Genomic DNA, 125,405 nt, shown 5'->3' on the forward strand with positions numbered 1-125,405 from the left:
CCTCCACGCAAAGCCTAGGCTATGTCAGAACACCTCGGGAACCACATCAGCCCCTATAACAGTTTTTCGCTGTAATAACTCCGGCTATACGCAAACAGAGCAGCAGCCTCTGACAAGACTTCAGGAACCCTTGCACAGTCAAACATTAGAGCAGTCGACGAGCCTGGTCCATAAAGAACAAGGAGAGGTCACCAAATTAGCAATTCCTCCTAAACTTGCTTGACGATCACATCTATGTTTTCACTAAGCCCTTGCCAATGCAAAACGAAAATAAAATAGTGCAGTAAAACGACCACGCAGAGGTGCATCGACCACAAGGGAGAGGTGTATGAGGAGCTTTTTTAGCATGGAACGTGATTATACCAGACTCATAACGCAGATGTCAGAGTGGCAGAGAATATAAATGCAATTTCTCTTTCGTTTTCTCAGCCTCAAATTACATTTCTTGCGCCTATAGAAGAAGCGATTAGATACCAGACCGCATACTAGTTTACTTCCTTGGCACATCTTGAACTAACATTAATAGAAACATGGTACATTCCCGAAAGTGACGGTGATGTTTGACAAGCTCATTCGCCACAACGATACAGACAATTACGCTCTCTTATTCTTTTTTTTCTGCATATCTTTCCCCGCGTAACAGCAGCATCATTCCAAAAAAAAAATAGACCACGTAGGAACGGCCCAACGCCTTGCAAAAATAAAGAATAAACGGTTTGCGAATATATCACAAAAAGAAAATGCTTTCCACAACCAGGACAGAAAATAAAAACAAAACGTAACTCCACCGCTCGCTATCGCACGGACTTGAATGTTTGCTTACTGCCACTTTTACTCGGAAGGTATGAGTTGGCAGAAGCGGTTAAAACCGTTGCTCGGAGATCTATTCAGGACAAATCGAGGTTAGGGGTGCATAAAGATCAAAAACGAACTCAAGCCACAGGTTCTTGTCTATGCTGGTTCTGTGCCGAGCATAGACCAGAAAATATGCCTGCAAAAGTAAAGAAGTAAAGGGGCCTATAGGTTTTTACACGAACCAAAAACAAAAATCCCGAACAGCGCATTTTTATTTTTTTCAACATTGTATGCTGCGGCGACCGTTCTTCGGCGCCTGTGCGCACCAGTGCCTGCCAATAAGAATCAAATAATCGAATTTAGGAATGAGTGGCTGGCAGTTTTTCGTGCTTATCTAATTATAACCCTTCCTAGGACTCGCTCACGCAACCGAGAATCACAGAAGTGACTTCGCTACGTGTCTTCGGATGCGCCGATTATTTGTCCCCTTTGCATTTTTGTTTGCTCGGCGACGACTCCCACTCGTAATGCTGTTAGAGCCAAACGGCGAAACTCGGGGCGCGAGGTTCTCCTATCTTTCTAGCTGCTTAAGCCATTTCACAAAGCACCTGACTGAAAAGTTCCCACAAGTCGACTTATGAGGCATATCAGAAATTCAAACAAAAGTTATTTTATTCTCGCCATTTTTGTAATACTGTATTCGTACTCCTGTTGCCTGGTGCCACCAAACACCAGCGCAACATCAGCCGAACGAATGTTACCCTGCTTTTTCGTGGTCGTAGTGGTTAGTGGAACGACGTGGTGAGGCTTGAGGAGCTCTTCCAGTGCTTTGAAGCTGATAATAAGGAGATGGGCCCTACTTGCTACTGTGCAGCGCTATAGACTGCCAGTGGCATCAATACGGGCTCCACTGATGATGATGATGATGATGATGATGATGATGGTGGTGGTGGTGGTGGTGGTGGTGGTGGTGGTGGTGGTGGTGGTGGTGGTGGTGGTGGTCATGAAAAAGTTTACTGAAAACCAAAAAGAACATGGCTTATGAAAACACTGTTCGGGTCCCTGAAAACTTTTGTCATGCAGGAACTGCCTTATGCCGTCGCTTTTTGGAACTCCTGATGCCATCTGAACTTACTCGTTGTTGCAGTTGCTTATGTCTGCACTTTAGGTCCGATCTGACTTGCCTGCCAGTCCGTAACCGACGGCGCCACGGGGCTTACAAGTTTCATACGTAACCATACATAATGAGTGGAAATAAAGTGAGAAGCTTGGAGCAAGCCAGGCACAAGTGACGCCGTTAGAACTCGCCCGATGCCCCGATAGTCACAATCATGAAGCTTCCAAACGTCCGCAGACGCGATCGTTCAGGTGGCTGATTACCTATACGCAAGAAGTTCCCATCCAAATTTGCTGGAGATTTCAACGGCCCTCGCACATTCCGCTTGCGAGACTCCATTCACCCGTTGCACATCAAGCTTTATAGCGCTCGCTAGATCGAAGCGACTAAGACCGAATAGCTTGTCACTACCGGCTCTTTGCAGTCGACATAAATCCCTCTCACGGAATTCCTTTCCTCCAAGAGACACAAAGGAAACAGCACAGGCACGAAGGCAACTACCCACTCTGACAAGACATTTTTCCATCATCTCGCGTTACTTACTTGCCATTTCGGAAAGAGGATTTATCTTTTTCCACATTAGAACAGTTCTAGTTTTCCTTGTCATACCTTCACGATCACCTTTCACTGCGCGCATTTCTGTTTCTTGGTGCTTATTTTCCTCATCCTGTTCTTAGAAGGTTGCCCATACGGCGACAGCTTGTACCTGCGTTACGTTCCGCCTCCGTTCTTCGACTAGAAGCCAGGATGGCGCCTTCGCCGCATTTCGTTTCGTCGCTCCTAACCTCCTCCCTCTTCTTTGCAGCGGCTAAGTGCACCTCTCGACGCCGTCGCTTCCGCTCTTCCCTAATCCGCTTACAAGCGGCTTCCCCATCTTATAGGGCTTTTCGCCATCTAGTACATTCCGTTTCGCTCCTTTATTCTCGACCCTCTTTCCCTCTTTCTCTCTCCGGTTACATTTTTTTTCTTATTTTCTCGCAGATGTCGCTCTTTAGCAGTCATCGACCTATACTATCTCTTATATGCGCCGCGCCGCTGCCTCTTGATGTGCCAAATTTTTCGCTTTTTAATTTGTCGGACAGTTCGAGTTGCAATTCAAAACGAGCACTTACATTTACTTCACTCCTTTCCTTTCAAATTATACTCGTGCATTTCACCATCTTGCACGCTCCGTCAGTCATTGAATGCCAGCATAGTACACGCTTCTTCCATTAGCTGCTTTATATATGCCTCAAACTGCTGAATTCAGTACAACACAGGTATACGGACAGCCTAGTGGTCAGGACTCGTGCTGACCAACCATTCAGTTGTTAAGAACGCGTGGTTTTCACAACGGCTTTACAAGGACATTCTCTTGCGGCTTTGACAAACACGTCGGCGAGGCCAAGCCTGCCATGTTGTTTTATTTTTATTATTTACATTTTGCCACCTCTACGTTCTGCTTGAAATGCTAAGTGCACCTTGTTTTCCTCTCTTTTGTCCGTGCGTGCGTGTGTGTGCGTGTGCGCGTGCGTGCGTGCGCGCCCGCGCGCGCACTGTGCGTCTATTATTTTCCTACCTTTTTACCACTTCCTTCCTATTTCCCTTTGTATTTCTCATCTCGCTTTTCTGGAGCGCCATACGTTGCGGCCTTTCAGTTGGGCAGTTGCTAGCCAGCGTATTTCCATTTTACACCTTCTTATACGTGTCTGTCTCTACGTTTTCAGGCTAGAAAATAACACTAAAGATTGCGTTCAGCAGCTGAATAAGAAGTGTCCATACCGATTAATTTTGACACTTCCCACCTTTTTGTTGAGCTGCTTTTCTAGCTACAGAACATAATATTCTGCCGGTTATTTCTTTATCTGGCTGTCTTAGAAATGTACTGCACCTAAATTATTTTTCAGGAAGTCTACCACTTCACTCCCGTAGCGCTTCACGCGGTTGGACTTTCCATGACGTCGCATGTGCTGTGCTAACCACAAAATGCTAATCTATATACAGCGTGCCTGGAATTGCATTGTTCTTAAAGTCTGACAATATTTCCCTGAGGACATTTGCAATTTATTGCTCTAGTGCTTGAATGCACGGAACAACTCAAGCTGACTGTTATTGTCTTTTAAGCAGGTGCCAACTGAGACACTGAAATCACAACCCACTCTCGCGTGCCGCGGAAGCTGGAGAATGTTTATCCAGCAGATTATGTCGGAGATTAAGGCACCCGTTTAAAAGGACCCGGGTCAACTGCAGCCGCTTGGGCTTTCCGCACACGACGAGTGGCTCATAAGTGACCCAGCTTGGCAAACATCGGGGCTGCTGTAGCGAGGCTCACGACGGTGACGGCACCCTTATTCGTTCATATTCTTGATCCATATTGATCCTGTGCCACTAAGGAGGGAAGTCTTTCCGAAAGCGGGATTAACGGAAAGTTATAGCGGTTTCGGAGTAATGTACCGGTATGGCGCAGTCACGTCGAACACGCCAGCATACATGCGTTGTGCCGCCGCACACGTATCGGTGTCGAGTCGAAATGTGCTTTTGCATCTTGCTTGCGTCGCCGAAGACTTCGATTGCCAGGGCGCGAGCATACATAGCGCGCATACATAAAGGCGAACGTGGACATAACTTTGTGGTAGTTCTCCTTTGCTGGGGGCGCTGTGCAGCGCAGGTAAGAGCAGTGAAACACGAACTCTGTCCTTTCTGTAGACGACACTTTTTTTCCCGTACGCCCTTGATAATGTGTTTATAACCATAATGATAGCAGGTTTATAAAGTCCTCGTGCAAATTAAGAGAAGAAAATTGGCTTCGGTGGGACAGTTGATATGTATGATATAGGTTAGCCATCATCTCTTAGGGTAACATAATGGATCAAAAAAGAAAGGTTGCGCACCCGGATCAGTGGGCAGGGCAGGCAGAATTTAAGGGGGAGAAATGAGATTGAAAATTTTGTTGAGAAATGAGATTGAAAATTTTGTTAAGACAGAATACCCGCGGCTGACGCATAACAGGGCTGACTGGAGATTAATTGCAGAATTGCGGATGCTTTTGTTCGAAAATGGACGAAATCCGGATGCTGTTACTGACGATGATTAAAACCACCTCGCTAGATGGCGCTGCGGGCCAGGACATTCACTCTTCATGTCATGAGCGGCGCTGCAGTGCAGGTCGACCGGCAGTGCTTTACAGATGATGACTGCGGCTCCTAAAAAGCCGCACACCATTCATTACCTCCTACTCTTCAACATAAGAACTCTTGCGACAATCTGAGGAAGCCATAGGTGCTGGCCAGTTCGTGGTACGTGTCAAGGACCGTGACGACGGACGAATACCTGCACCAGAAAAGGCGCAGTCGGTCATGCAGATAATTGAAATATGAATTTAAATGGTGTTTACCGAAAAAGTGGGCATACGGCACCGGATAACAGTGCCGTCATGGTCTTTACTGACCCTGATAACGAATAGCGGACTACTTTGGTCAACGATATATGAACAGCAGCTTTAGTGCGGTTGTGGAAGGTGGTAGCTAGGTTTCGTGCCGCATGAGTGTAGACTTAGGTGAAGGTTGAGCTCTGGCATTATAAACGAAGTAGGTAGACTCGGTAGGTTAGGGCTGTACAATCCAAGCGAGTAAATCTTACACGTACTCAATGGACGGGACTGACAGTTATTAATCAGTTAGTGTTAGAAGTGCTTGTGCAAGTCAAAATGCTATCGCCGTCGGTCAGTAGCAAGTGGCAAGTAGTAACCTGTCCACCTGGCTACGAGCGAACTTAGCATACTACCTCGAATAAAACAAACCTTAGTATGCCACTCCGGATATCTTTAGTGTGTTCACCTCAGATATAACAAACTTTCGTGTCTTAAAATCGGATCTAACTTTCTCTGTCTGGGCCTCGGATATAACGAGCTTAACGTGTTAACCTTAGATATCACGAATCTTAGTATATCACCTAGGATATAACAAACATTAGTGCGTCAACTGAAGTTTGGCTCCTAACGCATTTAAACAATTCATCGAAGATCGCCTAAGAGGTTTGTTTTTGTTGCTGCATGAAAAAACTGCCAGACAACCCAAACTTCACGCTTTAATCAGTAATCTGAACACGCCCCAAATCCCAAAGGATCTGTGACAGGCACCGAACCTCGCGTGAAAGTGAAGCATGAGCTGGGACAGCTTCTTTTAGATATCTGTAAACACTCCAACGAGCGTTCATACTAAACTGTCAGCGGCTAAGCGACACCGCGTTGTTCCATGCAAATACTGCAGTTCATGAAACTCTGAAAGCTGAAATCGCGACCACTATCGGCAATTTTGGCGTATAGTTAACAAAAACATGAATGACACTCAAGTGTGAGGATTTCTCTGCTGATTGCTCCTGCCATGATGTACGGAGTGGCGCCGCCTCTAACGATTGTTTATTTCCTTTGACGAGCATCTACAGATAGGAAACGCGTTAGCGAGTTCCCACAGAGTCGACTCTATCCACACTGATTAAGGACGGAAGATCGCCGGTAGGATGAAGTGCTGAGAAGGAGAGTTCGGGTAGAGCGAGTCTTGGGTTCACCGGCAAGCCGTGCTACCCCGAAGGCAATCGCAAATGGTGGCTTCCATCCGAGGCCTGACGATACGCTACGAAAGGCGGCATGTTGTTTGGTGCAGGTAGTAACGACGAGAAATATCCCGTGATGACAGTGAATGAACGTTCGGAAGGGCTCATAATGAATGCTCTCACGACCCAGTAAGCACGTCGTTTATGTTTGGGCAGCTCTTTTGTACGTCGTATGTCAGCCTGCATTCAGGATTACCTTTCTGTGTGAAGCCTCGGAGAGCGACTCCTCCAACCCTGCAGAAGCACCACCCACAAGCGAGCTCCACACTGCGCCCCCCTCTCCCCCCTAGCTAGGGAAACACCCACTCCCCCAGCGGCACTCACCAACCCAACTCTGCCCTCCAGAAGCACCATCCACCAGCAACCACCACCTACCTCCTTCCGCCACAACGTCTCTACCTACTAAAAGCCTACGCAGCACTGGACAGAAAAAGCAAAAATGGTTGGGTTTTGAAGTAGTTTAACCGAGTAGGACGTGCGAACGCACTTGAGGAAACACCGCCTCAAAGGCAACAGCATGCAAGATCAAGGTCAAAGTTCAAGGTCAAAGCTTGAGGCTTCACACCTACACCGCGTTTTTCAGCTTTCCTAGTGAAGTGCTTTAGCACTCAAAGCGGCGGCGAAATTGAATTCCAAGACGCAGAGGAAAATTCAGCTGCCCACCAGAAGCACCACCCCGCAGCCGCACCACCTCCAACCACACAGTAAAATTATTCATTGAAGTGATCATCGAGGATAATCCAACTGCAATCACAGCTTTTTCGCATCTGGTTTCACGCTCACTCGGGCCTATTCAAAATAAAACCTCTCATTTCATTCTTCCCAACTACTATCAGACTACTAGTATATCTGCCATAAAACAAACCCTAAGTCCACCGTCACTTCCCTCTCACCTTCATTTTGCTCGCCTCTTCTTTTTTCACAATATATGTTTTCTTAACGCCCACCAGCGAAATTAACTAATCTCTAATCCATCCTATCGTTCTTCCCGCAATTGTCAATCCCACAATGCAAGAATTATTTCTTGTCGCACTGATTGCTGCTCTCTTTGCTGGCTTAGTTACTTTAGCGGGATCGGCTTACAGTCGAAGCCGGCTTATATTCGAGCGGATACGGTATGCCATACGTTCATGCTTTAAGGCCACATCAACTACCACTTCTGCCACACTGACTTCCGTATCCGGCTTCTACAATCGGCATATCGCCCTCCCCACAAAAACGCAGGTCGTTTGAGGGCACCCTCGCCCCGCAGTGTGAAAGCCATCTCGGTAGCCCACATCGCCCTAAAGGCTAATCCCTTGCCCCCGTAGGCCTCAAGGGGCGCTCTGCGGCTGACCTACACCCCGTTAAACACCCTCGTAGCACCGCTCGGGATTACGCAACGGCGGAACCAGCTTAGCAGGACTGAAAGCGATGTCCGCAGTGTGCGAATCTACGAAAAACGCATGTTTTCTCGGCAGCGGGTCAAGAGGCGACGGTGACAAATCCTACCTGCGGCCACACATCAACCGCAGCCGTCGCTGCGCCGACGACATTGTGCGCGGCGCGAGGTATCACCGGGCATCTCTCTCTCCTCCTTAAAAAAGAGGGGGAGAGAGAAAGGGGTGGAGAAAGAGAGGAGGGAGACACAAGCACTAATCTCGCGAACTGCCGGCGCCTCATTTGCATAACCAGGCGTCGGCGTCCCCCCCAGGCGGGTGTTAAGTACTGCGCGCGTTGAAGCCGTCAGCGACGACGCTCGTTACCGGCACGCGCCACACTTGGACCCGAGCGGAGGCAGCTACACCTTCAAAAGAGTGCAGCGTCGGGGACGAAACGGCGGCGTCCGCTGTTCAAGACATGTTTGAAGCGGGCATTCTTTTCTACAAATTCCATCCCGCTGTTACGAAACTCGCCTTCCAGAGTCGTCGATCCTTGTTGCTGCGGTAGAGAGAGAAAGGGGGGGGGGGGGTATTCAGTCCCGAATAGTGAAAAGGAATGACATTGGTTTGGAATTGTTAGAAAAAATACTCGGCCTGTTTGTAAGCAACAGCACTTCGTAGACTCCACCATCAACGTACGCCACTATTCCTAGTGCGCGAACTCCGGCCAATCCTAAGCCGCTTCAAGCACCAGGAGCTTTGCGAGTTCGTCTCCTTATTGGATGATGCCAGTTGTAGCTCTCACTGCACTGCACACTTTTATTGAGCGTCAGGTGGAGAGGCACACATGGAATACATCGCCCCTCACTCGTCGTCGTTGTCAACGATCCCCTCTCGAGGCCGTGTAGCAGGTCGGGCCACCGACTGCCTTCGTTCGGCGCGTTCGGCCTCTCGCCAGGTTGATTCGCGGTGCGGAGAACCGAGTTTGTAACCTTCGGGGCATCGATGTAGTCGAGGTTCGCGCACATGCCTTGTTTTCTTTGCGCGGTTGTGCAACAACCGTAGGAACTCCGAGTCGCCGCTGCTGTCTTCAGAGTTTGTGCGTGAAACACCTTCCCCACCATTCGGTGCCGGCACCGCGAGTGCTACACGCCGTCTTGCAACTGGTGCGCTTCGTAGCGCGAGGGAGTGGACTCCGCAAGTGCGCTATATTCACGCGCTCACGAGCGAATTACATGCACCGGCGTTGAAGCCGTCGAAATGCGCTCATACCATTCAGCTTTTATTCCACTGATAGCAAATAGTGAGACCGAGAGTTCCGCGCATGCGCTCACTCGAATTTTTGTTTATCAGCTCGCACATCTTCCCTGGATAAATAGCACCACTCAAGAGCTATCGTTCAAAGACTAGAAGACGAGTCGGTATAAAGTGCAGGATCAATCCTGATTATGTCGAACGAAACTGTGTCGAACATGAAGGGTGGATAGAAATTGTAGGATACGATTGCTTTAAACTTTAACGATATACACTTGTTGATACCGGGAATCTCCGTATATCATTTTGGCATTAGACAGCCCAAATGCATATGTTTTAATCTGTGTGACTAGAAAAATTGCGACATAAACCTCACTAGATCACGGAAATTTCCTTCGCTTAGATATCTTCTTGCGGCCCGGCAATGGAAAATGTTTCTGCTATATTGGGCAATAGTATTGAAGTGCGGCGGCCGTTGGAGGAGGTTCGGCAGTGTGGAAAGCTGTTTATGGATTACGCTTTGAACCTGTGTTGTTCATCAAATGAGAGCAGTAAAGGTCGCGTCGTTTGCTGCCTTTCGAGGCGTTTTCAAAAGGAAGGGAGTCATAAAGAGCATATTGTACGGTTGCAGCCAAAGAAAAAAAAAATGGTGTGAGGACTTAAGTTCCACCTTAAGGGTTTGACGCCGTAGCTTTAAGAGGTAAATGCCTATATATGCAGAATTTTTCATCGTCTACACGATATTCAGAGATTCCTGGGAATCGTCTTGTCATTCCTGGCGCTGTGGTGCAGCGGTTATACTACGCGCCACTGCACTGGGACGGCATGTGCTGCCACCGATGGGGCTTGTGCGTCTCAGGTTGCTATTCTATAGCAACCTCTCGCGACCAATGAATAATTTAAGAGCCACCTTTCATAGTGCGTAGTTTTCTCACAATCTGGTGGGCAGGTTGTGATGATGCCACAAGGTTACATGACCTAGGTGGGCCGCCTACCTCCTAGGTTGCTTCTCTGGGGATTATTTGTGGATTTTTCGCTCATGGTTAATGACGCCGAAGACGACGCCGTATTTTCTGCGACACATAAACAGATTAAAGTGCATTTCAACTCGTGTTGTATTACTTTTAGGCGCCTCTTAGCACTCGTGACAGCGCTACAAAGTCACGGATGAACACACTGCAAGGCCGAGGGCTCTAATTTTCTCACGCACCTCGGAAATCTTCCATTTTCCTATGTACAGTACATCGCCATTGCATGCAGTCCTAAGTTCGAAATGCAGCAAAATGTATGCCTCCCATATTTACCCTTGCTGTTCCTGACAAATTTCTCAACCTTCCCCCCCCCCCCCCCCCCCACCAGCTACCAGTCATCCAGCGCATCCACGTAAATGCACTCTCCACCAGCCCTATGGTGTCTGGCACCCCTCCCTCGAATTTATTTATATGTGTTCTAGCTGGGCTTGCAACCGACCTTCTTCGCGAATACAAAAATTACTTTGGTGTCCTGCCGAAAAAAATAACCACTGATTTACTTCGTTAAATTAAATGCAACGTAGGTGCTCAAGCACAATATGCATGGACCCTTCGCATAGCTTTCTTATGACGGTTATACAGACAATGTTATCGGTAGCTGCCGCAACGCAGTTTCCGCCTTTCCGCTAGGCTTGCAGCAGGCCCGCTGCCCTGCGTTCCCCTTGGCTGCAGCTGGCGTGCACGAGTTTCGTCTCGTCCACGTATCTGCAGCTGCCACAAAACCTGTTTTCCTTCTTCACCAGGACACCACCAGGCATCACTAGGACACATAACGGCTTCTTCGCTAGTGACCCGCCTAGTGAAAGAAGCTTGATCCGCAGACATGATGGCTTTTTCGCTAGCGAGACATCTAATGCTAGCACACAAAAATCCTGGCTACGAGCCTGCTGCTCAACCCTGCCCGTTCTTTCCTATGCCGTCTCCGACACACCCCTGCGTGCCTAAACGGTCCGTATACGTTATTCTGGAACATTCTCTGTTCTCCTACCCCGCTGCCATTCAATCCCCCATTGCCCATACCCCTCGCCCCTGACGTGGTGGCCCTGGTTTGCCTTGGACCAGCTGACGGACCATTTGGCGTTGGTGAGCCGGGCGCAGGACATTCTCGACACTTAATACTGCGTCGTAATAAAATTGTCTCTCTCTCTCTCTCTCTCTTTCATAACTGAAATTTTCTAAGTTTAAACGTTAGAGAAAATAGGTGACAAAATTTATAGTCCAGTTCTGAGAAGTATGTATTTCTCAAAGCGTACTCGCACCCTGCGCGGTATCAGATGCAAAGTGTATGAGACGCAAGATGGTTTACTCTAGAAAGCAAATCTCTGGATGAAACTGCCGTAACTTTTGGTGGACGTACTCATAAATCAGAATGTGAAAAGTACTCCTGGAAGCGCTTCTTCTGTGCTATAAGGAGCGCCTACTCTCCGCCGCAACGGGCAGGGCCCTGCTGGCCAGGCGGGGCTAGGCTGACAGAATTAGAAAAAATTCTGGAAACGGCCATCATCTCAGGTGAGCTGCGAGGGGCATTCTCGTTCCAGACGCTCGCCCGGAACATGCACCCTAAACTACACCAGGGGCGAAAGGGCACATACGGTCTAAGTAGGCACGTCCACCTACCCAGGAATCAGAGCGTCAGTAGCCTCGGTGGTCTATTGCACTCATAAGCAGATCACCAGCGTAACCGTCAACTGCGACAACACGCTGGAAGCGGGGAAGATACCATTGCCCTCTCGAAGGCGCCAGGAGGGCCATTCGCCACACAGTAGTCACGGACTCCGAAGTGGCCTTTCGGAAATTACTTCAGGAGTAGGTAAACTAACAAGCCAGCCCTCCAAATCTTACAGCAAGGCCCCAAGGACACGCCGGCCTGGCTAGTAACTGCAACCCCCCCCCCCCTCACAGCCAGTTCACAAAGGAACAGCCAACCGCATGGAGACAAACACCTTAATTTACACATTCTCAGCAAAATCCATCCAACAGCCGATAGGGCCACCTGCACGCTCTGCGGTAAAGTGGCCGCACAATATAACACCTCGTAGAGCTGCCATCGCAACATGGCAGTCCCCAATATATAAAACCCATCACAGAAGCAGTGGAAGGAGGCTTTGTTCTGCTCAAACTGGTCCCCCGACCACTTCGACGGAGTGCTTCTTGGAGCCGCAACCGCATTTCAGTACACTCGCCATGACAGATTACGTGGAAAGTATGAAATCTTAAGGCGGTACCTGCCACCGAAAAGTGGAGTCCGAAAGTATCTTTTCCTCTTCTATTTTTGACCAATGACGAACAAACTTGTCACCAGGGAAACCCAGCGTCCTTTCTCCCTTACAAATCTAGTTTGTTTCCTCTTCTTTATTCATTCTCTATTCTGCAGGTCGCAAAGCCGTAAACATATACCTGTCGCTAGGAGATGTCGGCAGCCAAAGAAAGGTTTTCAAGCGTCATAAGGGCTGCCAATAAGCGCGTCGAAAACGCTTTCATTCTGCTTTGCATCCACTTGTAAGGCGCCGGGCGACAAGTGAGGCCAGTCATCTACTTTTCTCGCTCGTTAAAAGCGAGCGCCGGAGCGAGGCGTAATCGCCGAAAAAGAAAAAGCGAAGCTCTACCTATTTTCTATCATTCGTTACAGGGGGCCTGGTAGCGGAGTATAGGCCTAACAAAGAGGCTGAGGGACCGGCGGACCGACCGACAACTAAATGCGACCGCCGACGAACAGGGAAGCAAAGGGGCACTGCATTCGGCTTGCACACGCCCTCCCGGCGCGCAGTGTCGCTCCGTCAGCAGCCGCCCGCGGAACTGCAGCAGGGAGCAAAGGTTCCTCGGCGACGTCTCCCGGCCGCCGGGTTGCCGAAAAGGAGACAGCCTTTATCAGCTGTCGGCGAGATGGAGCCCGGGGCCGGGGCCTCCGGAAGTCTGCGAGCCCCGGTTCGACCATTACTCATCGCCTGGAGACGCGCGCACCGATAAGGGCCGCGCGCGGGCTTGCATCATCCCCCTCCTTCTCCGTTGCCTCCGAGACTCGCTGCGGCCTCCTGGCTCCGTACGCGAAGCCCGTCTGCCGGGGACGGCAACACTGCGGTGATACGTCGACAAGCAGAAGCAGCGGCGACTTGCTCCAGTCTAGCTTCGGCGTGTACGCACACTCGCCGCTGCCTGAGCTGCGCTGCCAACGACGATGGTGCCGCTTCTCGTCGTCCAGAGATGTTGACACGAAGTGCTGCCTCACTGTATAAATAACACGGAAATATAGATAAGGGTTTTTTACTCGAAAACCACTCGTTTTCTGTTTGCTTTCTCACTCTCTTCCTCACCTTCTTTTCTTTCCAACACAGAGGCGAGGGAGTCGGATTCGCTGTCCACAAGCCTTATGCGTTGGGCTCGTGAGATCAATATCTTGCCTTGTTTGATAAAGAGGAGTCTTGTAATCACTACTGCAAAGCGGCGCAAAGTCTAGGATTACCCACGAACTGCACTGCGAACATGATAACAACAGTGAGCCTGCACCGTCACTATTGGCATTATCCACGTTTTGTTTGTTACGCAACAATCATGCTGGACAACAATGTTATGAGTTAGTAAAACTGAAAGACTCGTTTCGTAGCGTTCCGCGAACAAAGCGTTGAGACTCAAGCTTTGCTAGATAATAATGGAGCTCTTAGGTGAGGACTCGTTGCACATAGCGCTTTATTACGAACGTACGCGAGGCAGCGTTGTCACACAGAAGCGACGTGTTTGGTACCGCATATTGCGATTGCATCATACTTGCGTAGTTTAATAAAAGACTCAGAACGACGTGCAGGATTCAACCACCTTGAATCCCGGATTAATTGCTACGAAAGGTTTCCGACGGCTGGCTCAAGTTCCCACTGTTAATGAACTCCTTACGACTCCACAAGTCTGTACATGCGTTTCACGTGAAGCCCCGGTTTCCACGATAGTGGTCGGTTAATCGCTTCCAGAGTTGCCATTGGAGCCGGTTGCGATAAGTGGATTATATAAAAGCGTGCCTTTTTTCTTATTCGCGTTTTCCAACATGGCGGCCTATCTGACGTCAGCGCAGCCATATCACGCAAAGGTCGGTCATTTCTATCAGTGAGCTGACATCTAAGCGACACGTGCAGATAGGTTACCTCAAATATCCAAAGGGAGCATTTACAGTTTAGACCTAAAAAAATTTAGTCTTCCGTGTACTAACATTGCGGCTTATACCGATGACGAAATATTCATTTACAAACCGCACGCAAACAGCAGGTGACCAGTATCCACGTTGAGAAATTATGTAAGAAGCTTTCCTCTGCAACTGGGGCAATAACACGTACACGCGCTATTCTTCCGCTAAATATAAAACCAAATATATTACGCTTTGTTTGCCTCACAAATTAATTACTGCAGCTTTATGTAGCTATTAACAACTTAACAGAACCTAAACAAAATTCTCGTGCTACAAAAAATGGCTATTCGTCATATATTTTGTCTTGATTATCTATCTTCCACCCTACATTTTTTCCATCAGTACAAAATTCTTCATGTAAACTGTATGTATGAATAGAGACTCTTACGCTCACATTATTTTTCACCTGTCAGCTTTCGGTCACTTGTAGCAATTGTTGGTCCATTGCAGCATCACACTAACATCCCAAACACACGCAGTAAAGACACACGGCTCGTAGCCTTTTTCCGCACCAACTACAAGCTCCAGTCCTTACGTCATAATCTTCCGTCCGTATTAAACAAATATCAACACATCAAATGTTTGACACCTGTTGAACTGCTACCGCTTCTTTTCCAATTTGTAATGCAGTTTTTTTTCGCTACAGTGTTCTTATTCTTTCACAGGTTCCCTCCAATTGCTCACGAAGATTCCTTCTCATTATTCATGCGATTTGTGTCAATCTGTAACAAAAAATGCAGTCTTTGTGTACACATTTTCTACCGACCTACCTCTAAGTGTTTCTTTTTTTTTTTTTGTAAAGCTCAATATTTCATGTTAACCTTTTTTCAACATTATTATTAGTATTATCATTATTTAGTGATCTTGTCTATGCTGCCTTGTAAGGGTTGCCGGGGCCTCGTCAAGCTGTTTGATCACAGCTTTTAGCCCGGGTGACCCACCAGCCTTTCTGGTAAATAAAGATCAAGTTCAAGTTCAAGTTCATTTAGCAACTGTTCGTTTATGCTAATGAATGTTAAGTGTTCATGGAAAATACTTGCCCAGCTGTAAGCTCAGGTTATCTTCGCCTCTTGCGGCGTATACTTCCAATAGGTGAGGATCTTGGCTTTATCACTAACTATAAGGTGGAAGTAGCATTAAAAACAATGAAAACTGTCCACATTATCAAGAACACGTAGTCTCAGACTCAAACACCACAATACTGTATGTGGAAGGTAACGGGTTACTTCCTGAAAATTACTTTTGATTAGATGCGCCAAGTATTTATGAACGTGGTGCGTTTACTCCTGTTTTATGTTTTCTTTAAGACACGCTTGTAAGCGCGCCCTCTTCTCCACTCGATCAAGAAAATTTTACAACCACGGCATTTCATTATCAGTGGGGAAGCAAAATCCGTCTCATTCAACGTAAGTGACGAAGAATGGCTGGCGTGTGATTTTTATAAACGCGGAATCGGTCGAAGAAAAGTGTTGGGGGGGGGGGGGGGGGGGGGGGGGCTTCAGTACAACCTTATCTAGAATAAGTGGGCGTAAACATGCGCCACCTCCCAGCAACTAGCAGCACCCCTCTCGGCTACTCATCACTGATCTTGTCTCCCAATGACCGACGAAGCTTCATACGACAGCAACGGAATTGCTGAGAAACCTTCTTCCATAGGAAACTAACTTCCTTAGCCACAGCCGCAGTGCGCCGGGCCGTATTGTCGCGTATTTCCGAGTTGCATCATCCGACGGGACTTCGACGCGGCACCAAGCTGCAGGCAGCGAGCCGCTAAGCAGGCTTGCTTGTCGGAGTCGCGCAACGACCGATCGAAGCTTCACGCCTGCCGCAAAGTGCGCCCGCACGTTCCACCACGGCACTCGCGATGGCGGCACATATCGCAGGTCGCCCGCGCAAACCTGCGCAGCTCCCCCTCCCCCTAGCGACCCGCCTTTCCCGTTCCGCTCGTATGTCTTCCTTTCCCGAGGGGATTGCATCACAAGGTGTCCGAGCAGGGCGTGACTGTGGGTCTGGACCTCTGGCCTGTCAAGGAGCGCAGCCGGCGGTGGGGCGCGCAAGCTTCAACTCGACAGCTGGGGGAGGACCCTGCATCGTTAATGTAAACCTAGGGCGCCCTCCTCTAGCCCGTTATTGTAACAAATGGAGGCTTGAGTGGGCCTGGGCTGTCACTAGAGTAGAGCGAGGCAAGAGAGACGTCGTATGTCGGGCGATGTCACCGACAGAAACAGTGTACCCGCTAGCTCAGTTAGTTGTCGGGACAGAAGCGTTCAGGGCACGGTTTTGAGCTTCTCGAGCTTTCTGATGCAGGAGTTAGCTTTTACGCTTCTGCAGTGATTTTGATTTGTTCCTCTGCCCTATCAACGGGCATATCTGACTACCGGACGCCGCTCATCGACGCGGGCATTTCCCCTGAAACAGCCTGAAATATACATGGAGGTGGGGTTTTCCTCCCCATGTCACGCACAGCGCCATTGTTCCGGAATAATAGCGTGATTCTACACCAATGTCATTGATATTCTTTAAGCCCTTCGTTTCTGGACGATCATTATCCGCACGGTGTGGTGTCTTTGTTAACGAGGTGATCGGTCGCTCGTGAAGACGGGGGATATTCGAACAAAAAGAACAGCGTTGACGTAACACCGTCCCTGAAATGATGATCATCGCATGACGCCGAAATGTAAAGGTAGTACTGGGAAAGCTGGCACCGTCGGCAAGGGCATGTGTGATCCTTATTTTTAACGACTGGGCGAAGTTGCCAAGGGATGATGTGGCATGTAGCCAGTTACTTCGTAAGCAGTGTCATTGTTTACATGGCGTCTCAGTGACTGCTAGAAAGCAAAAGGCTTTGCACTACTCCTGTTACACCACCGCACCTTTCCCGCTTGACCATACCATGACATGAATTTAGGCCACAAGGCTCAAGAGGCTATGGCGACCTTCTCTTATATTGGCAGTCATCGCTCTTTGAGCTTTGTGGTCTAAATCCATGGCATGGTATGGTCAATCGGGCAAGGTGCCGTGACGTCAGAAGGAGTGCAGAGGCCTTTTGTTGTCAGAAGGCACTGGTCGTTCTCCCGAACCTGACACGTCACAGAAGCACTGGATGACAGGACGATTGGCGCACGATTTCGTAACAAATAAACCAGGTGGGAAGGCGGCAGTGAGCGGCAAGACGTAGGGCAGCAGCGGTTGTTCTGTACCGTCCTTTCTTGCTTTGCATCGTTTTTGCCTTACGAGATGTTTAAGTGTTGACAAAGTTTCAAGTGGGGTAATGAAGAAAAGTTCACAATTATTTGCAACCACTTGCTTGGAAACTGACATACTGAGAGTTACTCTGCGTTGGCAGCCATACACAAACAGTAGCTATTTGAATAAATTGCAGATACACCCATAGAACGTTGGGTGCAACAGCCAGAGTTTCACACTAAAAACCCATAAAAGGTAGTATATTTCAACGAGGCTATCTAAATCGTGTAAGAATGCGTGGACGCATACACCACGAGAGACACAAACGTTAGAGCGCAAAGCACTACAGCTCAAATTTTTGTGTTTTTGGCTACTGTGTCCACCTATTCTGTCCTGAAGGCTCCACAAAGTATTCAAGCGTCAGTGTCACATCGACTAGTCCGTTGTTGTTGTTGTTCTTGTTCGCCACTGATGACATGGCACACACCCACGAGGGGGGATTGGCCAGGGTTTCCTGAGGAATGCCATGAAGTGCGGTCGAAATGATGGCAATGTTAAGGAGGAAGTATTTGTTCTTGTTTTTGGCTCGGAAGCAAGGGCACATCCCGACGGTGGAGATTTGGCCAGAGTTTGGTGCAGATCCAAAGAGGAGAAAAATTCATCAGGACTTATCTCAAATGGTTCTTAAATATTTGTCGTTGTTGTTTATTTTTTTTATTCGAGAAGCGTGCCATGAGGCATAAGTTGAAAAAAAAAGGAAGGGCACATACCGACACTTGGGGATTGGCCACGGTGCCTTGTACAGACAAACAATCGTGAAACAAGGATTCATTTAAGGTAATCGAGGTTGAATTTTGTGCATGAAAAAAATTATGAATCATAATTAACAAAGGTGTGTCCAAGAAGCAATGATGAAATTACATAGGTAATCGCAGACTGGTTTTAAGACATATCCCCTGGCGCTTGCCCCAAAAAAGAGAAGACACGGAATAGAAAGAGGAAGCCCTATCCAAGCAAGGATAACCTGCAGATAAGCTTTTCGCTGAGCAGCAAACCATCGACAGGAGAGGAGAAAGTGACTAGTGTTTAGATTTCGCCACATGCTGCACAAAGGTTCGACAGAGAGAACCCCGATCGGAACCAATATAGACTTAGCCGTGGAATCCTGCACCGCAAGAGAGTCATAAATACCCCGCATTGCCGTGAACACATAAGCGCACACTTCAAGGGAAAGCCAAATGTTGAAAATCCGCTGCAGCAAGGAGGGGCTCATTACTCAAGGAATGCAGTTGCAGGAACCGTTGGAAGCGGGCTGTTGTCAACAGCACAGTGTTGAGAGTAAATGGTACCACAGGTCCGCAAAGGGCAGAATTGGCTAAAAAATCAGCCATCACATTAACATCAATGCCGCAATGTCCTGGTATCCAGTGAAAGCGCACTTCTTCACATGAGGTAGAATAAAAAATCTTAGGGAACGGCACAGCAGTTCCTCGAGCCTTCGATTGCAGTCAGGACAGAAAAGCTGTCAGCAAGTATAATGACCTCACTAACGTTGCAAAGGACTTTATGTACGGCCAAGTGGACCGCTAGAAATTCAGCAGCGAATATAGGCGTATAATCAGGGGCCCGAAGGGAGAAATTCCAATCAAGAGACCTGGAATAAATGTCAATAGCTGCATTTTCCTTTTGCTGAGAAGCATCTGTAAAATCCGATCATTGTTCCTTTCTACTTATTCGTCTCTGCTGCTTTCAATCTCATCTGCGCAATGTAGATAACCTTATCCTCTTTACCTACGCGGCTATGTATGCAGTGCACGTTTGTGAGTATATAGGCGCTGGGTAATGTTATGCAGGTGATTTTCGATATAAATTAATATTCAATTTAGCGCAGCAGTACGACACAAAAGTGGCGCCCCGAAAATGCGGCGAGAAAGGCCTAGAATGAATTTAAGAAAGAAAAAAAAGAAGTCACCACGTGCGCGAAGCTGCCCTACCGCGAGGCGAGGAAGCAGAAGAAGGAAGGCTCGTGACGCTTGAGGCCGCAGCCCGCCGTCCTTATTCCGAGAAGAGCAGGGCGGCGAAGGACGCCATTATCTAGGCAGCCGAGAGTATGGCTTCAACGCGCAGCCACGTCCGGAGGGCTTCCTGCGCGGACGGTGTTGAGCTCAGTACGCTGCAGCCGTCTACAGCGATCGCGCAGCGCCCACCTCGACCGGGCAACGAGGCGAAGGACCCACCGAGCTCGGTGCCGCCATCACCGCCGCTTCCGGAGGGTTCGCGTCCCACTTCAGTCCGATCCTCGCCCCAGGCTGCGACTTCGGTAGCGACTTTGACTTCGACCTGGTGCAGAATCCTGCCGTCTCCAGGTCAGCAGAGAGAGCCTGTCACATATTCGTCACGAGAACTTAAGCGTGAGCGCATAAACAATGCACGCCTTAAGTATGAGCTGTACAGTTGCAGAACCTAATTAGGCCGAACAGGTGTCGCTATTATGTCATCGCTATGAAGGATGGGGAAAAATCCGGGAGTTTTTCTTCTTGAGCTCCGGATGCACTGCAGCCATCCAGGTTGAAGACTAAGAAACCGACGCGCGTTTACTACAACTGCACACTTTAGAATACTGGTTTATTTAAGAGTCGTAGTTCAACGCATGCAAGAGCGTCCCAAAGGCTTGCTTTTAAGCCAAGAATTTACAAAGTCATGGAATGAGCGCAGCATCGGTGTCTGTCTTTGATGTTTAACATCGAACTTCCAGGAGGCTGTCTAGAACTATTTTGCTGCCTCCCTTCTTCCTTCTTGTTTGGCGCGAAGTTGTTAGGGATCAGTTAGAAAACATTACCCACATCTATTTTTGCTTACTTTATATCTATGAGGTTTGCATTTGTGCCTCGTATACATCACGGCTTAGTACGAACGTTTCTCTGGTAGCTGGGGGTCGTAAGCCGAATAAAGTCGCCAGTCCCTGCTTCATCACGATCAATTAACACTACTGCGTTACACAAAAGGATGAGGCATCTCTCAGAGCACGGGCGGCCTTCGGGACGCAGAGGGTGGCGACCCTCCCGGCGGTGCGGAAGCAGGCGGCGGCCCTCTGGAGGATCCCCGTGCCGACGTGCTACTCTCGGTGGCGTGCCTGCTGTCGGTGCTGGTGTTTCTGCTGGCTCTCGCCGTGGCCCTGGAGGCGCTGCTGTTGCGCATGCTCAACCTGGACGGACCCCCCTCGACGCAGACCAGGGCTGCCGAGCGACAGCCCAGGCTACAGAGGCACCAGCAGCAGGTGCGCGCTCTCGCCGCACCTCAAGCATGTTTCTCTGTACAGGAGGCAGCATGCAGCTGTCTGAGTAGCTTGTAGCCAGTAGCTCTGCACAGTGTTCAGTAGCCTTGACTTTCTTAGTGCGGTAGAGTTACCAGGCGCATTTTCCGACTTCGGGCATACGTCCCTGAAGCCTGCTTTGTGGCAAGCGGCCCACATGGCCACCGAGCTGTGGGCAACCTGCCACACCTGGAAGGCCTTCACCTGGGTAGCCCTGGATGAAGGGCACTCCTTGGCGAAAGCGTTCAAGGTAAATTCCTTCAGGGGAAAGACCTCTAGAACGAAGGCTTTTGCGTTAAAGGCATTTAGGTAAATTCATTTAGGTAATAAAAATAATAATTGGTTTTTGGACAAGGAAAATGGTGCAGTATCTGTCTCATATATCGTTGGACACCTGAACCGCACCGTAAGGGAAGGGCTAAAGGAGGGACTGAAAGAAGAAAGGGAGAGAGAGGTGCCGTAGTGGAGGGCTCCCAAATAATTTCGACCACCTGGGGATCTCTAACGTGCACTGACATCGCACGTCAGAAGCCATTTTCGTAAAGGCCGTATTAGTAAAGACCTTGCCTCTCGGTTAAAGGTCTTTAGCACGTAAGGACCCTACTTGCCTTCCGTAACCAGTGCTACTACACGATATTGCGCGCTTAGATATGCTAAACCGTCTGCAAATTTTTTTTATTTTTTATTTTTGCTGTGGTCCACGTTGATGGAATGGTAGGCATTAACAAAATAAATCGCTCTGTTCTGCCGAACTGCAAGGAAGCCTGTAATCTATTTTAATTCACAACCTGAACAGCAACAACGGCGCTTAAGCTTGTAATTTCATTCATGACGTTTTTAAACTCTCAGCCTATACAATGTCTACTTGCATGAACTAGCGCAACAGTGCATATACGGATGTTGAATATAAATCGATTCATGCAGTCCTACATAACAGCGATATTTCTCACTCCTAGTGAACCTTGTGCACTGAATGAAGATTGCAGGACGGCAGTGTTGCCCAATATGGACAAGGTACATTGTGTAAAGATTCAGCTGTGCAGTATAACAGCCTGACTGATCAGCCTTCTGCACATCACTGGTGTTGTCCTAAATCCTTTAGGCCCACTTCTGTGCCTTCAGTAGGCACGTACCCTGAAAAAGTTATTACTACGCCATGCAAAGAAATTCGAACTAATCATATCTTTACAGCCTTTGTCAAAAACTACTGGCAACTACGTTTGCATTTTTGCCTTGCTGTAGAGCCCTATAGCACTCCTAGCACTCCTGAACCCTGGTGTGGTCAAGAGGTGCGGAGCACAGGCGTTATGAAACCAGCCACACTGTCGAGCCCACAAGGAAATCCAGAGGCCTGCTCATCTTGCACAGAATGCACGTCGATGATATGCAGTGTTTACGCTGGCTACCTCTCTGAATAATCTTGATTACTGGGTTCTAAGTGTCGCACATAATGGACCATATTAGAGAATTGTTATGATGGCAACAATGTGCCGAAGCTCTTAAAGCGAGCCAGTTAAGTAACTGCATAGCTTGCTTGCGCATATTTGAAAAGAAAAAACAGACAGGAAGCAATTAAGGTTTTTTTTCTGTTGCATGATCATATGAGCGCTTAAATAAACGCGAGACGCTAGATGCACCGAGATCTTTTTGTGTATTCATCTGCCGCAACTTCTTATTTGTGCTACGTTACAGATGCACCACGAACAGAAGCCCGGCGTCGGACCGGGGCGCACGCCGATGCCGTCTCTGCCCAGCAACGCGTACCAGTCCAGCCGCAAGATGTTCTGCGTGTATAACGCAGCGCCGCGAGATGCGAGCAGCGCACGCCAGGGCTACGGACTCGCCTCTTTTCCGCACCAGCTGTGCACCGACATCGTCCTGTGCTGCGCGGGCCTGGAGCCAACTACCATGGAGCTCGACTTGGACGCGGCGCAGGCACTCCACTTCGCGGCACTGCGCCTCACCAACGCCAGGGTGCGCGCAAGTCACTTGGCCCAAAACTGTCCTCTCTCTCCGCGCCTCATCACTGCAACACCTTTGTAGCAGGATTTGTGATAATGCAGCCATATCAGGCTTGAAAGACACTCCTCATGGATATCCTACATGAAGCCACATTCAAAAGGCAGCCTATATTTTCTGTCGGGTTAGGTAGCAGTTGGCTGCACAACAGGGCACTCGTGCTTGAATGGCTTGAAGAACTTAGAATTCAGAAGCCTTAAACAGTGCACATAGGTTGCGGACAGGGCTGTCTAACTCAGGCGGCCACGTTTTGACGCAGCCGAAATGCGAAAGACAGACAAGTGCTGTGCGATGTCAGCGCATGTTAAAGATCCCCAGGTGTTGGAAATTATTTCGGAGCCCTCCCCTGCAGCACCTCTCTCTCTCTTCTTTCACTCCGATTAAAGGGGAAAAACTGGAATAAAGTCACTTGAACTTCGCACGAAGAATGTCTAAAAGCGATCATACGCCGTCGTACGCACCGGGTCTAGTCCCTGTATACATACAAAAGTGCGTGCCCTTCTTGATCTGGTAGCGCATCATCTTGCTTTTCCGTGTGAGTACACTTCATACTCCAAACCTCCTGATTTGGTACCGCACACAATGCCAGTGCTGAACCTATGCCTTCCCATAGTCTTAAGTCACTTGGTAGTGTAACACCATTGTTCAAGTTGTGCGTACATTTCTAACTTGGTGGCGCACTCACTCAGCTTCGTCTGTGGCTGTGTGTGGGCGGCGACGAGCCACGCAGCCGGGGCTTCTTTCGTGCCGCTGAGGACGCCGAAGCTCGCCGACGTCTGGTGAACGCCGCTATCGGCTGGCTCCAGGAGTCCGGCTTCCAGGGCCTGTTCCTCCACTGGGCACCCCAGGGACCCCGGCGCCCGCGACAGTTGGTCCGCATCCTCGCGCCCCTCAAGGTGAGATTTTGGCCGCTTACATCTGCAGTGGCTCCTCTTGTGTAGTGAGACTTATTGTAGTGACCATTTAAGCCAAAAACTGTCATTGTTTTCTAGTGACACAATCGTGCTAAATGCGTGGTTTAATATTGTCACCGAGAGCCGGCCGAGCGTTATGAGAAAGGGCAGAAGGGCACACCAGGACTAACACAGCAGGCATACTCAGCCAATCCGAAGGGATGAAGACATCCGGAAGCCGCTCACACCTCTGCTTAAGAGAGCAATAAAAGTTTTTTCCTCCTCCTCCTCAGCCAACCCACGCTCGAGCAGGGGAAGACGAGGAAAACCAGCGGGTACTGCAGCATTGCATGGCGGCACCAGTAAATTGCCAACAGTGTGGCAATATGCGCAGCCTTCTCAATCATAAATGTGTACTTGAAACTCTCCCTTCAGTACCTCAACAGTTTGCAGCTCAGTAGGCGCACACCTCTTGCGCGATCAAGTCCTTTCTGGAGGCAGCTGTCTACTGAAAGCGACGCGAAGTTGTCGGCGGTGAAAGCTGTAATCTTGTCCTTGGGTGAGGGTATAGCGCTCCAGGATAATAAAGGTGACCCATTGAACCTCAGCCTAAAGCCATAGTCCAAGCCTGTCGAGACGAACGTACCTGCCACGCTAGAGTCCTAACCAGTCTTTTTTTAATGAATGAAAACAAACATGTACGATTGTGTATATAGCTTGGGGCCGCCCTGTGTTGCTATCGTTTCGGACGCCACCATGCGCGGAGGCATCTCAGGACAAGCCCTCTTCCGTGGCAGGTGGCCCTTGACCTGACTGGCCAGTCGCTGGGCGCCGTGATGCCGCTGGACGAGGAGCAGCGGGCACGATTTGACGCTCCCGCCGTGGCCGACCTTCTTGGGCGCCACTCTGTGCTCGTTCTGCCGGATGGGTCCTCCGGGTGGCAGTACAACCGCACCTTCCTGCCCTACTCGCAGGAGGTATACATACCGCTTTATTGCCTTTTCAGTGCCGGCCAGTGGGCTAGTTGGTTATTCGATTAGAGCTGATTATTGGCACTGCGCGTAGCAGTACTCTATAGACCAAAACGAGGCAGGAGCAGCGCCTCCCCATATCTGTCTTCGCGCTGCAAGTACTCTCCGGGAAAAAAGTCTTCAGGAGACGTCAGCGGTAACCGAAGCCGATAGCTCAATAACTGATGGATCTAGTCCACACTTCTGCTGGTGAAACTCTGACTCGCGCACTGCTGTGTAATAGCGAAATGTGATCCCCCTTGAAAAACGTGGCACATATGAGACGTTTATGCCAATAGTCATTATCACCATCGGTGGCCGCGTTTAAAGCCAACAGTTTGTGATTCCATTTCAAGTTACTTTTATATCAAACACTAATACGGCCAAATTTAGAACACGCATCATCAAAATGGGACCCCGCACAACCCATTTTCATCGATGCTTAAAATCTCGTCGGAATCGGTCAGCTCGCTTCATCCTTTCCAATTATTCTCGCACGACTAGTGTTTATTTAATGAAATCTAAACTTGGTCTGACTAGTTTCGCAGTTCGTAGACATATTTCACGCCTCAGTTTTTTCCACAAAATTTTCTTTCATAACGAGACACTAAAACAATTTTTTTTCTATACCATCATATGTATGAAGTACTGATTATCCGTATAAAACCGCCATCCCAACTTGTAAAACGAATGTGGCTTTTAATTCTTTCTTACCGAAGACTAGCACTGAGTAAAACCCCGAATATCGCCTGCATTGAAGACGCGTCATCCTTCAAGCCACTTATCACCAAGTGTGTCATCGAACAAGCGTCTGCATCATGATTTTTTCGTGTTTTTTTGCCTTCTGCCTGTACTTTTTACTATGTATTTTTTTTTCACCAACCCCCTCTATAACGCCCTGCGGTCCTGAGAATATTGTAATAAATAAGTAAATAAATAAATAAATACATTTACGCGGTAACAGCAAAGCCGAACTATACTAGCGAAAATAGTTCATAGGATCGGTCACATGCTCTGATAACCTCCAAGTCAGTAATTCTTAATTACTGTAGCGATCACAACATAAGGCGCTCTCTCCACATTGGTTCATTATTGGTAAATACAGCCTTTGTCCGTTAAGTTTCGAGACTTTATTTTCTTGTCTAGAAATGATTCCCCAAAACAAATGTTTGTGCTTATGCGTAGCGCCATCTTTTCAGGCTAACCTGAGCTATTTATGTTAATTGCTGTGGTAGCGGCTAGATGGCACTATATGTAGAAAAATACGTTATCACTAGTCCTTTGCGCATTCTACTGTGAGTGAATGTAGAGAGATCGACGTACACCTCGAACAGCGTGTAAACATAATATTCTGTGTGAAGCTTGGCAACACCGCCACACAGAAGTATGAGCTCCTTCATTACGCTTACGGCTACGAGACATTATCGCGGGCGCGGGTTTTCGAGTGCCACAAGAGGTTCGTTTTGGGGAGAACGTCTGTGGAAGACGACACAAGGCAGGGGCGCCCTGCAACCTCACGGAATGAAGGCAACGTGGTTCGGATCGGGGAAGTCGTACAACAAGATCGCACCATTACAGTGCGCATGCTATCAGATGCTCTCGACATTAGTAGGCCAACATGCCACCAGATTTTGCGTGAGAGCTCGGGGAAACGAAAGCTGAATGCCAGACTTGTGCCGCACTCCATCACACAGGACCAGAAGGACACGCGGGCATCAGTAAGCGCTGATTTGCTCTCCGAGGCAAAGAAGGATGCTGCGTTCGTCGGCGGCATCATTGCTGAAGACGAAACATGGTGTTTTCAATACGATCCTCAAACAAAGAGGCAGAGCGCCTAATGGCGGTACACAAGCTCTCCGGCGTCAAGAAAGGGGCGGAGACAGAAGAACAAAACAAAGGCGATGTTGATAGTCACAAGGACTGACGGTGAATCAGGAGTCTTATATCCGCGTGCTTCAACACATGTGTGATGCACTGCGACGCCGTCCCCCTGACTTATGGGCATCCGGACAATGGAGCCTTCTCCACGATAACGCAAGGCCGCACATTGCTCTCAGCATTACAAAATTTCTCTCTAAGTACAGCATTACTGTACTTCCGCATCCGCCATACTCGTCTGACCTCTTTCCCATGCGAATTTTTTCTGTTTCCTTGTGTGAAGAGAGCCCTAAAAGGTCGCTGGATGGGGAGCGTGGAGGCCATTCAAGACGCCACGACAAAGGAGCAGACAGCCCTGACAAAAGAAGCGTTTTTCAACTGTTTCCAAGACCTCAAGAAGCGTTGGAAGCTGTGTATAGACTGCAAGGGACACTATTTCTAAGGGGTGCTGCACAAATGATTTCAATGTTAAACGCATTTTTTTAATGGACTCAGTCTCGGAACTTTACGGACAAATGTTTTAGGTGCAAGAATTACAGTAGCCACCTCTTGCATCAAATGCTTGGATATTCAGAATATCGTGATGCTCTTTTAAGGGCGTCTGTGCCCGTGACCTACATTTAGACATTCCATCATCGCAACAGATGCAGTGCATAATGTGCGCAATGGCTGTGAAAACGGTGCTCGCTTCTCCCAGGTTGTGGAGCGGTACGCGCGCGCGGCCGACGAGCTGTCGCACGAGGCCTGCTACCTGGTGACTCTGTGCGGCACCTCGCTGGCACTCGAAGACCGCGATCAGTGGGACCTGGGAGACCCGGCCCGAGGGCCTGGCACATTGGGCAACGGCACCCAGTCGGGCCTTGCGGCACTCGACGAGGTCTGCAAGCTCCAGTGGGTCGGCTCCAAGGTTAGCGAGATTCGATCACTGTATCAGCTTCGACCTACCAAAGGCTACTCAGATAACTGCCAGTTTCTCTATTTAAGCTAACTCACTCACCCTCATAAGGGACGCCTGTAATTGAGCGTAGTTACCAAAGCCACATGTCTGTGTTTCATCACCACGCAAGACCTTGCGCCGATCAGTTGAAACTATACTATCGGGTATTGGCGCGTAGGGACTGTCTAGTCCTCCACACCAGTAAGCAAAAACTTGAGCGAGGCAACTAAGGCAACTATCTATCGGACAAACGGCTAAAACCGGTTCACCGCTCCTCTTCCCAAAGGGCATACATATTCGGGTTGAAAGAAATCTTACGTCGTCGCTCGAGGGACTCTAGAGATGCATCCGTACGAAACTTGCTAGTCGGACGAGTCTGTGCATTTGAGGATTGCATAAAACGTTCATGTAAAGTAAAGAGGCCAGTGAATTCTACCGGCACTGTGCCTTAACCCTGAGACTAGACCTAGAGAACCTCTTCTCTTCGAGAAGGCGCTTTTCCTCGCAACGACTCCCGCACTACCAAGACATCTGGAACGTTCCAAGGACGAATACTTAAGTCTCTATACATTTTGGTCATGCGCCAGGAGGCCTCTGCCTCCTCTCCACCCCTCGTTCCTCCGCTCGCAGGTGAAGCGCTACGGGACGTACTCACGGCGAGGGACCCAGTGGGCGGGCTACCTGACCGCGAGCACGCTGCGAGACCTACTGGTGGACCTGTCCAACGCCACCAGCTCGCTCGGTGCCTCCACCTGCCTCGGAGTGGCTGACCCCGAGTGGGACGACTTCGCGGGGAGGTGCCGACCGGGACACCCCTTCCCGCTCACCAGAGTGGTCGCCGCTGCGGCGCTGGGAATCAAGGTGCGTGTGGCTGATAAGGACTGTCGAGGCGATGGCTGCAGACTCCGCCTTTTAATCTACAGCCGCACGAAGGCAGAGCCGAGCGGATATGTTTTTATAATGCAGCGCTGGAATACTTTCTGCACCCAACTAGATGGGCTGGTAGTTTTATGCTTATTTACTAAAATGACGCGTATTTTCTCAGTCGTCGTAGTGTTCTGCAATCGTAGTTTTACTGTCATCTTTCTAATTGCGAATTCGCCATATGGCGTCTCATGCTTAAAGGGAATCTGAAATGATTTTCACCGAGGTTAAGAAAAACGCAAGAGCGATTGGTAATCCATTACTCCTCACCACACCGCATGAATGTTTTTGAGCTAGCTTCATCAGCACCAAATATACATGCGAATGAAAGTGACGCTCCCTATCTGCCCACTTTCACACGCAGACCACAAGACAAAAAACTAAATAAAGAAAACAGGTTAACACTATAGACCTGTTCTTGATTACGTCACGTAGTGACGCCGCGGTTTGTTTACTTTGGGAAAGACGGCGAGTAGTGTCTCCGAAGGTACTCGCAAACATTCGGCAAGGGAAATTCGAAACCATGTACGCGCATGGCCTAGGGGCTCGCGCAGCTGCACGAACAGATGACTAGTGTACGTGATGTCACGGTTGCAGCTAATTATAGTTCATTGATCTTACCGTTGCGAAACTTTCCTTAGGGTTCTTGTATTGAAATTTGGCCTTTTGCCATGGTCAAAAATTCTGAGCTTACCTGGGTGTCGATGCACCCGTAGTCAACAAAGCGAACTGTGGACAAGTTACAAACACCGAGATTATTCATAAACGCACTAGCTCGACGCAACAAACTAAGTGTACCACAGTAACAAAATTTTGATGTAACAGCTCCAAAAATAAACTTCAAGCTAAAACACGCAAAAAAATCAGCTCTTCGGACGATAATGTCAAACTGCGACCGTTTTTATTGGCCACTTCCATATGATGCCATCATCATTAAACTTCGTCAAAGTGGCCACTGGGACTAGTTATATTTTTAGCGGAGCTGCCCCACTGGTATGATGTGAGAGCTGTGTAGCCGGTGGCAGCGTCTGATTGTTTGCCGCTCACCTCGGCGGTCAGCGGTCCCGTGACGTCACGGCAGCGAGAAATAATTCCAAAAGCTGTCACTACGCGATGAACGATCGGCAGAAAACCGGAGTTTTAAAAATAATAAACAAATCACAGGCTCCGTTTCAAGGACGCATGCTCTATGTGAATGCTACACAAGTCCTTTTATGCAGTGAACACATCTACCGTGAATCCTGAGAGACGTTGCATGGCCCCTTTAAGATCGCATCTCAATCATCTTGAACACCCCGTAAATCCCGCGAGTTATTTTACTGCTTTGGTCACGTGCACGAGGCGACCGCACAGCAGATGTGCACAAACGCGTACCGCCGCGCAAGGTGACCTGTCCCTCCTGCCTGGATAATACGGGCAATACGGGATGCGCAAGCCCCTTTCAATTAAGTGGTGGCCTTGTTGGATTTCTTCGTCCAGGCCCTGGCTGAAGACGGTGCGGATCCGACGCCTTCGACACCAGCCAACGCATCGGCGGCCACAAAGGTCGCTCGGGAAGGTCCTTCCACGGGGGCTTGACCGAAGGCGGCCCCATTCGCGACTGCCTTCAAGTGCAGTTTATTACGGGCGATGACTGCGCATACAGCGCAGTGCTGTTTCTGATTATTTCTTTCTCCGTTTCTTGCTGACATTGACAGTTTTGTTTTCGTTCATAATTAAACGCACTGACTTCTATATCAAATCCCTGACCACAGAAGTGCGCATAAAGATAGAACTTCGGATAAATATAGAACTTCGGCTCCCGCGTTGCGGAAAATCTGGCTTCGTTGGCGTTGTGAGCGAAAACCCCCCGGAAAAACATCGTAGATGGGCCACCTAGGTCACGTAACCTTGTGGCGTCATCACAAACTTCCCACGAGATTGTGAGAAAACCACGCACTGTGGAAGGTGGCTCTTAAATTAATGATTGGTCGCGAGAGGTTGCTCGGGAAGAGCAACCTGGGTCGTACAAGCAGCACTGGTAGCAGCACCTGCCATCGCAGCTATGGCAGTGGCGCATCGCTTAATCTCTGCACTACTGTGCAAGGAGTGGTATGAGGACTCCCAGCGACCTATGAATGTAAAGTGGAAATTGACCAACTCCTTTATATATGGACATCAACCTCTTAACGCTATTGTAGCATATCCTTAAAGCAGAGCTTAAGTGTCCCAATTTTATTGGCTGTTTTGTACAATCGACACTCATGGAATATTTTGCGCTCACCCAAAACAGATATGTACTACACGTAATCACCCGCGAGTCGAAGTGTTCGTGCAAGTTAGTATGAACACCACCTACTGGGAGGGGTTTGCGATTGAAGTGTGTGGGGCCGTACTTGCGTACTAAACGATTCACTACAGCTAGACAATGCTGTGGACACTTAACATGGTATCACTGAGTAGGACCCAATTTCACAAAGGCTTTATTTAGCCTATTATTGGTGTGCGTGATTGGCTGGTGTACGTGCACTGGCCAATCACCGTCTGTGGCCATAATTCGCGCCTCGAACCATTCATTGAGCCGGTTCTGCAGCGAGCAGCAAGCACCTCTGATCAGCGAATGTCAGACTTAGAGAGTTTGAGACTATAGACTGCAAAGGGCTGCGCTAAGTCAGGCGCGGGCTTCATGGCCGATGGCGTTGTTAGCTGCCAAGAGTTCGTCCACTCTGTTGCCCGCCGTTCACCTACGTGGCACAAATTCTTTCAGTAGGCACCACGATAGATCCGTCGAAATATCACAGGTGCCTCCATGACCTGGTTCGTAGTGTGAAACGCCGCCTCCTCTTTGGGCGAAGGGGGCCCAGTGCCATAAGCAAAACTGCTTAGCTGTAAGGTCATTTAGAACTGCAACCAGATATTTAGGTATGAATAACGCCGGTTAGATTCAACGGCATAAAATCGTGGAAACGTAAAGGTGAGTAGGTGCTAAAATTTTCTGTTGTGAGGCTAGCAGTGCATCCTCTCAAAGCAAATTACAAGTGAATTCACATGGTGCTGTCCCTACAACTTGCACATCGCATTGATGGTGCTCGCTCAATAAAGCATGGAATATGGAATACGCCGTTCACTTCATTTGACTGTGATCACCTAAGCAGCATGGAAATGGGTGCATTCTGGCCGCTCAATGTCTCGAAACATTCACTGTGAGGGAGCAAAATGAGTTTCCCGTCGCATAAGCAGTGCTATATAAGCTGTGCCTATAGCCTCTGGCCGCAAAGGGCTAGACGCAGCTTAATGGGGAGAACGCCCGCTTTTAAACGACGTAAAACAATTCTGCGGCTCCTGCAGAATATTCTCTCTGTTGCAGAGTCTGAAGACATACGAGCTACCTCAGCAAAGTTCATATTCGCGATGAGATTCGTTACAACGCAGTGCACAAAAGCAGTGCCGAGACCGCACACAGGAAGTCTCTGCTATGCATATACTGAAGTAAACCTGTTAAAATTCGTTGATATAAAGACGTGACTTATTCAACACTATAAGAGAGTTCAGAGAACTTGCGTGTCTGTTACAAACTAGAAAAAGAGGAAACAGTGCCCAACGCGGCCCGTAGAATCAAAACGACACCAAAAGAAAGCACGTGCTTAAATACTTGCAGCGCCGGATAAAAATCGGGTCGCGTGCATATGTCGTCCGCATGTCTTGACTGGACGCGGCAGAGAAGGTATTGGCTCACGCGCCTCCTTTATGGTGCCTAATTCGAGCACTGAGTCTCGACGACTCGGGAGCCAGTAAAATCATTCTGGTTTCGGTCCAAACGGCCACAGCATGGACGATTTGCTGCGCGTGCTCGTCCTCACGTGAAGCTTCAGGTCGCCACTGGGGGACTGCGATAGGCTGTCTGGTTCGAAGTCATCCTCGCTGAGCGCGCTAGCTGGCGTTGCGGCAAAAGATTTCCAAGCTTTCGAGGCATCAGTGCCTGTGCTTGAAGCATGCACTGCAGCTGTGTTGTGAGGCCGTTGCTTGCCGCGCTCCTTCTCTGGCTTCTTGACTGATGGGGAACCTGACTGGCCGCGCTCAAGCGCAGAAGCTTCCACGTCGAACTTGCCATCGGAGGTCGCGTAATCTGGGCTGGCAGCTTCGTGGGACCGCTTCTTTTTCCGCTTCCATTCCCTGCTCCTGCGGCCGTGCATCTTCGTCTTACCTTTGCTCTTCTTGTGAGAAGCCTTGAAAACTGTCTCGTTAGACCGCGCATCAACCTGAGACGACGGCTCATCGGTTCTGCTTTGCACCAAGGTCTCAGTGGTAGTTGTTTCCTGGGCCGTGACCTGGATGCCGGAGGGCGCAGCACAAGCGGGAATGGTGGGGGGCTGCCCAGCTTGGAACGGGTCAACCTCCACCAGAGCCAGACATGGCGCTTTCTTCATATTTCGCTCCTGCTCCTCGAATTCCAGCAGAAGTCCCGACGTTGAGAGAGTGAAGGAGCCCAGCGAGGACTCGGTCACGAAGCTGACGGAGTCAGAGTGCAGTACCTCGGGCACCCGCTTAAGCCTATCATTGCGCTTCATGTGGCGTGGTCTAATAATAGCCGCTTTATCGCAAGCGTCTGCATCGTATTCGGCCGCCGCTTCCGCCGGGACTGTCACATCAGATTTTGTCGCCGGCAGGCTTCCACTGTTGATATTTGTGGCAGGTGGCATTGTAGCCGGACCATGTTCTTTATCCCTGGTAGGTCTGAGTGTCATGAATGTTTTTTTATGTAGATCCGAGGTCTCGTCAAGTCGCTGGAGACTCCAGTCCTCTTGCATGGCGAAAGCTCCCTCGAATAGATAGTCAGGGGTCGTTCTGAAGGGCGTGCGTGATGCGGACGTTTGTGACTCTTGGCTGTCGGCAGCAGTTTTTTCTGCAGGTGACGCAACAGTAGTGCGTGGTTCGCTGACACTCCTGCTCATAGATATGTCTTGACAAGCCGGCAACAGTCGTGCACCTAGAAACTGCCTGCTTGAGCCTGCCACATCAGGGCCAGAACTTGCCAACGCATCTATTGCAGTGTACGTGGCACTTTTACAAATGTCGCTGCTCTCTGTTTTAAGCTGCGCTGTGAACGTTGATGTTTCCTCCGGTAGCTGCAGCCAGTCTTCACCAGTGGGCAAGGAAAACTGAGGCGGGTACTGCAGTGAAGTGGACCACGGAGCTGCAGCGCCGCTTTCCATGCGCTTTTCTTCGGAACCTTTCGAGTTCCCAACTTCAGTCTTGGTTTCTTGGTTTTCAGTTGCTTTCAGAATTTCGTCAGTGGCTTTAGTAGACGATGGGAACCACTCTAGGGCTGGCGTCATGGTTTCTGGCTTGTAGCCGTCGCTTTGTTGACCGGCTACGCTCACCGGGCTCGCGGGCGCGGACGCAGCGTTTTTGGTCGGCGGCCCAGAAGTGTCTACGGCGGCGGCGGACAGCGTGTCGCTTAAGTCGGGCGTGAGTGGCGGCAAAGAAGGTCCACCGCGTCGGAGTGGGGGTGAATACCGCGCCAGAGGCGTTGCTCCCACCGATCGGACCTTGCCCCCAGCTGCAGCATGCTCAGTTCTGAAGCGAGACAGGGAGTCCTTGTCCCACGGAAAGAAGGACGCCTCGGCATCGTCGTCTTCTGCCTCGCCAGCGCCGCTCGAAGAGGACGTGGTCGACTGGTCGATCCTGACTTCCCTGGCAGGGATCGCGCCGGCAGCGTCGGTCGCCGGCGTGCTGAGGCTATGGCGCCTCCGGGAACGGCCTCGCTGGAGGCTCCCTTTGCCCGCAGCCAGGATAGAACTCTTTCTGCGGTGGCGTTTCCTGTGTGAGCATTGCGCATCTTCGAGCATCCTGCGAGCCTGACGCACCTTGCGGACCCGTCCGCTCTGTTTGCGGGCTCGCCTCTGCTGCGTGTAAATGTCTCCCTGGAAGGCCAGCTCGTTCTGCTGCGACGTGCTGGGCTCCGGCGAGCTGTCGTCACCCGGTTCCCGATTGGCTCGCCCCAGAGCACAGTCGGTCGTCGGCGTTGAGTCGAGAGACAGTCGCAGCGCGGAATGCTCGTCTCGGTCGACCTGCTCACGCGTCGCCCCGCTGGCATGTTCGGAATGGATCGCCGCCTCGACGGTCGGCGACAGCCGCCGCGCTGGTCGGAACAGGGCACCAAAGGCTCCCGATTCCCACAAGTTGACCAGGACGGGACCGAACTTCTCGTAGAGAAGCGCTGGGTGCAGTGTCCAAGCCATGCCCGCCATTGTGCTGCCAGGTGTCGCGCCGCGGACTGCGTCCGCAAGAAGGCTGCGGGCCGAAGGAGCTTCGAGGTCGTCACGAATAGGAAACAGCTTCTTCTTCGAAACGCGAGAGCTGCTCTGCGTGCAAGCAAAACTCGTTTTCGTGTTCCGGGAAAGGGTGAGCCGTGTGCGCCCGCGTGAATCTCGAGCTCTTATTCTTTGTCTTCCGAGCTGCTTCGATGATGATTTACACTTTTTTACGAAAAGCCCAGGTCCCGAATTGATCTTTCAATCTGAAGATACAAACGTAGTTCATGCACTAAACATAGATATATAGCAGAACTTGAACGCAGTATCGTATACCTGATGAATTCAGAAACGTCTGTTATTTTTAAGCATAAAATACTCTGAGGCCCAAAGATATTTTCGGACTAAGTGTTCGATATTCTGCCTTGTACCGATATTCTGCCTTGTACCTTTGCTAAAGCAGCTCAGGACATTCATAATAGTGAAAGGGCGAACGACAAAAGACAAGTAACAGCACATGACAAACATATGTGATATGCGTTGCTCTTCGTCTTTCTAGGTCGTTTAGTGCCAGACATTCATGACGTGCGCCGTTAACTAACCTAACAAACCCATTCTCTTCGCATTAAAAAGCAGGTGGCTCGAAAAGCGGTACAAAGGGATAATTAACCTGTATAAGTACAACATGATAATCTAATCACAGAATAATGGCAGAGCTGTCAAGCATATGCAATTGCACATGCCAACAACCCAGTCTACTGGCGAGACTGTGGAATCGATGCACTAGAGTCTTGATCCGAGAATATTAAGAAGCTGAAAAATTTGGCTGTATTAGTTTGGATGCGTTTTGTATCAGCAGCCGGAGCTCGAACACAGAGAGAGATCAATGCGTGGCCAAGAGCCAGTCTCCGCCTTAGGTAACATTCCCTCACATATAAAGCAGCAGAACGCCCGCCAACGTAGAGGCGTATTACTGGCTCCTAACATTAGTAACCTACAAGAGTGGCTGTCTCTTCGTACAGCACAGGGCTTCAAACCGAAAAATGAGAGCGTGTCTCAGGAGGATATATTTTGCCCCCAGCAAATAGCGACGTAGATGACCTGGCTAGAACTCTTGCGTCAGCTGATGCACGTTGGTCGGAAAGACGTGGAAGGCAATAAATGGGGCTGCCATCCTGTCTAGTCCCAGAGCACTGATTCTGCATTCGTGCCGTTTGGTATTGGTCATTTGAGTCCGGCCCTTGAACTGGCGATTTATAACCAGGCACTCTGAAAGCGTGGCGAAAAGTGCACACGAGCTATGCGCCCGTTATAATTTTTGTTTTCTATCAAAAATGAGAGTTTAAAATATTTCTTCGCAAGGGGGCATTTTGACTTTGCCTCCGCCGTGAGAACGGCAAAGAATAAGATAAGCCGTGTGTCTGTGCAATGCGAGCATCCTTTTTGGTCCTCTTCAGCACCACGGCCACATCAGAAGCCTTGGATTGGTTCTTACAACGTGCAAATCCTGTAAAACCGAGCTAAAAGCACATTTTAAGATGCGAGCACGTTGTAAGCGACGAACTGGAAACTCGCCTCTGCCGAAGGCACGCACATAAGTGCACGCGTTTTCTCCCTTCTGCTGCTTCCCCAAAAACCCCGTCTCTTTCCTTTCCGTCCCTAGGCCGTGTTCCCCTTAGGAACCAGTAATCCTCTTTTAAAAGCGACGGCGGCAGAACACAAAAGGTTATTTTGCGAGCCACGGGGAGCGCGAACAAGCCAGCGACCGATTTTTCAACGAGCCAGAAACGCGGTAAAAAGAAGCGTTACTACCGCGGGGAGGCAAACAGGCTTAAAATGGCACCAGTGCGAGTGCGCGCGAGGAAACCAGGAACGGTTCGGTCGGTCGGGCCTTGTGCCTAACTCCTCTTCGCCAAGCTTCTTCATTCTGCACCCACACTGCTTCGCCTTATTCTTGCACTCCTTCACGTTTCGGGCAGCTAACTCAATTTAAAATAATTACGCTCGCTCGTGCATGATGCACGCGCACGGAATCCTCCACCACCAAATCGCGTTCGGCCGTACAGTACTTCCTTTATTCTGTTCTCTCTCTCTCTCTTTCCCTCTCTTATTCTCTCTCTCTCTCTGCCTTTTTTTTATCTTCCTCTTTTGTCCAGCTTTCCATCTTTTGAACGTGCGCGAGTATGTGTACATTTTAAATGTGCAGATTCTCTCTTCCTACGTCGCCGTTTTCATATTCCCCGGGAGTTTTCGTCAACGAACGCTCCTCCAGCAGGGACAAAGGGAAAGGACGAAGTGAGAGGAGGCGGCTGCCTTTACGGTGTCCTCAACTAAGTCGGTAGCGAAGGCAAAACGCCCAGGCTTCTTTTTTCTTTTGCAGTTTCTTGCCCTTGTTTCTCGCGTAGGTGTGCACCGTCTCTCGCTTTATGGCCTTAGAGAGATTTATGGTGTATGCCTGGGAAAAGCGCGACACGGGCAGGCACCTCTACATAGGCGGAAAACGTAGAGCCCCATTCTTTTAAGCCGGAAATACTCCCTCACTTTCTGGTTCCTTTTCTCCGGTCCTGCATTTCTTAATTCTTTGGTCATTTTGTTCCCTCTTTGGGGACCCAGTAATGCGAGAGAGAGAGAGAGAGAGGAGAGAGAGAGAGAGAGAGAGAGAGAGAGAGAGAGAGAGAGAGAGAGAGAGAGAGAGAGAGAGAGAGAGAGAGAGAGAGAGAGAGAGAGAGAGAGAGAGAGAGAGAGAGATAAAGCGAGGGGTATGCATATTCAGCCAAGCACTGCCGAAAATTGCATGCAGGGCTTCTGAAACCGCCACTGCAAAAAATAAAGAAAAGATTTAAGCTCGTTATCTGAAAATGGGTATTACATTTCTGAAATGTAAAACGCTTTGCGTTTATTCCAGATGTGTACAGAATCCCGTGGTTATTAGATAACGTTTGCGAGTGCAAGTTGCTGTTGAAGCAGCGCTTGCACGAAGTTGGTCTGCTCGCATCCTGCACTCGAATTTTCCATCGGAACGCCGCGCAAAACATGCACGAACTTTAAAATAACACATAAAGGTCATCAAGCACTATTTTCATCATGAAACTGTAGCAATCTACTTTATAAGGTTCTCTTGTGAGCACCAAATGATCTAATACCGCTCACGCGTCAGAAGATAAAAATTCAACGAAGCTGGTCCCTAGCTTCAAGTTAACTGTAAACTGATGCGCTCAGACTTCATTTTAGAAATTGAGACCACCTACGTTTACAACTTCTCCGTTCTGAAGGTAATAACTTTAACGTAATATCTTGAAAGTAATAACTTTAAACTAATAATAAAGTAATAATAAAAAGTAATAATAAAGTAATAATAAAAATAACTTTAAAGTAATAATGAAGTAATATCAGAGCACAAGACTGAAAATAGCCGCGCCCTAGGAGATGAAGTTTTAATTGCTGTATGTCACATCACTCTTTCCATTATAGTCATTATAGATAAAATACAGGAATGCGGTTTACAGCTGTGCGGGGGCCCTCTTAGGCAAGTTTATATTCAGTTACTCGTGCTAAACGTTGGCAACAGCGCCGTTATCGCATATGATTCAGAAGTCATGCCCTTTTTTCGACCTTTCTTTTATTGGTTTTTGTGGAAAGGAAATGGCGGTGTATCTCTCACATATATCGTTGGACACTTGAACCGCGCCGTAAGGGAACGGATAAAGGAGGGACTGAGAGAAGAAAGGAAGAAAGAGGTGCCGTAGTGGAGGGCTCCGGATTAATTTCGACCAGCTGGGGACCTTTAAAGTGCACTGACATCGCACAGCACACGGGCGCCTTAGCGTTTTGCCTCCACCGAAACACAGCCGCCGCGGTCGGGTTCGAACCCGTGAACTGCGGACCAGTAGCCGAGCGCCCTAACCACTGAGCCACCGCGGTGGGTTTTCGACCTTTCACCTAACCTGGTTTCATGGCAACAGCCCTTGCTGATCAGGTTACAGGAGCTGTTTCTTCGTGTCGTGTATGACAGGCATATCTTAAGGGGCAATGAAGACAAATTGAACGGACTTGAATCGATATATCACGGATTTGTAATTACACAGGCGTTAATTTAACTGGAAACGCAGCTATTATAAGCTAGAAATGTTATAGGTCTGACAACAAAACACTCATGTCGCTCCCCCCTCCCCCCCCCCCCCCCCCCAATCACCGGCCGCTTTCGCAAGCAGACTGTTGTGACGCCAATAACATATTTTTTTTCATTGTGGATCTCTGAGGCTAGGCTACACCGCTATCCTATTTAAAACGGTGATCACGGAGTTCATTTCGGCCCGACTCGTTCACGAAAAGCCGTTGGTGTAGTGGGCACCACGTGTCGCAAATAATTGGGAACTGCGTGAAAAAAATAGTATTAAGCCAACCGTTCGCCGCAGAATGTTCTGGATGGTGTCATACGATTCAGCGTTTCGTGCAGCATAAACTTACTAGTTAAGTTAGAGCCTAGCTTGCGGGAGAGATTCGCACCGGCGACCTATAATCAGGCGCTGCGTAAGAAAAATTGTATCGTGATAACTTGTGGTTCTATTGACTGACGATTGATTTGTGTGTTAGAGGCGATGACGAGTTAGTTAAATCATAGTGATTAACTTATTAATTAAATAAATGAAAAAATGAAAAAAGGAGGCTACAAAGGTGTCAAAATGATCAGAATAAAAAGCCAATGCTTGAAGATGGTAATAAAGAAAATTTAGAGTATGCAATTAATCAAATAATTGAAACATTTGAAAATAAAAATAAAAAATGCGTTTAACGGTGTCAAACTGGTCCGAATGGAAAGCCTAACCCACTACGCTATCGCGTCATACCCTTAAGGTGGAACTTAAGTGTCCTCTCTAATTTTAAATCCTATTTTGTCTGGAATTAGCGCGCATTCTGCTGTCGAACAAACATCAACACAGCCAGGAAGAGCCATAGACTCGGTTTTTATTGGCGACAGAATTAGGATGGAGTTCTCCTCTGTGTCCTTTTAATGTAGACACATCCCAGCTTGCAGCACCTAGTATCAGCTCACCCCAGCACATGCCGTCCGATAAGCACGAGCTCACACGAACTGAGCAGCTACCAAGACCGAAAACACGCCGACCACCTGAACGTTCGCACGGGAAAAGGTGTGGTAACATAAAGTTCACAAACGATGGCTCTCCTTAGTGGACTATCAATGTTCGATGCTTCGACAGCGGCGCACATAAGGTAGCCCTTAAGTGCTACACCTCCCCCCTTAACCTTCTCTCACCCCTATTCCACTCTCGACAATCCCGGCTGCTGAAAGCTTCTTAGCGCCACGAGCGGCCGAGCACGCAAATGTAACGACCCGGTCGCAGCGCCCATTCGCGCGGCAAAGGGCCCGGCTGACAAGGCGGGGTCGGGCGGTGATTGTCACGCGCTATCGACCATGGCCCACCAGCGCGTTCAGGAGCGGAGAGGAGCGAAGATTGGCCGAAATAAAACGGAAGCAGCGGGTGTGAACAAAAAGAGAAAAATTCGCATACAATGCACAGCGCTTGAAAGTGTTCATCGGTGAGCGAGGCTCTTTTAACAAGCTGCGGATATTGTCGATTAGGACAGGCGAGATGACATAAGAAGGCAGGAAACCATGGAAAATAAGAACAAAGATAGCATGGCAAATAGCGTAAGGCGTTGTTAACAAGCTACTCGTTTAATAATAGGCATGCCGCCGGGCACGAGGAGAAAAAAAATGATTAGTGTTCACGCAAGAAATGTTTCAGCTGGCCGTGGGCGGAGGTATTACAGCTGCTCAAAAGCTTCGACAAAGTATCTTCCATCACGGGATTAAGTTACATTTAGTACAGTTTTGAAGTGCTTAAGTTACACATCATTTCGCCGAGGCTTAGTATCCCTCGGGTCTGATAAAAACTAGAAGCTTTGCATCTATTTCACCACCCTATGAGCCAGGTATTGATCTTAAGAAGCACAGCAAACACGCAGAGCACGCTGCCTAAATCCGTTATCTTGTTTTATACACCGGCTGATATGTATCTGTACTCCATTAAGAGAAAGAGGGTGTCGTCGCTTTGGTGTGTTTAGGGAGCTTGATTTCTATTTGTGTTCGAGAGCTGTGTGTCAGTTAAGTTGCTGGGTTTCGTTCTCAAAGCCCGCCCTCGATGCAGGGTGAAACGATGCACACACTGAGCTTGAAAGGCGCTCGAACCTAACAGCACACCTTTAGTTAACTTAACCTCATTGGTTTTGTTGTCTGACTTACTGTCTGGTATCACTCAATGAAATTATGACAGGCCTTTTCGACAGAACTGCCCGATATTCAGGGGTGCTAACATTTTTTTCAAATAGATCTGGCAAAGTCGTTTCTCACCTTCTGTGAATCTGAGTTAAAAGAGACAGCGCTTGTGCAGTTCTAGATTTCTTTCTTTTATACTGCTCGTTTATTTCTGTTTACGACACATTAGATCGCAAGCAGCTTGGCAAGGCATGCTGCGAAATACTTAGGGCCCGTCTTGCATGATGCGAGTTCAAAACACCAAATGCAAATTTAGTTTATGAAAACGCATAGACATAGACAGCAGCACCAGCGAGTTTGGCTGTACAAAGAGTTCAAGCGAGCACAGTTCCTCCGAAAAATTTACAGTTCACCACGCGCCAGACCCGAACATTAGTCGCTCTCTTCTACAGGGGATGGCCACGGCACTGCAGCGCTAGAGCCTTTCAAACGTACTGCCGGCTGCCTTTAGTTCCTCAGAGTTATGATGAGACAGCAGTGCAGCAAGGGCTCCGCGCGCAGTCCTGTATAGCACGGGATCCGCGAACTTTTCTAATAAGCTGTACTGGAGATGCTTAGAGCTGCACGCACTGCTCCCGTTGTGCCTTGGCGGTGCGGGCAGGACACTTTCTTATTCATTCTTTTAGCCCCACTCTAAGAAGTGTAAACTCCACTAAACATGTGCGTTAAATATACAGGGTGTGTCAGCGAAGATGAGACAGAATTTTTTAAAATATATTCAGTTACAACTTGAGAATGTGGCAGAAACCCCGCCTTCCCATAGACCTCAAAATGGAGTAAATCCACAAGCCACGCGGGAACCCCACGAGGTGACATCGATGCCCAGTGACGGACTTTTCAATGTGGCCGCTGGCGCATCCCAGAGTACCGTCGCCTCGACTATCTGCTTGACAAGCGCCCACGTGCATTTTATTGCATTTTTTCCAAATTTTGTATAACGAAGTTGTGACAAAGTTCGGGTAGCCGCGTCCCTGACATGCGCCGTTTTCTTAGAACTGTGACGTGAAGTCAAACGCCAGCGAGCACTGGAGTCGTCGCAGTGCATAAGCTGATCCCATTCACCGTGCACCGACCCCACAGCAGCCAGCAACAACGCGGCGGCCACGCTCATTTCATGCCATTGTTCGTGGAGAAAGCCAGTGAGTACTCTTGCTCATTAGAGAGTTTTAGCATCATCGTACGGTAAATACGCTGACTACGTTCACTACGACCGTAAGGCAAATAAATCTAGGCAACCACTGAAACTAGCAGCGGGAAGGCGTCACCATAAAGGCCGTACGGCTTTCCAGCTGTGCCAAAACTCTCTACTGCTGGGCCAGTTATGGAAAGTATGGCTCTGCGTATGGCATTAAGAACAAAGCACGAGCGCTTAGCGTGCCGGCGCGTGTCTGATAATATGCGGCCAGCACGCTAAGGATGTGACGCTAAGGTATAGAAAACTTGATGCTTCCGGAAACAAATACTTGTTTTTAGTGAACTGTCGCGAGTAGCAGTCGCTTCTCTGGCGACAAAAGCGGGATCCGTCGGAACTGGCCTGCCAAGCGTCGTCCGGGGTGGGCAGGACAATGCACATCGGAAGCCGCAAACATGGATGGCAAGCGGCTGACGTCCAAGTGTGAGCAGCGTACACCGGACACTACGCATCAAGCTAGGCAGCGACTCGATAAGTAACTGCGTTATTTTGTGCACCCAAGGTGTGTCGCATCTTGGTAGAATCGAAGAGTTTGACCCCAAGGTCCAGAACTTTGACTCCATCTTATAACGCTTTGAGCATTTCGTCAGCGCCAATAACATTACAGCAGAAAAGAAGCTGCCACTATATTAACAGTGATAGACGCAGAGGAGTGTGAAGTTCCAAATAACTTGTTAGTTGCAGTACTTCCTGGGGAAAATACATTCGAAGAAGTCAACGTTCGTCTCAAGAAACACTGCAGTCCGCAAACGTCGTGGTCATTCATGAAAGGTGGAATTTTTGCCATTCTAGTTGAATTTGAGCACGAGAGTGCAGACGAATTTGCGGTCGAGTTAAAGCACCTAACACGAAATTGGAATTTTGGTGACTTTTTAAAGGACGCTTCGCGGCACAGACTTGTAGAAGGCATTCGGAATGAATCAACCGGAAGTTTCCTGTTCATAACGAAAAAGGAAACATTTCAAGTGGCGTGCACGACGGCACTTGACGGGGCTTGCAAAGATTGCGCTTGATTCTTTTTGCTGGAACGCCACTCGTCGTAATCATTTCATTCACGTCATTCGCTTGCTTACACATGTATTAGCAATTCATTAGCGCTGTGCTAGCGCACATTGTCAGCTGGACAAAACTTTCCGGATAAAAAGTGAAGTGCCTGACGGGAAACAATGTGCGCTGCAATAGAGAAGCGCGAGCTCGATTACAGTGGTGCTAAGCTGCCACATGAGGGCCGACGCCTACGTGCCATTCGTGCGATTCAGGCAGCAGGACGACACAGCCGTAAAGCAAAAAAGACCCATTGAGATTAGCACGGGCAAGAGATCAGACAAATGGCATGAAGCAAGCCCGACAACACCTGAGCCAGAAAAGTTGGGTTGGTTTCGATGAGGAAGGCGATTACTTTCTCCGCCGGATCGTCGCCGTCGATTAAACGGGGCCCTTCAATGAGACATAGCGACTAAATGTCACTTAACGGAGTAGAGACTTACTGGCTTGTTTGGCATAAACAAAACAAAGACACAGCCATAAAACATGTAGGCTGCCATCTTTAGGCACGGTGTGAAGGCATTGTGTTTGAATTTTTTTTAACATGGCTCAACTCAGCACCGTGCGTTCATACACTGCAGAAACTGCCGGCATGTCTGCGTATGCCGCAGTTTCGCGATGCCTTCTCTTACACGCCCGGCGTCCAGGATTTTACGCCATACAACTTTGGCTGCATCTTCAGGTTAAAGAGATCGTGCTCGGTTCGCGTCAGGCGAAGATGTCACCGGTGCCACTCACTCTTGGTGCTGTCAAGCGCCGTTGTAAAGGACTATGGTCCACCGGGGGCGGCATTGCGTCGACTCTGCTGGAGACTACACCTGAAGGTGATCTCCTCTTGGGAAAAAGGGCGTTCTAAGCGTTCATGTCAAATTAAGAGTTTTTAGCTCCATTCCTAAAATACTTTTACAACCGATGGGCTAAAGGAACACAACTTGTACCTTCAGCCCCGCTCTAACACGCCACAGCATGCAACAACAGGAAATAGCAATGCGTTTTCGTCACACGTGCTTTGATCATAACATCCCTATGCTGCATTATGTCCGGGACTTTCAAAACGGAGATGACGTTGTGCGTACCTTCCCTCTTGGTTTTCACCTAATCTATGAAGGCAGTCGTTATGTCTTATGCAATGCACTGCTTTACTTCAGTTCAGCACTTCCCTCCTCCCTGCGTAGGGCAGAGGCAGGTGTCTCGAGTTTTTCGCAAAAACGTGATTTCTTTCCTTCCGCACACTTCCGTGTAGCCTGCAGCTCCGGCGAAGAAAAAAAACAACATAAAGAACGTCGCTAGAGCGGCCCGGGCCAAGACGGCGCACGACGGAGCAGAAGACGGCTGAGCCGAAATCTCGAGCGGAGCACTCCACATCAATTTAAGGATTAATGGGAGCCAAACAAATGCGCAGATCGGGCATTAAGGGGCCTACAGCGCAGCAGCGGGCGGAAAGGCCCCGCGCGGAGGGGGAGGGTGAGTGCGCCGGCCACCAAAGACAAAGAGCGCGCTGTTGGCCTTTTCTTCCTTTGACTCCGCGCTCCGAGAGCGAAGTTGTTCGCCCGCTTTCCTCGGCAGCGGCAGGAAAGAAACCTGAGCGCCATTAGACGAGGCGGGAGCGATTCTCGGCCGGAACAGAACGACCTCGTTCAGCTCTCGCCAGCCATTACATTTTCCGCGCCGGGCGAAGTTGTAATTCTTCTCTTTTCATGCCTCCACTCTCTGTCTCTATGTACCTTTCTCGCTACCTTCGTGACTACTCCTACCATGTGACTCCCTCTCGAAACAAAACGAATTCGACTGCCGCCAAATGTACGGCAACCAACCCACTTGATGTCTCCGGGTTTAACAGGGGCGACAAAAGTTAGCTCTCGGTAGAGAAGTAGTATAGCACCATTCCCGAGCTGCAAGACCCTAAATGACCCGCTTTTCCCTCAGTCAGGTGTGCTAGGCTATCTCTTATATCCTTCTGTCCGAAAATCTTTCTTTCTAGCCTTTTTTTAAACGTAGTGCGCAGTTTGGTTCGCGGGGCCGCTTAGAAGCGCTGGCAGACACGGACTGGCTTCTTCGCCCAATTAAGAAGCTGCGATCCCAATTAGTTTCCCTGCAGCGTTCACTGTCGCGGCTGATGTATTTCAAGACGAAATTAAAGCTCGGAAAGCTACTAAGGACAAAAGAACGGTTGAGGCTACGCGTAATTAGAGTTCAACAGAGCGCGCTGACCTCCTTTTAAAAATTTGATGGATGCATATTTAACGCAATTTGTGCGGAAATAATGCTACAAGGTCGTTTCGTGCCGTTTTGGAGCCTGCGTGAAACAAGTGCGGCACCTCACATGGTCTAAGGCGCTAGTGCCGATATCTGTTGGCTCACTGTATTCGCGTTTTTTTTTTCTTTTGCCGTGAGGTTTTCCTTTCCAACTGAGGAATCTACAAATCAAGACGGTTTTAATTCCCACTGAACGCGACCAGACTTTTCCAGGCTACAGAAACATTTCCGCTCGAGCGGGACACGTTTTAGGAAACAGCGCTAGGAAAGTTTCATGCACAGTGAGCCAACTTTCGCTTTGCAGTTTCACTACGGTTTTCATATAGAATGCGTCAGTCTTCGCTAAAGCTCGATTTCGGTACGCTAGGCACCAAAAAAAAAGGACATTTTGCCACACCTGCGTAGTTCCGGGAGGCAATGCTTGTATCGGACCCTCGTCTAACCTTACGCCGAACCAGCAGCTTGCTGTGGGCTCCGCAGAGCAACGCTCGAACAGATCGCCAACAATTTCCTTAACATTTCATAATGAGCTCGAGTCTTGGCTACAGTGTCTATGGCAATCACAACCAGCAAACGTCATGAGGAGTTAGCTAACGAAGAAAGAATCCTCAATAACATTCGAGAGGTTTATTAAAGAGACCGGCACAGTTTTTCTTATTTCTTTCTTTTCTTTTCTGAAACACAACGCAGAAACGCGGCGGCCTAATTCTTTTTCAAAATTTCCACAAATTTCCGTACAAGGCCCACATCGACGCATTAAAATTGAATCAGTAAATGCTAAAGATCTAATAAATAATTACAAAACAATTTTTAGGTACGCACACAAAACAGTCGCATATCACATTTATGTGAGTGAATAGCTTATAAATCCGGCACCAAGATTCACGCACAGCCGCGGCTTCCGGGCAGCAAGAATAAAAGTATAACAATTTCAGCATAGTAGGGGTCGTCTACCGCCACCGCCAGTCACCAAAGCGCATGCGCAAATGGCGGCGAGGAGCCAGGCGCACCAGACGCTGGCTTACACCTGGCCTATCAGTGCCACCCGCGCATGCGCACTAGTGGCTGGCGCAGGCGGTAAGCGGTCGAAGTAGAGGCTATACGTTATGCCGAAGCTCTCTACGCACGTGCCACAACCGCGGCCTCTCCAGCGTCTGCCGTATAATCGTCTTGTCTACTTTGCCCTCACAACGTGTTAACGATTCTGCCTGCGTATCTTATGCGCCACAGAAGTGGTTTATCACTCCATTTTTACTTGGTTCCAAGGGCTGCCCCATGGTACGGAAACTGCTAAGGTACGAAGATATTTTTACACCCTTCAGCTCTTAACAGCTCTTCCCTCAGTTTCGTACGACTGGCGTCGGCATCCGCAAGCCCACTGGAGGGAACTCACCAGCAAAAATTGATCCCCAACTTACGAGTCCAGCTCGTCCCACCCAGCACCTGCCGCACCTCCAGCGCCTTACTCATACGAGCCGGAGGCAATAACCACTAGGTAATCGCTACGATGGCCTAGTGGCTAGGGCATCAACTCTCATCAGCCTAACTACTCCCACTACAGGAAAAAGGCCTCTCCCATATCTCTCCAATTAACCCTGCCCTGTGCCAGCTGTGGCTATCCTATCCCTGCAAACTTCATCTCATCCGCCCACCTAACTTTCTGCCGCCCCTTGATACGCTTGCCTTATCTTGGAATCCACTCCGTTACCCTTATGGACCAGCGGTTACTTTGCCTTCGCATTAAATGCCCTGCCCAAGGCCATTTCTTCATCTTGATTTCGACTAGGATGTCATTAATTCGCGTTTGTTTCCTCACCCAATCTGCCCGCTTCCGGTCTCCTAACGTTACACCTATCATTTTTCTTTCCATAGCTCGCTGCGTTGTCCTCAACTTGAGCTGAACCCTTTCCGTTAGCCTCCACGTTTCTGCACCATATATAAATACCGGTAAGACACAGCTATTATATACTTTTTAGGTATATTGGTAAACTGTTATTCATGATCAGAGGCAACCTGTCAAATGTGCTCCACCAATTCGTATTCTAATTTCCGCATCTGCGGTCGCTACTTGCCCTTAGTAGGCTTATTCCCTTACCACTTTCAGCGCTTGGCTTCCTATTGCAAACCGCTGTTTCCTTCCGAGACGGTTGATAATTAGTTTGGTTTTCTGCATATTAATTTTATATCCACCGTTCTCCTCTGCCTATGCCATTGACCATGATATGCATATCATTACATTAGTCCCACTGCAAGGCAATGTCATCAGCGAATGGCAGATTAATAAGGTATTCTCCATTAACTTTTATCCCTAACTGTTCCCAATCCAGGCGGCATCAAATACCTCCTGTAAACAGGCGGCGAATAGCATCGGCGAGATCGTGTCTCCTGCCTGACACTCTTCCTTGTTGGAATTTTATCGCTAACTTTAATGGAAGCCTATGGTAGCTGCGCAGCCGTTACAGATATATTCCATTATTTTTACATAAGTCTTTACTACACCCTGATTCCTTAATGCCTACATGAGTGTTCAGGTTTGGACTGAGTCAAATGCTTTCTCGTAATCTATGAAGGCTATATATATTGGCTGTTTGTATTCTGCACATTTCTCTATCACCTGGTTGATAGTGTGAATATGGTCTATTGTCGAGTATCTTTTGTGAACGACTGCCTGATCATATGGTTGATTAATGTCTAAGGTTGTCTTGCCTATATTAGCGAATACATTAGTAAATGTCTTACAGCCAACGGACAATGAGCTGATCGGTCTGTAATTTTTCAAATCCCTGACGCTCCTTTCTTCTGGATTATGATGATGTTAGCGTTCTCCCATGCTTCTGGTACGCTCGAGATCATAAGGCACTGCGTATACAGAGTGGCTAGTTGTTCTAGTACAGTCCCGCCACCGACCATCAACAGATCTGCTGTTACCTGAAGCTGACCATCTGCTTTTCTTCTTTGCATTGCTTTTAGGGCTTTGTTTGCTGGCTATTTGTTTACTGACGGGATATCCCATTGCTTTGCGTTACTGCACCACTTATTAACGTCCTGATTACATTGGCTACTGTAAAGATTTGTGTAGAACTGTTCGACTACTTCAAAAATATTTATACATATTGCTAATGACACTGCCCTCTTTGTTTCTTAACGCACACATCTGATTTTTGTCAATGCCTAGTTTCCTCTTCACCGCTTTTAGGCTACGTCTTTTCTTTGGAGCAGGCTCCATTCTCCCCATATCAATCTTTATTATGTCAGTTACCCTTGCGCTTACTGAGTAGCATTGATAGGTCTGCCACTTCTGTATTGTCTATGAGATTGGATGCTTTTATGATTTGGCATTTTCTAATAAGATTTTTCTTTCCCTGAGAGAGCTTGCCGGTATCCTGTCTAACCATCCTACTGCCTACCTCTACTGCGCACTGCGCAGTGACAGTTGTGGAATTATATTTCACTGCTTGAACATTAAGGTCGTCGTCCTCAGTTAAAGCCTAATTAGACCATTATCCTAAATTCCTCTACATTCCCTCTAACCGCTAAGTAGTTGATGGGCTTCCGTGTCACTAGTTTCTTCCGTTTCCTCTTCAGGTCTAGGCTAATTCAAAACCTTACCATCCTGTGGTCGTTACAAAGCACCTTTCCGAGGACTTCCACATCCTGCGCAATGCCAGGGTGAGCGCACAGTATGAAATCTATTTCATTTTTAGTCTCGCCATTGAGACTCTTCCACGTCCATTTTCTGTTCTTCCGTTTCGCGAAAGGATTTCATGATCCGTAAATTATTTCCGCCGGCGAACTCTACTTACTAGTTCCCTTGTAATTCCTAGATCCAATGCCGTAGTCGCCCAATGCCTGATCTCCAGCCTGGTTCTTCCTACATTGGCACTGAAGTCGCCCATCAGTACAGTGTGCCGTGTTTTTACTTCGCTCATAGCGGATTATTTTCTCCGTAGAAGCTTCGGCGATCTGGTCATAATTAATGGCTGGATGTAGGCGCGTAGACCTGTATCGCTTTCAGTTTATACCTCTTAAGCTCAAATACGATAAATGCCACCCTCTCATTAATGCTATGAATTCCTCTATGTTTCCAGCTATATCCTGATTTATGAGGAATCCCACACCTAGTTCTTGTCTGTCCGCTAATCAACGATAGCGTAGTACGTCCCAGCCCTCTAGCACTCTATGCGCCTCATCTGTCCTCCTAACCTCACTAAGCCCTGTGACATCCCACTTAATACCCGCTAGGTTCTAGAACAGCACTGCTAGACTAGCCTTGCTGAATACGGTTCTAGAGTTAAGCGTTGCCAGGACCAGTTTCCAATGGTGACCTGTCCGCAGTCAGAGATTCTTAGCACCCTCCGCTACGTCAAAGGTCTGACCGTCGCCTTGGTCACTTGCTCCGCAGCCGCTACAGCGATGTAGCGGGCGATGGCGTCGAGGTAGAGCATCCGCCTCACGTGCAAGAGGGCCGGGGCTCGAATGCCGGAGCCACGCAGTTCCTCACGAGAAAAAAACAATCCGTGTGTCGATGGAGTTGCATTAAAAGGCATGGGGTGCAGCCTGACCTTGGTGACCAGAACCAAAAACGCACTCGCTCACCAGAACAGGATTTGACCTCCGTGGTGTAGTAATTGGCCATACCCTCCTATATGAATACGTTAATTTAGCGGAGCCCTTTAGTATTAAACGACGCCACTATACAAATGTCCTTGACTTACTCACGTTGCGAGGGCTCACACAGCCCGCCACAATTGCTGCTGACCAAGCATATGCGCGGTTTTGCCACGGCACCCACACACTACTCTTCCATCGACCATCTGAGACGCGACAGTAAGAAAGAATCGACAGCTACCCTTGTAAACAGAAGTCGCGGCTATACCAGAATCAGCTCCCATCGTAAGCATTTTCAGGGAGTCAAGGCGACGAAACTTTCATACAGACACCACCGAAAAAAGAATGAAAATATACAATTGAAAGGAATTCGATGGCAATGGTAAACTTCTACTATAGAAACTCACTGTATTCTTCAGCAGTTCGAAAGGTGCACGTCGATAAATTGGTCTGGCTAAAGAGAAATTAAAAGTACTCAAGCAGAAAGCTGAGAGTGAGCTTTTCCGCACGCGCCGAAACTTTTCAGCGATCCACGCTGCATCTTCTCTTCACCCGTTCACCTTCCTAAAGTCCTCGTCAGCACTAACTCCTTCCCGGCCGCGTGATCATCATCGCCAGCCCAGAATCATTGGGCAAATTGCTCGCAACGCGACTCCTCTCGAAATACGCGAAAAATTGGCAGAACGTAACTGAACACTCGTTAGCGCCTCCTCGTCCGTCCGATTATTGTCGAAATTATTCCGCTCTCCTCTCGGGCAACAGCCACGCAGTACCACTAAACAGTCGAGCGAGTTGGACAGGCGTCCCTAGGCCTAATTTTCAAGCAGATATCTCGAAGCAATAAAACCAACAAGGGCGCCACATGACTCCGCTGTAGCAGATCGATATGTAACTTGGCCTCACAGCCACCAAAAGATGCTGTGTGCGCATGCAAAGCGGTTTCATTTTTCGTGTAAATTGTTTGTGCTTCTATCTTTCGTTTATTTTTTATTTATTCATTCATTCTTTTTAACAACAAAGAGCACGAAGAAACGCGAAGGGCCAGCTGCAGTACAGCGGTTGGCAGCATGCGCCCGAGCGTGGCTGGTTGCGCAGGAGTCGATTATAAATTAGCCATTAATGCCTCAGCAGGCGCGCTTCTGTTTTGTTTCTTCGAGAGCGATAATGTGACCGACAATTTCCGTGCAGCGGAGGCGAATGCAAGTGCTCGAAAATACTCGCTCTCATTCGCGCTTTCGGACTCGTTCTTCAGTTGCCTAGCAGAACGGTGACGTTCTCAACGTTGTCCTCGGCCCACCGATTCTAGGCCGAAAGTGTAGCCTGTCCTGTCATGTTCCAAAATTACAATCAAGCCGCTCATATATGAACGACTCAGTTGTTGATTTATTCTCCTTGTTTCTTTCTAATTTAAACGGTGCCCTTTGCGAGTGGAGGTTTCCCGTTTCCTCAAACCCTTTTCTATTAACGCACTTACTCAAATGAGCTTGTTCCGGTTGAATAAAATTTGTGACGACAAAAAGTAGGAAAACAATATGTCGCACTAACGTAAGTCAAAGCTGCCGGAGTAGTAAGGCACGGTGCGCGCACAAGCCATCCCTACACAATATTTCGCGGTTGCCATCAGCGAGAAAAGGGTGGAGCAAAAAAGGCTCTCTGAACGAACTGTTTAAAACATGCTCTGACGCAGCTCAGTTCCACGGCTGCAACAATTATACGCATTGTCGTTCTCTGAAATAAAAGATTATTTCCCGCATAAATCACGCGTACGACGGCCCAAATCGCGTCAGTCAAGCAGCTGCACCTCTCTTGCCTCCTGAACCTACCTGTGCACCTCCTGTGCCTTGCTGTGCACTTCTATTATAAGCTGTCAAACCTTACGTAAAGGTGTTTATAGTCTTGCGTCAGATTAACAGATCCAACTCCCAGCAAGAGGACGTGCTTTCACACCATTACTCCGTGTCCGGTTGCTATTTCTTTTCTAGGCTATGATTCCAATGTACTTAGTGCGTTCGTGCGACAAAAGAAGTGCGCTCAGCTGACATTCATAAGCTGGTAATTCGTGACGAGGAATGTACACGATGTGCTCACTCCATGCTTATCTACGCCCCTGTAGGTTATTTTATTGTGGATTTCTATTAAAACGTAAAAGTCAGTCACAGCACGTACACAAAATACACGTAGTAACTCAAAATAGCGTGCTTTCTTGTGTGGGCACGTGTTAATTACGTAACGTTCGTTGCTCAATTACTGTTTCCATGGAGACGCCAACATGAAGGAAGGTGCGGCGACTTGGGCTCTACACCATGGCCAGCAGAGCTAAGTTAAAGGCGTACGGATTTACACTTCACTTCATAAATCATGAATCTTCATTTCGCATCCGGCAGCTGCTTAACCGGATAGGACGATAAACATTCTTCGGGCTCTATGAGAATCAGTACACTTAGATTGACAGCAGCTCACAGCACAGTGGGACGACAGCAGCTCACCTAAACTGAAGCACAGTGCAACACAGTACTGTCCACGCCATCGTACCCATTTCCTATCATGGACTGCCGCCGTTCTTACAGTCCCTACTCAGCCGTTCCTAATGTTAGGCTTCTTCAAAGGAAGTGCTCTTAAAAGAACTGCGCTCGATGTCGGGCCTGTGCTGATGAAGAATGATTTTAAAGTGAGCATAAACTACGTTCGCACTCACGAATTTCATTTCTGGCGCGTACTAACTTTTGAATCACACTTGCGGTGACCATTAGTTATAGTTTTCCGCAAAGAGCTAGAGTGCCCAACTTTCTGATCTACAGTCAAAATCACTCTTCGTTGCCAATTAAAGCTCTGTTCAAAACTTGGACTTAAGGTAAGTTCACCTTGTGGCAAAAACGACAACATATCGCGATACATATCATTTCTTACCCACTTCGATCCCAGCTGCTACTCCTGCTGTGCTGCACAGAACTATGCAAAATCGTGCTCGGGCGTGGCCAAAGAGCTGCCGGCCTCGGATCGCATCTTTAAACAGATGCACCGAGCGTCGTCCCTGGTGCACGATCGAACTGACCTCCTCGCCGAACCATGAGCTCGGGACTTTCTTTCCCAGAACCCTACTCCGTTCTTCTTTCTATTTCCCCTCGTTTATCCTCTCCCCTGTTCCGCACTTTTTCCCTCACCCTCGCGGTTCTCTAAATCCAGACGCGACCGTCTTCATTGGCTCGCTTTCCTCCCTAGTCCTACGTTCCAGCTCACGCGCAGTGCCGGGCGGCTTTGTTTTGACTTACCGCCCAGCCTTCATCTGCATACGTGTTCACCGGATCCTCGCTAAACATGGCGGATTATAGCCGCAGCTGGGTTTGGCGGCCTGCGGTTAGGCACGCTGTGGTGATTTTTTTGTCTTGGTCTCTGACCTTTAGATTCTCGGGCCAGTGCTAGGCTCTGCGCTCGCCTCCGCTTATTCATGCTATCTTTTTTTTCTGCGAAGGCAGCCAGGCAGACTCTCCAGAAATTTGAATACTGATTAACGCAATTACAGCTCTCTTACAGGACATATAGGGGTGGTTGTTATAGCGTCAAGGCAAGTGAAAAACTCCTAATTAGGCGGCCCGAAAACAGTCTTTCTGCTCCACATTTTTGAAAGCTTTAATTTATGCGAAAAAGTTCTCGACGAGACCAGTGGCTGAAGCTGACGCAGGAAACTTGAACAGAATTACTATTCTGGGCATTTACATTACAAGAAAAAAAAGAAAAAACAGCTGGCATTCTAGCATTTCAGAAAGACCTGATTGACCGTGCGTACATATGTTCCAACCGGCAACATGAGTGCCCTCAGTTAGAATGGCTGGCGTAATCTGTCTGACAAATCTAAATTCAGAATTTCGGCCTGCAACAGAAAGTGTTGCCTTTGTATTAGAATCATTATCTCGGGCCGGCTCAACATTTAGATATTTTTAAAACTGTTCTGAACGTAAATTCTGTGCCGATTTGCTTAATCTTCCGTCCTAATTAGAGATGCAATTCAGCCGCTCAAAATTTCATCAAAACTCGGAACATTAAAGTCACCGTCCGATGAACGCAGCAAGTCGTGACGATTATATATACATATATGGCTTTTTACAGGAGCTACTGAAGAAAAATGTGGCAATAGTCTTCAGCCGACGAGAAGAAAGTCGTTATTAAGTGACATAGTTCGACATATCTGGTTTCGACGCTTCGTGCGGCTCTTTACATGGGGCTCTATAGACCAAATTCGTCATTGAAACTCACTTCATTACTTCTTAGTATTTACTTACATTTTTTGCCGCGCAATTTATCTCTTTCCTCCCAAAGGTTAAAACATGATATTCTTGCTTTACGTATAAAATAAAGGAGGAGCCAAGGTTCTTATAGCGCTTTGGTGCATTGCTTAGATACAGTATCGACAGACGTCAGGAAGAGTTAGTTGTGGAAGCAATATTCTACAGCAGATTCGGTTATTTTTGTTCAAAATAAAGACCGTTCAATTAGTGTGTTCACGAGCAAGAATATGTTCAAGACTTTCTAAGGAGCTGGAAAGCATCAGTGGATCACCACGTGGCACTCGTGTGACGCACGTGGACCATGTCATCGCGGTTGACAAAGCAACACGGACTCCACTACACATGGCGCATGTCCGGATACTACTGTTGTTGGCCGGCACTAGAATGCGGGAGATTTAGATTACGACATAAAACTCTAACGGACCACTAATCGAAGTCCTATATACAGTAGTGGCTGTAAAAGCTCTGAGACAAACGCCTTCTCTGATAAGAATGACCCGAAAATGGCAAATCAAGCCCTTTCCTGCGCCCCTCCTTTCTTTTTAATCCTTCCTTGCTTGCTAGCTTTCCTGCCTATAACAGCTTAGGCTGGTCACGTACAGGGTTAGTCAAAACTTCCCGGGCCGCATGGTCTGCTTTTTAGCAGTATAGTCAAGTCATTACGACATCCGTGAAACTCAAAATATCTGTAGAGGGTAAAGACGCATCGTTCTAACCTCTTTCAACTTTGACTGCTTTACCGGCATCTCAAGTGCCAGGAAATACCGAAGAAAAGCAGACGCTGTGGCCTCAGAATTTTTGACCAGCCCTGTACTATCGGCGTGAAACGAAATGCGAAAAGCGGAGCGCATGGCCAAAAGGTCCATTTTACGCCGTCTGCCTGTCGTAATCGGAGACAGGCGCGCTCACGCGGTTTGCGATAATTTTCTCCTGTTTTCTTTGACGTTTGTTTTCTCGCTTTGCCGCTGGAGCGCCACAGTCGTACTTTCCACCCATCTAAACTTGCGCAGAGCGGTACCGCTGACGGCCACGACTGCGGACCGCGTAGATGAAGCGAGCGCTTTTAGCTCCCTGGCCTGCAGATTTTGCTTCCATCCACGGTGTGTTATCAGCGTCTGGTTGTGATGCGAAGAAATAAAGGTCGACCGGTTGCGTGAATTGAGAAAAGAACCAAGACCTCTCGTCGCGTCGCAATACTAATATGATATTCAATGCAATAAAAAAATCCTACCTCAAATATGGCAGGGTCGACATGCACATATGGGTGGAAAGGCACACGTGAAGCCGTATTCTTTATTTTCGGTCCATTTTCCGTTGTCCACTTAGCGTCCATCAAGTCCTCTCTAAGGGGTCACTCAGATATACCCGCGGCTTTCAAGCGTATGTGGCAAGCGACCTGGCCAAAGGGTGGTTGGCTACCGGACCTTATAATTGGCTGAAATTGGATGCAGTATGCAGCAAACGGTGAGATGCATCGCATCGCTCTGAAAACAGCAGAGGACCGAACCTGACCAGTTAATCTAATTAGCTGCGATATGCAGCCAACCACCCAATGGTCGGGTCGTTCAGACGCTTGAAAGCCGCGGGTATATCTGAGTGACCGCTGACAGAGAACCGAACGGACGCGAAATGGACAATGAAAGGTGGACAGCTTACAGAACACGGCCCCTGGTGTTATCGGCTCACCAAAATCGCTGACGCTGCTCCCAGTGAGTCGAAGAGGTTGACACCATTGGAGAACATCACGTAGCGCCAGTTCTCCGCAGTCCATGATTCGTGGTCTCGTTCGAAGACAAGCCTTGCTTTTCTATTTGCTTCTGAGGCTGCTGGCTTCTGCGACGGTACAGGCCTTCACAGAACAAGACGACGTCTAATGGTTGACGGGCTGGCACACAAAAGTGTCCTTTACCTCACGAGCCGTAATGCTGGGCGTGTCTGCTGCAGCGGCCACAATAAGCAGGTCTTGATCCTTGCCGGTAACCTGCTGTCCGTGCCCACGAAGCATGCTTCCAAGCCGTCCCACATCACAGAATGCCTAGAAAATTCTGGGGACTGTAGGCACACGACGACCTGCTTCCTTTGCAATGACGCGTCACTGCACACCGTGAGGGTAAAGAGAAATGATTCGCGCGCTCATTACGGGTCGTACGCTCCCGCGTCAGCGTCAGCGTTTGATTCCAGTGTATTTGAGCTTCTCTGATGACGATACAGTTGTGCACACTACCAGAAACAAACGATTCAGGAACTGTCGAGTTGGACACCGACCAGAACCCGATTCGTCTTTTTCACTGTTCGAATCCCGACCAGACGCTGATAAGACGACAATGATGGAAGCAAAATCAAAGCGCTGCAGGCTAGGGAGATAAGAGCGCCCGCTTAACCCACGCGTGCCGCAGCCAGTGCGCCAGCGAAACCGCCCTGAACAAGTTGAGACCGACCGAAAGTGTGAATGTGGCGCTCCAGTGGCAAAGCGAGAAAATAAACATAAAAAAGCAAAACTACCGCAAACCGGATCAGCGCGACTACCTCTGATTGCAACAGGCAGACAGTGCAAAATGGATATTTGGCTACGCGCTCCGCTGTTCGCATCTCATTTGACGACGATAATACGCAAGTTCCCAGCCGGATGTCGCCGTGTTCAGGAGGTTATGGCAAGCGTCATGGGTCGCCGCAGCCAAAGTGACGTAACGCGGGCTCCCGCCAGAGAGCGCCCCGTTGTGGATTACCGATCAACGAGGCGTGCCCACATTCGATAGCGGATCATCTGACAGGCACCCAAAATACAGGAGGTGTTGCCTAAGCATTCAACGAGGTATTGGCACTGATGCTTGCGCTTCACCTTCCCGAAGCGACACATGGGCTAAGAGGCGCACCGTAATATGCTGCTCCGGAATAATTTAGGCCGCCTGGAGCTCTTAACGTGCGCTGACACTACACAGCGCATTGGCGTCTTTTTTTTTTCATTTATCTTCCATCAAAATGCGGCTTCTGCAGCCGGGAATCGAACCCGAGACCTTCGGCGCAACAGCTGAACACCAAATTCCCCGAGCCACCGCGGTGGGTCGTTCACTAATATACCGTTATAGGCATTTCAAAACAACCACTGATTTGCTCATCTCTGCCAAATGTTTTGCGAGTGACAGTCATTGTTTTTAGAACAGGTCCTACACAGTAGACGAATAATTCTTGCAGATTTAGCTCTGTGGCAGCTACCCTTGAGAGAGAAGGCGCGATTATCACCATCTTCATCATTTTAAAAGATTCTCACACTCCTCGCCCTTTTACGAGGGTGAAGGATTGCTCGTAGGCGTCAAGCCAGACATCATCGAGCAACCCCACTGTTGCAGCATCAGTCATGTTAGACTGCGAAAGTTTGAGACCTGGTCACTTCATGGAACATGGGTTGCAAAACGCACACTGAGTGAGAAACGCAAAACAAGACCGTCCTCTGACGGTGCCAAACAAGCAGTAAAACTGGAAAGTGGAGACATAAAAGGCGTCTCGAATGGGGCTGCCAGAGGATTGGTGGCACAGCTGCCGAGTTGCTGGAACGCTGATCAGGTGGTGTCACTGAGCAGATACCGTACTGAATAACATGGGTGCGATGTTATGTGGTAAACTGCACAAAAAGGGCGGTCTGCCGTTTCGGAGAAATCTCACGAGGAAACTTATTTCGGATGTACTGTTTGCAACATGGCACCTTTATGTGATAATAAAACATGGCCGATGCAGTGCGTGCTCTTATAGATGTGCGTCAGACGGGTGCCACAACCGGCCACAACGTATTATGCTTATGGCATTCAGCACCTGAGCCCGAGGTAGCATAATTGAATCCCGGCCGCAGCGGCCACGTTTCGATGAAGGAGAAACGCAAACGCGCAAATATGCTGCGTCATGTCAATGCATGTCAGGAACTCAAGGTGGTCGAAATTAATGCAAAGTCACCCAGTTAAGGGCCTCTTTCCCCTGGCTTTCATTCACTCTGCCTTTCATCCCTTCCTTAACGGTGCGAAACTTCTGTCCATCTAGAATGCAACATTTACTGCGCCCTGATTATCCTCACAAAGTCATTTGCGTTTTGCATTCGTATTTGTATTTGTGTAGACAGTCTAGAGCGCCCGTTGATCTAGTGGTGACGCTAGTAAGCAATGGCTTAAAACTTACTTACTTTTATCGCCAAAACAAAATGTCCCTGCATGGACAGAAGAAGAAAACGCCCGCACGCTTGTTTATAGGTGTTGCTTCAATTCTCGTGTCTTCATATTATAGCAGTTTAGAAAAGCCCAAACAAAAACGTTGGTATCAGACTGCAACGCCATTTTCTTGCCTTGCTTTTTCATTTTACCAGAGACATAGCGTTTTTCTGACACTCGTTAAAGACAAATTAGCCAAACTCCTCGCAAAGAGCCGCGCAAGGAAGCAAGTCGGACTCGTTCTCGTCATGCTAAAAAAAAAAACTTTGATCTCGTTGAATTTAGGCGGCAGGAAAACTTAACTTCCAACTGCCCACGCACGCCAAGAAAGCAGACCAGGGACCGGCGTACGGCGTTTCCTCCCGAAAATTAGCATTTTCTCCCGCGGAGGCGGTGGCGAGCGCCACTTCAAGGAGAAAAGTCCGACTGAAGTTTGATGGGCTTTTGATAATGGTTGCGAGCACGCCGCTCGCAGGGCCGAGAAGACGACGGGAAGATGACGCTGCCGCGGCGAGCTCTGGAGAAGCGAACGCGTCACGACAGCTCCGGCCTCGGGGCCCTCCCGAACGTCATCGTCCGAAGGAAGAGAGGCGTACCGAGAGCATCCTCTTGACTTCCCGAAAAACTACCCCGCGCGGACTCCATCCTTCTACGTACGGGGCGTTCTCGTCCTAATCTGCATAACGGTCTTCCTCACTTTCGGCCGGAATTTTTTTTTTTCCTCCTACCGAGCGCTAATGCGCTTGATTGTCTCCGTGGCCGAAACAGCACTGCTAACATTCCACGTCGTTTTCCCTTTGGCGAGCGGCTCTTCTTCGAGGACGAGCAGCAGTCATTTGAGACTCGTTCTTAGCGCGGCCCCCGTCTGATGGACTTCTTATCGTTGGTTTGGCGAGAAACTTCCTCCCGACATTAGGAGCCGTCACTGCCGCCCGCGGTTCGCTCCTACTTCTGCGGAGACCGCCCGCCGGACGAGGAAGTGTGCACAGAGTAGCATTGCGAAACGGTGAAGATGAGTTTGCATACATTAGTCGGAAGAAACAAAGCGACATCGGGAAGGCATTTGGTTCGCGAATTCTCGTATCTGTATTTTTTGCCTTTTCTCGCAATCTTCTTTTGTGGTAGTTCATGCGAACTTGAAGAACAGGTCCGTGGCTCACCTCTAACCAGCAGTCTTCTTTTTCTTACTCAGCTCCTCGAGCCCTAAAGTACATGAAGGAATTCCGCGGCTGTTCTTTTACGTACTGGAAAAGAGTTGAATTACACTGTTGGCAGTACAATCTGATTACTGTAATCGCTGAACGGTTAGAGCAAAACTTTTGGGTAGATTTTATTTTTTTTTTATCGGCCGATGATTATCAGGAATAATGCGTCGGTGAAACGTATCCTTTCGTGTTTGTGGTGAACATTCATGACTGCTCGAGAAAAATGTTTCCAGAACGGCCATGCCAGCGCCGCGTTTGTGGCACGTTGATGGAAAAACCATGTGCAAGTTTTGTTCAGTAACCAGAAAATATATTGAAGAATACAATTTACAAGAGATGCGGAAACATTAGGGGGCATTTGTATCTTCATAAAAAGTGCTTGTATCTATCTTCCCTCCTCTCATAAAGCTCCCGTTGAACCACCCTAAGAGCGAGTGCCTAATTTAGTGACAGTGACAGTGCCTAAATTTAGGTCAGGTAGCAGTTGGTAACCGCTGAGGGTAACCTGCGTATATTCACAGAAGAGAAGCTTGGCGGAAACACGCATGTAGCCGCGCCATTAAAATGTCAAGTGTATGTTGTCGGCTACTATGTATGCGCACCTTGCTGTGGAGACACACAGAAGTCGCCTTCTACGATCTGTAAGCTTACAGAAAATGCCCATTCAAACGATAAGACGATGCGTCACCCTTCTTGACGAAAGCGGTAGACACCGACCCAAAGAAGGGAGATGGAGAGACGTTTCGGTTCCCGCATGGGGGCCTTGTTCACACTCTCGAAACGTCTCTCCACCTGTATTCTTTCGGTCGGTGCCTTCCACTTTCGTCGTTCACCATCCCGGCCGGACGACATTCCGCCAAGCCCTTCACTTCAATGCGTTACCCTTCTGCGGCCATTGTATCTCCTCTGTCACGGAAAAAAATAGGCACAGAAATAAACTCTCACACACTTAAACAGCGAATCTGTTTACATTGTAAAAGTCTTTTTAATGCAGTAGTATTATAAGTCACATGGGGCTATCATGCGTCGTCCGTCATAGAATTCGCCCATTGGCTGCTTCGTAGTGACTTAACCAGACCAGAGCATTCTTATTGGCTGGAGGAAAGTGACATCACCAGAATGGATCATTCCCATTGGTTGGACAGAAGTGACGTCACCAAACCGGATGTGACGTCACTTTCAGTAAAGGAATCAATAGCTGGTAATGCTACGGCATTGCCAACACTTAGTGGAAATAGGTGTTCCTGTGAATTTTGTTGTTTTTAAAGACTCATCACTGGCTATGAGCGCTTTATGAATCGCGCCAAAAAGGCGGAATTGCTATATTTGCGCATTAAAGTGATGGTGATAGCAATGACGACCGTGCCCTTAAAAACGGATCGTCATCGCCTCTTGGCGCACTGGAGCCAGGAAAAAGGAAAAACAATAAAGCAGCAAAACAGGAACGAGAAATGCTGCAGGTTAGCTCACTTCACAGTTAAACGTGCCCATTTCGTTCACTCAGCGCTCAAGTCATGATTCGATGTGAAAGTCATGGCTCCAAGATTTGATAGGAGCATTGTGCCTGTTAAAACGCAATATGTTCCACCATTAACTGTATGACATGTTGTGATCGGGGCCTGCACTCATGTGCAGCCAGATACCTGTGGCCATTGCGATCAGCCCGCGAGAAGCTGACTACTATCTGTTGACCACGTTGTCGACATGTGCAAACGATCGTATACTAACAGGTGGTAATCAGAGAGCATTTTCTCTCAGGAAAATGCATTCACCGATGGCATATGAATGCTGTTCTGGTGGGCCTAAGTCGCGAGGTACAACTATAGCCATCCGACACAAGCAAAAAAGCCTGAGCTATTTCGTAGCTATAGAAGTTTTATTAAGCAAGAAAAACAGTGTCATACACACTCACCAAATTGAAACTTACACGATGTATGCCGGCATCTGACACAGCAAGGTCCCTATAACATGCAAATTATTTTCTTCTTATGATAGATTTTAAATATTATAAGGTATGAAGGTGCCTGATTTTTTTGGCGGGGCTGTTCTTACAATACAGAGGATACTGTCTGCGACGTATAGGAACACAAAAAGCGTCAGTTCGTCATCGTCAGGAACGCGGCTTCAGAAAAAATTAGGTCTTATGAGAACAAAGCTGCGCTTATTCGAAGAGTTACCTCAAATACCGAGCTTGCAGCGAACATCGCGGGGTGGGTGGGTGGGTGGGGGGGGGGGGGGGGGGGTATGCATTTAGTGTGAATTTAAACTATTAAAGCGAACAAGTATAGCGGATTCGCAGGCAGAAAATGTGCAGTCTTTGTTTCTTCGTAACATGTTGTTCATAGACGCTTACCGAACAGCAGAGTCCAAAGGAAAATTTTGTAGTTAGAGCGTAGCGAACCAGTTGGCCAGTCCACGTCAGTTTAAAAAAGGAGACAAAACGCGTACTGAGCTCACGGTTGCCTTTTGATTTTTTCAGCAGCACCACAGTGCTTGGCCCGCAAGGAAAAGAAAAACCACGATATAAACGACGATTGGATTTTCGAGCTTTTCATTTTTCACCAAAATGCTGTCTGTTATTTTACTGTAAATATTCTTCTGTCGTTTTCATTGATACATTTTTCAAAATTCACGCTTGATGCTAAAATTTTGTCGTAATCTTTATGGAAATTTTCTTGTTTATGCCACTTCACCTTGGCCACTCCCCCCGCGAGGGTATGTGCCATATTTACTGAGGCAAATAAGAAGAAGAGTGAATTTACGTCGGGCATTTGTGCAGGGTTCAATCCAACGTATCACCACCGGTCGCCATGACAAGCGCAAAATTTCTTGCCTGAAAGGGATAAATCCTCGAAAAGTAAGCACCTACAGTGTTCATTCCGCTGTGCGAAAGTGGTTTGCCCAACGCTTTTATACCACGAAGACGCAAGCTTGACTTCTTCGCATCAGAGCTGCAACTGGTCTTCGCGGACCTAGTGTGTTCGAGAATAAGATGCGACATCAACTGCTAGAAAACTGTTTGACATCAAAAAATGTTAGCTTTGTCTACACTGCGATAGATCGCCACCCACCTCTTGGGCTCCAAGTGCTCGCCAGAAGTGAGAAAGGGTTGTTTCGGTGACTTAAGACTTTTTCATTTTCACGTATGTAAAAATAATCAGATCGCTTGCATTCTTCAGTGCTGAGCCGGTCAGCATCTTTCAGCTTTGTGCTTGTGCGTACTTCACATAGCGTTAGTATGGACAGTGAGGCCACGGACCACAGCAACAGCATAAGTACTGGTGCTACATACCTCCACTCCGCGAATTGTTTAGCATTACCGACGCCTTTTGACATAGCGGCTGTGCTTCGCGAACTCCCGCCACAGGCGGTCAGACAAGAGCAGTTACTCTCCCAACGAACACAAGAAGTCAGGTCGGATACTCCGGCCTCCGCTCTAACCTGCCACGCCAGTCTCTTGTGAAAGGACGATGACGAAAGATGTAGCCGAAACATACGACATGCAAAGCCACAATACGAAAAAGACATAGTTGTCTTCTGTCTGTGTGCATCATGCGTTTGCCTGTGATTTTCACTGTAACTCATCCCTATCTAGGCCAATATTAACGCGATAGCATTAACTGCCCCGTTCAGCGTTGTCAGCGTTGTCGGCGTTGTGAGTGAAAAATCACGGGCTTGGCTCTAGCAGGTGGTCTGCAGAGAGCAGGAGGCAGCGGCTAGCTAGGTCACGTGACCTTGCGACGTCATCAAAACCTGTTCACCGGATAGTGAGCAAACTGCCCAACATGGCAGATGGCAGTTAAACTAATGATTGGCCGCTTGGCAATAGCAACCTGGCCCGCACAAGGCCCACTGCTCGGAGCACCTGTCATCGCAGGGCAGTGGTGCATCGCTCAACCGCTGCACCACTGCGCCAGGAGGGGTATGATGACTCCCAGGGATCTATGAATGTAAAGTAGAGAACGACCTTCTTCATATATGGGAATTAATCCATTACGCTGTCGCGTCACACCCTAAAGCGGAGCTTGAGTGTCCCCTTCAATTCAAGCTCTCATCTTTTCCGCTGACCTCCCTCGCGGTCAGCCATGTGCCCCACGTGTGGCATCTGCATCGAGTCCCTGCGGAAGCGCGGCCCGCCCGTGGCGCCGCTGTGCGGCCACGTGTTCCACGGACCCTGCCTGGCGCAGTGGTGTGAGGCCCATGATTCGGAGAACGCTCCGTGCCCGCAGTGCAGGCTGCCCGTCCGGCAGGAGGACCTGCGCAGGCTGTTCCTCGACGACCACCGGCCCCGCCGCAAGAAGAAGCGCCGCCACCCACAGACCAGCAGCGCTGAGGACGCCGTAGAGGACGCCACGTTCGGTGAGTCTCCGCGTCCGCTGTCCTCCCTCTTCCAAAAGGCATTAACGCTTTGGTCGATTTCTACAGGCGCGGACAAAATTAAACGAAGCAAGCTATTTTCTTTGAACCTTATTCACGAGATGCTTAATTGGAATTGCCACCTAGTCGTATGTTCATGCTGCCAGTGCACGTTGGTAATGAAGGCGTGATTGCACTTGGAACAGCACAGCGCGCTCCGTTTACTTATGTCCGCATCTGTAAGCTAGCGTCTAAGGAGACTCCCTCAAGCAGAATTTTTCATTTGCCTGGAGTAGCGGAGATAGCGCGGTCATTCCTCCAAATTTTAATGTGATAGTATTGAGGCCTCAAGGGGCCAATGTTCGTCAACTCTCCCATTGGCTGAAGTGAAGTGACGTCACTAGGCCGGAGCATTACCACTGCTACGAGGAAAATGACGTCCCCAGACGAAAGCATTCCTTTTGGCTCGAGAGAATTGATGTCACCAGGTTAGAAGTGGCGTCAATTCCGGTAAGGGCATTACCAGTTGCTAATGTGTGGCATTATCAATACATAAAGGAATAAGGTGTCCCTGCGAGTTTTTTGCAGCGATCTCTGATGTCTTCGCTGTAATTCCTTTTGCTCTACGTAGCACTATGTGTCTCTTCTGCTTACGTGGCAAGCCAATCTAGTAGTAAGCACCCATTTGGCACCGACTGACGTAGCTTTTATGGTGGCAAGAATTGTTATCCGCCAACTGTGAGAGACAACCAAGTTGTGACGGCGCTCTGCAAAGACCAGCGACGTTTCCGGCACCTGGTACACTGTGAGGACCATGAGTCGGGGTATATATCGGCCTCCTGTGAATCTACTCAAACATGCGCCTTTGTCGCGATGAGTCTCAGGGAAGCTACGTTAAAGCACTTGAAGGCTGACCTCTTACATGCGTGTAAGTTTTACCCCAAGAAAATTTCACCTTGAAAATATGTGGCGTGCGAGCATGTCCAAAATTCTCGAACAAATATTGTAAATATTGATCAATTATAAGATTCTGTTGTGGCATAATTGAAGGTAATGGTCCATTCTTCTGACATGTAACAAAATCTTTCTTTTAACGTTTTTCGACCTATCGCATCGAGCAGTTAAGACTGCTATAAAAATGTGGAACGCTTTTGACGATAGCCAAAAGGTTAATCGCAAAGAAATTGCAAGACTGCCGTCGTGTGGTCTGAGGATATATTGATTGTTATATTGAAATCTTATGAAGCAATTGCCTTCATTAACTTTTTCGCTCTCAAAACTGCTTTTGTCCAGAATTGTTGGGTATGTGTTACAAGAGCAACTGTTTTTTTTTTTTCATGCTTGAGTGGTTAACAGTGCTGAGCAAACAACGAGGGCGAAGGAGGAAGTGACACGACGAGCTCATTGTTGCCCAGTTTGTTCCTTGTTTTCCCGCCGTAATCACTTTATTCTGGTTTCTCCCTGTCTTTGGCTGTAGCCACTCCGGAAAATGTATCCACGGAGGACGTGTCCGGCACCAGGTCTCCGTCGCCTTCGGCTAATGAGACGTGGGTGTTCCCGCCCGAGTCGGCGACGTTCCTCGACCACTTCCTGATGCTCGTGTCTGACGTGAACTCGTTGGGCCGTGAGGCGGCGCACAAAATCAGGCTCAGCGTGCAGCAGCTCGAAGAAGAGTTCCTCAGGGGCGTCGGAGAAGTCGCCCTGCGACTCAGCTCCTGCCGCTAGCGTCGCCACGGGTCCTGCTTGCCAGCCGCGAAGGCCTGATCGGCGAGCCGCCAGATCAACCAAAATCATCGACTACAGCAAAATCGCTTTCGCAGATTCAGTGGACCATGTGATAGCCGGCACGTGACTCTGCAGCACTGCTGCCGGAAGAATCAAGTTTGGGACTAAATGCAAGAAGCGTACTAGGAACGCGAGAATTAATGAGTGTCAGCTGAGCGTCTGCACCTGTCTGTGGCCTTGTGCTTTGTCTATCAGTATTTTGTTAGTTTGCGCTAAATTCAACTTTTGAAGAGTCGCTGTCCATTCGCACGTGTACACTGCGCTGTATTCATGGGGATTAGCTAACACGACGATGTTGTGTGCATAGCGTATGGTTGTTTTAATGCAGCTGTTGTCGCGAACAGTCGAGCGCGGAGAGGGCAAGATTTCAGTAATTTGCATGTTTTATTTCAATCGCTGCAAGTTGATAAAAATATAGCTTGGTAGCAACCTCTATTGAAAGCTCGTGGTACCTTTTGGGAGATGGCCCTCGGGAATAATGCATTCTTCATTTTGCGTACTACTGACCAGAAGGAAGTTCCAGAATTCGAGACCAAAAAGCTCATCTGCATCTTAAGGAACCAGGTGGATAGTTAAATGTGGGTGCCGCGTCTGCATGAGTTCTTAATATTGCTAACTAAATTGTTTAGGATGCATCTAGGTGCATCTAGCACATTCTGACGCCTGAAATATTCAGCCTTTGTTTTCAAGAGTAAACGCGTCGTGAAGTTGCACACGTATTGAGCATCATTTCATGCCTGTCTAAGAAGCCACCTCTATTTCAAAGTTCTTATTTCAATATTTCAACCTGCTGCTACTCCTCAGCAGTGCACCCACACCTTCCGCACAGTGGATTGTAAGTGAATTAGATCTGATTATCTGATTTTTGTAAGTCTCGAGTATCATGCCTCCGTTCGTACCTTTCACTGCATACTACCGCTTATAAAGTGCAGCACTGAAAAATGGGGGCTGGGTTATTTGCCATGAAGGCTCAGTGCAAGACATTTTTAGCATCAGAACAGGGGACATTCCTAGCTGCTATGATAGTTTCGTGATGTGAATGTTCATAACAACTGAGTGAACATAACGAAGTCGAGAACACATTGCTCCGTGATCTGTAACCAAATAAAGACTGTTAATGGAACAACAACAGATGTTTTAAACCTTCCACAAAGTTAGTCTTTCCTTTTGTGTGGAGGGTTTCCTAACAGTGCGGCATTTTAAAAGCAAACTGCTAGCAATAGCCTTTTGTGATAAAAATCAGTTTAAAAAAAAACATCATCGCCAACTCACATCATCGCCAACTCACATCATCGCCAATAAGCAAACGCCTAAAATATGCCCAGCTTATCCAGTTCGCTGCAAGGCACACTAACAAAATTCACAGGGACGCCTAATTACCTTGTGCGTTGGCAGTGCGGCCGCATTAGCAGCTGTTGATGCCTTCACCAGAAATGACGTCACTTGCGGTCTGGCGACGTCAATTCCTTCCGGCCAATGGGCGGAATTTAAGATCGGTGACGCATTTCGGCCTTTTAATGCTTTTGCGTTAAAATGCTAAGTACTCACTTTAAGGGGCCGAGGTATAATTTATATTTAATTCCTTAAAATGGCTTCTAAACCCTGAAGTAACCCCAAATTATTAAACTGAATTCCCACATCCTGTTATGTAACAATAAATGTATCAGCTCTCCCAACAGCCTTTGAATACTTTGCTCGTTTTTATTTCCTCGAAACTGCAGAACACAATGTTCCGCAGGCAGTAATCTGGCCACAGCTGCTCGCTATTGCCATTACACGTTCCCGTAAATAGTTTCTTAGTTAATTTTACCTTTGCCTCAAAATAAATCATGCCCTTTGCCACAGCTGCTAACAGCATCCCACAAAGGAAGAAGATGACCTGCAGCGCCACTTATGACCATCTCTTCGCGGCCTCCGATGCTCGTCTTCTTCGGTGCAGTGCGCAAATTTTGTCCTGCATATTGTGCGTTTCAATTAAGCCCGTCAGATCTAATTACGGAGGCTCGCGCGCACCCAAAAAGAAGAGGAACGCACAAATCAAAGCCTTCTCCCAAGGGAAGCGAACGCAACGTAGCATAGCGCGAGAGGAGGTTTGGGGGGGGGGGGGGGGGGGGGGAGCAATGAGATAAATCGTCAAGCAGGAGGAAGAGGATCCTCTTCGAAATGAGCAAATAGCGAAGAAGGAGCGAAAGGCGCAGCGCCAGTGAAAGCCGCGTCGGGGCTCGTTGAAGAAGAAAGAGCTCGCGGCGAACTTTCCCAGCGGGTATTCCCGCACTTGCAGTACATCCCCCCCCCCCCCCCCCGCTTCACCAGTGCACGTATTCACCGCGGCGCGATCGCAGCAAAAACAAACCGCCGCGGCGCCATCTCTCCGAAACAGGTGAACCGGCGCTGAAGAAAAATATAAAGCGAAACGAAACGAAGTCTCACACGTGCAAAAAGAAACAAGCGAAACGGCAACTTCCCAGCGCACTAGGAGCGGCCTCATCCTCGGCTCGAGTCCGTTAACTAATCTCGAGCGCTAATAAAAAGCTTAATTAATTACGAGAGCAGCGTCGGGAGGGGGAGATATTGCTCGGGCATCGGCGCCACGCGGGCTTAGCCCCGCCGGCGCGCCAGCCGGCCGAGTCCTGCAGTATCAACAAACACTTGGCAGTAATCTGCTTAAGCGATGCTCCGGGGGTCTCTGCCTTGTGCCATTCCTTCTCCTTTGGCGCAGCCAGCCAGCCTAGCGCGCCGGTACCTTCTGTGCGCTCGAAGCTGTCTTTTCAAATCTGATTCAATCGGAGAGGTGCTCCGCCTTGTTTGGCCAGCCCTCCGGCGCTGACCCCAGCTGTATCGGCGCGAGCCGGTTTCGGAAACACTACTCGACCGCCCCTCGTCATTCCCCATATCCTCCCAGACGCACGCACACGCAGGCGTAGATGCGTCTTGACGTCGGCTAAGGCGCAAATTTCCAGCGGAAGACAAGTTCAAAGCAACGAAAAGGCTCTTGGGTTAAGCAAGAAGTGGAGCCCTCTAGCAGAGTTTCGTTGATTTGCTGTTGGGCCTAATACTGAAGGCGAATGTAAGCATACATGAAGTTGACCAACTCGGAAGTAAACGTAATGTAAGCAACTGTAACTATTTAATACTAAACAGTAAGCGATTTAACTGTTTAACGTCACTCAGTGCCCACCCTTCCAGGTGACTGTGTTCAATGCGCTCTTATGGGGTTTCTGTATCTTCGCTGATTAAAGCTGCCATTTTCTTAATATTACTTATGTGAAGTTGCCTCTTTTCTCTTTCCCTTTCTTTTTTCCTTTTTTTCTTCTTTTTTTGTTTCCGCTTTTGTATCTGAGACTTTACTTCCTCCTTCGGCGCTTCAAGTGCAGTGAAGACCACGTACAGGCACATATCCGGCACGTGCAAGGCTATGTGTGACTCGGCCATTCATATGTCTGACTCGGCCACATTGGAGAAAAGGGAAAGGGAAAGTAGAAGGAGAGTGAGGGTGAGAATGGAGCGTGATGTTGTCATAATACAATTAATTTCTTGGAGTGAATTGCAGAACAAATCCCTTTGCCATGGATCTCCAGTTATTCTTGTCCTATATGCCAGCTGATAATTTCATATTGTCCCGTTGTGGTGACGGGAGTCCAGGCAGAGACGAAGACGGCGAAAGAAGGTTTCCAGAAGAAAGTGTTTACTGGGCTTACTTGCGCCCACAAAAAACTGAACTTTCGGAACTTTCGGCGCCGGCGAAAGTAACAAGCGTGCTCGGCGGTCGTCGAACAGAATGCCCACCTCTCTCGGCCGTGCTCAATTTAAAGCAGATAGCGAACTTTCGAGATGCGGCGTGCAAAGCTACCACATCAGTCTGGAACAACGTAGAATCGGCTCCGCATGGATGCGATCAATCGAGATAAATCTGGTCGCGTCTCGCATCACAAACTAAGCGATAAAGCCGCGTGCCGGTATCTTTGAACATTGAACAAACACTACAAAGATTCGCGGCATTATCATCCTCCACCTTGGCTTCCTAACGCCCGTTGATGCTGTTTGCCATCTCCCCGTATTCACTCCGTTCTCCTAAGGGAGCGTCGGTTACCTGCTCTCCGTTTTAAATCCCTTGCCCATCCCCTTCTTCATTCCAACTAAGATATCATTAACTCCTGTTTAATCTTTAACAAACTTTGCTCCTTTCCTGTCTCTTAGCTTTATTCCTTTCATTTTGGTTTCCAAGGCTCGCTGCCTTGTCCTCAGTTTAATTTTCAGCGCTTTCGTTATCCTCGACAAGTGTTCGCCCTATAAGAGAATATTGGCAAGATACAACAATTACGTACTCCCTACTTCCTGTTATTCATTACTCGAGAGTACCCTTCAAACGCACTCCACCAAATTCTAAATTTCTTATCTATTTCGCTCTCTTGCTGCCGTTCTCCAGTCACCTGGTCTAGATAGACATATTCCCAGACTTCTTGCAATACCTGGCTGCCCATCGTAAACTGTTGTTGCTTTCTAGGATTGTTTGACGTTGTTTTGGCTTTCTGCATGTTAAGTTCTAGCTTCACAGTTCTACATTGCGTAATTATATTGTAAAACTTGCGCTATTATTTCTTCCCCGAGTTGCTTTGCAGAGAAATGTCATAATCATACCGGAGGATATAGGGGGTGCTCTCTGTTACTTTATGAATTTCCCTGTGAATATCTTTTGTAGACATGCAGTGAAAAGCAGCGGAGAGATTGTGTCACGTTGCTAATTTGTATTATATCACTTTTCGTGCGGAGTACTGTGGCCGGGGTGCCGTCTACAGGCATTTTCTAGCGCTTTTAGATATGTGCCTCGTACACACACTGGTTGCGCTTCGCCTGCGTGACTGGTGCCATTTTGAGCGAACAAAATAAATTTTTGTAATCTATGAAGGTTCTACAGAGAATTATTTTTCACGCTTTTCAGCTAGCCTGTTTCCTGGAGTGAATGTGGTATTGGCCACGAGCTGCGGGAGGAAAGGGTGGTGAGAAGAATTTCTGCATTTTACAACACAGGTCGCGTTATTCTGTTTCCTTTTCCATGTTAGCAAGTTGCACATTGTGATGATGTGTCCTTGTAGTAACAGCGGTATGTTTTTTATGCTTCTGTCGCGGTGATTTTCAGTGCGGATCGATGCCACACGTACACGTCAGAGCTCAGTGCAAGCCCTTATTCCGATCATAAAGGCGGAAACCTGCGGTAATTGTGGCTATTTAGGCTGTGAATAGGAAAAAGTGCGAGTTCACACAGCCGTGTGTGCAGCAAGCATACTACAAAGCAAGATTACGTTCATGGAGTTGTCGATGAACTGCTTAGCAAGTAGCTTTGTGTCATGCAGGACCGGGCATCATCCGCGTGCGCCATCCTACTCGCCCACTCTAAAATAATTCAAGGGAGCAAGCAAACTGCGCCGCATCCGCTGGCCCAAGCCGAAGCCGGCTGGAGCGCATTGGATTTGTACTGCATCTGTGTGACTTTGCGTGCTGCACAGCTCAGCACGTCCGCGTCTTGACCGTAGAAATTCTTCTTTCAGCGGGATTTAGCGACCTGGTGATCACTCACCACTGATTATGGGCAACTTGCGCTGAAGTTTGCGGTGCCGATTGCAGCGCCATAACACACTGTCTAGTGAGAAGAGCAAGCATTTTGGGTAGTACTATTAGTACTTTTCCGCGCCACCTTCAGGCGCTTATTGGCGTGAGCCTCCGCGCTCTGTCGAAGGCGCACGTGCCGTGCGTCAGCTATCTGGGCTACGCCGAGAGAAGCTAGGCAATGAATGCTGTCAGCCAAACGCGGGTATCTAATTGCGCAGAATGTGTTCTCGCGTTTGCAGCGGCCCAAGCGGCTGACGAAAGCAGTTTTGAGTCACCGAATGGAACAATTGCAGTGCCACCTTGACAGCGCAGGTTTCCCACTGGCGCAGACGCTTCAGTGTTTAACGGCGGCAATACATGCACTGAATGACGGCTGGCAAATGTTGCCCGCTGCACCGCATTGGCGGTGCATAAAAAACGCCGTGTTATTCTGCGACAACTCGCTCACTCGGTTATATGCATTGTTGGCGTAAAAGGCAAATTAATGACTCAGATGGACTTTAAACAGGACCACAAAGCCATAAACGCGATAACTAAACGGCCGAAGACAGACTGTAAAGCAGGAGAGCGGTACACGCGGTCTTTCTTCCATCGTCACGCGGCCGCTGACGGGAGATGGCGCGCCACAGCATGTCGTTGTACCCAATAATGCCCAGTACCCTTTTCGAAAGACAGCTTGTCCTCATGATTGATTTCAGTCTAAGCTATATATTTTTTTAGATATATCATTAGCAAACAACTTCTAAGCAAAGGACAGTGACAGAATCGGTATATATTTTTGAAATATTTAACATCCTCTTTTTTATGGATTAATATAATGTTCGCATTGTACCGTGATTCCGGTGCGCTTGAAGTTGTTCCAGCTCATTATCTCCACCGTCTTTCAGCAGATCCGAAATTACTTCATCCTAGCCTGCCACATTTTTCCTCTGCATTGCATATAAGACTCATTATGTTTCCTCTTTCGTTAGCACCAGAATACTTTTTTTTGCGGCCTGACCACTCATTATAATAATTATAGTTAATTAAAGTATCAGTAACTTAAACTTACGCATTTTTCTCCTCAACGGCAATCAAAAGAAGTTTTCCGAAATTTCGTCCAACTTGCCTAGCAGAGGCGGCGATGGGTATCGCTGGAGTAGCACCTGGCTATGACGTTTCACCACGGATACTGACTCTTTTTTTTTTAATGCGACAACTCTGTGGAGCCCTTTCGCAAAAGTCGACGTCGTACGCTCTCTGAACCTTCAACTCCCAAGCGCCCCTAGTGGCACGCGCGGCAATCGCAACCGAAGAGCTCCGGCTGACGCGTTACGTGACGTCACCGCAGCACTTGCACACGCGACACTTGTACCCGTGACACTTGTGTCCGGCGCCCAGATTGCTTCTCATGCCGCGATAGCGCGATCACCGCGTGCGTCATAGCTCGTACGACGCGCCAGCTAAGTTCTGCTCCTGTTTTCTAAGCGTTCACACGAGCGTAATTCTTTTCCACGTCGTCTGGCAGTGCCGACGACACTGCGGTAGCCACCCGTCTCGCTCAGCGACCACAATAGGTTGGGCGCCAGTGCCAATGCCAGAAGCTACATCACCGCCGAGAATCTAAAACTCGATGTTGTCGCATATTTGTCACAGCACGTTGTATGGTTGTCTGCCACATTTTTGAGAGTCCAATGGGCTCTGCCCGCGTGGGTTCGAATTCTATCCTCGTCGGTGGTACTATTTTACTTCTTTTTTCAGTCCTTTTGAAAGTCTACTGGCTGCCAGCTGCGGCTGCAGTTGGTAACCGGACGAGGTGGCCGAGTGGTTAAGGCGATGGACTGCTAATCCATTGGGCTCTGCCCGCGTGGGTTCGAATCCCATCCTCGTCGGAGGTGCTCTTTTGCTTCTTTTTTCAGCCCTTTTGAAAGTCTACTGGCTGCCAGCTGGGGCTCCAGTCGGTATCCGGGCGAGGTGGCCGAGAGGTTAAGGCGATGGACTGCTAATCCATTGGGCTCTGCCCGCGTGGGTTCGAATCCCATCCTCGTCGGAGGTGCTCTTTTGCTTCTTTTTTCAGCCCTTTTGAAAGTCTACTGGCTGCCAGCTGCGGCTGCTCTCGGTATCCGGGCGAGGTGGCCGAGAGGTTAAGGCGATGGACTGCTAATCCATTGGCCTCTGCCCGCGTGGGTTCGAATCCCATCCTCGTCGGAGGTGCTCTTTTGCTTCTTTTTTCAGCCCTTTTGAAAGTCTACTGGCTGCCAGCTGGGGGTGCAGTCGGTATCCGGGCGAGGTGGCCGAGAGGTTAAGGCGATGGACTGCTAATCCATTGGGCTCTGCCCGCGTGGGTTCGAATCCCATCCTCGTCGGAGGTGCTCTTTTGCTTCTTTTTTCAGCCCTTTTGAAAGTCTACTGGCTGCCAGCTGGGGGTGCAGTCGGTATCCGGGCGAGGTGGCCGAGAGGTTAAGGCGATGGACTGCTAATCCATTGGGCTCTGCCCGCGTGGGCTCGAATCCCATCCTCGTCGGAGGTGCTCTTTTGCTTCTTTTTTCAGCCCTTTTGAAAGTCTACTGGCTGCCAGCTGGGGGTGCAGTCGGTATCCGGGCGAGGTGGCCGAGAGGTGGCATTCCACTTCCGGCCACCGAGCGTGACGGACGTGTTATCATGAGCTCCGTCGGAGCGGTTTCAGCGGCCCAGTCGGGCCGCGGTAACAGGTTTTTTGCGGCTACTGCCGAAGATTATCAGGTTATTCTGCCCAATCTGCCATCCGGACGCATCGTCGCCAACACCGTTTTCATGCACGGCGATCCAAGAGCCCGGCCCTATCGTGTTGAAGACTACCGGGACACTTTGGCCAACCTTGGTGCGCTTCCCGACGTTGTGGCGTTGGGGGCGTATCAAATGAACCACGTGTGGGCTGTGACAATGACAACTGCTGATGCTGCTCAGAAGTTGCTTTTGGCCGTCGACGTGAAGGTAAAGGATCGCCCATGTTTGCTCATTGATCCGAATAACCGAGAGGTTCGTGTAAAGCTGCACTGGTTGCTGCATGGCGTTACCGACGAAGACGTTCGCGTGGCACTGTCGCCCTACGGGAAGGTGTTAGAAGTGACACGGGAGAAGTGGCGGGCGCTCGGTGTCACTGAAAAAGGGTCGACGACTCGTACAGTTGGACTAAAATTGCATGCCGACCTCAAAATAGACGATATTCCGCATCAGCTCAAGATAGCCGGAGAGCTAACTCTTGTTGTTGTGCCGGGCCGCGCTCCTCTGTGTCTGCGCTGCAAGAGCACCGGGCACATTCGTCGCGACTGCAAAGTGCCGCGCTGTAGTCGTTGTCGTCGTTTCGGCCACGTCGATGCTGACTGCGCAAAGACGTACGCCAGCGTAGCCGGACCAGTGCAGGCAAACGACATATCGGACCGCCTGATGGACGAGGAAGACTCAGAGGAAACAGCAAGGACGAGCCGTAACCTGGTTACGCAAGGTGCATCGTCGAACTTTCAAGGGGAACAACTAATTGACGGTGGGGATAAACCCGCAGACAAGCGGCGACATGACGAAGCAGAAGGCGGGAACGAGAAGGATGAGGCAAGCACTACGGGCCACCCCTCTCCCGGAGGAGGCGAGAAACCACCCACCGAGCCGGCACCAGTCACCGTGATGGACAGCGACAGTATTAGTGCCGCTGCAAAGCGACCTCACGACGCAGGCGAAAATGGGAAGGAGCTTAGTGTCGTTGCTGCAGACGAGCCGCCAGCCAAGACGACTGTTGGACGGCGTCCTTCATTTCGACCGCTGCCGAACACTTCGGCGGCGCGCAAGACGGCGGAAACGCCGCCTATGCCGCCGTGAGGACCGCCCTGTGCTAGCACACTCCGGATCAAACCGCAGTTGTGAGGTAAGCGCCATGCCCCCGGTTTTCTTTCCCGCCTTGCTATGATGACTATGGATAAGTCCATTCGCGTGGCAACATTAAATGTCCGAGGGCTTGCCTCAAGGAGGAAGCAGAGTCAACTGTACCGCCTGTTAAGCGACTTTGACCTTGACATTCTAGCAGTGCAGGAGACGAAAGTCGAGGGCGACGTGGAAACCGGGGGCATGGTGCAGCAATTCGTAGCGCGATACTGTGCTATTGTGAGCCATTCCGTGGGATATTCTTCAGGCTGCGCATTGTTGGTCCGACATAGTCTAGGAGCTAAAATAGAAGCCGTTACGTCATGCACGTCAGGACGGTTTATTGTATGTGATTTCTTGTTGTCGTCCTTGGAGTGGCGTGTAATCTGTTTGTATGCGCCGACTGTTGCCGGGGAAAGGTGCAGGTTTTTTGAACAGCTAAAACAGTATACCCAGTGTAATAGGTTGGTCATTCTTATTGGTGATTTCAACTGCGTTCTTTCATCCCGGGACAAAACTAGCACCCGACCGTACAAGGATGCAAGCACGACTGCCCTAAATGAAATAATAGGGAACAGTAGTTTGGCGGATGTGGCTGAATGCCTTGGTGGTGGAAGAAATACGCAGTACACCCATTTTCAGGCTTCGAGCCACGCTCGTTTGGATAGAGCATACGTAAGCCTTGATTTGGTACCCTTTTGCAAGGAGTACCGAGTGAGCGCTGTTTCATTTACTGATCACTGCTTAGTCAGTTTTCTAGTAGCAAGCACGAAAGAAAGGAAAAGAAGCTTCGAGTGGCAGTTATGGAAATTGAATTCAAAATTACTGGATGATGAAATTTTTATGGCAGACGTGACGACGCAAGTTGATGCAATGAAACATATGGGGAATACGACGTACAGAGAAAAATGGGAGAACTTCAAGCAGACAGTTAAAATGAAAGCATTGGAGCGGGCGAGCGCTATACGCAGACAAAAGGGGGCAGAGGAAAAAACGATGCGCAGAAACTTGGAAAAATTGATCAGTGAAGAGTGTAGTAGACCCGGCATGTTCATGGACGATATTCGCGCACTAAAGCATAAAATAGAACAGTTCGACATCGAAAGATACCACGGTGCTCTGGTGCGAGCGAGAGCTGAAAAGCTGATAGCGGGGGAAGTTTCATCAAAAAGAGCGTTGGGCGCAGAAAAGTGGCACGCGCGGCGCAATCAGATAGTGGAAATTGAAGTTGGTGGAAAAGTTAGTGACACAGCAGAAGATATTGAGCGCGCTTTCTTCGAGCACTACAGTGGGTTATTTGCCAACTGCTCAGTTGACATTGATCGTTTCAAGAAGGACTTCCTTTGGTTGATGCCCAGCCTAGGCGACAGTAGGGAGGAACTATTGGAGGCAGCTATCTCAGTAGAGGAGGTGGAAAACGCTATTGAAAGCTTGCAGCCGGGGAAGTCTCCGGGCCCGGATGGTCTGACCTCAGCCTTTTACAAACGTCTAAAAGGAATTTCACCAGTTTTAGCTGCTGTCTATAATGAGGCATTCGATCTCAATGTACTGCCGCCGTCCTTCACATCCTCCCACACTGTTCTTATACCGAAATCAGAAGACCCCTCTGTATTGCGCAGAGTAACTTCTTACCGTCCAATTTGCCTCACAAATGGAGACTATAAGATAATGATGAAAATTTTGGCTAAGCGATTGCAGACAGTCATTACTGACCTGGTGGGGCCGCATCAAACGTGCGGAATTAAAGGCCGATCTATTTTCTCAAATATACATGTAGCGCGTAGTATCCTTGAGTGCTGCGACGCAATGGGCACACAAGTGGCAATGATCCAAATTGATCTGGAGAAAGCTTTCGATAGGGTGCCTCATGAAATTCTTCTGTGCATTCTAGATCATGTGAATGTGGGTAGAATTATTCGAGGCGGGGTCGCCATGGCGTACCAGGATTGCACGACAAGTCTAATTGTCAACAAGGTTGTGGGTACACGCATTCCAGTCAAACGCTCGGTGCGCCAGGGTTGCCCTCTTTCGCCACTGTTGTTTTGTTTGTATATAGAGTCATTTTGTTTGAGCGTGATACAGAGCGATTGTATGCGCGGTTTTAAACTACATCAGTTAGAAGTCCGACTGTTGGCTTATGCGGATGATATAGCCATGTTTTGTAATGATTACGACAGTGTAACACAGGCTGTTAAGTGTGTTAAAAGTTTTTGTGCGGCCAGTGGCAGCGCGGTAAACTGGAGTAAGTGCCTGGGATTCTGGCACGGGGATTGGCCGGAGGCCCCAGACACTTTTGCCAACATGAGTTTTACTACGACTCCTGTTAAATACTTGGGAGTTCCTCTTGAGTGTTACAAAGACAGCGAAGCCTACTGGAGGAGTGAAGTGGATAAAATGAGGGAAAGAGTGAATAAATGGAATGGATGGAATTGGTCAATGTTCTCGAGAGCCACAATTTGCAACATATTTCTAGTGAGCAAACTTTGGTATGTCCTTCAAGTCTTGCATTGCTCCAGGGTTCATATCCAAAAATTTCATCGGGTGTTTGCAGTGTTCGTGTGGGCATCTTCCTGGGAAAGATCAAGCCGCACCAATTTATTTCTACGAGTTCGAAATGGAGGACTCAGTTTGTCACATTTGTTTTTGAGACAGGTTGTCAATCGGTATTTATTTCTTCGGGACGTTAAGCACCCGTTTCTACACACTGTCTGTCAACGTCGCCTGGGGAAGCACTTGCCTAATATGGTTGTCTCTGCTGGCAGTATGCCCGGTGGAGTGCATGGTTTTCTACGCGAAGTTGTGGTTTCATGTAGGTTTTTGATGGCGCGGTTTTCACTCCAATACCTGAGTGAAGTCAACCGGAAAAAACTGTATAAAGACCTCTGTAGTGTGGTTCTCCCCGTGCCTTTATATCGGTCCCTTTACAGGGAAGGTATAGGTAGCAAGGTACTAAAGCGTGTTAAGGCAATGTTAGTCCCGTCTGGTGTTAAGACTTTCTTTTTCAAATTACACACTGGAACTCTGACTGTCAAACCGTGGATGGCTGAAAAAGGTTTTTTTTTGTTCCCTGGGGTACTCACTGTATAATATGCAGAAAGGAGGAGACAATTGAGCATGTGTTCCTTGAATGCTGGGATGCTGTGTTCCTGTGGGATGTGCTTCAGCGCACAATCAAAAAAGAATTTCCGCTTGATGGGTACGGAATTCGCTACTTGCCAATTGAAAGTGATGACGATACCCCATTTGATTTGATCATGCTAATAGCCCTACACAGTATTTGGAAATGCAGAATGGCAGTAAGGCACGCCGATCTTGATGCAAGACCGGCACGTCAATATTTCAAAGAAAGCATAAGCAACTTTGTTCAGGAGAAAAAGATGCTGGAATGTAGTCCAGAGTGTCTGTCACGTGTTGAGTTATTATTGGCGATGAAGGAATTTTAGCATGAGCGTGACCGCACAAGCTGAGCGGCCGTTGTTTTAACAAAGATGTTGATTGTGTTTTAGTGCTTATGTATGAATATGTGCTTTCTTTTCAAGTGGGTCAAAATACCGGCAATAAAGAAAAAAAGAGGTGGCCGAGTGGTTAAGGCGATGGACTGCTAATCCATTGGGCTCTGCCCGCGTGGGCTCGAATCCCATCCTCGTCGGAGGTGCTCTTTTACTTCTTTTTTCAGCCCTTTTGAATGTCTACTGGCTGCCAGCTGCGGCTTCAGTAGGTAACCGGACGAGGTGGCCGAGTGGTTAAGGCGATGGACTGCTAATCCATTGGGCTCTGCCCGCGTGGGTTCGAATCCCATCCTCGTCGGAGGTGCTCTTTTACTTCTTTTTTCAGCCCTTTTGAAAGTCTACTGGCTGCCAGCTGCGGCTGCAGTTGGTAACCGGACGAGGTGGCCGAGTGGTTAAGGCGATGGACTGCTAATCCATTGGGCTCTGCCCGCTTGGGTTCGAATCCCATCCTCGTCGGAGGTGCTCTTTTACTTCTTTTTTCAGCCCTTTTGAAAGTCTACTGGCTGCCAGCTGCGGCTGCAGTTGGTAACCGGACGAGGTGGCCGAGTGGTTAAGGCGATGGACTGCTAATCCATTGGGCTCTGCCCGCGTGGGTTCGAATCCCATCCTCGTCGGAGTTGCTCTTTTACTTCTTTTTCCAGCCCTTTTGAAAGTCTACTGGCTGCCAGCTGCGGCTGCAGTTGGCAACCGGACGAGGTGGCCGAGTGGTTAAGGAGATGGACTGCTAATCCATTGGGCTCTGCCCGCTTGGGTTCGAATCCCATCCTCGTCGGAGGTGCTCTTTTACTTCTTTTTTCAGCCCTTTTGAAAGTCTACTGGCTGCCAGCTGCGGCTGCAGTTGGTAACCGGACGAGGTGGCCGAGTGGTTAAGGCGATGGACTGCTAATCCATTGGGCTCTGCCCGCGTGGGTTCGAATCCCATCCTCGTCGGAGTTTCTCTTTTACTTCTTTTTTCAGCCCTTTTGAAAGTCTACTGGCTGCCAGCTGCGGCTGCAGTTGGCAACCGGACGAGGTGGCCGAGTGGTTAAGGCGATGGACTGCTAATCCATTGGCTCTGCCCGCGTGGGCTCGAATCCCATCCTCGTCGGTGGTACTCCTACTTCTTTTTTCAGCCCTTTTGAAAGTCTACTGGCTGCCAGCTGCGGCTGCAGTTGGTAACCGGACGAGGTGGCCGAGTGGTTGATTCGACTTCCGGCCACTGAGCGTGACGGACGTGCGATGACGGGCTCCGTTGGAGCAGCTACAGCGGTCATGTCTGGCCGCGGAAACAGGGCTTTTGCCTCGGATGAAGAGTATCAGGTGATTCTGCCTACCCTTCCTACAGGACGTGTTGTGTTGAACACAGTTTTTTTGCACGCTGACGTGCGGGCCCGTCCTTATCGGGTCGAAGATTTCAGGGATGCGCTGGCTCAGCTGATGCTGCTCCCCGAGGTTATCGCCTTGGGGGCGTATCGCATGAGCCATGTATGGGCTGTTACTTTCGCGAGTGCTGAGGCGGTGACGAAAATTCTTTCTGCCGGAGACCTGAATGTCAAGGACCGCCACTGTCTCGTCATTGACCCGGCAAACCAGGACGTCCGCGTCAAGCTGCACTGGCTGCTGCACAACGTGCCCGACGAAGACGTGAGGGTAGCCTTTGCTCCGTACGGCAAGGTGAGCGAAGTCACCAAGGAGCGGTGGCGCGTCCAGGGTGTCGCCAGCAAGGGGTCGACGACACGCTTGGTTTCATTGAAAATGAACCCTGGCGTGAAGCTGGAAGACCTCCCTCACGAAGTCAGGGTTGGCGGTGAGCTGGCTCTCGTGGTTGTACCGGGCAGAGCTCCGCTGTGTCTGCGCTGCCACGGTACTGGGCACATTCGCCGTGAGTGCAAGGTTCCACGATGCGGCGCCTGTCGTCGCTACGGGCACGAAGAAAGCAGCTGCGTACGCACGTACGCGAGTGCTGCCGTCCCAGTCAACACTGACATTTCGTCCGAACTTGTCATGGACGAGGCTGACGCGGAAGACGCTGCAGCAGAGGCAGGGGACAGCGTGGAGAAGGCCCCTGCTGTGCCCCCTACGGAAATATCCACAAGCGTAGAGGAGCCCAGCAGTAAGCGGCAGCAACAGGTAGCGCAGCCTGCAGAAGTCAAGGCGCCAACGGACGAAGTCTTGAGCGGTGGGGCGTCAGCTCCCGTCGTTCCCCAGCATGGTGACAGCATGGAAGTGTCACATGCATCAACCAGCAACCAAGCAGGGAAGCGACCGCACGAGCACAGTGCGAATGGAGAGCCCAAAGTGAGCGAAGGCGACGAGCCGCCGCAGAAGACTGTTGGTGTCAGGCGACCGACGTTGAAACCGCGGCCGAATGTACAGGCCGATCAACGAGCGGCGGCTAAGCCGCCGCCTTAGTTGGAGTGAGTGCCCTGTGAGTGGTTTCTGTGGGCGTGAGATGGCCTTTTTCGGTAACGGACTACATGGGCTGATTTTCCAGTCCATACGCAAGAGGCACTTATGCAAGAGACTTTGGATTACCGGCAACGCACCCATCGAGCACCTCAGACTAGGCAAGTCACCCGCACCGTCGCCTTGTGTCCCGAGGTATGCACCATATGGCTCCTGTACCTAAACTAGATGGCTTCTACACCTCTTAGAGCGTTGCGCATTGCAACAATTAATGTCAGGGGACTGGCTTCCAAGAAGCGTCAGTACCAGCTAAGCCGGCTGTTCGTTGATAATGACCTAGACATAATAGCCGTACAGGAGACGACAGTCGAAAGACAGGAACAGGCGGACCTTATGGTGCAGCCTTTTACGACACGCTACAATGTTTGTGTGTGCCATTCTTCTGGCACATCGGGCGGTTGTGCTGTATTTATTAGGAATTCTCTCGGGATTGTCGAGCAGAATTTAACTGTGTGTCAAACTGGCCGTTTGGTTGTAGTGGATTTTTTTTATTGCAATTTGCTATGGAGAGTCATATGCGTGTATGCTCCTAACAGGGAGAACGAGCGCAAGGAATTTTTTGAGCGCGTTGAACAATATGTGTGCTGTGAGCGGTTAATTGTGCTTTTGGGCGACTTTAACTGCGTTTGTAAAGCAGAGGATAGAATTACAAAGACTCCTTCGTGACAAAAGTGCGGAATTGTTGAATTCGATTGTGCAAGAAAATGGTTTAGATGATGTTGCTGAAGTTCTTTCGGTAGCGCCGCATTTTACTCACTTCCAGGGTGAAAGTCACGCGAGACTTGACAGAGCGTATGTGTCGCTTGATCTGATTCCTTTGTGCAATAGCTACGAGGTGAAACATGTCTTTTACCGACCACAGCTTAGTTACTTTTACCCTGGGGAAAAATGACAAGAAATCTCGTTTCTCGTGGGACCTGTGGAAGTTTAACGCACAGTTACTCGAGGATGAACGCTTCGGCATTAAAGTTAATGAATGCGTTAAAGTATTGCTATCAGCAGAGCCTGGGAACTGGGTAATTAGGTGGGAAAATTTCAAACAGCAAGTGAAAATAAACGCGATTGAAAGGGCAAGCATTATATGCCACGATAAACGTGTTAAAGAAAAAGAACTACATTGCCAACTTGACTTGCTCGTAAGCCTGGAAAGTTCCCAGCCGGGAAAATATAGGAAAGAAATAAGAGATACAAAAAGTAAACTTGAGATTATCGAAAAAGACAAGTATACAGCTGCCATGATACGGGCCCGTGCTGAACGTCTCTCGCTTGACCAAGTACCTACTAAACGCTCGCTTAGTGACGAAAAGAAGTACGCGACTCAGAACGAAGTAAGACAAATCAGGTACAGAAACGAGGTAACGAATGATAGCAAAGTGATTCAGTTGGCGTTTGTTGAGCTATCGGGAATTGCTTGGGCGGCGACGGCTTCAAGAAGAGGGGTTTACAAACACGTTCTTGTCCCGTATGCCAAAACTAGGAGACGATATAAAACAAGGGCTGGAGGTACCAATCAGCGTAAGCGAAGTGGGAAGAGCAATCGAAGAGCTGAGTGCCGGAAAATCTCCCGGTCCTGACGGCTTAGGTAGTGAATTTTATAAGAAGTTCAAAGCCGAACTCACCCAAGCTCTCCACTGCGTCTTCACCGAAATTTATGAGACAAAGAAAATGCCACCATCATTTAAAACAGCACACGTGGTTTTAATACCCAAGAGTGAGGACCAGGCTAAACTTCTGTCCGTTGGGGCTTATCGGCCGATAAGCCTAACCAACGTTGACTATAAAGTGTTTATGAAGATTCTTGCCAACAGACTGCAAAAGGTCATAAAGGACCTTGTAGGGCCCCACCAAACGTGCGGTATTAAAGGTCGCACCATTGGAACAAATGTGCACATTGCTAGAACTGTTCTTGAATGCTGCGATGCCTTCGGGGGCCGAGTTGCCATGATACAGCTGACCTTGCAAAGGCCTTCGATCGAGTGTCGCATGACATTCTTTTCGCCATTCTAGAATATGCCAACGTCGGCTCTGTGATAATACAAGGTGTACAGATGGCGTACGACAACTGTGTTACCCGAATTATAGTGAACAAACAGCTGACTGAACCTGTACCTGTGTGTTCTTCGGTCAGGCAGGGTTGCCCGCTCTCGCCTTTGCTCTTTGCGATCTACCTTGAGCCTTTTCTGTTATCACTGTTGCACAATGATGGGATCTGCGGTTTCACTCTTCTGTCGGCGCAAGTAAAAGTGCTTGCTTACGCTGATGATATTGCTGTTTTTTGCGCGGATCAAGAAAGCGTTAAAGAAGTTGTGAAAGTCGCAGGGGAATATTGCAAAAAGACTGGGTCCGAAATTAACTGGGATAAGTGCATAGGTTTTTGGCACGGTGATTGGGACAGCACACCTGCCGTGTTTGCTAACATGAAATGGACGACCGCCCCTGCGAAGTACTTGGGGGTACCCTTGGAGCACTATAAAAGCAGTACGGAGTTGTGGGGTGAGATAACGCAGAGTGCAAGGAGAAAAGCGGATGGCTGGAAAGGACGTGACCTTTCTGTTTTCGCGCGCGCAAGTGTGTGCAATGTATTTTTAATAGCCAGAATTTGGTATATATTGCAGTTCGTGCTCATTACCCGAGCAAAACTGCAGAAGCTGCATAGAGTGTTTGCTGTCTTTATTTGGAGCTCAAATTGGGAGCGAACAAGTCGAGTTAATCTGTTCCTTCCGGTCAAAAGGGGCGGCCTTGGTCTTTCTAATTTGTTTCTGAAGCAAGTTGTCTCAAGATTTTTGTTTCTACGTGATCAAACCGATCCCTTGTTGCGCACTATGTTGCAGGTGCGCTTAGGCAACGTGTTGCCGGAATTTGTTGTGTCCAGTTACCCGGCCACGAATCGTGCTGTAACAGGTTTTTTGCGTGAAGTTGTGGCAGCCTTTCGCACTTTGAGCGCTCACTTTTCTACACAGTATCTATCTGCTGTACCCAGGAAAAAACTGTACAAAGATTTGCTAGATATATTTATACCTGCTCCCTTATACCGTTCCTTTTGCTGCGGAGGCCCAGGCAAAGATGTGTTAAAACGAGTTAAGAAGATGCCGGTAAGACCGACTGTCAAATCCTTTTTCTTTAAACTTCATACCGGTACCCTTCCGGTGAAAACATGGCTAAACGATAAAGGCATTTTTGTGCCCTGGACCACCGACTGCATACTCTGCAAAAAACCCGAGACCATCGAACATGTGTTTATCGACTGCTGGGACCCGGTTTTCCACTGGGACATCTTGCAAAGAACATTGAAGAAAGAACTACCTGTAACTCCTTATGGCATCCGGTTTCTACCTATAGAAAGTGAGGAGGTTCCTTACGACATGTTTATGCTACTGGGCCTCCACAGCATCTGGAAAGCGAGAATGGCGGCCAGGCACGCCGACGCAAATGTGCGACCAGTGAGAGAAAACTTTATAGAAAGTGCAGTTTTCCTGAGAGATGTTCTCCGCAGTCAACCCCAGCCGCCGGACTGGGTGGCAGTTATGGATGAACTGATTAACATGAAAAAGTTTTAACCCATTGTCTCGGCCAAAGTGTGGCTAGAGATTTTTATGTATTGTTTACCGGTAATAAAGAAAAAAAAAACGAGGTGGCCGAGAGGTTAAGGCGATGGACTGCTAATCCATTGGGCTCTGCCCGCGTGGGTTCGAATCCCATCCTCGTCGGAGGTGCTCTTTTACTTCTTTTTTCAGCCCTTTTGAAAGTCTACTGGCTGCCAGCTGCGGCTGCAGTTGGTAACCGGACGAGGTGGCCGAGTGGTTGATTCGACTTCCGGCCACTGAGCGTGACGGACGTGCGATGACGGGCTCCGTTGGAGCAGCTACAGCGGTCATGTCTGGCCGCGGAAACAGGGCTTTTGCCTCGGATGAAGAGTATCAGGTGATTCTGCCTACCCTTCCTACAGGACGTGTTGTGTTGAACACAGTTTTTTTGCACGCTGACGTGCGGGCCCGTCCTTATCGGGTCGAAGATTTCAGGGATGCGCTGGCTCAGCTGATGCTGCTCCCCGAGGTTATCGCCTTGGGGGCGTATCGCATGAGCCATGTATGGGCTGTTACTTTCGCGAGTGCTGAGGCGGTGACGAAAATTCTTTCTGCCGGAGACCTGAAAGTCAAGGACCGCCGCTGTCTCGTCATCGACCCGGCAAACCAGGACGTCCGCGTCAAGCTGCACTGGCTGCTGCACAACGTGCCCGACGAAGACGTGAGGGTAGCCTTTGCTCCGTACGGCAAGGTGAGCGAAGTCTCCAAGGAGCGGTGGCGCGTCCAGGGTGTCGCCAGCAAGGGGTCGACGACACGCTTGGTTTCATTGAAAATGAACCCTGGCGTGAAGCTGGAAGACCTCCCTCACGAAGTCAGGGTTGGCGGTGAGCTGGCTCTCGTGGTTGTACCGGGCAGAGCTCCGCTGTGTCTGCGCTGCCACGGTACTGGGCACATTCGCCGTGAGTGCAAGGTTCCACGATGCGGCGCCTGTCGTCGCTACGGGCACGAAGAAAGCAGCTGCGTACGCACGTACGCGAGTGCTGCCGTCCCAGTCAACACTGACATTTCGTCCGAACTTGTCATGGACGAGGCTGACGCGGAAGACGCTGCAGCAGAGGCAGGGGACAGCGTGGAGAAGGCCCCTGCTGTGCCCCCTACGGAGATATCCACAAGCGTAGAGGAGCCCAGCAGTAAGCGGCAGCAACAGGTAGCGCAGCCTGCAGAAGTCAAGGCGCCAACGGACGAAGTCTTGAGCGGTGGGGCGTCAGCTCCCGTCGTTCCCCAGCATGATGACAGCATGGAAGTGTCACATGCATCAACCAGCAACCAAGCAGGGAAGCGACCGCACGAGCACAGTGCGAATGGAGAGCCCAAAGTGAGCGAAGGCGACGAGCCGCCGCAGAAGACTGTTGGTGTCAGGCGACCGACGTTGAAACCGCGGCCGAATGTACAGGCCGATCAACGAGCGGCGGCTAAGCCGCCGCCTTAGTTGGAGTGAGTGCCCTTCCATACGCAAGAGGCACTTGTGCAAGAGACTTTGGATTACCGGCACCGCACCCATCGAGCACCTCAGATTATGCAAGTCACCCGCACCGTCGCCTTGTGTCCCGAGGTATGCACCATATGGCTCCTGTACCTAAACTAGATGGCTTCTACACCGCTTGGAGCATTGCGCATTGCAACAATTAATGTCAGGGGACTGGCTTCCAAGAAGCGTCAGTACCAGCTAAGCCGGCTGTTCGTTGATAATGACCTAGACATAATAGCCGTACAGGAGACGAAAGTCGAAAGACAGGAACAGGCGGACCTTATGGTGCAGCCTTTTACGGCACGCTACAATGTTTGTGTGTGCCATTCTTCTGGCACATCGGGCGGTTGTGCTGTATTTATTAGGAATTCTCTGGGGATTGTCGAGCAGAATTTAACTGTGTGTCAAACTGGCCGTTTGGTTGTAGTGGATTTTTTTTATTGCAATTTGCTATGGAGAGTCATATGCGTGTATGCTCCTAACAGGGAGAACGAGCGCAAGGAATTTTTTGAGCGCGTTGAACAATATGTGTGCTGTGAGCGGTTAATTGTGCTTTTGGGCGACTTTAACTGCGTTTGTAAAGCAGAGGATAGAATTACAAAAAGACTCCTTCGTGACAAAAGTGCGGAATTGTTGAATTCGATTGTGCAAGAAAATGGTTTAGATGATGTTGCTGAAGTTCTTTCGGTAGCGCCGCATTTTACTCACTTCCAGGGTGAAAGTCACGCGAGACTTGACAGAGCGTATGTGTCGCTTGATCTGATTCCTTTGTGCAATAGCTATGAGGTAAAACACATGTCTTTTACCGACCACAGCTTAGTTACGTTTACCCTGGGGAACAAAGACAAGAAATCTCGTTTCTCGTGGGACCTCTGGAAGTTTAACGCACAATTACTCGAGGATGAACGCTTTGACATTAAAGTTAATGAATGCATTAAAGCATTGCTATCAGCAGAGCCTGGGAACTGGGTAATTAGGTGGGAAGATTTCAAAGAACAAGTGAAAATAAACGCGATTGAAAGGGCAAGCATCATATGCCACGATAAACGTGTTAAAGAAAAAGAACTACATTGCCAACTTGACTTGCTCGTAAGCCTGGAAAGTTCCCAGCCGGGAAGATATAAGAAAGAAATAAGAGATACAAAAAGTAAACTTGAGATTATCGAAAAAGACAAGTATACAGCTGCCATGATACGGGCCCGTGCTGAACGTCTCTCGCTTGACCAAGTACCTACTAAACGCTCGCTTAGTGACGAAAAGAAGTACGCGACTCAGAACGAAGTAAGACAAATCAGGTACAGAAACGAGGTAACGAATGATAGCAAAGTGATTCAGTTGGCGTTTGTTGAGCAGTATCGGGAATTGCTTGGGCGGCGACGGCTTGAAGAAGAGGGGTTTGCAAACACGTTCTTGTCCCGTATGCCAAAACTAGGAGACGATATAAAACAAGGGCTGGAGGTACCAATCAGCGTAAGCGAAGTGGGAAGAGCAATCGAAGAGCTGAGTGCCGGAAAATCTCCCGGTCCTGACGGCTTAGGTAGTGAATTTTATAAGAAGTTCAAAGCCGAACTCACCCAAGCTCTCCACTGCGTCTTCACCGAAATTTATGAGACAAAGGAAATGCCACCATCATTTAAAACAGCACACGTGGTTTTAATACCCAAGAGTGAGGACCAGGCTAAACTTCTGTCCGTTGGGGCTTATCGGCCGATAAGCCTAACCAACGTTGACTATAAAGTGTTTATGAAGATTCTTGCCAACAGACTGCAAAAGGTCATAAAGGACCTTGTAGGGCCCCACCAAACGTGCGGTATTAAAGGTCGCACCATTGGAACAAATGTGCACATTGCCAGAACTGTTCTTGAATGCTGCGATGCCTTCGGGGGCCGAGTTGCCATGATACAGCTTGACCTTGCAAAGGCCTTCGATCGAGTGTCGCACGACATTCTTTTCGCCATTCTAGAATATGCCAACGTCGGCTCTGTGATAATACAAGGTGTACAGATGGCGTATGACAACTGTGTTACCCGAATTATAGTGAACAAACAGCTGACTGAACCTGTACCTGTGTGTTCTTCGGTCAGGCAGGGTTGCCCGCTCTCGCCTTTGCTCTTTGCGATCTACCTTGAGCCTTTTCTGTTATCACTGTTGCACAATGATGGGATCTGCGGTTTCACTCTTCTGTCGGCGCAAGTAAAAGTGCTTGCTTACGCTGATGATATTGCTGTTTTTTGCGCGGATCAAGAAAGCGTTAAAGAAGTTGTGAAAGTTGCGGGGGAATATTGCAAAAGGACTGGGTCCGAAATTAACTGGGATAAGTGCATATGTTTTTGGCACGGTGATTGGGACAGCACACCTGCCGTGTTTGCTAACATGAAATGGACGACCGCCCCTGCGAAGTACTTGGGGGTACCCTTGGAGCACTATAAAAGCAGTACGGAGTTGTGGGGTGAGATAACGCAGAGTGCAAGGAGAAAAGCGGATGGCTGGAAAGGACGTGACCTTTCTGTTTTCGCGCGCGCAAGTGTGTGCAATGTATTTTTAATAGCCAGAATTTGGTATATATTGCAGTTCGTGCTCATAACCCGAGCAAACCTGCAGAAGCTGCATAGAGTGTTTGCTGTCTTTATTTGGAGCTCAAATTGGGAGCGAACAAGTCGAGTTAATCTGTTCCTTCCGGTCAAAAGGGGCGGCCTTGGTCTTTCTAATTTGTTTCTGAAGCAAGTTGTCTCAAGATTTTTGTTTCTACGTGATCAAACCGATCCCTTGTTGCGCACAATGTTGCAGGTGCGCTTAGGCAACGTGTTGCCGGAATTTGTTGTGTCCAGTTACCCGGCCACGAATCGTGCTGTAACAGGTTTTTTGCGTGAAGTTGTGGCAGCCTTTCGCCCTTTGAGCGCTCACTTTTCTACACAGTATCTATCTGCTGTACCCAGGAAAAAACTGTACAAAGATTTGCTAGATATATTTATACCTGCTCCCTTATACCGTTCCTTTTGCTGCGGAGGCCCAGGCAAAGATGTGTTAAAGCGAGTTAAGAAGATGCCGGTAAGACCGACTGTCCAATCCTTTTTCTTTAAACTTCATACCGGTACCCTTCCGGTGAAAACATGGCTAAACGATAAAGGCATTTTTGTGCCCTGGACCACCGACTGCATACTCTGCAAAAAACCCGAGACCATCGAACATGTGTTATCGACTGCTGGGACCCGGTTTTCCACTGGGACATCTCGCAAAGAACATTGAAGAAAGAACTACCTGTAACTCCTTATGGCATCCGGTTTCTACCTATAGAAAGTGAGGAGGTTCCTTACGACATGTTTATGCTACTGGGCCTCCACAGCATCTGGAAAGCGAGAATGGCGGCCAGGCACGCCGACGCAAATGTGCGACCAGTGAGAGAAAACTTTATAGAAAGTGCAGTTTTCCTGAGAGATGTTCTCCGCAGTCAACCCCAGCCGCCGGACTGGGTGGCAGTTATGGATGAACTGATTAACATGAAAAAGTTTTAACCCATTGTCTCGGCCAAAGTGTGGCTAGAGATTTTTATGTATTGTTTACCGGTAATAAAGAAAAAAAAGGCGAGGTGGCCGAGAGGTTAAGGCGATGGACTGCTAATCCATTGGTCTCTGCCCGCGTGGGTTCGAATCCCATCCTCGTCGGAGGTGCTCTTTTACTTCTTTTTTCAGCCCTTTTGAAAGTCTACTGGCTGCCAGCTGCGGCTTCAGTCGGTATCCGGGCGAGGTGGCCAAGAGGTTAAGGCGATGGACTGCTAATCCATTTGGCTCTGCCCGCGTGGGTTCGAATCCCATCCTCGAGGAGGTGCTCTTTTACTTCTTTTTTCAGCCCTTTTGAAAGTCTACTGGCTGCCAGCTGCGGCTTCAGTCGGTATCCGGGCGAGGTGGCCAAGAGGTTAAGGCGATGGACTGCTAATCCATTTGGCTCTGCCCGCGTGGGTTCGAATCCCATCCTCGAGGAGGTGCTATTTTACTTCTTTTTTCAGCTTTTTTGAAAGTCTACTGGCTGCCAGCTGCGGCTGCAGTCGGTATCCGGGCGAGGTGGCCGAGAGGTTAAGGCGATGGACTGCTAATCCATTGGGCTCTGCCCGCGTGGGTTCGAATCCCATCCTCGTCGTAGGTGCTCTTTTACTTCTTTTTTCAGCCCTTTTGAAAGTCTACTGGCTGCCAGCTGCGCCTGCAGTTGGTAACCGGGCGAGGTGGCCGAGAGGTTAAGGCGATGGACTGCTAATCCAGTGGGCTCTGCCCGCGTGGGTTCGAATCCCATCCTCGTCGGAGGTGCTCTTTTACTTCTTTTTTCAGCTCTTTTGAAAGTCTACTGGCTGCCAGCTGCGTCTGCAGTCGGTATCTGGGCGAGGTGGCCGAGAGGTTAAGGCGATGGACTGCTAATCCATTGGGCTCTGCCCGCGTGGGTTCGAATCCCATCCTCGTCGTAGGTGCTCTTTTGCTTCTTTTTTCAGCCCTTTTGAAAGTCTACTGGCTGCCAGCTGCGGCTGCTGTCGGTATCCGGGCGAGGTGGCCGAGAGGTTAAGGCGATGGACTGCTAATCCATTGGGCTCTGCCCGCGTGGGTTCGAATCCCATCCTCGTCGGAGGTGCTCTTTTGCTTCTTTTTTCAGCCCTTTTGAAAGTCTACTGGCTGCCAGCTGCGGCTGCAGTCGGTATCCGGGCGAGGTGGCCGAGAGGTTAAGGCGATGGACTGCTAATCCATTGGGCTCTGCCCGCGTGGGTTCGAATCCCATCCTCGTCGGAGGTGCTCTTTTGCTTCTTTTTTTCAGCCCTTTTGAAAGTCTACTGGCTGCCAGCTGCGGCTGCTGTCGGTATCCGGGCGAGGTGGCCGAGAGGTTAAGGTGATGGACCGCTAATCCATTGGGCTCTGCCCGCGTGGGTTCGAATCCCATCCTCGTCGGAGGTGCTCTTTTGCTTCTTTTTTTTCAGCCCTTTTGAAAGTCTACTGGCTGCCAGCTGCGGCTGCTGTCGGTATCCGGGCGAGGTGGCCGAGAGGTTAAGGCGATGGACTGCTAATCCATTGGGCTCTGCCCGCGTGGGTTCGAATCCCATCCTCGTCGGAGGTGCTCTTTTACTTCTTTTTTCAGCCCTTCAGAAAGTCTACTGGCTGCCAGCTGCGGCTGCAGTCGGTAACCGGACGAGGTGGCCGAGTCGTTAAGGCGATGGACTGCTAAACTATTGGGGTCTGCCCGCGTGGGTTCGAATCCCATCCTTATCGGAGGTGCTCGTTTACTTCTTTTTTCAGCCCTTTTGAAAGTCTACTGGCTGCCAGCTGCGGCTGCAATCGGTATCCGGGCGAGGTGGCCGAGTGGTTAAGGCGATGGACTGCTAATCTATTGGGCTCTGCCCGCGTGGGTTCGAATCCCATCCTCGTCGGAGGTGCTCTTTTACTTCTTTTTTCAGCCCTTATGAAAGTCTGCTGGCTGCCAGCTGCGGCTGAAGTCGGTTTCCTGACGAGGTGGCCGAGTGGATTCGACTTCCGGCCACCGAACGTGACGGACGTGCGATGACGGGCTCCGTTGGAGCAGCTACAGCGGTCATGTCTGGCCGCGGAAACAAGGCTTTTGCCTCGGATGAAGAGTATCAGGTGATTCTGCCTACCCTTCCTACAGGACGTGTTGTGTTAAACACAGTTTTTTTGCACACTGACGTGCGGGCCCGTCCTTATCGGGTCGAAGATTTCAGGGATGCGCTGGCTCAGCTGATGCTGCTCCCCGAGGTTATCGCCTTGGGGGCGTATCGCATGAGCCATGTATGGGCTGTTACTTTCGCGAGTGCTGAGGCGGTGACGAAAATTCTTTCTGCCGGCGAACTGAAAGTCAAGGACCGCCGCTGTCTCGTCATCGACCCGGCAAACCAGGACGTCCGCGTCAAGCTGCACTGGCTGCTGCACAACGTGCCCGACGAAGACGTGAGGGTAGCCTTTGCTCCGTACGGCAAGGTGAGCGAAGTCTCCAAGGAGCGGTGGCGCGTCCAGGGTGTCGCCAGCAAGGGGTCGACGACACGCTTGGTTTCATTGAAAATGAACCCTGGCGTGAAGCTGGAAGACCTCCCTCACGAAGTCAGGGTTGGCGGTGAGCTGGCTCTCGTGGTTGTACCGGGCAGAGCTCCGCTGTGTCTGCGCTGCCACGGTACTGGGCACATTCGCCGTGAGTGCAAGGTTCCACGATGCGGCGCCTGTCGTCGCTACGGGCACGAAGAAAGCAGCTGCGTACGCACGTACGCGAGTGCTGCCGTCCCAGTCAACACTGACATTTCGTCCGAACTTGTCATGGACGAGGCTGACGCGGAAGACGCTGCAGCAGAGGCAGGGGACAGCGTGGAGAAGGCCCCTGCTGTGCCCCCTACGGAGATATCCACAAGCGTAGAGGAGCCCAGCAGTAAGCGGCAGCAACAGGTAGCGCAGCCTGCAGAAGTCAAGGCGCCAACGGACGAAGTCTTGAGCGGTGGGGCGTCAGCTCCCGTCGTTCCCCAGCATGGTGACAGCATGGAAGTGTCACATGCATCAACCAGCAACCAAGCAGGGAAGCGACCGCACGAGCACAGTGCGAATGGAGAGCCCAAAGTGAGCGAAGGCGACGAGCCGCCGCAGAAGACTGTTGGTGTCAGGCGACCGACGTTGAAACCGCGGCCGAATGTACAAGGCGATCAACGAGCGGCGGCTAAGCCGCCGCCTTAGTTGGAGTGAGTGCCCTGTGAGTGGTTTCTGTGGGCGTGAAATGGCCTTTTTCGGTGTCGGACTGCATGGGCTGATTTTCCAGTCCATACGCAAGAGGCACTTGTGCAAGAGACTTTGGATTACCGGCACCGCACCCATCGAGCACCTCAGACTAGGCAAGTCACCCGCACCGTCGCCTTGTGTCCCGAGGTATGCACCATATGGCTCCTGTACCTAAACTAGATGGCTTCTACACCTCTTAGAGCGTTGCGCATTGCAACAATTAATGTCAGGGGACTGGCTTCCAAGAAGCGTCAGTACCAACTAAGCCGACTGTTCGTTGATAATGACCTAGACATAATAGCCGTACAGGAGACGAAAGTCGAAAGACAGGAACAGGCGGACCTTATGGTGCAGCCTTTTACGGCACGCTACAATGTTTATGTGTGCCATTCCTCTGGCACATCAGGCGGTTGTACTGTATTTATTAGGAATTCTCTGGGGATTTTGGAGCAGAATTTAACTGTGTGTCAAACTGGCCGTTTGGTTGTAGTGGATTTTTTTTATTGCAATTTGCTATGGAGAGTCATATGCGTGTATGCTCCTAACAGGGAGAACGAGCGCAAGGAATTTTTTGAGCGCGTTGAACAATATGTGTGCTGTGAGCGGTTAATTGTGATTTTGGGCGACTTTAACTGCGTTTGTAAAGCAGAGGATAGAATTACAAAAAGACTCCTTCGTGACAAAAGTGCGGAATTGTTGAATTCGATTGTGCAAGAAAATGGTTTAGATGATGTTGCTGAAGTTCTTTCGGTAGCGCCGCATTTTACTCACTTCCAGGGTGAAAGTCACGCGAGACTTGACAGAGCGTATGTGTCGCTTGATCTGATTCCTTTGTGCAATAGCTACGAGGTAAAACACATGTCTTTTACCGACCACAGCTTAGTTACGTTTACCCTGGGGAACAAAGACAAGAAATCTCGTTTCTCGTGGGACCTGTGGAAGTTTAACGCACAATTACTCGAGGATGAACGCTTTGACATTAAAGGTAATGAATGCATTAAAGCATTGCTATCAGCAGAGCCTGGGAACTGGGTAATTAGGTGGGAAGATTTCAAAGAACAAGTGAAAATAAACGCGATTGAAAGGGCAAGCATCATATGCCACGATAAACGTGTTAAAGAAAAAGAACTACATTGCCAACTTGACTTGCTCGTAAGCCTGGAAAGTTCCCAGCCGGGAAGATATAAGAAAGAAATAAGAGATACAAAAAGTACACTTGAGATTATCGAAAAAGACAAGTATACAGCTGCCATGATACGGGCCCGTGCTGAACGTCTCTCGCTTGACCAAGTACCTACTAAACGCTCGCTTAGTGACGAAAAGAAGTACGCGACTCAGAACGAAGTAAGACAAATCAGGTACAGAAACGAGGTCACGAATGATAGCAAAGTGATTCAGTTGGCGTTTGTTGAGCAGTATCGGGAATTGCTTGGGCGGCGACGGCTTGACGAAGAGGGGTTTGCAAACACGTTCTTGTCCCGTATGCCAAAACTAGGAGACGATATAAAACAAGGGCTGGAGGTACCAATCAGCGTAAGCGAAGTGGGAAGAGCAATCGAAGAGCTGAGTGCCGGAAAATCTCCCGGTCCTGACGGCTTAGGTAGTGAATTTTATAAGTTCAAAGCCGAACTCACCCAAGCTCTCCACTGCGTCTTCACCGAAATTTATGAGACAAAGAAAATGCCACCATCATTTAAAACAGCACACGTGGTTTTAATACCCAAGAGTGAGGACCAGGCTAAACTTCTGTCCGTTGGGGCTTATCGGCCGATAAGCCTAACCAACGTTGACTATAAAGTGTTTATGAAGATTCTTGCCAACAGACTGCAAAAGGTCATAAAGGACCTTGTAGGGCCCCACCAAACGTGCGGTATTAAAGGTCGCACCATTGGAACAAATGTGCACATTGCTAGAACTGTTCTTGAATGCTGCGATGCCTTCGGGGGCCGAGTTGCCATGATACAGCTTGACCTTGCAAAGGCCTTCGATCGAGTGTCGCACGACATTCTTTTCGCCATTCTAGAATATGCCAACGTCGGCTCTGTGATAATACAAGGTGTACAGATGGCGTATGACAACTGTGTTACCCGAATTATAGTGAACAAACAGCTGACTGAACCTGTACCTGTGTGTTCTTCGGTCAGGCAGGGTTGCCCGCTCTCGCCTTTGCTCTTTGCGATCTACCTTGAGCCTTTTCTGTTATCACTGTTGCACAATGATGGGATCTGCGGTTTCACTCTTCTGTCGGCGCAAGTAAAAGTGCTTGCTTACGCTGATGATATTGCTGTTTTTTGCGCGGATCAAGAAAGCGTTAAAGAAGTTGTGAAAGTTGCGGGGGAATATTGCAAAAGGACTGGGTCCGAAATTAACTGGGATAAGTGCATATGTTTTTGGCACGGTGATTGGGACAGCACACCTGCCGTGTTTGCTAACATGAAATGGACGACCGCCCCTGCGAAGTACTTGGGGGTACCCTTGGAGCACTATAAAAGCAGTACGGAGTTGTGGGGTGAGATAACGCAGAGTGCAAGGAGAAAAGCGGATGGCTGGAAAGGACGTGACCTTTCTGTTTTCGCGCGCGCAAGTGTGTGCAATGTATTTTTAATAGCCAGAATTTGGTATATATTGCAGTTCGTGCTCATTACCCGAGCAAACCTGCAGAAGCTGCATAGAGTGTTTGCTGTCTTTATTTGGAGCTCAAATTGGGAGCGAACAAGTCGAGTTAATCTGTTCCTTCCGGTCAAAAGGGGCGGCCTTGGTCTTTCTAATTTGTTTCTGAAGCAAGTTGTCTCAAGATTTTTGTTTCTACGTGATCAAACCGATCCCTTGTTGCGCACAATGTTGCAGGTGCGCTTAGGCAACGTGTTGCCGAAATTTGTTGTGTCCAGTTACCCGGCCACGAATCGTGCTGTAACAGGTTTTTTGCGTGAAGTTCTGGCAGCCTTTCGCACTTTGAGCGCTCACTTTTCTACACAGTATATATCTGCTGTACCCAGGAAAAAACTGTACAAAGATTTGCTAGATATATTTATACCTGCTCCCTTATACCGTTCCTTTTGCTGCGGAGGCCCAGGCAAAGATGTGTTAAAGCGAGTTAAGAAGATGCCGGTAAGACCGACTGTCAAATCCTTTTTCTTTAAACTTCATACCGGTACCCTTCCGGTGAAAACATGGCTAAACGATAAAGGCATTTTTGTGCCCTGGACCACCGACTGCATACTCTGCAAAAAACCCGAGACCATCGAACATGTGTTTATCGACTGCTGGGACCCGGTTTTCCACTGGGACATCTTGCAAAGAACATTGAAGAAAGAACTACCTGTAACTCCTTATGGCATCCGGTTTCTACCTATAGAAAGTGAGGAGGTTCCTTACGACATGTTTATGCTACTGGGCCTCCACAGCATCTGGAAAGCGAGAATGGCGGCCAGGCACGCCGACGCAAATGTGCGACCAGTGAGAGAAAACTTTATAGAAAGTGCAGTTTTCCTGAGAGATGTTCTCCGCAGTCAACCCCAGCCGCCGGACTGGGTGGCAGTTATGGATGAACTGATTAACATGAAAAAGTTTTAACCCATTGTCTCGGCCAAAGTGTGGCTAGAGATTTTTATGTATTGTTTACCGGTAATAAAGAAAAAAAAAGCGAGGTGGCCGAGAGGTTAAGGCGATGTACTGCTAATCCATTGGGCTCTGCCCGCGTGGGTTCGAATCCCATCCTCGTCGGAGGAGCTCTATTGCTTCTTTTTTTCAGCCCTTTTGAAAGTCTACTGGCTGCCAGCTGCGGCTGCAGTCGGTATCCGGGCGAGGTGGCCGAGAGGTTAAGGCGATGGACTGCTAATCCATTGGGCTCTGCCCGCGTGGGTTCGAACCCCATCCTCGTCGGAGGTGCTCTATTGCTTCTTTTTTCAGCCCTTTTGAAAGTCTGCTGGCTGCCAGCTTCGGCTGCTGTCGGTATCCGGGCGAGGTGGCCGAGGGGTTAAGGCGATGGACTGCTAATCCATTGGGCTCTGCCCGCGTGGGTTCGAATCCCATCCTCGTCGGAGGTGCTCTTTTACTTCTTTTTTCAGCCCTTTTGAAAGTCTACTGGCTGCCAGCTGGGGCTGCTGTCTGTATCCGGGCGAGGTGGCCGAGAGGTTAAGGCGAGGGACTGCTACTCCATTGGGCTCTGCCCGCGTGGGTTCGAATCCCATCCTCGTCGGAGGAGCTCTTTTGCTTCTTTTTTCAGCCCATTTGAAAGTCTACTGGCTGCCAGCTGGGGCTGCTGTCTGTATCCGGGCGAGGTGGCCGAGAGGTTAAGGCGATGGACTGCTAATCCATTGGGCTCTGCCCGCGTGGGTTCGAATCCCATCCTCGTCGGAGGAGCTCTTCTGCTTCTTTTTTCAGCCCTTTTGAAAGTCTACTGGCTGCCAGCTGGGGCTGCTGTCGGTATCCGGGCGAGGTGGCCGAGAGGTTAAGGCGATGGACTGCTAATCCATTGGGCTCTGCCCGCGTGGGTTCGAATCCCATCCTCGTCGGAGGTGCTCTTTTACTTCTTTTTTCAGCCCTTTCGAAAGTCTACTGGCTGCCAGCTGCAGCTGCAGTCGGTGTCCGGGCGAGGTGGCCGAGAGGTTAAGGCGATCGACTGCTAATCCATTGGGCTGTGCCCGCGTGGGTTCGAATCCCATCCTCGTCGGAGGAGCTCTTTTGCTTCTTTTTTCAGCCCTTTTGAAAGTCTACTGGCTGCCAGCTGGGGCTGCTGTCGGTATCCGGGCGAGGTGGCCGAGAGGTTAAGGCGATGGACTGCTAATCCATTGGGCTCTGCCCGCGTGGGTTCAAATCCCATCCTCGTCGGAGGAGCTCTTTTGCTTCTTTTTTCAGCCCTTTTGAAAGTCTACTGGCTGCCAGCTGGGGCTGCTGTCGGTATCCGGGCGAGGTGGCCGAGAGGTTAAGGCGATGGACTGCTAATCCATTGGGCTCTGCTCGCGTGGGTTCGAATCCCATCCTCGTCGGAGGAGCTCTTTTGCTTCTTTTTTCAGCCCTTTTGAAAGTCTACTGGCTGCCAGCTGGGGCTGCTGTCTGTATCCGGGCGAGGTGGCCGAGAGGTTAAGGCGAGGGACTGCTAATCCATTGGGCTCTGCCCGCGTGGGTTCGAATCCCATCCTCGTCGGAGGAGCTCTTTTGCTTCTTTTTTCAGCCCTTTTGAAAGTCTACTGGCTGCCAGCTGGGGCTGCTGTCTGTATCCGGGCGAGGTGGCCGAGAGGTTAAGGCGATGGACTGCTAATCCATTGGGCTCTGCCCGCGTGGGTTCGAATCCCATCCTCGTCGGAGGAGCTCTTTTGCTTCTTTTTTCAGCCCTTTTGAAAGTCTACTGGCTGCCAGCTGGGGCTGCTGTCGGTATCCGGGCGAGGTGGCCGAGAGGTTAAGGCGATGGACTGCTAATCCATTGGGCTCTGCCCGCGTGGGTTCGAATCCCATCCTCGTCGGAGGAGCGCTTTTGCTTCTTTTTTCAGCCCTTTTGAAAGTCTACTGGCTGCCAGCTGCGGCTGCAGTCGGTATTCGGGCGAGGTGGCCGAGAGGTTAAGGCGATGGACTGCTAATCCATTGGGCTCTGCCCGCGTGGGTTCGAATCCCATCCTCGTCGGAGGAGCTCTTTTGCTTCTTTTTTTCAGCCCTTTTGAAGGTCTACTGGCTGCCAGCTGCCGCTGCAGTCGGTATCCGGGCGAGGTGGCCGAGAGGTTAAGGCGATGGACTGCTAATCCATTGGGCTCTGCCCGCGTGGGTTCGAATCCCATCCTCGTCGGAGGAGCTCTTTTGCTTCTTTTTTCAGCCCTTTTGAAAGTCTACTGGCTGCCAGCTGGGGCTGCTGTCTGTAACCGGGCGAGGTGGCCGAGAGGTTAAGGCTAGGGACTGCTAATCCATTGGGCTCTGCCCGCGTGGGTTCGAATCCCATCCTCGTCGGAGGAGCTCTTTTGCTTCTTTTTTCAGCCCTTTTGAAAGTCTACTGGCTGCCAGCTGGGGCTGCTGTCTGTATCCGGGCGAGGTGGCCGAGAGGTTAAGGCGATGGACTGCTAATCCATTGGGCTCTGCCCGCGTGGGTTCGAATCCCATCCTCGTCGGAGGAGCGCTTTTGCTTCTTTTTTCAGCCCTTTTGAAAGTCTACTGGCTGCCAGCTGGGGCTGCTGTCGGTATCCGGGCGAGGTGGCCGAGAGGTTAAGGCGATGGACTGCTAATCCATTGGGCTCTGCCCGCGTGGGTTCGAATCCCATCCTCGTCGGAGGTGCTCTTTTGCTTCTTTTTTCAGCCCTTTTGAAAGTCTACTGGATGCCAGCTGCGGCTGCAGTCGTTATCCGGGCGAGGTGGCCGAGAGGTTAAGGCGATGGACTGCTAATCCAATGGGCTCTGCCAGCGTGGGTTCGAATCCCATCCTCGTCGGAGGAGCTCTTTTGCTTCTTTTTTCAGCCCTTTTGAAAGTCTACTGGCTGCCAGCTGGGGCTGCTGTCTGTATCCGGGCGAGGTGGCCGAGAGGTTAAGGCGATGGACTGCTAATCCATTGGGCTCTGCCCGCGTGGGTTCGAATCCCATCCTCGTCGGGGGTGCTCTTTTGCTTCTTTTTTCAGCCCTTTTGAAAGTTTACTGGCTGCCAGCTGCGGCTGCAGTCGGTATCCGGGCGAGGTGGCCGAGAGGTTAAGGCGATGGACTGCTAATCCATTGGGCTCTGCCCGCGTGGGTTCGAATCCCATCCTCGTCGGAGGTGCTCTTTTGCTTCTTTTTTCAGCCCTTTTGAAAGTCTACTGGCTGCCAGCTGCGGCTGCAGTCGGTATACGGGCGAGGTGGCCTAGTGATTTCGACTTCCGGCCACCGAGCGTGACGGACGTGCGATGACGGGCTCTGTTGGAGCAGCTACAGCGGTCATGTCTGGCCGCGGAAACAGGGCTTTTGCCTCGGATGAAGAGTATCAGGTGATTCTGCCTACCCTTCCTACAGGACGTGTTGTGTTGAACACAGTTTTTTTGCACGCTGACGTGCGGGCCCGTCCTTATCGGGTCGAAGATTTCAGGGATGCGCTGGCTCAGCTGATGCTGCTCCCCGAGGTTATCGCCTTGGGGGCGTATCGCATGAGCCATGTATGGGCTGTTACTTTCGCGAGTGCTGAGGCGGTGACGAAAATTCTTTCTGCCGGAGACCTGAAAGTCAAGGACCGCCGCTGTCTCGTCATCGACCCGGCAAACCAGGACGTCCGCGTCAAGCTGCACTGGCTGCTGCACAACGTGCCCGACGAAGACGTGAGGGTAGCCTTTGCTCCGTACGGCAAGGTGAGCGAAGTCTCCAAGGAGCGGTGGCGCGTCCAGGGTGTCGCCAGCAAGGGGTCGACGACACGCTTGGTTTCATTGAAAATGAACCCTGGCGTGAAGCTGGAAGACCTCCCTCACGAAGTCAGGGTTGGCGGTGAGCTGGCTCTCGTGGTTGTACCGGGCAGAGCTCCGCTGTGTCTGCGCTGCCACGGTACTGGGCACATTCGCCGTGAGTGCAAGGTTCCACGATGCGGCGCCTGTCGTCGCTACGGGCACGAAGAAAGCAGCTGCGTACGCACGTACGCGAGTGCTGCCGTCCCAGTCAACACTGGCATTTCGTCCGAACTTGTCATGGACGAGGCTGACGCGGAAGACGCTGCAGCAGAGGCAGGGGACAGCGTGGAGAAGGCCCCTGCTGTGCCCCCTACGGAGATATCCCCAAGCGTAGAGGAGCCCAGCAGTAAGCGGCAGCAACAGGTAGCGCAGCCTGCAGAAGTCAAGGCGCCAACGGACGAAGTCTTGAGCGGTGGGGCGTCAGCTCCCGTCGTTCCCCAGCATGGTGACAGCATGGAAGTGTCACATGCATCAACCAGCAACCAAGCAGGGAAGCGACCGCACGAGCACAGTGCGAATGGAGAGCCCAAAGTGAGCGAAGGCGACGAGCCGCCGCAGAAGACTGTTGGTGTCAGGCGACCGACGTTGAAACCGCGGCCGAATGTACAGGCCGATCAACGAGCGGCGGCTATGCCGCCGCCTTAGTTGGAGTGAGTGCCCTGTGAGTGGTTTCTGTGGGCGTGAGATGGCCTTTTTCGGTAACAGACTGCATGGGCTGATTTTCCAGTCCATACGCAAGAGGCACCTGTGCAAGAGATTTTGGATTACCGGCACCGCACCCATCGAGCCCCTCAGATTATGCAAGTCACCCGCACCGTCACCTTGTGTCCCGAGGTATGCACCATATGGCTCCTGTACCTAAACTAGATGGCTTCTACACCTCTTAGAGCGTTGCGCATTGCAACAATTAATGTCAGGGGACTGGCTTCCAAGAAGCGTCAGTACCAGCTAAGCCGGCTGTTCGTTGATAATGACCTAGACATAATAGCCGTACAGGAGACGAAAGTCGAAAGACAGGAACAGGCGGACCTTATGGTGCAGCCTTTTACGGCACGCTACAATGTTTGTGTGTGCCATTCTTCTGGCACATCGGGCGGTTGTGCTGTATTTATTAGGAATTCTCTGGGGATTGTCGAGCAGAATTTAACTGTGTGTCAAACTGGCCGTTTGGTTGTAGTGGATTTTTTTTATTGCAATTTGCTATGGAGAGTCATATGCGTGTATGCTCCTAACAGGGAGAACGAGCGCAAGGAATTTTTTGAGCGCGTTGAACAATATGTGTGCTGTGAGCGGTTAATTGTGCTTTTGGGCGACTTTAACTGCGTTTGTAAAGCAGAGGATAGAATTACAAAAAGACTCCTTCGTGACAAAAGTGCGGAATTGTTGAATTCGATTGTGCAAGAAAATGGTTTAGATGATGTTGCTGAAGTTCTTTCGGTAGCGCCGCATTTTACTCACTTCCAGGGTGAAAGTCACGCGAGACTTGACAGAGCGTATGTGTCGCTTGATCTGATTCCTTTGTGCAATAGCTACGAGGTAAAACACATGTCTTTTACCGACCACAGCTTAGTTACGTTTACCCTGGGGAACAAAGACAAGAAATCTCGTTTCTCGTGGGACCTGTGGAAGTTTAACGCACAATTACTCGAGGATGAACGCTTTGACATTAAAGTTAATGAATGCATTAAAGCATTGCTATCAGCAGAGCCTGGGAACTGGGTAATTAGGTGGGAAGATTTCAAAGAACAAGTGAAAATAAACGCGATTGAAAGGGCAAGCATCATATGCCACGATAAACGTGTTAAAGAAAAAGAACTACATTGCCAACTTGACTTGCTCGTAAGCCTGGAAAGTTCCCAGCCGGGAAGATATAAGAAAGAAATAAGAGATACAAAAAGTAAACTTGAGATTATCGAAAAAGACAAGTATACAGCTGCCATGATACGGGCCCGTGCTGAACGTCTCTCGCTTGACCAAGTACCTACTAAACGCTCGCTTAGTGACGAAAAGAAGTACGCGACTCAGAACGAAGTAAGACAAATCAGGTACAGAAACGAGGTAACGAATGATAGCAAAGTGATTCAGTTGGCGTTTGTTGAGCAGTATCGGGAATTGCTTGGGCGGCGACGGCTTGAAGAAGAGGGGTTTGCAAACACGTTCTTGTCCCGTATGCCAAAACTAGGAGACGATATAAAACAAGGGCTGGAGGTACCAATCAGCGTAAGCGAAGTGGGAAGAGCAATCGAAGAGCTGAGTGCCGGAAAATCTCCCGGTCCTGACGGCTTAGGTAGTGAATTTTATAAGAAGTTCAAAGCCGAACTCACCCAAGCTCTCCACTGCGTCTTCACCGAAATTTATGAGACAAAGAAAATGCCACCATCATTTAAAACAGCACACGTGGTTTTAATACCCAAGAGTGAGGACCAGGCTAAACTTCTGTCCGTTGGGGCTTATCGGCCGATAAGCCTAACCAACGTTGACTATAAAGTGTTTATGAAGATTCTTGCCAACAGACTGCAAAAGGTCATAAATGACCTTGTAGGGCCCCACCAAACGTGCGGTATTAAAGGTCGCACCATTGGAACAAGTGTGCACATTGCCAGAACTGTTCTTGAATGCTGCGATGCCTTCGGGGGCCGAGTTGCCATGATACAGCTTGACCTTGCAAAGGCCTTCGATCGAGTGTCGCACGACATTCTTTTCGCCATTCTAGAATATGCCAACGTCGGCTCTGTGATAATACAAGGTGTACAGATGGCGTACGACAACTGTGTTACCCGAATTATAGTGAACAAACAGCTGACTGAACCTGTACCTGTGTGTTCTTCGGTCAGGCAGGGTTGCCCGCTCTCGCCTTTGCTCTTTGCGATCTACCTTGAGCCTTTTCTGTTATCACTGTTGCACAATGATGGGATCTGCGGTTTCACTCTTCTGTCGGCGCAAGTAAAAGTGCTTGCTTACGCTGATGATATTGCTGTTTTTTGCGCGGATCAAGAAAGCGTTAAAGAAGTTGTGAAAGTTGCGGGGGAATATTGCAAAAAGACTGGGTCCGAAATTAACTGGGATAAGTGCATAGGTTTTTGGCACGGTGATTGGGACAGCACACCTGCCGTGTTTGCTAACATGAAATGGACGACCGCCCCTGCGAAGTACTTGGGGGTACCCTTGGAGCACTATAAAAGCAGTACGGAGTTGTGGGGTGAGATAACGCAGAGTGCAAGGAGAAAAGCGGATGGCTGGAAAGGACGTGACCTTTCTGTTTTCGCGCGCGCAAGTGTGTGCAATGTATTTTTAATAGCCAGAATTTGGTATATATTGCAGTTCGTGCTCATTACCCGAGCAAACCTGCAGAAGCTGCATAGAGTGTTTGCTGTCTTTATTTGGAGCTCAAATTGGGAGCGAACAAGTCGAGTTAATCTGTTCCTTCCGGTCAAAAGGGGCGGCCTTGGTCTTTCTAATTTGTTTCTGAAGCAAGTTGTCTCAAGATTTTTGTTTCTACGTGATCAAACCGATCCCTTGTTGCGCACAATGTTGCAGGTGCGCTTAGGCAACGTGTTGCCGGAATTTGTTGTGTCCAGTTACCCGGCCACGAATCGTGCTGTAACAGGTTTTTTGCGTGAAGTTGTGGCAGCCTTTCGCACTTTGAGCGCTCACTTTTCTACACAGTATCTATCTGCTGTACCCAGGAAGAAACTGTACAAAGATTTGCTAGATATATTTATACCTGCTCACTTATACCGTTCCTTTTGCTGCGGAGGCCCAGGCAAAGATGTGTTAAAGCGAGTTAAGAAGATGCCGGTAAGACCGACTGTCCAATCCTTTTTCTTTAAACTTCATACCGGTACCCTTCCTGTGAAAACATGGCTAAACGATAAAGGCATTTTTGTGCCCTGGACCACCGACTGCATACTCTGCAAAAAACCCGAGACCATCGAACATGTGTTTATCGACTGCTGGGACCCGGTTTTCCACTGGGACATCTTGCAAAGAACATTGAAGAAAGAACTACCTGTAACTCCTTATGGCATCCGGTTTCTACCTGTAGAAAGTGAGGAGGTTCCTTACGACATGTTTATGCTACTGGGCCTCCACAGCATCTGGAAAACGAGAATGGCGGCCAGGCACGCCGACGCAAATGTGCGACCAGTGAGAGAAAACTTTATAGAAAGTGCAGTTTTCCTGAGAGATGTTCTCCGCAGTCAACCCCAGCCGCCGGACTGGGTGGCAGTTATGGATGAACTGATTAACATGAAAAAGTTTTAACCCATTGTCTCGGCCAAAGTGTGGCTAGAGATTTTTATGTATTGTTTACCGGTAATAAAGAAAAAAAAGGCGAGGTGGCCGAGAGGTTAAGGCGATGGACTGCTAATCCATTGGGCTCTGCCCGCGTGGGTTCGAATCCCATCCTCGTCGGAGGAGCTCTATTGCTTCTTTTTTCAGCCCTTTTGAAAGTCTACTGGCTGCCAGCTGCGGCTGCAGTCGGTATCCGGGCGAGGTGGCCGAGTGGTTAAGGCGATGGACTGCTAATCCATTGGGCTCTGCCCGCGTGGGTTCGAATCCCATCCTCGTCGGAGGAGCTCTATTGCTTCTTTTTTCAGCCCTTTTGAAAGTCTACTGGCTGCCAGCTGCGGCTGCAGTCGGTATCCGGGCGAGGTGGCCGAGAGGTTAAGGCGATGGACTGCTAATCCATTGGGCTCTGCCCGCGTGGGTTCGAATCCCATCCTCGTCGGAGGAGCTCTATTGCTTCTTTTTTCAGCCCTTTTGAAAGTCTACTGGCTGCCAGCTGGGGCTGCTGTCGGTATCCGGGCGAGGTGGCCGAGAGGTTAAGGCGATGGACTGCTAATCCATTGGGCTCTGCCCGCATGGGTTCGAATACCATCCTCGTCGTAGGTGCTCTATTGCTTCTTTTTTCAGCTCTTTTGAAAGTCTACTGGCTGCCAGCTGCGGCTGCAGTCGGTTCCATTTCCGGCCACTGAGGCAAACGGACGTGTGTTTAATGAGCTCCGTAGGAGCGGTTTCAGCGGCCCAGCCCGGCCGCGGTACTAGGGGTGTTGCCAGCGACGACCAGGAATATAAAGTGCTTCTTCCTCAGCTACCAACAGGTCGTGTTGTTTTAAATACCGTTTTTTTTTTGCATGCAGATGTGCGGTCTCGGTCGTATCGTGTGAAACATTTCCGAGATGCGCTGGTTGGCTTATCGCTGCTGTCCGACGTAGTCGCCTTGGGGGCGTATCAGATGAGCCATGTGTGGGCAGTGACATTTAAAAGTGGCGAAGGTGTGAAAGAGATACTCAGCGAGGGCGGCATAAAAGTGAAAGAGCGACGTTGTGTGGTCATCGACCCTAATTATCAAGACATTCATTTGAAGCTACACTGGCTGCTGCATAGCGTGCCGGATGAAGACATACGCTATGCCTTTTCATCATATGGAAAGGTGACTGAAGTTACAAGGGAACGGTGGCGAGTCCAAGGCGTCCAGGACAAAGGGTCGTCGACGTGACTTGTGACTCTTAGGCTCAAAACGGGCCTGTCGGTCGACGATTTGCCCCATCAAGTACGCATTGCTGGGGAGCAGGGACTCGTTGTTGTCCCGGGGAGGGCTCCGCTCTGCCTCTGGTGCCGTAACACAGGCCATGTACGGCGGGAATGTCGTGTTCCGTGTTGTGCGCTTTGCCGGCGCTACGGACACGACGAGTCTGAGTGCGTGAGAACGTACGCCAGTGTCATTGGACTGAGAGGGAAAGAGGACGTCTCCGAGCTGCTCCTGGACGAGGCCGACGCCGAAGAAGTTTCAGGTGGCAACGACAGCGTGCCAAAGGTTGCACCTGCACCGCCTCTTGAGAGCACCGATACGGACAGAAAGCAGAAGGACGTCAAGCACTTCGAAGCAGGTTCCAGTGACCTCGAAGCCAACAGCGCAGGTGAGTCGGAGAAAACGCCCGGGGTTGAGGAGGGCGTCGATATAAACGGCGTTGAGGCAAGCGGAGCAGCGGCCAAAAGATCTCGCAAGGAAGCGTTAGTCGACGGCGAGCTCCCTTCTCTCAGCAACGATGAACCACCGCCCAAAATGGGGGGGGGGACGCCGGGCGTCTTTTCGCCCGAAACCTAACATCCCGCCGGACAGAAGACCGGCGGCACCACCGCCCCCGTAGACGCGACCTGTGCCTTGAAAGGCTCCTAGGAGCACAATGGCAAACAAGCAGTGTGCCCGCGAGACGCTACCAAGGTACGAGAGAGGAGACAGTGTTGGGCATGTAGTACTGTATGCTGCACGCAAAGAGTAATTCTGACTAGTGCTACGCGTCACATGTCTCTCTCCACTGCACGAGCTGTCTGTTCCTGCTCTTAAATGATGGCAAAAATGGAGAAAGCACTAAGGACTTCCACTATTAATGTTCGAGGTCTTTCAGCAAGGCGGCGACAATGCCAGCTAAGCCGCATCTGCCTAGACGATGAGCTTGACATTGTGGCTGGGCAAGAAACGAAAGTTAAGAGCCAGGAGCAGACGAATCGCATGGTTGCAGCGTTTACGGCGCATTATAATGTTTCTATTTGCATGCTGTAGGTACATATGGTGGTTGTGCCGTCCTAACACGTGAATGCGCTGTCATTTTTGAGCAGTCTCTGTCAGTGAAAACGGTCGTCTATTTGATTTAAACTTCTTTTTTTCCGGTTCGCAATGGCGACTGATATGTGTGTATGCACCAAATGATATGCAAAACTAATTTATCTTTTTCGGGGTTGCGGCGCTGCGATCGTCGAAGAGCACAAACGTGCCTCACATGCGCTCCGCGATTTTTGGGTCCTCTGACCCGGTTAATCCCTACGGATCTCCAAAATTCTTGCTGGAACCGACGCCGAAAGTGAAGCGGACCACGAGGATACCACTTCCAAGCCGGTGGGTCCATTTTTTAGGATTTTATCGGACTTTGAAGTTCCCACGTGGTCGGCCAGGCGTTAAGCCTAACGAGGCTTAGCACGAGCTCGGGGCTCCACGGCCTTCCCGGCCTCGGCCCGCGGTGAAGACGCATCGGAGCGATGTCCCGAACGAAAACTTCGAGTCAGGAACAACCCACAATCACACGACAACCAGGATTTTTTACGGAACCGCCCGAAAACATGGAAGAAGACTTCCACGACAACATCGACGTGACCCACGTACCGCGAGGCCACGACGGCCTCGTCGCTACAGGGACTCAAGCCCCGGGATGCAGCACCCCATCGACTCTACAACGACCACAAGTTAACGGAATGGACGCAGACAAAGCAGAAGGCTGGGCGGTCGTCCAGTCAAAGAAATCGAAGAGACGCCAAAATGGCGGCGACAAACCGCAAATTTTGGCGGGAAACGGCGCAGGAAGGTCGCCATCTTCCGACGAAGCGGGAAGAAGCGCAGCTGGCGCACCGGAGAAGAAACAATGGGAGGGAGGGCCGAGGCTGCGACTGCCTCCTCTCCCGAAAGACGACATCAAGATAGTCCTCCGGCCGAGGGGACTCGCAGTCAAGGATCTACCGCAATACAAAGTGGTGGAAGCGGTGGTTGCGGCCACCGGAAGAGGATGCAAGGAAGAAGATCTTCTCGTCCGACTTCGCCACGGCTCGAACATCATAATCGTGAGCACAGCTAACGAAGACGCAGCCAAGAAGGTTCTGCACATCAGGCAGATCAACTTTGGAGGCAAAAGCTTTGCAGTGAACACACACGCGGCGGCCCCGGAGGGAACGCTACGGGGAGTTATTCACGGCCCAGCACCGAAAACCACATCCGAGGAACTCAAGGCCCACATACGACTTCGCACCCAGGGCGTCAGAGTCATAACGGCAAGAATGCTTGGAAATTCAAGCACGGCCCTCATCACTTTCGACGGCCCTACTCTTCCGAAGTTTGTCATCTACCACAGCAGCGAATACCGGTGCCACCCGTACAGGCCAACAAGGCAGGTATGCTACACCTGCGGCCAACAGGGGCATCGCATGGACGTCTGCCCAAACCCGAACGCCAAGGTCTGCAGACAATGCGGACTTCAGAACCCAACGACGGACCACCAGTGTACACCCAAGTGCCTAGTGTGTGACGGCGACCACATCACGGGCACGAGGGACTGCAAACAACGACTCAAATCAGCGTGCGAGCTGCGGTGGGGCCCCCTGCAGCAGCAACGCAAGAGCCGGGACCGCAGCCGCAGAAGAAGGCCGCGGTGGTTCCGAGACGAGAGCCAGGAATCCGGGCGCAGCGGCAGCCGCGGACGCAGCCGCAACCGGAGCCGGAGTCGAGGATCCGAGCGGGACGAGTCCTTCCCGCCCCTGGGACACCAGCAACAGGAGCAGAAGCAAGGACAAGAGCAACAGAAGAAAAAGAAGACCGGCGGTGTCAAGGTGAGCTGGGGAGACGGCCCTCCCAAAACGCTCTTTGCTCCGCACTCAAACACAAACACACAATCCACTCGCGAGAAACAGTTAATGGAAGAGAACAAAGCCCTCAGACAGGAACTAGGCCAACTCAGAAAGCAGCTGAGCGAGGTCCTTAAAGAACTCCGCGAAATCAGGACAGGGCAGACACAGCCCAAAACTCAGACCCCACCACCCCCAATGGTGGAAGCAACACAGCCACAAGATGGGCAGCTCGAGGCTCTCATAATGAACATGCAGAAACAGACGCAAGAGCAGATGCAATTTATGCAGCAGAAATTTGCCCTTCTAGAGCAAAACGTTAGAACACACATTAAGAATCAGAACGCGCAGAGAACGACTAACGACGCTAGAGAACGCCTATATAACGAACGCAGGTTCGGCGCAGAAACCCTCAACTCCAACCCTAGTACACCATCATGGCAGAACGCCTCCAACAATTAGAGATATGGCAATGGAACTGCAGGGGGTACAGGCAAAAACAAGGCCTCCTGCAGCAGTACATTTATGCCAAAGGAACCCCGCCAGACGTAATTATATTACAGGAAACCAACTGCACACCTTCGCTGAGGGGCTATACGTGTCAGGAAGCTCGCCGTACGGCGACCCTCGTAAGCAAGAAATTGGTAGCCACAGCACACGACGAAATAACGGACACTCGGATCGACCACACGATCACAGAGATTATACCTAAAAAGAAAGCACAATCCAAGAGCACCTTTATTATCAACCTATACAGCCCGCCTAAGCAGAAGGATGGGGACTTTAGCAGGCTTTTTACAGAGGCTAGAAAACTAGCGGGCAACAACACCCTAATAATAGCAGGCGATTTCAACGCCAAGCACCCAAAATGGGGTTACAGCAAAGACGATAAAAAAGGAAGAACAATCAGCGACGCTGCAGAGCAAACGGATTGCGATCTCCTAACTGACGAAACCCAACCAACCAGACAGGGTAACAGCGTCAGCCCAGACACTTGCCCCGACCTGACTTTTGTGAGGGGCGCCAGACAGGTCGAGTGGGAAAACCTACTCGAAAACCTAGGAAGCGACCACTATATACTGAAAACCAGCATCACAGCCGAAGACACAAAACGAAAAATAGGCAAGACCCGTCTCGTCGACTGGGACGCCTTCAGGGCCCACTGTAGACAGATGCAAGGAGGCGACATTGTATCTGTGGGGGAGTGGAGCCAACAGCTCAAGGAGGTCCAGGAACTCTACACCAAAGAAGTGGACCGAACCGAACACGCCCCGGAGGTGGATAAGCGACTCCTCAAGCTATGGGAGGCGAGACGCGGACTCACCGCACGGTGGAAAAGACAAAAGCTGAACAGGAAGCTCAAGACCAAGATAGCTGAAATCACCAAGCAGGCGGAGGAGTACGCGACGCAGCTGGCCAGACAAGGATGGCAGCAGTTTAGCAACGCGCTGAACGGCACCCTGAGCACGGCCAGAACGTGGCAGATCCTCAAGTCCCTCATGGACCCAAGCAAAAACAAGTCGGAGAGCGGCAAAGCAATACGAAGGCTGGTGCACCAATACACCGGTACAGATAAACAACTACTGGAGGAGGTCCGGGTCAAATGCTACGGCAACGACCAGGTCGAGTGTTACAAAGAGGAATATCAAGGCGAAGAGAACCCCGTCATGGACAGGCCCATAACCAGGGAAGAGGTGGTCGATGCGATCAGGTCGGCAACAAGAAACACGGCAGCAGGAGCAGACAGAATCCGCAATTCACTGATCAGAAACTTAAGCGACGGAGCTATTGACCAGCTCACCGCGTACCTCAATAAACTATGGCAGGAAGGAACAGTACCCGCCGAATGGAAACACGCGGTCGTGGTGATGATTCCGAAGCCCGGTAAAAAACTACAAGTGGAAAACCTCAGGCCGATATCCCTCACATCGTGCCTAGGCAAGATGTACGAACGAATAATAACGAAGAGAATTCAGTCACACCTGGAGAGAAACCAACTCTACCCTGATAGCATGTACGGGTTTCGAGCCCACCTGTCCACGCAAGACGTACTCCTCCAGCTAAAGGAGGAAGTACTTGAAAAAATGCCGAGAAGCGGAGAAAACGTTGTCATGGCCCTCGACATCAAAGGAGCCTTTGACAACGTAAGCCACGCCGCCATCATGGAAGGCATAAACGACACGAACTGCGGAAGGAGAGCCCATAACTACATCAGGGCCTTCCTAAGCAACCGAACAGCGACCGTAGGGCTAGCCGAGCTGCGAAGTGACGTCTTCGCCACACCCTGCAAAGGAACACCCCAAGGCTCAGTCATATCGCCGGTGCTCTTCAACATGTCAATGCTAAGACTGGCAAGAAAGCTCAAAGAGATCCCGGGTATCAAACACGCCATGTACGCCGACGACATAACCGTGTGGATCACCCAAGGATCGCTAGGAGAAAAACAAGACCGACTACAGGAAGCCGCCACCTGCGTAGAAGACTACGTGAAGGAGAGGGGCCTGAAATGCTCGACCGAAAAATCGGAGCTCATCAGAATAGGGAGACACCCTACCCAAGCCCCACTGGACGTCGTCCTCGAGGGACAACCGATCCCGGAGAAAAACATAATCCGCATTCTGGGCATGTGGCTACAGAGTAGCCGCAAATGCAGCCACACCATCACCCTGCTCAGGAAAGCCACGGAACAAGTAGGAAGAATGATCAGCCGAGTATCCCAAAGAAGATACGGAATGAAGGAAGACGACACCCTAAGACTCGTAAACAGCCTAATCGTCAGCAGGGTCACATACTCGCTGCCCTACCACGCAACAACAAAAGCGGAAAGAGAGCAAGCCGACTGTATACTAAGGAAGGCCTACAAGATCGCTCTGCACCTACCCAGGAACACGTCAAATGAAAAATTACTCCAGCTCGGAGTCAGCAACACCTTTGACGAGCTAGCAGAGGCTCAAATGGGTGCGCAATTGACGAGGCTCAGGGGCTCCCCCACAGGAAGGGCGCTCCTAAAAAGGCTAGGTCGGAACGCAAGTGGTCTGGCTGACAGATACACAGAAGTTCCAGACGACCTCAGAAGAACTTTCAACGTGGGACCCTTACCTAAAAATATGGATCCCAACCTACACGAAGAAAGGCGGAGAGCCAGGGCCGAACAGATAAACAGAAGGCTAGGCCAATCCGAAAGCACACTATACACAGACGCTTCTATGTACGCAAGAGCAGAGAAACGCACAGCCGCGGTAGCGGTGGTCAACGGTACAGGGGAAACTATCACCTGCGCTTCAGTAGGGGTGTCAGGGATAGCAGAGGCCGAAGAAATTGCCGTCGCGCTAGCGATAGCCGAAGGCTACAGAAAAGGTCGCTCCCTAAATATCCTAACGGACTCGAAAGAAACATGCAGAAACTATACGAAGGGCAATATCAGTGGCACTGCCCTCAGAATAATCAGCGAGGCGGCAGCCTCAGCTGAAAGAATACCCATACAACATATAATCTGGGTGCCAGCCCACGCAGGCGTAGCAGGAAACGAAAGGGCGGACAGTCTAGCTCGAGGGCTCACTTACCGAGCAGGCTTATCGATCGTCTCGGAGTCACGGCTACTCATATGCGAGGGGGGCTACACAGAGACCCTACAACTATATAGGGGAATCAGAAAGAGATATCCATCACCACACAAAGCACTAAATAGGGAAGAGGCTGTAGGATGGCGTAGGCTACAGACGAACACCTTCCCTAACCTACACACATACAACAAGATATCACCAACGCAATTCAGACCAGACTGCCCCTGGTGCGGCAGTACGCCCACACTCTATCACATCACCTGGGAATGCAAGAGAAACATAGCATTCCACAATCAACAAACACCGAGTGCGGAGCAATGGGAGAGCTGTCTCTTCAGCAGCGAGCTTGAGGTCCAGAGGGCCTTGGTAAAGCACGCAACTGAAGCGGCACAACTCAGTGGAGCCCTGGACTGAGGGCCCACTCTTGCTTGAAGACTCAAGTCGCCAGCACCCAAACAAGACGACCAGGAAGTCTTCATCCCCGCGAACCTCTTGGAAAGAAATAAAAGTTTTCTCTCTCTCTATCTTTTTCGAAAACCTTGAATCTTACATCAAATGCAATAAGGTTGTTATTCTTTTGGGTGATTTTAACTGTGTCTGTTGTGTGGAAGATCGTGCGAACAATCGCCACGTTAGAGATAAAAGCGCTAAACTTTTGAGCACGCTAATCAATGACCACAACCTTGATGAGGTCGACATGGTTTTGTCGAACGCGGGAAGACGACAATACACACATATTCATGGGAAAAGTCATGCGAGACTAGACCGAGCGTATGTGTAGCTGGATCTGATACCTCTTTGTAGCGGCTACTCCGTCACGCCCGTGTCGTTTAGTGACCACTGTATAGCCTCTTTTACGCTAGGGACGAAACGAAAGCAGTCAAAATTTAATTGGCAATTGTGGAAGCTTAATGCGAGACTGCTCGAAGATGGCACTTTTGTTAATAAAGTAGAAGAAAGGATTGATGATGTGTGGACAAGAGAGCCCGCGCAGCATGCGCTCGCGTGGGAGGAACTAAAAATCCAAGTAAAAATGATGGCGATTGAAAGGGGCACTATCCGACGCTACAACGAAACGTTAAAGGAAAAAGAACTCAAACGGCAACTTGAATGGCTTGTAAAGATGGAAGGAGCGGAACCCGGTGCGTACACTAGAGAAGTAAGCAAAATTAAAAGCGAATTGGAACTGCTTGATGCGGAAAAATACAAAGCAGCAGTGATTCGCGCACGCGCAGAAAGGTTGTGGCTGGGGGAAACCCCAAATAGACGGGCGTTGGGCGATGAAAAACGGTACGCTATGAAGAAGGAAATAAAGCAGATATCTTATCAAAATGAAGTGAGTCCTGATAGCGCGGTAATTGCAAGGGCATTCGTCGAGCACTATAAGTAACTTTTTGGCGGCGCAAAACAAGTGCAAAGTGGGTTTGAAGAGCAGTTTCTTGCTGCCATGCCCAAGTTAGATGATGAAACTAAAGGGAACCTAGAAGGTGCCATAAGCACGGACGAAATTGTGAGGGCGATAAAGGAATTAGCTGAAGGCAAGTCGCCCGGGCCCGATGGCTTAGGAGCAGCCTTTTACAAGGCTCTTGCGCCCGAACTCTCAGTGATCTTACACCATGTGTGCGCTGAAGCATACGAGCAAAATAGACTGCCCCCTTCTTTCAGGACAAGTCACATGGTGGATAATACCGAAAACAGAAGACCCAGAGAAGCTGATATCGGTTGAGTCATACAGGCCAATTACATTAACAAACACCGATTATAAAATTTTAATGAAAGTTTTGGCGAAGAGAACACAAACAGTAATTAAAAGTCTTGTGGGGCCTCACCAAACATGCGGAATCAAAGGCCGCACGATCACAACTAATACTCATATTGCGATAAGTGTGTTAGAGTGCTGTGACGCGTTCGCAGGCCGAGTTGCTATGTTGCAGCTTGACCTGGCGAAAGCTTTCGACAAGGTCTCGCATGAAATAATGTTCGAGGTGCTCAAACACATCAATATCGGTCACGTGATTACTGAAGGTGTCAGGATGGTTTACAGTGTCTGTACAACGCGTATTGTAATAATCAGGACGCTTAGTGAACTTGTTCCTGTTCAGTCATCATTGAGGCAAGGCTGCCCACTCTCCCCACTGTTGTTTACCTTGTACCTTGAACCTTTTTGTGTTGCTCTCTTACGCCATGAAAGCATTCGTGGCTTCAAACTGCAGTCATCTGAAGTTAAAGTGTTAGCTTACGCGGATGATATCGCTTTATTTTGCGCGGACAGAAGCAGTGTTCTTGAGGTGGTTCAAGTAGCCGAAAAATTTTGCAAACAGACGGGCTCCTGGATTAATTGGGAAAAGAGCGTTGGCTTCTGGCACGGCAACTGGGACATGACTCCGGACTGTTTTGCAAATATGTCGTGGACGACGACACCAACTAAATACCTGGGAGTCCCGCTGCAGCATTACAAAGGAAATAACGAATATTGGAAGGCAGGAATGGAGACCTTGAAAGAAAAGACTTCATCATGGCAAGGTCGTGGTTTCTCGATGTTTGCGCGGGCTACAGTGTGCAATGTATTTCTTGTGGCAAAGACTTGGTATGTATTGCAAGTTCTTTTTATGTCGCGCGCGAATGTGCAAAAAATGCACAGAGCTTTTGCAGTGTTCATTTGGGGCTCGACTTGGGAGAGAGTTAGTCTATCAAATCTTTTTCGATCTGTTCGCAATGGAGGACTTGGCTTATCAAATTTGTTTCTTAGACAAATTGTGTCACGGTTCTTTTTCTTACGGGACCAAAGTGATGGTTTTTTGCGCACAATGTTGCATGTTCGACTGGTTAAACTTTACCTGATTTCATTGTTACCACTAGTAATGCTGTGAATCGTGGTGTAACTGGTTATCTGCACGAAATTGTTGTCATATCGCGTACTAACAGAACATTTTTCATTAGAGTACTTGCCTTTGGTTAACAAAAAGAAGTTGCACAAAGACTTAATTGACATCATGATGCCAGTCCCACTGTACAGAACGATGTACTGCGGAGGCCCAGGAGAGGACGCTTTGAAAAGAGTGAAAAAGATGCCAGTAAGAGCTTCAATTAAATCTTTCTTTTTCCAGCTGCTCACTAATACTCTTCCAGTAAAGACATGCCTCGAAGACAAAGGGATTTTTGTGCCCTGGGCAGTGAATTGTCTTCTGTGCAAAAAACCAGAAACCATTGAACATGTTTTCATTAAATGCTGGGATCCTATCTTTTTCTGGGACATTTTACAACGCACACTTAAAAAGGAACTACCAATCACCCCTTCAGGAATCAGGTTTTTAACTGCAGAGACTGATGATGACACACCGTATGACATGTTCATGCTCCTGGGCCTCCACAGTTTGTGGAAGACAAGGATGGCTGTGCGTCATGTAGACATTGTTGTTCGGTCAGCCCGTGAAAATTTTATTGATAGCGTTACCTACATTGCAGAGGTGTATCGCCCACAAACGGAGCCGCCGCAATTGAGGGCTGTTCTTCACGAATTGGTCAGACTCAGAAAATTTTAACCACACCGCGCCAGGCCTGCCTGTACTGGGGTTTTTTTAGTCGTGTCTGTATTGTTTGAATTGTTGTCTGAGGAGGCAATAAAGAAAAAAAGACGAGGTGGCCGAGTGGTTAAGGCGATGGACTGCTAATCCATTGGGCTCTGCCCGCATGGGTTCGAATCCCATCCTCGTCGGAGGTGCTCTTTTACTTCTTTTTTCAGCTCATTTGAAAGTCAGCTGGCTGCCAGCAGCGGTTGCGCTGCATAACAGGACCGCAAGAACTGTGTGACCAAACGTACTTCGAACCAGATGCATTCTCTCGTAGTAGCATGCTTAGGCTTGGTTCTGCTAGTCATTTGTGTCGTTCGGATGTTTGGTTTTGCGATGATTTCGATAAGGCATTGGAAATAGCTCATGTACATATAACATTGTATCACTGTGTTGTATACCGTGTTTAAAATGGACGAGGCGGCCATGAGATTAACGTGATGGACTGCTGGCCCACTCAAACGGAGTAAAGTGGCTTTCCCTCTTGGTAGCATGCTTAGCCTTGCTTCCCTTCATCCCGGCCGCGGTGGCCACGTTAAGATGGGGGCCATACGAGAAAGGCGCCCGTTTGTACGCTTTCAGTGTGAGCTGAAGAACCCCACATGTTCGATATCATTCCGGAGCCCTCTAATGCGGCGCCTCTTTCTCTCTGTCTTCACTCGCACTGTCCTTCATGCCTCCCATCACGGAGCGATTGGGGTGTCCAGCGGGAAACGAGACCGTTGCTCGGTCTTTCGTTTCCTTTCGTCAAAACCAATTTTTATTTTCATGCAATCTGGGGTAGGGAAAAAAGTGCCTTTCTGGCGCTCGCCAAGCTCACGTTCTTCCACGCTCGAAGTAATCTCTCGAGAAGTGTGAAACAAGAGGGCGGTCAAGAAGCAAGATATCCATGCAGCTTGCAATGTCTCGCGCCTAGGTGGCGTGCGTTTGTGCTCGAATATCCCCTACACATCCCCACTTCGAACAAGCACAGGCCTCGTTTCGAAAGAGGTAATCTATCTAATGCTCTCTCTGTGCATTTTCGTCTTATACACTACCGCCTCCAGCAAGTACGAAGTCCTACGGCGATTTCATGTAAGAAGAAGCCTCCGGGAAGCTATTCCAGATACCCCAAATCTTCGCCTATTCACTTGCTGCGCAATACGACACACCCCGGACCCATGGCGACGTACCTGACCCCTTCACCTCGCAGCACCGCCGCACACGGTCCCTACACCCGCTTCCCTTTTACTGGGTCTTTTTCTACATTCTTTTTTTTTTCTTTTTCAGCGCCGACGTCCTCGTGCGCTTGTTCCGTTGGCGCCCGCGCTCAATTTCTGTAATCTTATTCCTCGCCTCGCCCCTCTCCTCCCTGGCCGCAGCGCGCGTCGAGATTTCGTGGAGCGCGCAAGAAAAATGGAATGCCGCGCGATTTATTACTCCGCGGCGCGCGCCCGCGCAATGACCCTTCGACGGCGACGCGAGCGCGCACCAGACCCATCGGCGCGCGAGCACGCATGGACCGTGCCGTTTTTCTTTCTCTGCTGCGCCGCGCGCGTTTCCGACGCGCTTTATTAGTTTCCAGAACTTTTACCTTCCTCCCCCCCCCCCCCCCCTATCTCATTCTTTTTTCATTCTCCAATCCGTTTCTTTCAGAGACCTTCTCTTTTGCTTTGCTGGAGTCGTTCCCTTTGTGAAGGCTGCTACGCGAAGACCAGCCTCCCTCTTCGTTCTTGTTTTTTTTTTTTTTGCCTTTGAGCGCAGGGCAGCTGGAAAAGCGATGGGGTATTCGGTCGCTGATTGTCCCGTGAGCGGCGGCGGTCAGCGGTCGCTCTCGCGAAAGGAACAAGAAAAAGTGGCGTCGCACGCGCTGCTGTGCCCTGCGATCGCGTTAAGGGAGGCGTAAAATGGTTCGCACCCAGCCATTCCGGCCGAAAAGGCCGAGGTGGCGATATGGCTTGCTCGATTTATCGCGTCCCCCAACCTTGCATCTTCTTACTGTTCTCTTTCCTCAATTCTTTTCTTTTTTTGCCTTGTTCTCACTGCGAGCGTTATATTATTCACGCCTTCGCGTTTAAGTCCTCATTTTCCTGCTCAGTTTCTTCTTCTTGCACTTCGTGCTGCATCGGCCGTCGTGTGGTTGCCTATGGGACGGCGACGTCGAAATTCATCGATGGAAACGTTTGCCGCGTTCGCTTCAGGAGCGCGCGGAGCTTCCGCGGGCGTGGCTTAAAGGGCGGAGCGCTGTTGTTGAAGGAAGTCGGCATTCAGAGAAGGGAATACGTCTACTTAGGGCAGGTAGTGGCCGATGATCCAGATCGTGAGGGGAAAATAACTAGAAGAATAATAATGGGTTGGAGCGCATATGGCAGGTTCTCTGAGATCATGAATGGCAGTTTAGCAATATCCCTCAAGAGAAAAGTATGCACAACAGCTGTATCTTACCAGTACTCACCTACAGGACAGAAACGTCGAGGCTAACGAAAAGGGTTCAGCTCAACTTAGCGACAACGCAGCGATCTATGGAAAAAAAAAATGATAGGTGTAACGTTAAGAGACCGGAAGCGGGCAGAGTGGGTGAGGGAACAAACTCAGGTTAATGACACCCTACCCGAAATCGAAAGGAAGAAATGGGCTTGGGCAGGGCACGTAATGGGAAGATAAGATAACCGATGGTCGTTAAGGGTAATAGACTGGATTCCAAAGGAAGGGAAGCGTGGCAGAGGTGGCAGAAAGGCTGGTGGATGAGATTCAGAAGTCTGTGGGGATAATGCGGCCACAGCTGGTAAAGGACAGGGCTAATTGGAGGTACATGGAAGAGGAATTTGCCCTGCAGTGGGCGCAGTGAGGCTTATAATAATGAGCATTCAGTGACTGCCATCGTATGCCCAGCTCGCATGCTTTGGAGCATGGAACAGACACAAGATCTAAAGTTAAGCTTTGTTGAAAGTGTCGACCAGAGGCTTGGCATGGTGCCTTGTTTCGAGTTTCGTGCCAAGTCTTCGTTGAAATATAATCCCACAAAACGAACTAAAAAAACTTGAGAGGCTGAATGCACATGCATATTGAAATTATATTAAACCTGGCTGCGCAAGCTTTGCTTATGAAGTAAATTCTCACCGCACTAAGCTGCATTCAAGGACTGTGGGCCGTATTTAGGACGCTTCGCCTCGCAAACCGGTTCTGAGAAGGGTCCTTTCCCAATTCGCGAGAATTTTCGGGGCCATAGAAATTCGGCGCGAAATATTTGCACAGAGATTTTGGTCTATGCCAACGAAACATTTCCCTGTGAAATGAATGATATATATAACACGCTATTAGTTTCCGTGGCTGTCTTCAAGTTTGCCACGGCAGCAAATGAAGTGCGAACTCAGTTTTCATCGCGTTAGGCAATTAGCGCATTCAGCAACATGGCGGCACCATGAGAGCAGTGCGCTGAATCCGCCGCTTCAGTTTCCGTCTATCCTGTAAAGTGTGCACTCCCACAGTGCTAGCCCTCATGTGGCAAACAAAATTAGCTGCAAAGGACACCTGGTCCGCGCGATTTGAAACATGAATACGTAATATAAGCTACGCATGTAACACAGAATTTATTTTAATTGTGTTTCACTTTAATCCCCCATAACGGTCGCATTATTTTTTTCGATAATGGCAGCAAAATGGTTATTTAGTGCCCATGCTGCGATCTGTCACACACAAAAAAATGCTTTGTACGAGACCTATTCGTCTTCAACCACAAGACAAAACTGGTAGAAAACGCACGACAAGCTGAATTCGTCATGAGCCCGAAATGACAGCGCCCACTTATGGTGAGTCTAGCTCTTCCAAGTCCACTATCGGGTTAAGTTTGAAGTTATGAAGTAAAAACTAGCGCGAGAAGATCGCCGTGCTAGCAGTTTCTAAAGGCAATATGCACTTTCGCATCTATAATAATGAACATTCGAAGCATTCTGGAAATGGTCTCCAGCACGCATGCTTGTGCCACCTTAGAAATAACATTAGAGCTGTCGTTAATCTCCCTGCCTTTAATCTTCTTCGCTCTCTCTCTCTCTCTCTCTCTCTTAGGTGCAGTACCATCGCGCCGATATCAAGTATCAGGGCAGATGCACTTAAATGGCCTTTTTTTCTTCCCAAGGCACTAATATGCTTTCGCATTCGACTCCCTTCGCGCGCAGCGCCAAAGAATCATACCTTTTTTTTTTTTTAGAGCCCGCAAACCAGACTTCGTGCCCTGCATTCTTCACTACTTCACAATGCATGAAAAGCCTACCCTTCTTGGGGTCATTTCTTTATGGTGACATCAGCCGGCGACGCATTGAAACGAGGTTAATCTGACCTTTTGTGGCCCGCTTGCCATTTCCCTTTGCATCGCTCCAGAATGTGCTTCTTGTCAGCCCACGTTTCTTAGCATCCTTAAGTTAAAGCTGTCCCGCGGTAAAGTACGTCAACGGTGCCTTTCCTTTTTTAGATATAGAAAATAAGGCACTTCTGTGGGAAAGAAGCGACAACAGCAGCTTTGACGTATATCCCCTTTAATCTCATAACCTAACCCTTTCCCTTGCCTATCTTAAACCCGTGGACACAGATAGAAGTCTTACACAGCATGCCTTCTCTGTCTCACATTTCCCCTATTAAGATTTTGGCAATGTTTTTAGCATCGGGTGATGGAAAGCAAAAATAGAGAGCGAAGTTAATAACTACGTCCGCGGCAGTGAAGGCCAAGGTGACAGTCTTGATACAGTATACTAAACTAGAAGACTGTTTAAGGCCCTGGGGCCTAGTCCCTTGTTATACGACTTCGCTTTAGCGACAAAGTATAAATCGAAGCGAATAACTTGTTGATGCATACCTCAAGCAGCCCCATATCTTGCAGTAGTTTAGGATTCCTCCACTAATCATGCCAAAGTCTTTTTCGAAGCCGCATCGCACACTGACTGTTCGATAAGGGTGAGTCACTGGCATTGCACGAAAGCCTTCCTTTCATTCTCGCCTGAGCATCCGTTCAGTCCGAGTCGGCGGCACGTAACAGCGGCGCCTATACATACGGAAACGGCCCACCGCCGTTGCGGGATGTCCCAGACAGCCCATTCGGGCGGCCCCGAATGCCTCCCCCGAGATAGACCCCCCGAGTGCGGTGAAGAGGCCCGCAGAATGGAACCCACAAAGACCGGGGCGTAGGCGGCACTGTGTGCACGCTGGGTGTGCGCAAACAGAGACGCGGCGGCTCCTTTCGCTTTTCCGGAATGGGCTCGTTTGCATAGACCCCCGCCATCTCGGCTTCCCGGTGGGCCCCCATGCGCCGGAGGGGCCAGTATGGAACGTGCGCGTTCTTCACCCCTAGCTGCCGTTCTCCGCTGAGCACTATAAAAGGCGGCGTCAAGACGAACCACGAACAAAAGAGGAACTACTAGTGCCGGCGCCAGAAGCGGACGCAGTGAGGAAACGTTGATGGGTCTAGACCGCGACGAGGGCGGTATCATTGTAGGTCTACGCGTAGAACAAGTTGTGATGGTCACATGGCCTGTGCCGAACGTCGTAACGCAATGCTGCAAATTTAGTAACGTAGCAGGAAGGAGTTGATAGGCTACGCGGACGACGCCGTCGACGCCATATACTTGAATTACCTCAGAACAGCTAACGCTGTAAGGTTGAAACTTTTCACACTGCGATATGGCCCTAATTAACTAGCGACTCGAACCCTGGTCGAGTAGAATCATTGAAATTTCTTCCTCCAGTTGCCTTCGCATCTCACAAATGAACCAGTAAATACAACCATGACTGTGTAGACATACTGAAGTTTCTTTACACTATACTGACGACATATTCCGGTACTTTTTCCTATCTAACGGGAACGCGACTGCGTCTCTTCTTCGGAGAGAAGTCTAGATCACTGGAGATGTGACCCGACCCTCTTTGACAAACAATGAGGACCTTTACCCTAGTTTGTAGCTCCCTCGTCTAGACAAGAAACATCAGTGACTCGTAATCTCTGCAGTCATTTTATTTCCTTCGTGGCTAGCAAGCGGTTTTCTACCTACAAGGCGAAGCTGCTTACATTGCCTGTTTATTTCAGTACAAATAAATACGGCAAAGGAGAACGCGCCGAAATACCGCTCGAGGCAGTACACTGACGACAGTGTACATACCAGCAATATTATTGCGTTGCAAATATGCTAATGAATATTCGTCATTAGAAAGGAGAAGGGAACAGAAAAGCATAAAGTATACGTTCAGAACATTAAAGGTAAACCTACGTTGGTAAAACAGCCAAGGGAAAATTCCGCTTGATACAAACGAGCCCTTCCCAGGTATATTTGTTTTTCTTACATCATTCATTCAGTGCGCTGTGGTAATATACATATAGTCCTGTCGATCATCTAACATATTAGTATAGAGCGATGTTCTGCGAACAAATTTGGTATTGTAAGCAATAAATGAACGTACACAAAAATAAACAAGAAAATTGTAGCGCCGTCATCGCCAAACGCTAGTGGGTTCGGCGCAGAGCGCTAGACGTGACGTAGTCGAACACTGTCTTCGTCAGGGGAAAACGTGTACCGGCCCTCCCGCACGACCGCCGACGTCGTCCCCACTCCGGGTCCGCGACTCCCATGCAGCGCCTGGCATTCTTCGTCCCGGTTGGTGAGCGCAGTCAGCAAGGCACTGAGAGTTTCCAGACTGTGCGTCGCCGTCCAGAAGATCCCCGACTGGGCCACGTGGGCGTACGGGGCGGCGCGTCTCGTGGTCCACGTCAGGCGACACACGTCGTCCAGGGAGATCCATCCGTTTAGCGATGCTGCCGCCGGGTCCAGGGCCCCAACCGCCTCAGCGCCCACACTTGCCGTTGCTCGAGTCGGCCAGAATGAGCGCAGTGCCTGCCAGGGACACCAGGAAGCAAACGTCCCACGGGGTTGGCACGTTTCGCGACAGGCCGTGCTTGCGGATTTCGCGCCTAACAACCACCAGCGAATCGACGGCTTCCTTGTCGTAGAGGAGGAACGTCTCCGAGAACGGAGGCGCCGTATCGCGCTTTCCCGAGCTCAGGGGCGGAGGCTTGACAATCACCGCGCTGTCGTCGAGAGCATCCAGAAGGCGCAGGAATTCCGGCCGACCTCTGACCTCGGGCCCATCAACAAGGACGGGCCAGTTCCAGGCTGGCTTCGCTCAGCGCCCTCTTTAGAAGCCTGAAGAGTGCGATGGACCTGCTCTCGCCTTCAACTTCCTCCTCTGGTTGGCACAGATGCTTCCAGGAAAAGCGACCGCTTCATAGCCGTACGCCTTCAGCCACCCGACACGCGAGAAGCGAGCTGCTGATTATCTGCACGTCTGGCGTTATCAGATTTTCGATGCACTGAACACCACCGCGGAACCTGGATAAACAGCCACAGCTTCGCGAAGGGATTGCGCCCCTTGACGAGTGGGAAGGCGCGTAACTGCCATGCGCTTGGATCCTGGAAGCTGGTGGCGTTGTCGTCCAACGACGCGCAGCAGTAGGCGGCGTCGGTGCACAGGTGGTAAGGGAACCGCGACAGATCGTATACAGTGCTGCGTCGAGACCGAGTTAGGGTGTCTTCGTTGAGTACGCAGAACGACTTGGCGCCGGTCAGGTACGCCTCACGCGGGTACAGCTTGTAGCGGGAGAACTCGTGCTCAACGCTTACCAGTGCACCAGGGCCTTCCGCACCTAGCATAGATGAGCGCTGTCGCGCCGCCGCGATGACGTCCTGTTGGCGAGAGCCGTTTGAGTTCTCCTGAACAAGGGAGTCTTGGCTGTCGACGTCACTGACCAGAAAATAGGAGCGAAGCCAAAGCATGGCTGTGATGGACACAAGGACGACCGCTAGGGGCGGCAGACTGGTGAAGAAGGCGGTGTTCTCAGTGAGGAGCGGATGTGTTCCGAGGCCTTGTTAACATCCCTTCCGCCAGCCTCGCTGGCTTCAGCATCCGCGTCCAGCTGGGCAAGGGAAACCTCTTCGTTCCATACGCAGGGCAGCGAGAGACTCCGAGCTCCAGGTGTAACTGAGTCTATTCCTTGGGACGGCACCGCAGTTGCGTTTTGATACATGGCTGTCTTCGGTCTCAGAAGGCAGCTCGTGTGAAGCCGCGCGTGTGCTTGCGTGTTTGCCGGGCAGTGGTCTTGGCTAGTAGGCTAGATTATGGGGATCTTGAAGACAAAGTAGACGCGGAGCTCCATCCGTAGGAACAACTTTCTAAATTATGTGAAGGTGCAAAATTACGCGCAACAGCTTTGCATGCCTGATTTACCTTTTAGCAAATGCAATTTCGAGCTATAGTTTTCGTCGTCTTTCTCTATGAAATGAATTGCTTTTCGACTCCCCACGTTCATCTTGGCAGCTCAAGGGCCAATTATTGCACGCTTTCACCAACTCGTTTAGCGCTACAGTAGTCGGTAAATTTCCCATCTACGCCTTCTACAGTTATGTTCCGAGAGGCAGGAATTCTTTGGATCTGTACAGTATTTTTCTGCATCCTCTAGGCTAATCCAGTGATGTGTTGTAAGCTCCACAATGAGTACCATGCTTGAGCAAGTCGGCGCTTTGGCTTGCTTGTTCGTCTTGAAGAATCCTACAGGACTAGCTCAGCTAAAACGTCGATGTCAGACAGAGGAGGCGGAGGCGATCGAGTACGTTTAATGTCTCCCCTACTGTCGCTGCCCTCTGCCTTACAACACCGTTCGGTGCGCGTCACCAAAAACCGCCCTCAGGGGGCGCCCCGAAACTAACTGGCCGCTGGAGGTTGTTTCCCGGCGTCGCCTGTACGGCCACGGAACGCACGGCTACAGCCAAATATCTCGACCATATATTCGGGGCAATAGAAGGCAGGAGCTCTATCTCAGCTTCGACACCGTTGTCCACGCTCTTCCCCATCGACCGGGGTTCCCACGGGAGCCTTCACATTCAGGCGGCGAGACGTCGCAGTGAAGTGCGTTCATCTCCCACTCAGTTCTCAATCTCTGACCGAGAGAATAGAACGCCACCGTGCACCACTCAATTGAAAGACCGGCGCCAGTTTTCCGACTTTGGCGTTAAAAACAAAGGTTAAAAAAAGTAAACGACGAGTCCACGCGGGCGCTGCAAGCGGACCTTGAAGCGGAGAGTCAGAAATAAACAATGAACGCGCAAGAAGTCGTAAAATAAGAGGGGGGGGGGGGGGGGGGGGGGATCACTCGCTTCCAGATGGAAGCGTCGTTACCGGGTTCCCCAATTTGTCGCCAAGACGCGATGGAACGAGAACCAATCAAGCCTAACTGCTTTGTTGGAGCCGCCGAGCTGAACAATGGCAAAAAATATGGGTCGTGCTCTCTGTTCTTTTTTTTTTTAAGCGGCCCAAAGC

At 49.7% G+C, this 125,405-nt stretch overlaps 4 protein-coding genes and 49 non-coding genes across 53 annotated transcripts; all 53 read left to right on the top strand.

The window, feature by feature from the left end:
* Window positions 1–19,542: 19,542 nt before the first annotated feature.
* Window positions 19,543–30,101, top strand: LOC144124247 (chitinase-3-like protein 1). Its single transcript, XM_077656889.1, has 8 exons — window positions 19,543–19,871; window positions 20,553–20,782; window positions 22,511–22,792; window positions 23,527–23,733; window positions 24,528–24,707; window positions 27,316–27,525; window positions 28,186–28,416; window positions 29,959–30,101. Exons 1-8 carry the CDS (start codon window positions 19,616–19,618, stop codon window positions 30,055–30,057), a joined length of 1,695 nt encoding a protein of 564 aa, XP_077513015.1. The 5' UTR covers window positions 19,543–19,615; the 3' UTR covers window positions 30,058–30,101.
* Window positions 30,102–62,539: 32,438 nt separating this feature from the next.
* LOC144123457 (uncharacterized) lies at window positions 62,540–66,950 on the top strand. The gene is made up of 3 exons (XM_077656280.1): window positions 62,540–62,648; window positions 63,875–64,150; window positions 65,625–66,950. Exons 2-3 carry the CDS (start codon window positions 63,877–63,879, stop codon window positions 65,870–65,872), a joined length of 522 nt encoding a protein of 173 aa, XP_077512406.1. The 5' UTR covers window positions 62,540–62,648; window positions 63,875–63,876; the 3' UTR covers window positions 65,873–66,950.
* A 6,378-nt stretch (window positions 66,951–73,328) lies between these two features.
* TRNAS-GCU (transfer RNA serine (anticodon GCU)) lies at window positions 73,329–73,410 on the top strand. The gene has a single exon. It is a non-coding gene; the product is annotated as a tRNA-Ser (tRNA).
* A 76-nt stretch (window positions 73,411–73,486) lies between these two features.
* TRNAS-GCU (transfer RNA serine (anticodon GCU)) lies at window positions 73,487–73,568 on the top strand. The gene has a single exon. It is a non-coding gene; the product is annotated as a tRNA-Ser (tRNA).
* Window positions 73,569–73,644: 76 nt separating this feature from the next.
* TRNAS-GCU (transfer RNA serine (anticodon GCU)) lies at window positions 73,645–73,726 on the top strand. The gene has a single exon. It is a non-coding gene; the product is annotated as a tRNA-Ser (tRNA).
* A 76-nt stretch (window positions 73,727–73,802) lies between these two features.
* Window positions 73,803–73,884, top strand: TRNAS-GCU (transfer RNA serine (anticodon GCU)). The gene has a single exon. It is a non-coding gene; the product is annotated as a tRNA-Ser (tRNA).
* Window positions 73,885–73,960: 76 nt separating this feature from the next.
* On the top strand, window positions 73,961–74,042 carry TRNAS-GCU (transfer RNA serine (anticodon GCU)). The gene has a single exon. It is a non-coding gene; the product is annotated as a tRNA-Ser (tRNA).
* A 137-nt stretch (window positions 74,043–74,179) lies between these two features.
* LOC144124248 (uncharacterized) lies at window positions 74,180–76,775 on the top strand. Its single transcript, XM_077656890.1, has 2 exons — window positions 74,180–75,002; window positions 76,771–76,775. Exons 1-2 carry the CDS (start codon window positions 74,180–74,182, stop codon window positions 76,773–76,775), a joined length of 828 nt encoding a protein of 275 aa, XP_077513016.1.
* Window positions 76,776–78,979: 2,204 nt separating this feature from the next.
* Window positions 78,980–79,061, top strand: TRNAS-GCU (transfer RNA serine (anticodon GCU)). The gene has a single exon. It is a non-coding gene; the product is annotated as a tRNA-Ser (tRNA).
* A 76-nt stretch (window positions 79,062–79,137) lies between these two features.
* Window positions 79,138–79,219, top strand: TRNAS-GCU (transfer RNA serine (anticodon GCU)). The gene has a single exon. It is a non-coding gene; the product is annotated as a tRNA-Ser (tRNA).
* Window positions 79,220–79,295: 76 nt separating this feature from the next.
* Window positions 79,296–79,377, top strand: TRNAS-GCU (transfer RNA serine (anticodon GCU)). Its single transcript has one exon. It is a non-coding gene; the product is annotated as a tRNA-Ser (tRNA).
* Window positions 79,378–79,453: 76 nt separating this feature from the next.
* On the top strand, window positions 79,454–79,535 carry TRNAS-GCU (transfer RNA serine (anticodon GCU)). The gene has a single exon. It is a non-coding gene; the product is annotated as a tRNA-Ser (tRNA).
* Window positions 79,536–79,611: 76 nt separating this feature from the next.
* Window positions 79,612–79,693, top strand: TRNAS-GCU (transfer RNA serine (anticodon GCU)). The gene has a single exon. It is a non-coding gene; the product is annotated as a tRNA-Ser (tRNA).
* Window positions 79,694–79,769: 76 nt separating this feature from the next.
* TRNAS-GCU (transfer RNA serine (anticodon GCU)) lies at window positions 79,770–79,851 on the top strand. Its single transcript has one exon. It is a non-coding gene; the product is annotated as a tRNA-Ser (tRNA).
* A 76-nt stretch (window positions 79,852–79,927) lies between these two features.
* On the top strand, window positions 79,928–80,008 carry TRNAS-GCU (transfer RNA serine (anticodon GCU)). Its single transcript has one exon. It is a non-coding gene; the product is annotated as a tRNA-Ser (tRNA).
* A 4,983-nt stretch (window positions 80,009–84,991) lies between these two features.
* TRNAS-GCU (transfer RNA serine (anticodon GCU)) lies at window positions 84,992–85,073 on the top strand. The gene has a single exon. It is a non-coding gene; the product is annotated as a tRNA-Ser (tRNA).
* Window positions 85,074–89,998: 4,925 nt separating this feature from the next.
* On the top strand, window positions 89,999–90,080 carry TRNAS-GCU (transfer RNA serine (anticodon GCU)). Its single transcript has one exon. It is a non-coding gene; the product is annotated as a tRNA-Ser (tRNA).
* A 76-nt stretch (window positions 90,081–90,156) lies between these two features.
* On the top strand, window positions 90,157–90,247 carry TRNAS-GCU (transfer RNA serine (anticodon GCU)). The gene has a single exon. It is a non-coding gene; the product is annotated as a tRNA-Ser (tRNA).
* Window positions 90,248–90,313: 66 nt separating this feature from the next.
* On the top strand, window positions 90,314–90,403 carry TRNAS-GCU (transfer RNA serine (anticodon GCU)). The gene has a single exon. It is a non-coding gene; the product is annotated as a tRNA-Ser (tRNA).
* A 67-nt stretch (window positions 90,404–90,470) lies between these two features.
* TRNAS-GCU (transfer RNA serine (anticodon GCU)) lies at window positions 90,471–90,552 on the top strand. Its single transcript has one exon. It is a non-coding gene; the product is annotated as a tRNA-Ser (tRNA).
* Window positions 90,553–90,628: 76 nt separating this feature from the next.
* Window positions 90,629–90,710, top strand: TRNAS-GCU (transfer RNA serine (anticodon GCU)). Its single transcript has one exon. It is a non-coding gene; the product is annotated as a tRNA-Ser (tRNA).
* Window positions 90,711–90,786: 76 nt separating this feature from the next.
* On the top strand, window positions 90,787–90,868 carry TRNAS-GCU (transfer RNA serine (anticodon GCU)). The gene has a single exon. It is a non-coding gene; the product is annotated as a tRNA-Ser (tRNA).
* Window positions 90,869–90,944: 76 nt separating this feature from the next.
* Window positions 90,945–91,026, top strand: TRNAS-GCU (transfer RNA serine (anticodon GCU)). Its single transcript has one exon. It is a non-coding gene; the product is annotated as a tRNA-Ser (tRNA).
* A 76-nt stretch (window positions 91,027–91,102) lies between these two features.
* Window positions 91,103–91,184, top strand: TRNAS-GCU (transfer RNA serine (anticodon GCU)). Its single transcript has one exon. It is a non-coding gene; the product is annotated as a tRNA-Ser (tRNA).
* Window positions 91,185–91,261: 77 nt separating this feature from the next.
* On the top strand, window positions 91,262–91,343 carry TRNAS-GCU (transfer RNA serine (anticodon GCU)). Its single transcript has one exon. It is a non-coding gene; the product is annotated as a tRNA-Ser (tRNA).
* A 78-nt stretch (window positions 91,344–91,421) lies between these two features.
* TRNAS-GCU (transfer RNA serine (anticodon GCU)) lies at window positions 91,422–91,503 on the top strand. The gene has a single exon. It is a non-coding gene; the product is annotated as a tRNA-Ser (tRNA).
* Window positions 91,504–91,737: 234 nt separating this feature from the next.
* On the top strand, window positions 91,738–91,819 carry TRNAS-GCU (transfer RNA serine (anticodon GCU)). The gene has a single exon. It is a non-coding gene; the product is annotated as a tRNA-Ser (tRNA).
* A 4,986-nt stretch (window positions 91,820–96,805) lies between these two features.
* On the top strand, window positions 96,806–96,887 carry TRNAS-GCU (transfer RNA serine (anticodon GCU)). The gene has a single exon. It is a non-coding gene; the product is annotated as a tRNA-Ser (tRNA).
* A 77-nt stretch (window positions 96,888–96,964) lies between these two features.
* Window positions 96,965–97,046, top strand: TRNAS-GCU (transfer RNA serine (anticodon GCU)). Its single transcript has one exon. It is a non-coding gene; the product is annotated as a tRNA-Ser (tRNA).
* A 76-nt stretch (window positions 97,047–97,122) lies between these two features.
* On the top strand, window positions 97,123–97,204 carry TRNAS-GCU (transfer RNA serine (anticodon GCU)). Its single transcript has one exon. It is a non-coding gene; the product is annotated as a tRNA-Ser (tRNA).
* A 76-nt stretch (window positions 97,205–97,280) lies between these two features.
* On the top strand, window positions 97,281–97,362 carry TRNAS-GCU (transfer RNA serine (anticodon GCU)). The gene has a single exon. It is a non-coding gene; the product is annotated as a tRNA-Ser (tRNA).
* Window positions 97,363–97,438: 76 nt separating this feature from the next.
* TRNAS-GCU (transfer RNA serine (anticodon GCU)) lies at window positions 97,439–97,520 on the top strand. The gene has a single exon. It is a non-coding gene; the product is annotated as a tRNA-Ser (tRNA).
* Window positions 97,521–97,596: 76 nt separating this feature from the next.
* On the top strand, window positions 97,597–97,678 carry TRNAS-GCU (transfer RNA serine (anticodon GCU)). Its single transcript has one exon. It is a non-coding gene; the product is annotated as a tRNA-Ser (tRNA).
* A 76-nt stretch (window positions 97,679–97,754) lies between these two features.
* On the top strand, window positions 97,755–97,836 carry TRNAS-GCU (transfer RNA serine (anticodon GCU)). The gene has a single exon. It is a non-coding gene; the product is annotated as a tRNA-Ser (tRNA).
* A 76-nt stretch (window positions 97,837–97,912) lies between these two features.
* TRNAS-GCU (transfer RNA serine (anticodon GCU)) lies at window positions 97,913–97,994 on the top strand. The gene has a single exon. It is a non-coding gene; the product is annotated as a tRNA-Ser (tRNA).
* Window positions 97,995–98,070: 76 nt separating this feature from the next.
* TRNAS-GCU (transfer RNA serine (anticodon GCU)) lies at window positions 98,071–98,152 on the top strand. Its single transcript has one exon. It is a non-coding gene; the product is annotated as a tRNA-Ser (tRNA).
* A 76-nt stretch (window positions 98,153–98,228) lies between these two features.
* TRNAS-GCU (transfer RNA serine (anticodon GCU)) lies at window positions 98,229–98,310 on the top strand. The gene has a single exon. It is a non-coding gene; the product is annotated as a tRNA-Ser (tRNA).
* Window positions 98,311–98,386: 76 nt separating this feature from the next.
* On the top strand, window positions 98,387–98,468 carry TRNAS-GCU (transfer RNA serine (anticodon GCU)). The gene has a single exon. It is a non-coding gene; the product is annotated as a tRNA-Ser (tRNA).
* Window positions 98,469–98,544: 76 nt separating this feature from the next.
* Window positions 98,545–98,626, top strand: TRNAS-GCU (transfer RNA serine (anticodon GCU)). The gene has a single exon. It is a non-coding gene; the product is annotated as a tRNA-Ser (tRNA).
* Window positions 98,627–98,702: 76 nt separating this feature from the next.
* On the top strand, window positions 98,703–98,784 carry TRNAS-GCU (transfer RNA serine (anticodon GCU)). Its single transcript has one exon. It is a non-coding gene; the product is annotated as a tRNA-Ser (tRNA).
* Window positions 98,785–98,861: 77 nt separating this feature from the next.
* Window positions 98,862–98,943, top strand: TRNAS-GCU (transfer RNA serine (anticodon GCU)). The gene has a single exon. It is a non-coding gene; the product is annotated as a tRNA-Ser (tRNA).
* Window positions 98,944–99,019: 76 nt separating this feature from the next.
* Window positions 99,020–99,101, top strand: TRNAS-GCU (transfer RNA serine (anticodon GCU)). The gene has a single exon. It is a non-coding gene; the product is annotated as a tRNA-Ser (tRNA).
* Window positions 99,102–99,177: 76 nt separating this feature from the next.
* On the top strand, window positions 99,178–99,259 carry TRNAS-GCU (transfer RNA serine (anticodon GCU)). The gene has a single exon. It is a non-coding gene; the product is annotated as a tRNA-Ser (tRNA).
* A 76-nt stretch (window positions 99,260–99,335) lies between these two features.
* Window positions 99,336–99,417, top strand: TRNAS-GCU (transfer RNA serine (anticodon GCU)). The gene has a single exon. It is a non-coding gene; the product is annotated as a tRNA-Ser (tRNA).
* A 76-nt stretch (window positions 99,418–99,493) lies between these two features.
* On the top strand, window positions 99,494–99,575 carry TRNAS-GCU (transfer RNA serine (anticodon GCU)). The gene has a single exon. It is a non-coding gene; the product is annotated as a tRNA-Ser (tRNA).
* A 76-nt stretch (window positions 99,576–99,651) lies between these two features.
* On the top strand, window positions 99,652–99,733 carry TRNAS-GCU (transfer RNA serine (anticodon GCU)). Its single transcript has one exon. It is a non-coding gene; the product is annotated as a tRNA-Ser (tRNA).
* Window positions 99,734–99,809: 76 nt separating this feature from the next.
* TRNAS-GCU (transfer RNA serine (anticodon GCU)) lies at window positions 99,810–99,891 on the top strand. The gene has a single exon. It is a non-coding gene; the product is annotated as a tRNA-Ser (tRNA).
* A 163-nt stretch (window positions 99,892–100,054) lies between these two features.
* LOC144124249 (uncharacterized) lies at window positions 100,055–114,189 on the top strand. Its single transcript, XM_077656891.1, has 4 exons — window positions 100,055–100,766; window positions 106,294–106,470; window positions 108,012–108,490; window positions 114,169–114,189. The coding sequence occupies exons 1-4, from the start codon at window positions 100,055–100,057 to the stop codon at window positions 114,187–114,189; spliced, it is 1,389 nt and encodes a 462-aa protein (XP_077513017.1).
* Window positions 104,881–104,962, top strand: TRNAS-GCU (transfer RNA serine (anticodon GCU)). The gene has a single exon. It is a non-coding gene; the product is annotated as a tRNA-Ser (tRNA).
* Window positions 105,039–105,120, top strand: TRNAS-GCU (transfer RNA serine (anticodon GCU)). Its single transcript has one exon. It is a non-coding gene; the product is annotated as a tRNA-Ser (tRNA).
* TRNAS-GCU (transfer RNA serine (anticodon GCU)) lies at window positions 105,197–105,278 on the top strand. The gene has a single exon. It is a non-coding gene; the product is annotated as a tRNA-Ser (tRNA).
* On the top strand, window positions 105,355–105,436 carry TRNAS-GCU (transfer RNA serine (anticodon GCU)). The gene has a single exon. It is a non-coding gene; the product is annotated as a tRNA-Ser (tRNA).
* Window positions 114,190–116,136: 1,947 nt separating the features above from the next.
* Window positions 116,137–116,218, top strand: TRNAS-GCU (transfer RNA serine (anticodon GCU)). The gene has a single exon. It is a non-coding gene; the product is annotated as a tRNA-Ser (tRNA).
* Window positions 116,219–125,405: the final 9,187 nt, after the last annotated feature.

Source organism: Amblyomma americanum, chromosome 3 (assembly GCF_052857255.1).
Source record: "Amblyomma americanum isolate KBUSLIRL-KWMA chromosome 3, ASM5285725v1, whole genome shotgun sequence".
In the NCBI taxonomy this organism is placed as follows: Eukaryota; Metazoa; Arthropoda; class Arachnida; order Ixodida; family Ixodidae; genus Amblyomma; species Amblyomma americanum.

Bases quoted from the DNA above. Each gene is read 5' to 3' on its own strand.
- LOC144124247 (XM_077656889.1), top strand. From the start codon at position 19,616: ATGGCTTCAACGCGCAGCCACGTCCGGAGGGCTTCCTGCGCGGACGGT. The intron at 19,872-20,552 runs GTCAGCAGAGAG...TTCGGGACGCAG, and splicing joins CAGAATCCTGCCGTCTCCAG to AGGGTGGCGACCCTCCCGGC. The intron at 23,734-24,527 runs GTGAGATTTTGG...CTTCCGTGGCAG, and splicing joins GCATCCTCGCGCCCCTCAAG to GTGGCCCTTGACCTGACTGG.
- LOC144123457 (XM_077656280.1), top strand. From the start codon at position 63,877: ATGTGCCCCACGTGTGGCATCTGCATCGAGTCCCTGCGGAAGCGCGGC. The intron at 64,151-65,624 runs GTGAGTCTCCGC...CTTTGGCTGTAG, and splicing joins CGTAGAGGACGCCACGTTCG to CCACTCCGGAAAATGTATCC.
- LOC144124248 (XM_077656890.1), top strand. From the start codon at position 74,180: ATGAGCTCCGTCGGAGCGGTTTCAGCGGCCCAGTCGGGCCGCGGTAAC.
- LOC144124249 (XM_077656891.1), top strand. From the start codon at position 100,055: ATGTCTGGCCGCGGAAACAGGGCTTTTGCCTCGGATGAAGAGTATCAG. The intron at 100,767-106,293 runs GCATTTCGTCCG...TGAGAGGGAAAG, and splicing joins TGCCGTCCCAGTCAACACTG to AGGACGTCTCCGAGCTGCTC. The intron at 108,491-114,168 runs GTATGCTACACC...CCCTTCTTTCAG, and splicing joins CGTACAGGCCAACAAGGCAG to GACAAGTCACATGGTGGATA.